Here is a 102,968-nt window from a genome sequence, read left to right on the forward strand (position 1 = left end):
TTTCGTGACTAAAAAATACTGTGGCTCCATCTGATGGAATGCAGGTGAAACACTGGTAGCGCTAGTGGCAGAATAAACTGGGAAAAAGTAGACCAAAAGTCAGCCTGAGAAAGTGACTGTTCCTGCCCTCATTCTCTTTGCAGAGCCGTTATCCACACGTAACCCACCCCGTTTCAGCATCTAGCTCGAGACAGAAACTGAAGAAGAATATTAGCACAATACTTCTGGGGGAAAAAAGTTTCATAAACGGCTCGGAGATAGCGATTTAAACTGTAATGGAACATTTGATGTCAAGATCTTCACTGTATTCATTTTCAGTTCTTGGTGTACTCCTGGCATAGAAGGGAACAGTAGTAGACCGCTGGTTCTTGAGTTGCGTGTGCTGTTTGTCTCTGTTGTAAGAGCTTGAGGAGTAATTACATTGCAACAGCCATTCGTTTCAGGGAGCTGAATTCTCTGAAGGCTGCTGTCACTTCCTAGGCACGCTAGGTCATGGAAAGCAGAACGTCTTGACTTTTGACGTCTTGACTTTTCTTGCAGTTTTTTGCATATAATAAATGTTTTCTGCTTTACTTTTGTTTCAACTTTGTATTTTAAGCTTCTTGAAAAATAAAATATTGTACTTGCTTCTCTTCTCTTGCAGGAAAGCATTTTGCAGAAGACAAACTTCCACTGATGCTACCAATGGAACAATCCCGACCTTCAGAACAAAGTTTTACAGTAAGTTGTATACCCATCACAGTGGTCTCAGAGGGGAATACGGCTGGGGTGAAACAGTTAATGATGGGGTTTATTAGTGAAGTGAATATTTATGTGAGATAATCTTAGGGAATTTACTGGATACAGGTGTTTACTGTTTTGGGTTTTTTTTTCTTGAATATTCGATCTATTCTAAATAATTGAATATAGCAAACCAAAATTCAGAATTCAGATCTCCGTTGTAAGGAAACAGTTCTGCAAGTTTGAAAAGTACTTCCTTGAATACTACACTAAGTTCTTACACCATCCTACTGGCATCATTTTAATCAGTTTTTTCTCTGAAGAAAGGGTGATAAGAAAACAGTAAGTTTTTTTGGGGGAAAGGGGGGAGAGGGGAGTGCTAGTGTTAATCTCACATAGTTAAAGCATTTTTTTTGATCTCTTGAAGAAATAAGTAACAGTTAATGCTTATTTAGCGTTTAATAGCCCTATGACTATCAAGAACTTAAAGATCTACTTATGTGTATTGACACTACTAATGACTGAATATTGATGCGTTCATCATGAAAAAAATCAACCCTGAGAAAATACCTTCTCCACTCCAAATGTGCTTTAAAAGTGTTTTTAAATAAATAGTTTCCCAGTGAGGACTATTATTCTACTCTATAGTAGCTGGAGGAAAAAAAAAACCCACAACTGTTTTTGTGCCTAATGGGGCAGAGCGAGGGGGTCTTGCATATTTTGACAACAACTTTCTGTGCTTTCAGATACACAGCTCTCAGGTGAAATTAATTTTAACTCAATTTAGGGGGGGGATATTCCAGGGTTTTTTTTTTTTGTCAGCTACAGTAATCTTGTGTGACTTGTCACTTTCTAGGTAGCAGTCCTTATTCTCAAAACTTTCTATAAAAAAGTATTTAGGCAAGAAACTGCTTGCACATCTATCAGCATAAAATGAGATCTTTATTTCTATTATTATTAATAAAATAAAATATAATGATATTTTAAAATAGGTAGATACAATTTCAGTCATTTTAAGGTAATCTTTTTGAGTACTGGAAATTAACCCAGTTGGACTTTGCCCAAGAAGAAGAAACTGACACTTCCTGGATTTAGTGATTTTTTTTTTTTTTTAAATGCCCATTTTTAAACCTCAGAATAGAGCAGTTCTGTGAGTCTACTCAGGCTACACCCTTTATCACACAGGGCTTATAGTAGGGATCTACAATTTCAAAAAGCCAGCTGGGTAGCACTGCTGCCTTGCCAGAGGTTGCTGCTGAAGATGCCATCAGCGCAGCAGTAATTATCCTCAGGGTTTTGTGTGGCCTTTCAGAAGCGTCCCAATTAGTGATGCTTCAGCCTGAGAAGGGTGAAGCTCTGTTCTGGGGAACGAGCGCGCTGCCAGGCAGTAGGAAGCTGTTTGTCTCTCGTGGTCGGTTACAGACTTCCTGAGGTAACGGAGATCCTTATCAAATGTCTGAAGTCTTCACCCAACGCCACCTTGGTGTGCTTGGGAAAGGAAAAATGGAACTTGTAGCTTCTAAATTTGCTCTTTGTTCTGAGACGAATTGTCTCTGATATGAAACTCCGGACATCAAGCATGCGTGCAGAGACCAGATTCAGGAAGCAATCAAGAGAGTCATTTGTGGAGATATCTCTGAAGGTATCTACTAATTTTTCAGCTGTGATTAAAAATCAGACACAAAGCTGAGCTCCTTAATAAATGGGATTAAAAGTGGTATAGATGATAGTATTATAATAATGTTATAAAAAGTATGCCTGCCCTAGGATGGCTATATTCAGTTCAGGCCTCTCCATCTCAAAACTGGTCAAGAGATGTAAAAGACATTTAGAGATATGAATCAGGGCTCTGCTTGACACACAGAGATGGAATAATATTGTCTGACTGACAAAGTTATCACCTCTGTCTGTCTGTAGTGCCGACTGTGCGCGGACAGCTCAGATGCTCGCGAATCAGCCAACTGACAACACAGGCGGCAGTTTAAAGTAGACCATTAGCTTTGCTGACCTGTAACTTCCCCGCTTGTCAGTGAGATCTTTCCGACTGATTAGGAGCGTATGAAACTGCCGTGTGAAGCAAGATCGTTGCTTTGTTTTTTGATGAAGACTCCTTGCTTTATAAGGAGCGGCACAAGTGACAAGTGAAGAAGAGCATGGCACAAATACGGGTGGTAGTGAAGACAGCGAGACGCAAGTGCGGATGTTACCCCTTCTGACCAAAGGAAAAGTGTGGATGGCCTGGTGACCTGGAAGGGTGGCTGTTGTGGGGAGAGGGAAGGAAACGCCTTGCCCTACAGAAGCAACCACAGAAGATGACATGGAAAGCAAAAGAAGAACTTGTTGATCATCAGTATTTTGGGTGCCCAGGGAGATTCAGAATAAAAGATTAGAAATATAGGTAAAAAGCAACAAAAATAACTTCAGTCATTAAGTTAATAAGCTGCTTGATTTTAAAAGTACTGTAACGTGATACAGAGTCTTGGAAGAGGCGTGTCTTTGCTTTCAGAGTATAAGCAATTGATCATTCCCTACAAGGAAGGAAGAAGTCCCCTCACCCCTAAGGAGTTGTGTTGTGTTGTAACTTGCGGTAAAAGGCATTGTCTGAATGAAGGAAGAGAATGCAAAGCATCCAAAGTCCTGTTCAGTGTGACAAATCACAATGAGTAAAGGTCAACGTATGAACAAGTGATTTTCCACTCTTGTTGTCCTTCTCAGTTGAGAACATTAAACATCTCTGTTTGTCACTCTTATCTCAAAAAACCCCACAAAACCATGAAGCATACACAATGCAAACAGTTTAATTCGGTTATTCTAATAACAGAATGAAGAAAAATATGCATGAATAGAGCCAAAGAAGCTGTTGGGAGATCCAGTACATAGTTAGAAAGCAGCTGGAGAAGTAGCTAGATGTCAAGTGAAAGCATAACCGAAAAGGAAGAATGAAGAATATGCCCCAGTTTAACTCCATCTTGCACAGTTTCAAAGGCCATTCCAAAACAGCTCAGGAAGGCTTGTGCTTAATATTAGACTAGAACTGAAACCATCTCGTTACTGAACCTTGTAGAGGCCGAGGTGACCCTGGTTCACTGAAGAAGTTACTTGCATTGGGATTTCAGTCCGGATGAGCAGTAAATTCACCATCCTTCTGGACCTTCTGTACTGCTGCTCAGGACATGGATGGGGTCTTACCTATGAGGGGACAGTGTGGAAGGAGGAAAATCTGCTTCTACCAATTTGTTGTTTTTGATTTTAACAGTCTTTGTGTCCTGGGTTCGGCCAGGACAGGGTTAATTTTCACCAGCATCCAGGAAGGGACACAGCCGGGCGGGCTGACCCCACCTGGCCAAACAGAGCAGGGTATTCCATACCATGTGCCGTCACGCTGGGTTCCGGTGGGGGGGAGCAGACGGCGGGAACTCAGTTGCGGCTCAGGAGCACGCAGTGGCGGCGGGTGGTGAGAGTGGCTCTGTCTGTTCCTGCTGTTTGTGTTGTGTATTCTCCTTATCAGTATCATTGTTGTTCCTGTTCCCTTTGTTTGCTGTTCTGTTAAACTGCCCTTATCCCGACCAACCAGTTTCTGCCTGTTTCTTTCTATTCTCCTCCGCACCCCGGCGGAGGGAGGGGCGGCCGCGTGGCGCTTTAGTTGCTGGCCGCAGCCAAACTATAACACTGTGTTAATGGTGCATTGTCTACCAACCTGTTACCAGCTCGTTGCTCCAGTTCACAGACTAGATTTCCCAAATTCTCCATCAATTTCTTGCATTACTGCCTGGGAAGTTAATGTGGCCCGAAGGAATACCCCTTATATACAAAGCCAACAATTTACTGTTAGCTTAATTGAAGTCTTAACAGTCTAATCAAAGAGTTATTGTTGCGATGAAGCTAACGCTGAAAGTTCACTTTATGTATGATTAAAGCTGATAGATGACTTCTTTACCCCTTTCTCTGATGTTACGCTCCTCTTTTCAGTGCCCCTGTGACTCCGGCGGTTGATGGTTTTAGCCGGGGACTGGAGAGCTACAGTGAGTTGCCAGCGTCCGATGTCCTTTGCCAGAGGTGTGTCCTGCTGGTGGTGAGTGTTTCCTACGCTGCCTTTTTGGGTCCACTGGTGTTAATTGTTACGCAGCTGCTAATGCAGACCTGCTACTTGCTCTTGGTTTGCCGTTCCGTGGTATGTCGGAGTTTACTACATAGTGTGATTTACAGATTTTGGAGACTTGTTCTTTGGTCACTTTGTTACGCCTAAAGCTGGTTTTATGTAGCTCCGGAGTCTGTGTTTCTGTGGTGACCAGTGATGAGTTTTTATAGTGCTGGGGCCCCCAGCATCATCCTGTGGCTGTACTTTCAAGTTATCTGCTGTCATTGCGTGCTTGTAGCCTCGTGTGATGCATTTTATTCTCTGTTATTATTTTCTGTTAGTTCGAGAAGTCTATATATAACACAACTATACAAAGCTAAGCAAAAGCAAGTAACAAAAGAGCTAGACAGCTGTTTGTAGAGACGTGCACCAGCAGGGCGCTGGGGACTGAGCTGCCAAGCTGCTGCGGCTGCCTTTCTGTACCGCTGTTCCTGCTGGTGCTTGGTAGTGCTTCACGAAAAGCGAAGACTGGGAGAGCACGAGGTCACCACTGGGCACTGGCTGGCTTGTATCCAGAGTCTCTTCTGGCTGGGGTGAGATCCAGGGTAGAGACTCATTTGGTGTTGGGATTGTTCTGTTAGAGAGCTGGGAGGAGCCTGCCGGACCGCCTTAGGAGAAGGTTGTTCTTAATGTGGTACCAGCTGGTGATTGTTTCTGGAAAGAAGTACACAGTAAGCCACAGGCTGAAGTACTGTCAGATAATCATAGCTTTTTTTTTATTCTTTTTTCCTCTTTTTGGTTTGTCTAGATTGACTGGCAAGTCATATAGAGAATGCAATTTCTGGTGATATTGCTTATCCTTGTACAACTATTTTTTCCTTAAAAAGAAAAGGAAAAGAAACAAAACTGAATTTACCACAGTTTCTCATGTGTCTTATGCTTTGTATGGTATCACAGCAGGAAGGAAGGTTCTTGGTTTCACAACATTAGCAGCAGTTTCTCGCAGTTGCAAGTAGAATTTAAAAGATTCACGTTTCTTTTCCGCATTATTTTCGTGATGATGGTGGTGAGAAGGCTGTTTTATTTTTAACTCTGCTTCCCACTTCAAATATGCAAGACTTAAAGGTTTTTATCATAGCATTTTATTTTGTATTTGCTGTGAGGTACGTGGCCACTGTGGGAAACAGAAATGTGAATTCTAATGTTAATTTGTGACTTACAACTCATTTTTATGAAAACAGAGATGTCCTGGATGTCTAGGAAAAGGGGGAAGAAGGAGATAAAGGAAAGGGGGGAAAAGAAGTAAGTCCTTTGAATTTTTCACCCTGTTTTGGTCAGTCACGTATAAGCTGTTAGCTATGCTGGTGCGTTTCGTGTTTGTGCCTTGCCTTTGAGTGGTAAGGAAGCTTCTCCTTTTGGCTTGCCCTACTTAAACATGTTTGGATTGTGAGGAGATGTCTTTGTGATAATACTTTGCTTTATGGCAATAAGATCATTATATTTTGATGTTGCTGCAGTAAAATTAGGGGGTATGATGAAGTTAAGTGTAGAAAATGCTAACAAAGCAGCATAAAAAGGTCATTAAAAACTGTCTTAATAGACAATTTACTGGAAACTCAGGGAGTGGGAGAAGCAGTGGAAATATGTTTTCCTTTTTGTTTATGTGATTTAATTTCTCAAAACTTTATTATATTTCTAACAGCAGCAAACCCCATGCCTTTTACAGAATTAATTATTCCTAAGAACCTCCCTCAAAACAAACTAAAATGTGAAAAATCCTTGATTGCAGTTCAGCCTAGAGGAACCAAGAAAAGCTGAAATCTTGTGCGTGTTCCCTGTGTGGATCCCACTATCTGAGAATGACAACTTTACACATTTCATCCATCCTTCCTAAACTGCATTTGTGATACACGCAATTAAAAAAAGAAAAGGGGGGGAGCTAGTTAAAAAAGTTTTGTGTATCTGACATCTGGCAATCAGATCTGCTGTAACAAAATTCAGATTTCAAACTAAACTCCATGTTAAGCAAACTGAATTTTTCATTGAATTTTATCCGAAGTATTGAAAGATTATATCCATTCAAGTATCTGTAATTCAGGTAGCAAGTTCTAATCCTGCTGGTGGTGGTGAGGTGTGTTGCGTGGTTTGGAATTCTGTGCTTTGAGCTGCCACGTGGTGAGGATAAACTCCTGCACATCTTCATATGTTTGCGTCACATCTGGGTAAAGAGCAAGAAATACAGAGAAAGGAAGAGGAGAGGAGAGAAAATGTAACTCCCCGCCTGATCCTCTTCGTGTTTTCAGTTTGGGAGCTGTAGCACCGAGTGGATCAAACTGAATAACGGGTTCTCCCTGCCAACCCCAGGAAGCAGACCAGCGTTGGCAGGCGCTGCGGCAGGGGGTACCGCTCTTCTCCGGCAGCGCAGGAAGGCGTCCCGGGTTCGTCCGGTGCAGGGTGCGGGGTGCCCGGCCGTGGTGCTCGCGGCTGGCAGGGGAACCTGGCACTGGGCAGGCGGGCATCCGGCAGAGAGGGAGGTGCGCCGTGTGTCCCCCACGCTTGGGTGTTCCCTTTGTCAGTGTTGCTGCTGGTGCTTTTCTCATCCTCTGCTGCTCTGTTAAGCTGTCCTTGTCCCAGCCCCAGCGTTCTGCCATGTTCTTCCAGCTCTCCTCCCCATCCCAGCAGGGCGGGAGGAGCGGGAGGGCAGCAACGGGGTTCTGTGCCGCCGGCTGGGTCTGCAGCACGGCAGAGGCTTTCTAGCCGGGAAAGCGTGAAAATGAACTTTAAATGGTCACCCTTGGAAAAAAAGACAGGAGATGAACAGCTAGAACAGCCCTCCAACAACATTTTGCTTGTCAGACCCGCCAGTGCCATGGCCACTGTGTACCTGCGCAGTGAAACGATGCCAGATAAAATTCAGGTTTACTCGGTTGATAGCCGAGTTGTGCCTGGGCATTAGGGTTTCTGCTTGGATCCGGGGAAAGGGAGAACCTGCAGGTTCCTAACACAACTAATTGAGAACAGCTACAATGTTTCCAGATATGGATACATTGTTTTCTTCCTTGTTTGTTTTGGTGTGGGTCCTTACCGGACCTTGGAGATTGAACCTATTTGTTCCACAGCAAGTGCTTTTAGAAAGTGATAGAGGGAGAATGTGAATGATATTAACAAATACGCTAGGCACCATAGTCTCCTTCAGTGTATTCCCATTGTCTGATATTTAGAGAGACTTTCCTAAAGGATTTAATCCACCTTTTGGTGAAATCTGGTTACCCATCCTCAGTGTGATACAATGGAACATGGAGCAAAACGTGTGGAGTCCGGGGTTGAAATTTGGGGTTCTGTCTCCATGTTTATTGATCCTTCCCCTCCTACATTTCTTCCTTGTTTGCTCTTGTCTCATCTGATTCTGTGAGATAATTCTGGGAACATTTCTATCTTCAAACTGGGAGCAGGCACCGTGTGGCCTGCTCAGCTGACACTTCTGTCTGAATAATTAAAGTGACTGTCCATTAAAGATTTGCAGCCGCATGACACATTTCCCAGTCATGACAGTCAATCCTTTAGGAGGTCAGCTCAACGTTTCCTGCATTTACTTTTCTGTAAATTAACATCTGGCCATGAAAAAGGTATTGCTGTCAGAACTCAGCTGAGATACTGTAATATGCTAGTGATGATTGAAAGTACTGCATGCCAGTATAAAAAGAAGTTTCCAGGAAAATAGATTTTCACATCTCTATCCCAAATCAGTATCTTCTTAAATTTCTTGGCACTGATTTAGCAATGAGGAGAAGACAGGGCAGTGGCATCTGACTTTCTGAAATGGTCACGGGCTTTCTTCCAATTGCAACAAAACAAAAATTTTGAGACTTAAAAAATGAAATCTATTTTTACCATTGCAAAAATTAAGTTTAGTATAGTTTGAGGAGGCTCTTAGAACATTTTATATGAAGTTGTTTGGGGGCAAAACACTAATTATGAACACTCTTTTTGATGTTATCGTCTGAGATGTTGGTCACAATGGAAAGCAGAAATGCTCCCTCTCCCAGAGGAGAGAAAGTAGAGAAAACAGTGTACCTTTTTTGTAATTTCTGCAATGGAGCCTTGGTTATGATGATACTCAGCTCGTTTCTAGGGACTATCCACTAAAGATCCTCAGTGTCACATAACACTAGAGCTCCTGGAAACGTAAAATGGGTAGCAGTAGCTTATTAGTAAGAGAGGGAATAAACAAATAAATAATCCAGTGATACTCCTGTGAGCAGCTTCTTGCAGCAGACATCCTGAAGCAGAGGTATTAGTTAGCTAATTGTTTTTTTCTTTATTTCTTTGACTGTTATAAGGCTACATATGGTAAATGGTTCGTGGCTGTGCTGCTTATATCCGTATCTGTTGACAGAACTCGGAATGCATTATTTCATTTTGGAAACTGATTGAAAATATGGAGAGTAGTGCCCCAGGGCTCCTGGCCATGGTGGTGTTGCAGAAGGGGAGGCTGTAAGGGGTTCCTATGGGTGTATATAATCTCTTTGGTATAATTCCTGTGGATTCTTTGTGGTGTGCGTTTTCCATTCATCTTTAGAAACACTCATGCGTTCACTCCACTTTCAAATTTGGGTTTAACTTAGTTGGTTGTTTTGTAGATCTCTTGTTTCTTCTGTCACCTGTGGCTAAAGGTTTCATTGATACCTAGTAAATGAGATATTTGCAATTGTCTGTCTTGCACCTTTTTTTTCTTCAAAGCCTTTTTTTCCATTCATTCTCATATCTCAGTCGTGTTCTAGGTATGTATATAAGTACGCATTCAGGTGCAAATTTACCTTTTGCTTTGCAGAGCTCTGTTTCTTTACAGTGTATGTTCTTGGCCAGCCATTCTCTCATATTTTGAATTTCTGTTGTATCAGCCAAGCTTTTTCAGAGCACAGTGTTATCTCCACCACCCCTTTGTATCTCAGTTAATTGCTGCATCTATCAGAGAGTGTTACCTACCTTAAGGCTGGATTCTCTGAATATTGCTTAATGGAAGGGAACTTTCTTTTGCATGGGACTTTTACCGTAGACTGGGTTGAAATCCAACGTGTTCTTTCCCTATGTGCACTGGAAATGGAAACATTTTAGAGCATCTTTGCTTCTCCTTGAAAGGAGGAGAATATCGCAGTGGTTACACCCCCTTGCTTGGCATATGGAGTGTTATGGCTGCTTTGTTAATTATTCTGGATGTTGTTTCTGTCTCCTTTCTTAGAGGATCTGATAAATATGTGTGAAAGTCTCATCATCACAATGTGCATGCACATCCCAGCGTTTCCAGCGTCGTTTTTCCTCGGTGACCGCCTTTCACAAGCACTTTAAGCCTCTTTCTCCACTTTGCCGTGCGGTGCGATGTTACTGCATGGGATTGTGGTGGTGGCGTTTCTTTCTCAGTCGATAGCTGTAGTCACTGAGAATGCTAATTTTAGTTCTGCAAGATTAGGTGTCCTGTCTTGTTCAAGGCAGGAGCTTGTGCCTTCTGGGAGGTAGTCTGGCCCCGCACGCAAATAAATAAACCCGGTAAAACATCACTAGGCAGAGCAGTGCCGCTGAGCCCTGCTGACCCGAACCCCCCTCCCCTGCAGATCGTGGTGACTGTCTCCAAACTGCTGCCCTGCCCTCGCCGTTGGAACAAAGCCTGGCTGGTGCCTGGGATGGTGCTGTCTGCCACAGGCCACAGTTACACCAGGGAGTGGCAACCGTGAAGAACCCGCTGTTGTGAACAAGTGCTTGAGACAGTGCTGTGACCCAGATACTGTACTCTGGTTTTGGAGGACACCTAGGAATGTGAATTGTGGCTTCTATGAGGCAATTGTCCTATCTGTAGCCTTTTTAATGTAGGGTGTCACTAGCTTTCTGGGCTTTGATGGAAAAGAGTGAGTGAAGCACCCACTGTCGCTCGTCCAGAGGTCGACCTGGAGATGCTACACTCTTCAGATTTCAGTGCAGATGAAGAATGAACCAGGACAGGACCCTGACTTTGCCTTCCAGGCATACAAGCAGAGCACGGGATGGATGATGTATCCCTTCATCACTCCCATTCATCAGGTGTGGGCACGGCAGCATCCTGGGAGAGGATGTAGAGTATGGAAGTGAGAGAAACGCAGCCACATTTTTCTCTACAGTCTACTCCTGAGACAGCACTGCTGCAGATTAACTGTATGTGGGAAAGCTCCAAGCCTGCCAATCAGAAATGCTGAATGAGACCTTTCAACAAGGCTGTTATGCTTGTGAATCTGATGGGAAGAGATCTTCCAGTATGGAGTGGTGAATTGGGAAGTGTTTTACCCTCTTCAATTGAAGAACAGGCTGATGATGCAAGAGACTTGAACCGTTTAGAGAATGAAATGAGAATGGCCTAAAGGGACGTGACAAAATGTTAAATTGACCTTCCTGATTTACAGGGGCCTTTAGTGAGAACTGAAGAAATGATGCATCATGTTGTTGCTGAAAGCAAGATGACACTTCAAATACATGGAAAAATGTATGTGCCGTGGAAAATGTGGTCGTTAATGAGAATAAAGTGAAAACACAGTTTTAAGCAAGAAGCTTAAGATAGTGAGGGGCAGTGTCTGTGGGTGAGATGTGGTGTCTGTCTAACAGAATCAAACAAGTATAAGCAATAGACGGATCCAGAATGCTTTGAACAGGTTCCCAGCTGAGCACCACTTAGTCAGTTTTTCCCTGGGCACGAAAGCTAATCGTTTGGCTATTCTGACTCATGGGACTCTCTAAGATCCATTTCAGGGTCACCGTCGGACAAAGGAAGATAAAGAAAAATGTATCTGTTTTTTTGACTGGAATGGAAATAGTCGGTAAAGATCTTATGCCTTTGTGAAAAATGTTCAAAAGTGTAATGGCAGACAACGACACTATGTTCTGCATTTTCTCAGTGGGAAGAGCCCTGCCATTGAAATGGCCGGACTGAGTGTTGGGTGTGCTGGACACACAAAACCATGACATAATACAGTCCTGTGGGTGTCTGTGTGTGTGTGCATGCAAATGAAACTATCCCCTAACTGGGACAATTCCCTGTGATGAATGCCCACTCACGTCTCTGTCAAGTCATGTGTGACTGACAAGGGTTGATGCTGTGCTCAGATCCCTGCTTGAGAACATCCAGAACCAATGCTGTCGGAGCGCGCCGGCTGAGCTGCGCCACAGCTCACACAAAGTCAGCGGTGGCGAAGAGCCCTGTGAGCAGGGAGGGCTGCGGTGGAGAGTCCACCTCTCCCTGAAAGGGCCGTCGGATTCGGGACTGCTCTGGGAACAAGGAGCTGTCAGGAGGGCGTCGTGGTCTGTCAGTAGTTACTGAACTTTGTCCACGCAGCAGCTGGGGGTGGTGACAGGCAATACTCTCGCTGTCAGCCGGACGGACGGAGTGCGCTGAGCCCCCGCCTCAGGCTCTCCGCCTGTGAGGGACTCTCCATGGCCCTCGGTGACTCCCCTGTCTCGCACTTTGTTAATGGCATGAATGACAGCTTGTGGTTACTTTGAGTTAGCATTGCTTTCTCTGCATCCCAGTAAAGCAGAATGAATGGTACAGATGTGGAAATAGCAACTGATACGATGGAGGGTCTGGTCTGCCGTGTGATGAGAGCGCTGCTTTTTTGAGGGCTCCAGAGAAGGAGACTCCACAACCTCCCTGGGCAGCCTGTTCCAGTGCTCCGTCACCCTCAGAGGGAAGAAGTTCTTCCTCATGTTCAGACGGAACTTCCTGTGCCTCAGTTTGTGCCCATTGCCCCTTGTCCTGTCACTGGGCACCACTGAAAAGAGCTTGGCCCCATCCTCGTTACACCCACCCTTCAGATATTTGTAAGCATTTATAAGGTCCCCTCGCAGCCTTCTCTTCTTCAGGCTGAGCAAGGCCAGCTCCCTCAGCCTCTCCTCGTAGGAGAGATGCTCCAGTCCCCTCACCATCCTTGCAGCCCTCCACTGGACTCTCTCCAGTAGCTCCTCATCTTTCTTGAAGTGGGGAGCCCAGAACTGGACACAGTACTGCAGATGAGGCCTCACCAGGGCAGTGTAGATGGGAAGGAGAACCTCCCTCGTCCTGCTGGTCACACTCCTCCTAATGCACCCCAGGATTCCATTGGCTTTCTTGGCAGCCAGGGCACACTGCTGGCTCATGGTTAACCTGTCGTCCACCAGGACACCCAGGTCCCTCTCCGCAGAGCTGCTCTCCAGCAGGTCCACCCCAAGCCTGTACTGATGCATGGAGTTGTTCCTCCCCAGGTGCAGGACCCTGCATTTGGCTTTGTTGAACCTCATCAGGTTCCTCTCTGCCCAACTTTCCAGCCTGCCCAGGTCACGCTGAATGGCAGCACAGCCTTCTGGTGTATCTACCACACCTCCCAGTTTGGTGTCATCAGCAAACTTGCTGAGGGTACACTCTAACTCTTCATCCAGGTCGTTGATGAAGAAGTTGAACAAGACTGGGCCCAGTACTGACCCCGGGGGAACACCACTAGCTACCGGCCTCCAACTAGACTCAGCGCCGCTGATGACAACCCTCTGAGCTCTGCCATTCAGCCAAGTTCTCAATCCATCTCACTAACCACTCATGCAGCCCGCACTTCCTGAGCTTCCCTAGGAGGATGTTATGGGAGACTGTGTCGAAAGCCTTGCTGAAGTCTAGGTAGACAACAACCATGGCTCTCCCTTCATCTGCCCAGCCAGTCATGTCATCATAGAAATCTATTAGATTGGTCAGGCATGATTTCCCCTTGGTGAATCCATGCTGACTACTCCTGATAACCTTCTTTTCTTCCACTTGCTTGATGATGGCCTCCAGGATAAGCTGCTCCATCACCTTTCCCAGGATGGAGGTGAGGCTGACCGGCTTGTAGTTCCCTGCGTCCTCTTTCTTGCCCTTTTTGAAGATTGGAGTGACATTGGCCTTTCTCCAGTCCTCGGGCACCTCTCCTGTCCTCCAGGACCTCTCAGAGATGATGGAGAGTGGCTCAGCAATGACATCCGCCAGCTCTCTTAGCACTCGTGGGTGCATTCCATCGGGACCCTTGGATTTGTGGATGTCCAGATAGCTTAAGCGATTCCTCACACAGTCCTCCTCGACCAAGGGAAAGTCATCCTCTCTGTGGGCTTCTTCTCTTAGCTTTGGTGCCTGGGATTCCTGAGGGCCTGCCTTGGCACTGAAGACTGAAGCAAAGAAGTCATTCAGTAGCTCTGCCTTCTCTGCATCTTTCGTCACCAGGACACCCGCCTCATTCAGCAGCGGCCCCACATTGTCCCTAGCCTTCCTTTTGCTGCTGATGTAGTTGAAGAAGCCCCTCTTGTTGTTTTTGACATCCCTTGCCAGCTTCAATTCCAGGTGGGCTTGGGCCTTCCTCGTCGCATCCCTGCATGCTCTGACCACATTCCTGTACTCTTCCCAAGTGGCCTGCCCCTCTTTCCACTTTCCATGGACCTTTCTCTTCCACCTGAGCTCCGCTAGAAGCTCCTTGTTTAACCGTGCAGGTCTCCTGCCTCATTTCCTTGCTTTCTTTCTCAGGGGGATGCACTGCTCCTGAGCGTGCAGGAAGTGACGTTTAAACAGCGACCAGCACTCTTGGACCCCCCTGCCTTCGAGAGCCCTGGCCCATGGGATTCCTCCCAGCAGCTCCTTGAAGAGGCCAAAGTTAGCCCTCCTGAGGTCCAAGGTTTTGATCCTGCTTATCGCCCTGCTTCCTCCACGCAGGATCCTGAACTCCACCATTTCATGGTCACTGCAGCCAAGTCTACCTCCAACCTTCACATCCTCCACCGGTCCCTCCTTGTTTGTTAATACAAGGTCCAGCAGAGCGCCTTTCCTTGTTGGTTCCTCCACCACTTGCATCAGAAAGTTATCATCGATGCTCTGTAGGAACCTCCTGGATTGCGCCTGCCTAGCTGTATGGTCTTCCCAGCTGCTGTCAGGGTGGTTGAATTCCCCTATGAGAACCAGGGCCTGTGATTGTGAGGCTGCTTGCAGCTGCCTGTAGAAGGCCTCATCAACTTCCTCCTCCTGGTCAGGTGGCCTGTAGTAGACACCCACAGTAATGTCACCCTTGTGAGCCTGTCCCTTAACTCTAACCCATAAGCTCTCAACTCGTTCCTCATCTGCCCCCAGGCCAAGCTCAATGCATTCCAGTTGCTCCCTCACATATAGAGCAACTCCACCACCTCTCCTTGTTGACCTGTCTGATTTCAGCTAAGTATGATTTGTATTGATACACGTAGGTTAAGTTTGGGGAAAACTCTGTTTGCCTTCAGTAGTCTTTGAAAAAGGTTTAAATACCAGACACATTTCTGTTGATAGCTGTTGCGGATCCTGATTTAGGATCCTGCTGACTATGTCAATTTGTCGCAAATGAGGGATTTAGGATCACTTAAAGAACCGTAGTATTAGTAAAAGTGGTTGTCATATGATGATGTAAAAATGCAACAAGGAAGTTCGATGGCAAGGTTCACTCTGTTGGTTACTACATGGAGGGAAGATACAAAGGAAAATTGAGTTACACTTGAGTTAGAATGACTCGCAGAGAGGCCAGAGGCAAAAGGGTATGGAAGGCCCTCCCACTGAGTCACGAGGTTCAGAATGGACCCCTCGTTTCCTAAACTCCTTCTCAGAGAGGAGCCTGCGTGCAGCTGGATCCAGACCTAGTCCCAGACTTGGTCCGCAGTTTATGTCTACAGGATTACATATGAATGTTTCATTAGCATCAATCCAGCATGCAATCAAAGTTATCAGGGCAAAATCAAAGTTACCATACTACAGAGAGGCACGGTACAGGTTGCTTCCAAAAGCTCTGCTGTTGGTGGAAGATCTCTCTGCCTCAGGCAGCGTATCCTGAGGGATGTCACAGCTCGAGGGGAGATCACCGCCATGCAGCCACGCTGCCGAGCAGGGAGAGCCCAAAGAAGGCTCACTTAGGCTGTCATATTTATGGAATAAAGTGGTTGGCTTGTAGTCAAGTTACACGCCATGGACAGGTATGCAGGAGGCTCCTGGTACCCACAGCTTCCTTTGTTCCTTCATAATGAGTCTTGGAAAAGCCACCTGCTATTCATGAGTTGGTGGCATGGTCGCTGTCCCAAGCTCATCTGCATCAAGGCTCGCTGAGTCACTCTGCTCTGTCGTGGGTTTTCAGAGAACAGGTTGAACCAGAGGAGTTCCTGGCCTGGCTATGGCTCAGGCCTTTTACCTGCACGGGTGTCTGCACCAAACCACCACCAGTCTGGTCAAGGGGTCGAGCGCCTCCATCGCAATGGCAGAAGCGTCTTTTCCCCTTTATCTTCTATACGCTGGCTACTCAGTGTGTATTTTAGTCACGGTAGCTTGCCAAGAAATGCAATAGTTGTCTTTACTGAGCATGCAGCTACGGTGCAGAATTTCTTTGGCATAGGTTCAGTCAGTCAGAGGTGTGAAGAACTGCGACTCCCTGACATGGCTGGGTTGCTGGATGGCTTCAGTGCAAATGCAGTTACAGCAGCCTCAGGCAGCATATTTCACTTTTACAGTATTGATACTCTGTACAGATACTAATCCAGTTTTATTGTTATTACTGAGGCCACCACAGGAGCACTTTGCAGCTCTGAAATAGTCTGATATTGCCAATGAGATATTGCTTGCTTAGCACAGCCTTGTCTTCAAGGGTAATCTTAGTTTTTAATTTTGCGTCGTGCTTGGCACTGTACGTGGGCACACCTAGCAGTGAGAATTAGGGTGAAAGTTTTGAAGTGTTGACTTCTCAGCACTTTGATAATGATGGGATCGACATGTTCACAGTAGGCAGCTGAGCATGTGGCACGCAATGTCTGCAGGAGCTGCGCTGAGATGTTTCCTTAGCAGTGTCTGTGATACCTCAGGAAGCACCAGAAAGCCAAAATACCTTAAAATGTACTTTTGTATGGAATATAAGAAAACCAGAAATGAAAGCCGACAGTGACCCGGAATTATCCAACTTCTCTCGTCCTAGGCAGCCTCTCAAATGAGGGAGTGTTTGCTGGTGCCTGGCTACAAACAGTAATTGGAGAAGTTTTCTGGCTTCAAAGATAATTCATAAATTAATTCACCGGCTAGAAGGTTATCTCACCAGTGGGCTGAGCATTTGGGCTGGCCGAAGTACAGTATCAGTTCCTCTGGCGTTAAATAACCTTTCTTCTACTGACAGACGTCAGTGGCCTTTCGGGTAGCGGCACGTTAGTTTTTTCTGCCATTTACTTTCTGAGAAAGCTCTCATATTGTTCCCAGTTGTTACAACTCGTTTTAAAATTCTACTCCATAGAGGGTAAAGACGTATATATCGCCAAGTCAAAGACCCATTAGAGAATCAGGTGGTAGAAAACCAGTGCTAAAAGTATATGGCTTTGGTTAATTGTTCATTTGTATTCCACCTTAGTGACGGAGGTTATATTTTCTGTGAGAGGGTTAATAGCTCTATGTGAGAACAAAACCAGAGACTGGGGGAGAGAAGTCTTGTTGAATTTGTAAAGGGCAGGCAATTAATTTATCTCATAGGCATGGCTCTGGGTGCAATGTGAAATCGAATGGCTGGAGCCATGTTGGCATATGGAAATGGCATATAATAAGCAAGATGTAGTTCCAGATACAGGAGAAATTGGCTGCATTAAAAAATAATTTAAAAAATGGTAGTAAAACATCATGCAGAGGGACTTAAAGTGTCCTAAGGGATCCTCAGTGTTACACAGAGTAAGGAAAAATGAACTGAAAATTCTAACTCTTGCCACTGTTTCTGAACATACACGGCAACATGACATATCCTTTCTTTGACAGGATAGGGACCAAAGTTGCCAATCTCTTCTTGTGCATAATGGTGCAATAAAGATAAATAAAGTATTTGTCGAACAAAATGCAGAGGTGAAAAGCAAAGGCCAAATGTAGGGAAAAAAAGCTTAATGGCTCAAAAGCCTGTTCTGCTATGGATCTCTTGTCATGTGGGATTAGCAAATCTAGCACAGTTTTCACGTACAGCCCTCGGCAAGTAGCTCTGTTCAGTTTACCTGCACCGGTTGTTAGAGATCGGTGGCTTTGTAAGTATTGGCTGTGAGGCTGAGTTCACTTTCTCTGTGTTTTTGGTGGGATTTCAATTAGCAAACCTTAATTTAAGAAGTAATAAAGTACCAAAAACAAAAAAGAAGATTTGACAGTGTCAAATGGTATGTCATATGGCTTGTGTTGTGTTTTTTTCATGGGAAAACAATTTTTGCTTGGAAACATTTTGATATCATTAGCATTTAAAATCAGAATTTTCATTTTGTCTGAATGAACAGTTTTGATCATTTTGTTTTTTTTTCACTGTGGAGAAATGTACTCTTCTCATGTTTAGTTCAAATGTGAAGGAAAGAAAGAAAACTCAGGATACTTCATAAGGGCGTGTATAAAATAGGATTTGCTACATAGTATAATGCTCACAAGTATTTGTCATTTTGTATTTCTGAATTAAGAAGTAAATACTCAGAACAGTGAAGGAGAAGATGCTGCGAAAGAGATGTGTACACATGCTTTTCCAGAGGGCGTAAAGCAGAGTGACGGTTGCTATAAAGTATTTTATGCTGTTGGATTCTGTTTTGAAAGCACTCCTTCAGTGGGAGAGCACATGTAAGAGCTTCCACTGGTCTAACTCTCGTTCTGTTTCATATTTGCATTTCCTCTGGTTTTGTAAGATTGCACGAATTAAGGTGATGTTCCTGCCTTCTGTTGTGAAGAAACATGAAAATCTGGGAAGCAGTTAATGTTGTTGTCTCAAATTAGAATTCTATCTGTACAAGTCAGGAAAGATAATACAGGACACTTCTTTATGAAGCAGAGACAGCAGGTAAAGAATTGCTGTTTTTGCACCCTCTGGTGTACAGGGGTACAGGTCGCACTACACAACATGAAAGTCTCTATTGAGACAGCAAGACAAAAACCCATCTTCTCTTTCCCCCACTTTATTTTGCTGATAGATTATTCAAGCTAAATTCTGTCTCCCATATCTAGATCTCTGTGGGGAGAAGAGAAAACCCCAAATGCCAGGTACTCTTGTCAAGAGAACATGTGTTACATTTGCTGCAGTTGTGGCCTCCATCCCCACCGTTTCTCCTCCCATGAGGACGCAAGCTGGACACAACACAGCGATTGCTCGCACACCGTGGGCACCCGATGGTGGGTCCTGCCCCCCCCGCACCTTAGAGCCTTTTGCGTGGGGTGCTGTGGACCCCAAAGCCCACGGTTCGGCGTGGTCGTTAAATGATTGCTGACCGCTTGCACAAAGCCCCGTGTCGTTAAGAGCCCACCACACCAGAGCAACTCCTTGCTCACGGCACTTGTTGTTTTGTCTCAGCGGACAGAGAAGGCCAACTCAAACAAAATGTCGGGTTTGCTTTGGTTTGGTTTGTTTTTTTGATTCAGCGTATTTGCAATTTTTGCTTATAAGTATTTAGCATCCTGACAGCTGGCTGTTATGAATGTGACAACCTGAATGTAAAATCCTGTGCTTTCACCGCACATGGCACAATCTTCTTTACTGGGTAACAAACCAAATGCAAGGAATTTTTTTTTTCCGCCACAGCAGTGAAATGGTGAAATAGATGTGAAGTTAAAACTTGGATGGTATGTCAGTACAAAATTAGTTTCAGGTAGAAAAATCAGGAAACATATCAATGAAATGCAATATTCTGCATTAAATATAAATTCCTGCTTTAAAAGCCCCAGTCATGCAGAACAGACAACAGTGATGCTTGTGGGATTTACAGGGATGAAGGAGGTCATTGCTGTATTTCATGACCATGTTCGGGGCCTGAAATTCCTGGCTTCGGAGTAACAGAAATACCATAGTGGGCAAGATCAGCAAAAGCATGTCCACGTGCACTGCTTTTAAACAATTTTGTTTTTCAGAACTAGAAAACAGAAAGATATTCCCCCTGTTTAGAGAAAGGGGTGAATCTCTGGAGGCATTTCCATTTGCTGCTCAGCTATGGGAACAAATGTATAGACTAAAAGAAAAAGAAATGTTGTACACAGACAAAAGTTGACTTGTTTGCAATCTGTAATCATTATATGGTGCAAATCAGCCTTGGCCTGTTCATTCTCAAACCAGGCCCATGAGGGGATGCTTTGCCTGGGCAGCTCTGCTTCCGCCATGGAAGCGGCAGTTTTTCTGGAGCGACTGAGCAGGCACAGCGGGAAGAGGTACACGCTTGGGCAGAAATGCCAGCACAGTGCAGCAGCGTAGCTGTGCTTAGGGGAAAGCCACGTTAGCCCGAAGGTACTGACAGCTTTCAGCAATGAAACAAAATGTCCCTTTAGGCTTTAGCTATGGCTGGGTGATGTGGACACCCATCCGATTCACCAAATTCAGTGCAAAGCTAGCAGTTAATTGCAGTAAACAGGGGGAAAAGAAATCTTAATTCCGTCCTTGTGATCTCCTGGTTCTCTTCCTCAGGAAGGAAAGCAAAAATGCTGTAAATTAAGCATAAATTTTCTTCCCAAGATACCCATTGCCATGAATGACTGCTGGATTCAGTAGCGAAGTCCATCAAAGGACATACCTGGAGTGAAATTGTTAGGATTGGCTTTGACTTCCCAGAGTCCCTGAACTAACCGCTAGTGTAAAACTGGTGTAAAGCCAAGAAAAGCTGATGCCCCTGCTTTGGTTTGTTTTTTCTTTGTTGGTTAGGTTTCCTTAAAATTCCAGAGGTGCAGTTCTGCATTTAGATAAAGGTTGTTTTTTTCCTCCGTACAGCAGCTAGCTCTGAGCTTTACCTTGGTCGTTTCCCCCGCACCGTTGCCTTGCTACGTAGATGAGTCGTCATGGTCTTGTCTGAAAAGCGATCCCTTGGATACACCACTTCAAATACAGTTTGAAGTGAAACATCTCCAGGGGTTTTGTTAGAACAAAAGGGACAAAAGCAATAAAACCACAAAACCAAAATTGTTTTACTAACAAGTTTACTTATGTTCAGCTAGAGTGGATAAATAGTGTAACAATGTAGGAACTCATGTATGAAACATATAACTTGATTTCTAAACCACAGATTACACTCCGTCTCAAACCTCTCAAAAGAGAAATATGCTATTCTATTAGCTTGATGCTAACAGTGAAGGATTTATCAGAAACACAGAGTTATACAGAATTCAACTGCACCTTCTGCAGCTGAAATAACAAGTATTTTAAAGACAGTGTTAAGAAGGACAGTAGTTAAAGATCCCGGCATGGCAGTAATTGGAGATCCCAACACTACAGTAATTACACATCCCCAAACCTGCAGTAATTAGATATCCCATCCAGACCCCAAAACAGACACCCTGTTTTTAAGAATGACAGGTCTGGGATCCAGCAGACCACGACAGGGACCGGAAAGAGCGGCCCTCCCACACAAACCAATGCCAGCAAATAAAGTTCCCCTACAAGCACAGTTGCATGGCACGCTGTGAGCTGTGTCCAGGCGGACTGTGTGTTTGGGAGTGTTAGCTTTTGGATGAGGTATAAAAAAAGGTGTTAGTTAAAGCTCAGAAGTACCCAAATAATTTTGCACCTACTGTCCTCAGTTCAAGACTGACACAAGAACTCAAGTCCTACCAAAATTCACTGTAGGTATTTCTGGAAGAGCTACCCTTTGATCAGTTAGGCTTATCAAAATGCATGTGGCCAAATGTATTTCTGAAAGGGATTTAATCTCTGAAAAAAAAAATCTCTCTAAGCCTAGCTGACAAATTTACAGTCCTCATAGTTTTGACAGGGAAGACTAGTGACTTGTATTGCACAGACACTTTAAATGCACTGCATGGATCTTCTGGAGAGCAAATGTTCAGATGGGCAATGGGAGTTCAAGATAAAGTTGGCCAGTCCCTTAAATGATGCTTATTCTCTGTTGATGCACAGAGTTCAGTTGAGTTTTGACAGCGTTCAACAGCAAGTATTATTTTTTTAATTGGATTGTATTCCTTTCCTTTTCTTTTTGTTAAGGAAATGATTTAAAAAAAGAAATCTTCTGAGTTTGAAAATTTTGTGGCAGAGAGTGTATAACAGAATCAAAGAAAAAAACCCAAAGCTTGTGGTATGTCAGTAGCTCTCACGTTGGAATCGCCAAAGAGGCTTGAGAAGAGAGGGAGCAGTTTGCCCTCAGCCTCTGTCAGACTGGTGGGCTGGGCTGGGTTTTGTTTTGGTTTTTTTGTTTTTTTTTGTTTTGTTTGCGCTTGGTTGCCTTATCTGGTGCATGGCAGGCTTTTGTGGGTCATCTTTCTGCAGAGCATTCATGAATTTTGTCCAGCAAATTCCTCCCAGTTTGGTCTTTCCTACTCTGCTCCCGTGGATCATTACAATTCTGGTTATGGTCTCCTCAGCTCATCGGCTTCTTTCTGCTTACCCCCTGCTTACCGTCTAGTCACCACTAGAACATACTGTTTGGTTTTGCAAATAGCAAAAAAAAAGTACAGTTGGAAAATTAAGTGTTGTTGGACACCTCTGCAGCAGCTTTAATGTGTCACCTTGGCAGGAGTTCCTCCTGTGCAGATCTCCGTTCTGTTACTGGCCTTGAAGTTCCTTCAGGAGTTTGGATGTGGGTAAGAAAACCTGGAAAAGAAACTGACCCGTGCTCCCCAGGCCTGCGTCTGCTTACTTGTTAAGCTACACTCGTGCAGATGGCAGCATGTGCAGTGTCATCTATGTGAATGAGTCTCTGCATATGCCTGGATGTATTTAATTTTAAATATTATGTTGTGCTTCACCAGCACTGCATCTGTGTGTGCTGAGGCCCTGTTTGGTCTTGACTGTTTAACTTTGAGGGACCTCTTGCAGGGAAAAAATGGTCTCTTAGCGTTTTTCTGCATCTGGTGCCTATAAATCTGCCCTTGAGCCAGCGGAAAAATTGTTTAACTGGGCGAGGTGTCCTGGTAGGCTTGAAGGAAAGAGCCTTCTGCTTCATCATAAACAGCTGTCAACTTTTATCCTTAAAAGAGACACTTCTTTCAGTACATGCCAAAGGCTAGGAAAATCATCCCCAGACTCAAACCGTTTGGGAACCACGATGCACAACAGTGCTCTCACACTGATCCTCATTTTGCTCAAAGAACTTCTCTTTGTTGAGTATGTGTGAGATACTTTGAAGTGAAATACCTGGCTAAATACCTGAAGTCGTACTCCCAAAGTTCTGTCTTCTGTCGAGAAGTCTAATGTTGCTAATGCTATTTTCAGTTCCTAACTGCTATTCCCTTTTCTTCTTTGATCATCTTGGGTGGAGAACAAAATAAGAAAAGGCGGCAAGAAGAACGTGCACAATATGTCCTGTTTCCTCTGGCGTCTCTAGGAGACTGATGTCACTTAGGTCATGTCAGCAGTGATGGCAAAGGTGGTCAGAGACCAAATTGTGAGTGTGGTCCTGAGCTGTCTTCTGCCTCACGTGGGTTACGTCCTTTCAGCTCAGTTCAACTTGCGCTTGAAAAATCGCAGTGGATTCAAAGACTTTAATCGTGCCCTGGAGACATTAGGAGCATTTTAGTCTGTTTTCTCTCTGCATTATACTGTAAAGAGAAGACCTACAGGAGTTTTGCTTTCCCCTCCTGCGCTCTGTGGTCCTGCTGTCTGTCTGTCTGTTGGTTTGTGACTGGATGCTGCTTTTGTCTATTTGGTAGAGCACAGAGCTATGATGACAACATCATCAGCCATCTCTTATGTTGTCAGTCCTTTTACCCCTAGACAGTCCTGATGTTATTCATATGCTGGTTGGTGAATGGGATTTTTTTCAGCTCTTCTCTTCCGAATGGGCTTCAGCAGTTGCCTGAAAGGAAGTGTTGATTATGCGCAATACCTTCAGTAACGTTTTCAGGCCAAAAGATACCTCCAGACCTGGGTGTTGTTTTCAGTCACTGTTAGGTGATGTGACAGCAGGCTGATCTCCACGCACACTGAGGAGCACGGAGGCACAAGGCAGGGAGGGAGCGATGGGATGAACCCCAGTAACCAGGTCCCTGATCCAGCTATACTGGGAGACCGTCTGCCCGACAGGCTGGGTGGTACCCGCGGGGTGAGTCCCCACTGGCAGAGTGAGGGGCATCACTGCCTGGGGACGCGGGATCATTGGGGGGTGCGGGGGAAGAGCGTGTGGGGGTTGTGTATGATTTATGGTGTGTTTAGGAGGGGAATGAAAGGCTGCGAGCTTGCTGTGTTTTTGTGAGGCATGGTATTTCTAAAGTGGTATTCTTGCCTTACTTTTAAATGGAAGTGTAGTGCAACGGGAAGAAGGGGAGAAAAAAAGAGGTTTGTTTGCCTTTGAGGAGCTAAGGGTTTCTCCGATAATGAGCACTTTCAGTATGTTTGCATCTGCGTAGGCAGTCATGCCAAGACCCGGCAGTCTGTTGCTAGAACCAAGATCACATTTCTCAGCCTGCCAGGCTTTAAATGTGAGAAACACCACATAGCACAAGGATCCAGAGAAAGGAAAACAAGACATTGCTGTAAATCCACAAAGCCGAAAAGGATGGGAAAGGGGAGGAACTGGATTTGCATGTTGTGAACGCAGGGTACTGTTCCCTGGCCTGTGCTGTATGATTCAGCTATCGCCCTGCAAATATTTTACAGTGATAAAAGGGAGCAAGCGACAGTTCTGAGGGGACAGAGATAAATCTGTATCAGAAATAAGGGAGTACTGAGAGATACAGCTGAGATATACCCGAGCACGGATATATGAAATAAAAAGTCTGACAGAGTACTTGCACTGGATCTGTACACTGGGGTTAGAACAGCTGACAGTGTGGAAGCCTTGGTAGCGATGGAGCTGTTTATTGTTGATAACAGCATGGGGAAATGTAGCTTTTGTCCATGCCAAATTGCTCCTTTTACAAAGCAAAATAACCCATGTCAGTCAGTTTAAGATATTTTAGTTTAAAAAATACCACTTGCAGACAGTATGCGTGCACACACACACACACACAGAGGCACCAGTATGTGTGCATGTGGTTGCCACATCAATGAAACAGTCCTGCAGATTTTAAAGGAGGGCCAGCCATCATCAGTCTCAGAAAATGAAGGTGGTAGCTTTTTGATGATGAAACTCACAAAACTGACGTTCTGTTTGGATTGTGGTAGCTGTTGGACAGAGCGCTGTATCAGGACTGAAATTTTTCAGGAAGGTGATGGAAAGGTGGAGAGACAATACTGAAACCAGTTGTTTGTCCCATCTGCAATCTCATCCTTCCATTTCCTGCCTGTGTTCCTTTTCTAGATGAATGCTGAGGCACATGGGAAACAGAGAGGTGACTGGTGACAGCCAGTGGCTTCACTGAGGGCAGATCATGCATGGCAGATTTGGTGGCCTGCTACAGTGAGCTTACAGCATTGGTGGAGAAGGGAAGAGCAACTGATGTCATCTACCTGGACTTGTACGGAGCATTTGGTACTGTCCTGTACAACATCGTTGTCTTCAAAGTGGAGAGACGTGGATTTGACAGGTGGACCGCTTGGTGGATAAGGCATTGGCTGGATGGCTACATTCAAAGGGTTGCAGTTGACGGCTCGATGTCTGGGTGGAGGCCAGAGACCAGCGGGGTCACTCAGAGGTCCGTACTGGGACCAGTATTATTTAACATCTTGTTAAATAATGTTGTTGGGAACATGGACAGTGTGATTGAGTGCAGCCTCAACAAGCTTGCAGATGACACCAAGCTGAGTGGTGCAGTTGATACTCTAGAAGGAAGGGATGCCTTCCAGTGGGACCTTAACAGGCTAGAGACATCGGCCTGTGCAAACCTCATGAAGTTCACCAGGGCCAAGTGCAAGGTCTGCACTGGCTGTTGGTTTATGAGAAGCTCAATTTGACCCGTCAATGTGCGCTGGCAGCCCAGAAGGCCAAGCGTGCCCTGGGCTGCATCCCCAGCAGCGTAGGCACAGGGCGAGGGGGGGGATTCTGCCTCTCTGCCCTGCTCTGCTGAGACCTGCCCTGGGAGTCCTGTGTCCAGCTCTGGAGCCCTCAGCACAGGACAGTGCTTACTCAGAACTACTAACTGCTTGTCCTCCTGGACACTTGTCCCCTCTCCCCCTGGTCCTGGGTCACCACGGTCATCCTCTTTGCCCTCAACCATCCCTGGGGCCATGAGATTTCCAAGTACCGATCTGGTTGCCTTTGCTATGGGCTGAGCTCGTGGGAGGCCAGCGTGTCAGGTAGCACCCCTGAACGCGAGTCAGCTGCGTGGTGCTCCTCCCGCAATGGGCAACACCGAGCTGGAGTGTCCGGTACCTGGAATGGTCACCAGCACCTCAATTCCTGGAAGCCTGCTTCTGAGCTCCACCAGCTCGGTGTGGCCCTGTTTCCTTCTCACCCTTGCTTTCCTTCGTTCAGATTTAAGCCTCCCAAGTTGGAAGATACCTCTTACCAGATGCTTCTACGCTCCGCAGCACGTTGAACGTGACGTGAGGCAGAGCCTCTACACCATTGCAAGTCTAGACGAAAACATCCTCTGTTTCTCAGTTTAATTATTTTCTTTCTTTCCTGCTCCCTAAAGCAAGCCAACAACAGCAACGCCACCATAAGCAGCAAAACCAAGCAGTTGGGTTGTGGTCAAACAGTGCGTGGAGTTGTTCTGTCTCCCGCACGCCTGCTGCAGTGGGTGCTGCTGTGCCATGTGCTTGTCAGGCTCCTGCCCCACGCTGCTCGTCACTGAGGTTGCCCAGCTGTGTACAGGTTACCTTCAGCACACACCAACTTTGGCATTCTTTTAAAAATAAGCCTGGATAAATGTAGCCTAGCTGCTGGATTTTCTACTTCTGGCCTCCTTGGGCTATTCCCAGGACCCACAAAAGTCAACAGAATTAGAGCTTCCCACTGAATTCGCTGGAGCTTTAGATCTTTCTGCCGTAGCTAATTAACCTTGTTCATTAGTTACTCCCCAGGTCCCATTCCCTCTTTCTCATCACTTCATGCAAGTGCACATTATTCTTGTCTTTTAAACATTAGTTGTTGCTGTGCATGGCCTTCCTGTAACGTCTTAACATTAAATCCCCCCAGATATCCACCTTCCTTCTTTTGCCAGTGCTTCAGAGACTGGGGAGTCAGAATCTGGCAGGTGCAATACAGGCCAATTAAAAAGCAAATTTGTGCTAACTGATGGGTAATCTTCAGTGGAAATCACAAGCGACATTACTGGATGCCTGAGGAAAATTTTCATTAAGCAGATTCTGTCACTGTTGGCACAGCTCTGACACCTCCGTGTGCTGTAGCTGCAAGGTACGTTTCCTATACTTTCACATTTGGATTTTTACCTGTTGCCCGCTGACACTGTCGTGTATACTGCTAACCGTCTTCCTCTTTCTGAACTGAGGGACAAAGAAAGCCAGGGTAGAGTGAGTCGAGTCAAACCAAACAGCAGTCTGGGGTTTAGTTACTTCCCTTTCATAACTGCCAGAAGCATAAAAAAACCTAAACCCAACCAACGATAAAACACAAAAAACCCCAAATCAAACATCTTTTATATTTCTGCTTACTTAATAGTTGCTATTGTTAGAATGATTATTGTTGTTATCATTATGATTGTTTGCAAAGCACTGTCACCGATAACCAGTATCAGATTCTCAGTTCAGAATCGGAGTTCAATCTCCACCAGAATCTATTCTTAGGAGAGGAAAAGCAGTTTATTTTGAGAAACCACTGTTAAATTGATAATCTTACAGTCTGCGTGCACAGGGCAGACAAAGGATGGGAGAGGAGGCCAGAGGGGGAGGTGAAGCCAGGGACATGCAGCAGCAGATGGGAGTGTCCTCTTCTCCTTCCGCGGCATTGCCAGGTAGGAGACGCTGCCTCCTCTTGGGTTTGTTCGCAGCGTATTTTAAAACTCTTACGGATACCCTTCAAGGCTGTCCAGACCCCGACACAGCCCCGACGCTGGGCTTGTTCCACCAGCCTTGGAGGGCTGTGGTCCAGTTCCCGAAGGGAAAGGCCTGCATGCAGGGGGGCTTTGGATATGCAGCACTTGCTGAAGCCCCTGCTTTGCCCTGCTCTGAGGTCGGACAGGGGGCAGTGACGCGCGAGGGGCTGAATCGAGCCAGAGCAAGCAGAGCCGCTGGGCGTAGTGCTGCCCACGCTGCCCACAGCTGGGCTGTTGCCATGTCCCGTGGGAGAGAGCAGAACTGCAGCTCTTTTAACCTGAATGATGGAGACTGACCCCTCCCCGGCCTCAGAAACCTGCCTCTGCCTCTGGCAGTGCCACACAGGCAGCAGCGCTGAGCCCGGGCCGCTGTTATGCCGGGGGATGCTGACTGATGGCAGCGTATATCTATATACATACATATATAGGTGAGGGCAAAATTCATGTTTGCCAGCTGGCAAAACAAGTTTGGCATCGGCTAAGCTTGCGATCTGCTGTATTTCACAGGTGAATCCATGGTGTGGTATCTCAATATATCAAACAATTACTGTGTATTTTATAGGTATAGATGATGTATCAGATAGAATGTATAGCATCTGGTATGTAAATACTATATTTTAACATAGAGCAAAGAGTAAGTAGTGCAAATACAATCCAACATTTGGAATGTCATCCCAGACTTACACCACACAAAAGCAAAATGAAATGGAATTGTGCGAGCGAAATTCTTGCTGAGCTGCAGTTTCCACTTAACCACTTTCAAATATTGATCCAAGATTAAATTACTTTTTTTCTTGCATTGTATGGAGTTCTTAAAAGATGTTTTCTTTTTTGTTACTTTGGGAGAGTATGAAGTTTGAATTCAGTTTACAGAATACACATAACAGTGTTGCTTCTGCACATCTAGAGATCTTTTATCTCTGCTCATTTCCCCTTTTATTTTGTCAACTTTATGCTTTTACAGTGCTTCCAGGACTCAGGGTGATAAGCTTCAGATACAGTCATTACTTCTAGCATTTGCTTTCTTGTTCAGTGGTTCATAATGAGAAGCCTCTGGTTTTAGAACTGCAACAGGCATTTGAGTAATTTCCTTGTAACATTAAATGAGTGTGTGATTGTGCGTGTGCGCAGATATATATATATATATATATATTAGTTCAGAGGAAAATATTTGAGCATCAGTAATCTACTTCTCTATCGCCATACAAAAACTCTGTGCCCTGGGCTATATGACTGTGTGGTATGATCGTAAGGCAAGAGCACTTAGCTTCCACTAAATACTTAAAGAAAATATAATTCCTATGCTATTCCAAAATGACACAGAATGAACTAGGGTAAGTTTGTACACCTTAAAGCGCTCTGCTGTCCAGAAGCAGAGTAGCCACGCTGTGTCACAGAGGACAGGCTTGAGCTGAAAGACCATGGTACAGGCTGAAGCACACAGCTCGGTGGTGACCATGGCCTGGGGAGGAGTCCCCGTCTGTCTGACACAGACTTGCCTGACACGAATGCAGATGCGTAAGGTGGCGAAAGATTTGTGTTTGTAGAAAAAAAGAAAGACCCTTGAATTACCATTTCCATATTTTACCTTCTTACAGCTGTTTAAATTGTCCTTACTTGTGTATTTACTAAAAGACTAACTTTCAGGCCAGGATTGAAACTTTTGGTGTTTCTACAATAAAAGGAAAAAATAAATAGCTATAATTCTTGCTAAACAATATTAATAAGACTAGTTGCAAACAAACCCAAGAAGCTTGAGAACAAATGCTGTCAAGATTCGGGAACTTTCTGATATATTTTTGATAAAACTAGATGAGAAGAAACATTGTCCCAATTCAGCAGTTTGAAAGCATGCTTTTTTGTTTTTTATTAATTTTTACTCCGTTCAGAGGGTGAAGGGAGCAGACAGACAGTGTGCTCGGCATGCCAGAAGAGTGCAAAACTTGCAAGGTAGGAAAAAAGATAGTCCTAGAAGGTGCAGTGCTAGTTGCATGCTACAATAACCTCATATGTGCCACCAGCCAGAACATGTGACATGTCCCCTGACAGGACTTTTAGCTGTACGCAGTGTGGGTATTTGTGTATTTTTTACCAAATATTTTAAATATATTTAATTTATATACATATTTAATTATTTCTTCCCATCATCCTCCACGCTGTTCAAAATCTTTGTTTTGTGGGACGTCTCAGATTAGGGGGGAGGCTGAGGACCAGTTGCAGGGACCTTCAGTGCTATGTCATGTTTTTCAGAGGTGAAGGAATTCATGCGAATGTTCCCATGAAATAGGAGTTCAGTTCAAGAAAAGGGAATGTCTTTTCCCTTTTTCCGTCAGACTTCCTTCGTTGCTTAGTCTGACGCCACCCAAATGAAGGACTGTATCAACTGACATAAACCATAATGCATATGAATGTTTTAAATGTTGAATTGTAGATTGCTCTGTAATGGAGTTGAAAAAGTTTCCCCAAAGATGCAGCAGTCTGAGTAACTAAGATGTTGATACGATACTTATTTCTGCTACAGAAATGTATTTCCCGTGATTTCAGCAGTGTTACTGAAATTTTACATCCGTCGGATGGAGACCATAAGCTTTGTCCGTTGTCCCAGAAGCATGGGACCTGAAAATATTCAAAGTGTGAAATGAAGAGTTTTATTTTCCAGGACCATAAAATATTGACCAATATACTTCTGTTTTTAAGTGGTCCGGTAGATTGAGCAGTGCTCTTGCTTGAGATGAGGAGGTCTTGTACCATGCCCTGGATGGTGATTCTGGATGTCTTCCACTGCTTGTGAAGTAGAAATGCAATGGCCCGAGATTCCCTGCTCTTTGACAAGCCAAAACGATGAGGATTAGTTACGTGAACATGTTTAGGCGTTTGTAATCCCTTAGTACATAGAATGAATTCTTTCCTGTGTTTTCTTCAGAGATGCGTGTCACAACCCTTCCAAAATACACCTCTCAACAGCACAGACTTTGTTCTGCTCGACGTAGAGACAATCCTCGATTTACTGCAGCGAGGCATCCATTTGGGAAAGCCTGGCAGAGCAGTGCTGCTAGTAACTTTACAGAAGGTTACAAAAAAGGGCAAGAAGAGTCAAACTCTCCTAAAGCTGTATTTCCAGATGGGTATCAGAGAGATTCCCCTAAATTCTTGTTTAGGTGATCTTTAGACCTGACAGTGCTGACATTTCCAAAGGCAGAGTTACCAACACGTCTCGTTTGCTCTCACTTGACAGATGCAGAACCAGTTACCCTCCAGCGTTAGGAGCAGACAAATCCAGCAGACCTTGGTACCCAGCGGGTCTCCTTCCCGGGCTGCTGCAGCCAAATCCCAGAGGGCTCCCAGCCCAGGGAGAGAGCTCTGGGGAGAGGCTGAGCACGTCCCCCCACCCGACACCGGTTTGCGCATGGTATCCATGCCAGCTCTCACGAGTCACTGCAGGGAGAGCAGTGCCCATACTGGCACCCACGCATTGCACTCACCAGAGTACGAGCAGCACAGGCAGCCCACACCTGACCCTCCCTGCCCTGATCAGCGCTGAAGCTCATCAGTGGAGCGTACGCATTCTCTGGATGCACACCAAAGTCACTGATCCCTCAGACAGGAGGGGGACTTTGAGTCCTCCCAGCATCCGTAGCAGGACATCAGTCCGTTACTCAGCTGCCAGCTCTTTCCTGACGGAGGTTTCGCACTACTGGCAAGTTAGCCCAGCCTGAAGTACAGTAACACACACCCCCACTCACCCACCCACCCGCTCCCTAGGATAGGGACCGTCCACACAGAAAAAATAGTTAGAAGTAGATTTAATAGGGCCGTGGGACAGGCTGTGGTGACCAAGCTTGGGTTCAGTCAGATGAGCATGCTGACTGATCTCATGTTTGCATTTGACTGGCCCCTTTTATACCTTTTTCCTTCTGGTTTTTCACCTTGATTCCTCCTTTTTTCCTGCCTTTGTCCTTCCCTGAACATCCAGTATGAAGTCTTGCACATCTCTGCAGTCCCCTTAAAATATCCCGTAAGAAGCTTTACGCAGTGCCAAAGCTCCCTTGGTTCCATACCAAACTTCTCTTCTTGCTGCACCCCATCGCAAGTCCTGTGCCCTGCCTGATGCGCAGAGATGCCCTTCTGCTGCATCACCTCCCTGGTTTCACGCTAGGGATGAAGTGCTCATCTTCTCTGGTGGGTTTGGGAGCGTCACACTCAGTGTGCTGTGTTCAGTGGTTACGTTACTGAGTTTCCTGCACCTGCTTGCATTCCTCTGGTCTTTGCCTTCTCTTTGTGTTTAATTAGCTTTTATTCAAATTGTGTAACACCAGGCTGTATGGAAAATCTGCATTTCAGAAAAATTCTTCAACAAAGTGTTCTGTATGTTGCTACCAAGACCTGATGCAATAGGCATTTTGCTGCAAAAAGTCCCCGAAAAGACCTGTTCTTGGGGTCGTTGTCTGAACCAGGTGCCTTAGTCTATGTGTCGGATGGAAGGGAAGGTCTACAAAGGCCAAAGTCCACGAGGGAAGAGCAGGGATGCTCGGTGTGACTTTTCCTAATTGAAGAATGTCTTCTACTGGCTTCTTCATACCCATGGTTTGTATTGCCTTTTGTTCCTCGCGTTGTACACAGCTTCATTTAAAAATCATATTGACTAGGTTTGTAACGCCATTAGAGAATGGTAAAACTATGCGACCGTCACCATAAAATGGGCACACTCTGTACCTGGGGGTTTCGTTCAGAAGCCCTTGGAGAGGGTCTGAGGTTTTCAAAATGGTTCTTCTTACCTGTGTTGAGTCAATCACAACACCATAGTTTGGAAACTATCCCTTAGTCTCAAAACTGAGGGTTTGGGGTTCTTTGCCCCACAGTGCTTAGTAACTCTTTGTTTCTACGCCTAGATACAGCAGCTTCTTCTTTATATTATGGCAGACTATAACAGGCTTCAGTTTTTGTGTGCTGAGGTCCTGATGACTCTGAATGCACGATAAAAAAATGTTCCAAAGGACAGCTTATAGTAAGTCAAGAATGTGAAAAAAGGTAAAGCAAAATTTGTTTTGCACCTGCACAGTTGTCAAGATTCATCAGGTTTTCATGTATTTCTAAGTTACGTACTATTATTTTTTACTGTTTGTATATCATTACATAGTTAAAGAGCACTTGCTTTCTGAATAATGCTGATACTTGAGTAAGCTGAAATATTCCTGAAATTGAAATAAAATTCCAAATCATAATTTTAAGCTAAACCTGAAAAAAAAAAGTTTTTAAGCAAAAACAATATCTTGAGTATTAGGGTCGGATCTCTTTGCACTGAAATTATCACACTTCATCATTTCCTCTCAATTTGTTCCTAAGTTTTGGGGCATCTCAGTATTTCTTTTCTGTTTGAGCTGTAACGCAGTAGGAAATAAATAGCAGCTTTTACAATCACAGTGTCAACACACATGCCAGATTAATAGCTCTGGAGAATCATGATCTCTGATACTATCAAGGAGAAAGAATAATGTCTACAGGAAGAATAATAGCAACAATATGTATTCTCTACCTTTCTTCCGTATTTCTCAACTCCTTTGTGCTTCACTGGTTGAGGAGGTACAAACCTGTGAACAAGACGGCAGGGTTGCCACGGTTTGGGCAACTGACGAGTCCACAGAAGATGGACACCATCCAATTATGCTTGACAATGTTTAGCAATTACATTCTTTACCGATGCATTGTAACTGCGCATAGGAATTATGGTTTAGCTCAGGATAAACCTGGTGGCTTTGGTTGAGGGGCAGGAAAACTCACCTGCTTAACAGCTGGCTCAGGGACTGGTGCCATCGGTCAAATTTTGGCTTCTTTGATCACGGGGAGGTGTACACAGCACCGGGCCTGCTGGCAACAGGTGGATCGCAGCTATCTCAAAGGAGAAAAAGGATTCTTGGCCATGAGCTGGCGGGGCTCATTGAGAGGTCTTTAAACTAGGTTCAAAGGGGGAAGGGGACATCACCCAGCTCACTAGGGATGAGCCCAGGCTTGGCGTGCCAGGGTCAGGGGTGAGATCGACAGGCCCAGCTCAAGTGTGTCTATACCAAGGCACGTAGCATGGGCGATAAACAGGAGGAGCTGGAAGCCATTATACAGCAGGACGGCTATGACTTGGTCGCCATCACAGAAACGTGGTGGGACAACTCGCATGACTGGCATGCTGTCATGGATGGCTACAGACTCTTTAGGAAAGACAGGCCAACAAGGAGAGGTGGTGGAGTTGCTCTATATGTGAGGGAGCAACTGGAATGCATTGAGCTTGGCCTGGGGGCAAATGAGGAACGAGTTGAGAGCTTATGGGTTAGAATTAAGGGACAGGCTCACAAGGATGACATTACGGTGAGTGTGTACTACAGGCCACCTGACCAGGAGCAGGAGGTTGATGAGGCCTTCTACAGGCAGCTGCAAGCAGCCTCACAATCACAGGCCCTGGTTCTCATAGGGGACTTCAACCACCCTGACATCAGGTGGGAAGACCATACAGCTAGGCAGGCGCAATCCAGGAGGTTCCTACAGAGCATCGATGATAACTTTCTGATGCAAGTGGTGGAGGAACCAACAAGGAAAGGCGCTCTGCTAGACCTTGTGTTAACAAACAAGGAGGGACTGGTGGAGGATGTGAAGGTTGGAGGTAGACTCGGCTGCAGTGACCATGAAATGGTGGAGTTCAGGATCCTGCGTGGAGGAAGCAGGGCGATAAGCAGGATCAAAACCTTGGACCTCAGGAGGGCTAACTTTGGCCTCTTCAAGGAGCTGCTGGGAGGAATCCCGTGGGCCAGGGCTCTCGAAGGCAGGGGGGTCCAAGAGTGCTGGTCGCTGTTTAAACGTCACTTCCTCTGTGCTCAGGAGCGGTGCATCCCCCTGAGAAAGAAATCGAGCAAAGGAGGCAGAAGACCTGCATGGTTAAACAAGGAGCTTCTAGTGGAGATCAGGTGGAAGAGAAGGGTCCATGGAATGTGGAAAGAGGGGCAGGCCACTTGGATAGAGTTCAGGAATGTGGTCAGAGTGTGCAGGGATGCGACAAGGAAGGCCCAAGCCTACCTGGAACTGAAGCTGGCAGGGGATGTCAAAAACAACAAGAAGGGCTTCTTCAACGACATCAGCAGCAAAAGGAAGGCTAGGGACAATGTGGGGCTGCTGCTGAATGAGGCGGGCGTCCTGGTGACGAAGGATACAGAGAAGGCAGAGCTACTGAATGCTTTCTTTGCTTCAGTCTTCAGTGCCAAGAAAGGCCCTCAGGAGTCCCAGGCCCCGGAGGTAAGAGAAGAAGCCCACAGAGAGGATGACTTTCCCTTGGTCAAGGAGGACTGTGTGAGGGATCGCTTAAGCGATCTGGACGTCCACAAATCCAAGGGCCCCGATGGAATGCACCCACGAGTGCTGAGGGAGCTGGTGGATGTCATTGCTGAGCCGCTCTCCATCATCTTTGAGAGGTCCTGGAGGACAAGAGAGGTGCCCGAGGACTGGAGAAAGGCCAGTGTCACTCCAGTCTTCAAAAAGGGCAAGAAGGAGGACACAGGGAACTACAGGCCGGTCAGCCTCACCTCCATCCCAGGAAAGGTGATGGAGCAGCTTATCCTGGAGGCCATCATCAAGCAAGTGGAAGAAAAGAAGGTTATCAGGAGTAGTCAGCATGGATTCACCAAGGGGAAATCATGCCTGACCAATCTGATAGATTTCTATGATGACATGACTGGCTGGGTAGATGAAGGGAGAGCCGTGGATGTTGTCTACCTAGACTTCAGCAAGGCCTTCGACACAGTCTCCCATAATATCCTCCTAGGGAAGCTCAGGAATTATGGGCTGGATGAGTGGTCGGTGGGGTGGATTGAGAGCTGGATGAATGGCAGAACTCAGAGGGTTGTCATCAGCGGCGCTGAGTCTGTTTGGAGGCTGGTAACTAGTGGTGTCCCCCAGCGGTCAGTACTGGGCCCAGCCTTGTTTAACTTCTTCATCAACGACCTGGATGAAGAGTTAGAGTGTACCCTCAGCAAGTTTGCTGATGACACCAAACTGGGAGGAGTGGTAGATACACCAGAAGGCTGTGCTGCCATTCAGCGTGACCTGGGCAGGCTGGAAAGTTGGGCAGAGAGGAACCTGATGAGGTTCAACAAAGCCAAATGCAGGGTCCTGCACCTGGGGAGGAACAGTCCCATGTATCAGTACAGGCTTGGGGTGGACCTGCTGGAGAGCAGCTCTGCGGAGAGGGACCTGGGTGTCCTGGTGGATGACAGGTTGACCATGAGCCAGCAGTGTGCCCTGGCTGCCAAGAAGGCCAGTGGGATCCTGGGATGCATTAGGAGGAGTTTGGCCAGCAGGTCAAGGGAGGTTCTCCTTCCCCTCTACACTGCCCTGGTGAGGCCTCATCTGGAGTACTGTGTCCAGTTCTGGGCTCCCCACTTCAAGAAAGATGAAGAGCTACTGGAGAGAGTCCAGTGGAGGGCTACAAGGATGATGAGGGGACTGGAGCATCTCTCCTACGAGGAGAGGCTGAGGGAGCTGGGCTTGTTCAGCCTGAAGAAGAGAAGGCTGCGAGGGGACCTTATAAATGCTTACAAATATCTGAAGGGTGGGTGTCAGGAGGATGGGGCCAAGCTCTTTTCAGTAGTGCCCAGAGACAGCACAAGGGGCAATGGGCACAAACTGAAGCAGAGGAAGTTCCGTCTGAACATGAGGAAGAATTTCTTCCCTCTGAGGGTGACGGAGCCCTGGAACAGGTTGCCCAGGGAGGCTGTGGAGTCTCCTTCTCTGGAGATATTCAAGACCTGCCCGGAAAAGGTCCTTTGCAGCCTACTGTAGGTGACCCTGCTTCGGCAGGGGGGTTGGACTAGATGACCCACAGAGGTCCCTTCCAAGCCCTACCATTCTGTGATTCTGTGATTCTGTGGTTTGTCTGTGGGAACTATATTTGTGTTTCTCTCAAATAATTTTAAACAAGAACAGAAACCCTGGAAACAGTTTTCTTGGGGATTTGGTGAAATGATCTTCAGTTTTTTAAGTTTATTGTTTGTGTCTCTTTGAGTGACCCGTTTAGGAGATGGATCATAATTTTTTGTTCCTGAATAATAATTTGTCCTGCTTTGAAATCTGAAGGAGGAGGGCATTGCTCACCCTAGCCTATTATATTACAGAGCGTCCCGTAACATGCTGTCGTTTGGTGGCTTCTGGTTTTATTAGCCAGGCTGCTATTTTAGTGTCAGTCTGTCCTTTGTGTGTAATGAAATTAAATACCTGGAATAATACTTAGGTATGAAAAAAAAAAAGTGTCACCTAAAAGACCAAGCTTTTGCAAGAAGGTGGAAGCAAGGGATTTAAATGAAGCCTGGCAAACAAAGCTGTTGTACACTGCTAAAGAACCCCTTCTGGCTGAAAACCTCAAGGGTAGGTAATTATATTTCTAAATGAGGCAATCATTGTTAAGCTATGAAGAATATAATTAATTTTATAACATTCTGTGTTGTTGTAGCCAATGCAGATAATAGACTTTTTGAGATATTAGCTGCCCAAACACATTTAACTAATTTAAAGAATCTCATTGTGCATTCTCTTAACTGAAGTCAACAGTAATAAAACCCTTCTCTGCCACTCCAGGAAACTCCGTCAGTGGTAGGGTTTTGCTGAAATGAATTAGCTGAGTTTAAATTAGCTGAGCTGAGCTTCAGCTCACAGACATTCAACTGGTTTCTAACTTTATTTCGTGAGGTTTTTGATTTGCAAGCACAGCACTTTTTAGTATACAGTGGACCAAATTTGTCTTTTCTATGATGACACTGATTCCAGCTAAAGATTCACCTGGCATGTATAGGAGACAAAAAAAAAAAAAAAGAACAAAACAAAAATCTAAGAAACAGTGACTCTTTCAGATTAGTGGCCATCAGAGTCACTGTCTTGTATCTTTTCAGGGACAACAGAGGATGCTCCAGAGGAAAATTCATGAAGTGAATAGCAAATGTGTGGAGAAAGTTTAGAAGTCAGAATTACTCATAAGACCTCTGAGAGCAAAGCTGTGAGATCCTACAACCAAAGCTTTTGCATGTAAGTGTAGTCTTCTGCTTGTGAAAGATTGATTCTGGCTAAAAGGTTAGTCTGTAACTGCGATCTCGGAAGAATACAGAGAAGATCATAGCTCAAACAAGAGGCGACCAGCTTGTCTCTTTAACGCAAAGCCAAGGTCTGCTGAGAGCTATGCAAACAGAAGGCTTTGGAAGTAAAAGACTACTTGGAGAGAGAGCAAGAAGTAACAGATTGCTCTATGTCCCCATTCCCCCCTGCATAGCTCATCCTTCAGAGACGATTATTTTCTCTATTTTTAACAGCACTGCAAAGCAGAACTCTATCTGACACCTGAATATTTTAAGGTGGACACATGGTGCTCAGGGAGAAAAAGCAATTCGTGGTGCGGCACACAACTAATCATGAAAAGATTTTTGACCTGCGAAGAACTTTGTTATTGAGAACAAGATCTGAGAATTTTGAGGGAGACGTTGAGATCAGACAGAGATTAGATGGCAGCATCCCCTCTCGTGGCTGTGGCTGCTGCCAGAGGAAGAATTGGTATTTGACCCCTCCTCTTCTATTCAATGGCTTATGCGTGCGGCTGAAAAGAAAAATACTCAAAGTTACCGTGCGTGACAAGGTGTTGAATCCCAAGTGGAGGCCGGCTTTTTGGGTGGCTGTGCAGTTACTGATGGATTGCCGAGGGCTTTCAAATTTAACCGGTATATCTTGTGTGGCCTGATCAGATGTCACCATAAACAAGACAGGAACCCTCTGGCAGGGACCACCCTTGGGTGTGTACACGACACAGAAAAGACAGTCCTTGTGAGGCGAATGGGCCTTAGTGTCAGGCCTGTGTGGGAGCACGTGTGACGTCATGGCAGAGGCAGACGGGGAGGACCAAAATGGCCACACTGTTGATGCCCAGAGACAAGCATTCCTGCTGCCAGGAAAAAAGCCATCTGTTTGTGTTAGAAAGCAGCCCCTGAGGGGAAGGTGTGTTGGTACGGTTTTGCTAGGCTACCCAGCCTGGGTACGGCTGCTGACGGACACGTGTGTGTGCTGGAGCTTGCAGGCAGAAAGAAGACGTTACGTTACAGTCTGAGCTTATTGAGAAAAGGAAAAAAAGACTCCAAACAAGTCCAAAAAACCCCACAAAAAGGCAAATTGCCAAGTTGTTAGAGTTCTCTCTGGGGCAAGCTGAATCAGCATGTCCGATCTTCCCACCACCACGGTGGTTAAGAAAAGTAGACAAAGATCGAAAAAGCTGCCTCTTTTCTCTAGCTATTGAAATGTGCGTGTGTGATTTTGTTGATGATGCTGTGGCTAGCGTCTCATGGAAATGCAGCACAGGACGTGTATGTAACCCTGGATCACAGCACTAATTTAAGAAAAAAGAAAATCCTATCCAGCAATGGGTAGAAAGAAAAAATACTTTTTTATTTTCCTTCCTCTCTATCCTCTCTAAGGTGACATTGTACAGGTAGAATAATCAGCTCAGTGTTAAGAAAATGTACCCAAGTAAGTTTTAGGTGATGGACAACAGAGAAAGCAGTTGTTGCAAAGAGCTTTTGTGCTGTTCGCGTGCTACTGTTTGCTTGCCGGAAGAGTCTGTCTCTCAATTTTAAAATAGCAGATTGATGCAAATCAGTCGAAAACTTATTGTCAAGGTTAGAATTTGTGGAAAGGATCTGAAATCAAAACTATATTTTTGATGAAGTTTTTTACCCCCTTTTGTCACAGTGACTGGCATGACATTAAAGAACAGCAGTGTGCGTTATTTTGGCTCAGGCTGTGAGCGGTGCTGGTTGATCCTGAGGAAGTCAGATACCGCTAAAGCACGCATACCTATTGCAATTCAAGGCAGGGATCAATGTTCTTTCTGTCATCCTTCACGCTAGATGTCCGTGCTGACTGATGTAATGGGAAAAACGTAAGTTGCTTTCTGAGCTGGTGGGGAAAATACTGTGGAGATAGCTGTGTATCCAATTGTCAGAGCGAAGGGAAACTGGATACCAAAAATAATACAAGTCTCTCTGCAGCACCATAGCTCGTTCCAGAATATAAAACTAATTTGCAGAAATGATACAATAATTTTACCTACTATTGCACAGAATATTTTAGTCATACTGTGAACAACGTCAGCTTGGAACACAAGCATGTCCCTTGTGTACAGACCTAAAGGACGACTGAAGTCAGCCCTTGCAGACTACATGAAAGCCTTTGGTATTACAGTGAATTTATGTAATTACTGTTTTCTTGGCTAAATGGCTTTTTCAAAAACTTGTGATGTCGTACTTGTAGCAGCTGTCCCTGTCACAGGACGACCTTTCAGACCGGTGAGGTGTGTGGGCCGCAGAAACAAACCGTCCCTGCTGGAATTCCGCCCGGGCGCGTCGCCCTGCGGTGCCAGGAGCCGGCCCTTGGCCTGCACATGGCGCAGCGCCTGGCCCCGCAATGGGACGCAATGGCTGCCCCGCCGGCAGCCGGTGGCCGGAGAGACACAGAGCCTCCCGCTGGGGCTTTGTTCCACAGAACTGTGCTGCCCTGTTCCACTCCTTTCCTTCAGGAGAAAGGGAAAGAAGGAAAAAACCCCGCTGCATGCCGAATGCTTGCAATAATTCACAAACTGAATGGCCCGTGTGGACAGCACCGAGGGGGAGAAGGCTTTTTGAGCTTTCTCTGTCGCGGTGCTGGTTCATAGCCGTTAGTTACAACAGCACGCGGAAGGCCTGGCGACAGTGCTGTGCTGCAGATGTTAAGCTCCGTATTTCGTCGCTGGGCTGCAGCCATCTCTCAGCTCCAGTCCGCCGGCTGGGCTGGACCCAGCACCCTCAGCCCAGGTGGCCAGGTCCAGCACCCTCGGCGTCTGTGGGGGCAGCTCCGGGCCCCGGGTCTCTGCCTCCACCTTACCAACAGACCACTCGCCTCCCTCAGCCTTTCCAGCTCGTCCCTGCTTTCTGGGTGACCCCTTGCCGCAGGTGCCCTGTGACTTGGGTGTCTGCTCAGCCGCCTTTCGCTGCAGCTGCCAAACAGATGCGTCGCTCCTTTGCTTAAAACCTTCACTTTCCCCTTCGTTTCTGCAGTTTCTGAACTGAAAAACTGAATACAATTTAGAAAAGCAAACAGTTTAGTGGAGAGAAAAACAAGGGACATTAAATAATAGTCTCAGCAATTAGATGAGGAAAGGAATTAAATAGCTTAATTCAAGGGCCTTAGCATTATTCACTGCAGGGCTTAATTTGAATTAACATGTAGTGTACACACATTTATAAATGTCATATGTGGGTGGCTCTTTGACAAGAAATATTGAAAGTAATAGCAAAAAGGATTAATCCTTATACTTTCAGTAAAAGCACTTAGTTAAGGTCTGGCGAACTGCTGTTTTAATGAGAATGTTATTACTGTAGAAAGCGAGTGTTGTGAATGAGACAAGCTTCAGCTGCTGGGAGAGCTGTTAGATTGCAAAGTAAAATAAATGTGTTTGTTTCTTTTTTTGCTGTTATTTTACCCTCGTCTGGGTCAGCCTTCTGGTGCAATGGCCATTTCGACTATAGGAACGTAATGGGTCCTACACTGAATGCCAGTGTCTCGCAGTCTGCTGCGCTCACTTTGGCACGGTGTTTTTGCAGGGTTGGGGTCGCTGAGACGGTGGAAGTTGCGAGGACATTACCTTGTTCTTCTCCTGCTTTCCTGAAAGCACTTGTTGCTCTGTCTCAGTTTCAGAAGTTCTGAAGCAAAAGGTCAAGGTTTATGAAAAAAACTGGTTTTGGGGCATAGCGAAGAGAAGTGGATTTTTGTTAGTTGCCGGGAGCCGAGGGCCTCATTTATTCATAGAAATATTTATGTATTTACTGGATAATTTTTAAGCAGCTTCTGAGGCAGCTTCTGAGGGTGCCCAATGAAAATGTGTTTCTTTTCGCAGATGAAACGAATCACGAGCACTCAATCCCTCTGCCAAAGACTGGGATGGTAAATACTGCCCCAGACTGCCCGCAGGAACGTACTCTGTCTCCTTGGTCAGCGAGGCAGAGGAGAGCAGGGCTGAAGCTGTGAACCTGCTGCTGCTGGAGGGGCCTGCAGGCTGCATGCTTGGAGCTGGAGACTCCTCGAGTCGGGGAGTGGGTGGGGGTCTGAGGACTTTGCAGTCTGGCTTTGTTGTTGAGACTTTGGGCATTTAGCTAGTGGTCTAGGGTTTTGTTTAATATTTTTTTTTTTGTGGTCAAAATCTGTTGCTGTGTAAGTTGACGTGCAGTGCAGAAGGGTAGTTTTTTCTAGGTTCTGATGAATTCTCCACACACAAAGCACATTTTCTGTTTATAAAATATTTGCTGGCTTCCTGTTGAAACAAAAAGAAGCTACTTGGCAAATAAAGGAAGGATTTGTTTTCAGCTTGTGTTACCTAGATCTGTTTACTTAAAAAAAAGAAAGAAAAAAAGCCAATGGCAGGAAGATAATCCCTTGTTTCATCAGTCTCAACAGAAATATCAGTTTTGATGACAAAGCAGCAAGGATCAGCAGTTAATTAGAAAGTTACAGGCAGAGAAAAAAGGGTTTACTACACATAGTGCTATCTGCTGCTGCTGGATAACGGTAGAATTAACAACAAATGATAGCAAAGAAACAAAACCAGAACATTACTTATGCATTAAAAGCTGACAAAGAATGTGTCCCAACATGATTTGATGTCCATGTTGTACGAGCATTTTCACAACTGAAAATTTTATTTCTTGAAATGTTTAGTCACTCAAGAATACATTTCAGTTTCTCAATAGCATTTTCTCAATAAATATATTCAGTTGATGTTTCATAGCATAAAAAAGGACCTTGCACTGGCATAAATTAATCCACTACACATGCATATTAATATATGTCTGTGAACTTCTTTCTCCATGCCATGTATCAGAAGTTCAACTATACAAATGCATGTGTTGTAATATCAACCCCCTGGAAAACAAAACCAAACAAAATAAAGAATAATATGAATGCGTTTGCCAAATAATGCCTTAAGATATTGTAAGTGTGTATTACAAGTGGATTCTTGTTGTTCTTTTTTCGGTGTGTTTATGTTTATCCACTGCAGATATTGTCCGGTTTTTCTGCTGTGCAGTGAATCACAAGGGAGTGGACAGGGGGTGTGCGGGAGAGAGTTGCTGTAAGCTAGAAACTACTATGACTGCTAAGAAAACCTTAAGTTATAAGCGTGAATTTGCGTGAAGGTTGAATTAGCTTGAGTTTACTAAGGCATGGGTTTTTTCCCTTGAAAATCCAATGATTATATACTTGCCGCTGTTCTAATTGGGCAAGATTGTCATGGCCTACCGCTGAGCAGCTGGTTACCGGAGCAGCTGAAATGCATGCCTTGTTCGTACCCCGTAATGGTGGAGCCTCCCTCAGCACAGGAAGGCCGTAGTTAACAAACCTATTATGTTTTTAACAACTTGTCAGATTTTACTAGATTTGATGAGATTTTACGTTTTTATCTATAAACCACTGACTTCTTATGAGAAACGACATGTTTTGTAACAAAACAAGTACTTCCTGTCCCTGTGGTGGAAAGAGGGGAAAACGGGAAATGCATTCAGGTGAAAGAAGCCATTATATACAGATTTTTAAAGGGACCTAATATGACATATGTTTACAAAGATGATGGGAAAACTACCTATTGTATCGATGTTTGGAAGCTCACAAAAGATTGCACCCTTCCAACATGCGAGGGTTGCTTGACTGCCTGCGGGACGTTGCTGAAGCTGCGCAGGACCGGGGGTATTGCTCTCCCTGGGGAATGTGGGAGTGCTGCCATCTGCGCCAGGGCTGGGGCTGGGAGCTGGGGGATGGGAAAGCACATCCACAGGTCACCGCTCGGAATCTCTGAGCTGCTGATGGGTTAAAGGAGAGGAAGGGGAATGAGAAGAAATGCAACTTACCGTTTTGCTCGCATACCCATGAGGACGATTTTCGTTTCCAGGTCAGCGTTGTGCACACACACAGGCTTTGGCAGTGAACCAAAGGGCTGTCATTCAAAGGCGGGCAGCAGTTTTACTGAACACCTAGCTGTGTTTCCACGTGGAAGGAAAGTTGTGGCGTTCTGCCGTGTTTAAATGGTGGAAAAAATATACTGGTAGGGACCAATAGGGACTTTTGTAAGATCTCAGCTGTGTCTAAAGTGGAACAACAGAGCGGTCTGCTTCCGTAACTTAAATATTCAGGATGAACCTGTTCAAGCACTGAGATATTTGCAATGAGAGTGTGATTAAACCTGATATAAGCTGGGATAGTATTTTCCAAAGAGGCCCAACTCCCCCTTTCAGAAGCTAATTAGGTACTTCAGGGTCGATGTACCATGGAAAGGGAATATGAAAGTTAGTTAGAAAGTTCTTATGAGATATTATTTATAAAGTATTGCTGTAATCTGGAAAGTGCTATGATTTTTAAGAAAACCTTAACTTGTATGGAATGCGATGACGAATAAATGCAATGAAATGTTTATTCAGAACCTTTTCTGGACTGCGATAGAGGAGTGGTAATTATCCCTCTCTCTTCAGTGCTCGTTAGGAAATATCCAGATACTCTCTTCAGTCTTGGACATCGACAAACTGGGGTGAGGTCAGGGAGGTCCCCAGGGCAGTCGGGGCTGGAGCACCTGCCCTGGGAGGAGAGACCACAGGAGCACGGCTTGGCCAGCCTGGGGCGGGAAAGGCTTGGGAGGGACTCACAGAAGCCACCCTGCTTGCAGGGAGGACGTGAGAATATGCAGCCAGGCCCTTGGATATTAGGAAAAATTTCTTTACTGAAAGAGTGATCAAGCATCGGAACAGGCTGCCCACGGCAGTGGTGGAGTCACCATCCCTGGAGGGGTTCAAAAAACGTGTAGATACGGCACTTTGGGATGTGGTTTGGCAGGCATGTTGGTGTTGGGTTGGTGGTTGCGCTTGATGATCTTAGAGGTCTTTTCCAGCCTTCTGTGATTCAAGGATTCTGTGATTCACAGAGTGCCACAGTGGGGTGGGAAGACATTGCTTTGTGGTTGGACTCACAGGCAGTTAGGTGCTGCAAGGCTCAGACCTCAGGGTCACTCCACAAATGCAGCTGGGGATGGAAGTCTCCTCTGGGGCGTAAAACTGGACCCCTTCATCCAAAGCCGCACACAGGTTGTGGTTCTGGTTGGCCAAGCGTAGGGTGGTGTCTAGTATGTATGTTTAATGCTAGAAAGTGCAGAGTGGAGATGTTTAATCTCCCTGCCTGCCTGAAGCCCCCATACGCCCTAGATTCCCAAGCTTCCACCCCATAAAATCCCGTGGGTTTAGGCATGCTCCAAACAGCTTGCATCTCCGCAGTGAGTGGTCCAGCCATACCGAAGTCTAGAAACAACAGCATTCAGCCAGGTGTATTCACAAATCTAAACGCTTGCTCATAGTAGGTTGACTTCCTTATCCTTCTACAAGTGGGAAGACACCTAAACAAAACCATGTGCCATTGTAGTGCAGGAGTAATAAACTTCATAGGTGTTTGACATCTCTGTGTGTTTTGAGGGAACAGCAGGGTTAAATTGTGAAAATTGCAAATGAGGAATCGCGTGAAAATCTACATAAATGTTAATGTACCACCATTTATTAGACTACAGTAATAAATAAACTCAGAGTGAGTAAAAGATAAATTCATTGTGTGCGGCCCCTACATACACATTTTATTTATGGATAGCTTTTTCTTTGTATATTTTGCACATACCTAAATAAGTATACTCATACACGCAGGATGTCTCAAATGAAAATAGGATCATAATTTACGATTCTGTTAAAAAATATCTATGGGCTGTTTAAAGAAACAGGCTTTCTTTTACATTCAGGAGAATATTTCTGGGGAAAACACAGTATTCCATCCTTAGCTTCCCTTGCAAATAACTGAAAGAAAGGCAGGGGTGGAAAGACTTCTTTAATTCTTTTTTTTGTTACTTTGTTTCCATACAGACACACATAAATAGCTTTAGAAAGCCATTTAATGGCAGTATGCAGGAGCAAGGTAGTGTATTCCTGGGGTTTACATCGGAGAAGAGACTAGGTACACCAGACTTGTTGGTATCCTTATTGGTATACGGACTGGTATATTAAAGTAGACAACAGCCATTCATACCAATAAAGCAGTATGTATATTTGCCAAATTATGTACTCCAGCAAATTTTTATATTAAAACAAAACACAAATTTTACTCTTTTTTACTGGGGGGGAGTGGGGGGAGCGGTGTGATGTGTAAAAGAATTTTCTCTTTCCATCCTTCAACCTTCACGATAATTTCTGGGCAATCTCTTGCTCTCTCCCTAGCAGAAGAGCCACCTTTCCATAATGGTGTGTTTTCTAGTCTTAGAGCTGCAGATGTAAGATAGCACAGGGTATGCCAAACACATAATGGTGGATTTATTCGACAGATACAGAAGCACAGTGTGACATCTCTTCCAGCTATCTCAGCTGTGTTTACCCATTTCTGCCTACTGTATGGCAAACACTTCTGTGGTGTAGACAGACAAAGACTGTCTGGTGGATGGGTTCTCTCTCCAATTCCCAGAGCGTTTTGTCACACGTTCCTTATGGCAACTATGAAAGCTTTGGTTATGTAGAAAAAAGATGTGTTAGGTTACATACGGCAGAGACAAGATGGAAATACACTTACTGATATATGTGAATACATTGCTTTATCTACAGATGGTATTCTTAGCAACACATTTTAAATTCAAACCCAGTCCTTTATTCGTATGTGTTATAAATGAATGGAGGCATCTTTGGCAACAGAAACTTTTGATGCAAATTCAATGAAAAAATTAAAAAAAAACCAGTCCATCTGCAAAATATCAAGAATTGCGAAATTTGTGTTTGTGATCTTCATCTCCGTATTTCTACAGCTAGAGTTTTACTCCCATCACTTTGAGAAATATAAAAATGCTCTATTTATTTTGCCAGTGATGGCGACATTTCGGAGTTACACAGAAATACAAAAAAGGAACACATTTCCTTAATAGTATTTTTATCTACTACTCTCTACAAAATTACATTGCATTTTAGTGTTGCTCTTTAGTGGCATTCTCTACTACCTTATAAGATGAGCTACGGCTAGATATATTTCCATAAAGGATAAAATAATTGCCATATACACTCTCTAAAAACCATTTTGCTTGTGAGACGCAGCTGTGTACGAAAGGAAGAGAAAAAAAGTGGGGGGCATTTCTCTGTGCTGGAATACTTTCAGAGAGTGGAACTGCAGAGTGTTTCAGCACAGATGTGAGTATAATTTAAAGAACAGTAATACACTTGCAAACCCGCTCCATCTCTTCGTGCATTCATCTTGGTATCTTTGGAAGGGTGAAAGAGAGATTGAAGTTGGCAGGATATTAAATAAAGTAAGGCACTTTCATGTTCTTAATCAAGCTTACAGAAAGTTTACAAAATATTTATGAACTTACCTTTCCTTTGAATACTTTTTTCAGCTGTTGTTTCAGATATAGATCTAGTTACTGTTTTTTTCTTCTGTGTTCCAGAGGCTCTGACCTCTCTCATCAAGGCACGACTTTGCTGTAGTTGTTATGCAAGAACTCCTGTGTTGCTCTGAATCATACAAGGAAGGAGAAGAGATAACAATCTTTCTCTTTTTTTATAATAGAAACCTAATATATGCAAAATAATATATAATAACTATGGCTTATATAATTAAAGGTTAATGGATTTTCTGTATTCATATTAATCTTAGCAAAGTGCCCAGAGAGGTAGTGGAGGCCCCATCCCTGGAAACATTCAAGACCAGGCTGAACAGGGCTCTGAGCAACCTGATCTAGTTAGCCGTGTCCCTGCTTGCTGCGGGGGGGTTGGACTAGATGACCTCTAGGGGTCCCTTCCGACCCAAAACTTTCTATGATTCTATAAAGTCTTTGTTGGCATTGCCAAAACAGGCACGGCAAAACCAGTTGCTCACTGGAAAAGACTAGCATAGGAAGGAGGGGGTTCAGTTTCAGATGAGTGACTTGATGCAGCTTTGTCTGTGCTGCTGTGGAAAAAAGTGTAGCAAAGTCTGAAGACAAAATTTGATAAAATAAATTGTTCTTTCTAGAATCAAATCTAGACTTCGAATGTCAGGAGAACTCCTACAACAAAGACTTTACAAAAAATAAAATGTTAATGCATAGTATGGGTAAGAAACTAATTTAAAGCCCAAATCCTGTTAGTTTAAGAGGCTCAGTTAAAGTTTGTTAGATGAGTTTTCTGTTTAGTGGTATTCATATGACAGTCCCTAAATGCAGCAGAAGAAACGTTAGAAAGGTGCGCACATACTGAAAAGAAAGGGATCTACAGTACTGTGGAGACCACCAAGACATGCCATATGTACCATAAATACAGGACACCATAGCACACATTACGGAATAGGAGCTATGAAAAATGCTTTCCTCTGCTGACTCCCAGCTATATGCTGGCATTAATTTACTGTGCTCAGTTTCCTTAGCTTTTCTGGGTTCTAGGGGTGACTGTGACCATCAAATCTATTTTCATCATAAGCAATATACTCATGTGTATGATGTGCCATGGCTTATGAGTGAGAGTTTAAGTAGCTGAAAGTAAGCAATACCTGTACTCAGTCTTGAGTCCTGGTCCCTGCTATATGTATTGTGTTTGCATTTAATCCACATGTGCAGTACATACATAGCTGAAGCTAGGACTTCGTACTCCCAGATACCTGTCCCAACATGCACAGGAGTTGTTTCATGATTTGCTTGTTCTATTTTCTGGCTCTACAGACTTCAATTTGTGGCTACATAGTAGTGCAGGTTCATCAGAAAGGCTGCTCCCAACTAGAATCACGTGTAGCATTATACGTAGGACACTGATACATAGGATCAAACCTTCTCTCGTGATGACGGATCAGGAAACTTGGTCATCTACTTCTCAAGCAAGTGCTGCAGTTCCAGTGGAAATGCAGCTGTTCCAGTGATTTAGAGTACAGTAATGCACCCAAATACGTAACTTCTTCCTGGACATGTGAGGAGGCAGTACACCTTCAGTTTATCAGTTGTTCTTTGGTTGTGGAGTCTCCTTCTCTGGAGATATTCAAGACCCACCTGGACAAGGTCCTCTGCAGCCTGCTGTAGGTGACCCTGCTTCAGCAGGAGGGCTGGACTAGGTGACCCACAGAGGTCCCTTCCAACCCCTACCATTCTTTACACATATGAGCTGCACTTTCTTTGTGTTCTGCAAATGATCTGTGCATGTTCTGTTTTTCAGTTTTAGGTAGTACCAATGTATGAACATGCAGAACATCCTAAAGCAATGGCAAGATTTTTAGTAACGAAAGAAGGCATAACTGGCAAAATTCATTAACTATATGACAGTTCCAGCTAGCTTGTTTCATCAGCATTAGTAAAAGCCCTGCATTTTCCTCAACAACCCATGAAACTTCATTACAGGAATGGCTAGTTACCAGACGCTGATGACATTTTTATCTGTTTTAGGGAATTTTCCCCTTGCTAGGTTCTCCTAAGAAAAAAGATTTGAAATGCCCAGAAATAGTTCCTTTTTAAATATAATTTCATCATTGTTTTTTAATAGTTTTTAATACTGATATTTAGGTTTTTTGAAGGGAATGGTGAACAAACTTAGTGGTCTCTGGTAGTACCTAGTGCTTCAACAGTGCTGCCTTACCATGGTGAGCACCAAGGCCCAAACTGTCCTAATTCTGAGTAATGTGGACTAAAGGAAAAAAAAAAATCTTAAGGGAAAAGAAACATGTAACACAGCACTGACCTCAGATGGCTTGATCCAAAGACAGCTGGAGAACTGCCATTTAGGTGTTTGGTTTTTAGAACAGGACCAAATCTGTGCAGATTACAGATATGCAGCATATACCAAAGATTGGAGCTACTTCCAGTGTAGAACATCAGGGAGTAAAGTTTGATGTTTCAGTCGTCCTTTCTCTTCTCAAATGTGCACCAATACTCGCTGCTTGTCTTTGTGGTATAGACTGCAAAAGATGCAAAGATGTAAGCCCTGCAAGAGAGTCACCAGGCTTCAGAATGGTTCCATCTCCAAAGTCTTTATTTCACTTCCAAGAGAAAACCTTTATGTTGTCTAACTCCGTGTGGGTGCTGACTTCTTCCAGTGAGCTGAAAGCATGGGGGTTTCTTGATGACTGAACGTATAAAAGTAGTGTGTGGCATTTTGTGGCACCTGCTGTGAAAAAAATGCTGTCCCTTGACTAGATAATACAGCGATATAAACCTGTCACAGCAGAGTGGTGCACTCATGTTATCTGCATGCTTACGGGTTGAGTCATAACTTCTGTAATTTGTTTATGCCCGTGCAATGTCACATTAATGCAGTTGGTCAGCCTCAGCTTGAGCCCGTGTAACCATCTGAAGGCAGCGAAGAGACACAGGCAAAACAGGGAGATAGCTAAGAAATCTCTGAGTGCTGGGGACTCCAGAGCTCTATTTATCTGCAGTGCTGAAGTGAGCAAATAAATAGATTTTAAGCAACAGTCAAAACCTCTTGATGTTTGAATGCAGAAAGGGATCAAATGCTATGGGCAAAAATATGATCTTTTTGTACAGTCTCTTGTAGAATCATACTACAAAGTAAAATCATTCTTACATATTACAAGACATATTGAGGCAGCTTATAAATATAAATGCTTATAAATATCTGAAGGGTGGGTGTCAGGAGGATGGGGCCAAACTCTTTTCAGTGGTGCCCAGCCACAGGACAAGGGCAATGGACACAAACTGAAGCAGAGGAAGTTCCGTCTGAACATGAGGAAGAACTTCTTCCCTCTGAGGGTGATGGAGCCCTGGAACAGGCTGCCCAGGGAGGTTGTGGAGTCTCCTTCTCTGGAGATATTCAAGAGCTGCCTGGACAAGGTCCTCTGCAGCCTGCCGTAGGTGACCCTGCTTGGGCAGGCGGGTTGGACTAGATGACCCACAGAGGTCCCTTCCAACCCCGAACATTCCGTGATTCTGTGATTCTGTGAGTCCTAGCAACCAAAGCAGAACATTGTCTGGAGCACTGTGAGGATCTGGAACTCTCACCTTTGGCAGTTTGCTCTGAGGTTCTAAACCGTTTGCCTCAGCTGCTTGCTACAGACTATATAAATGGAGGCCTAAATCAGAAGGCTCATTCTCCCTCTGAGGCGGTAGGGAAGAGGTGAAAAGGGGAGAGAAGGAAAAACAGGAAGAGAAAGAGTAGCAAGAGGGTTCAGGGCTCACCATGGGCCCTGCGCAGCTCTTGCTGCTCTTGCTGCTCTTGCTGCTGCCCTGCAGTGGCGTTCTCACACGTAAGTACTGCCTTTTATGCTAGTGCTTTTTGCTGCTTTATTTATGAACCTGTGTGTCCTGGGTTTGGCCAGGACAGGGTTAATTTTCACCGGACTCCAGGAAGGGGCACAGCCGGGGAGTGGGGGCTGACCCCACCTGGCCAAACAGAGCCCGGTATTCCATACCATGTGCCATCACGCTGGGTTCCGGTTGGGGGGGGCGGCGCGGTGGGAACGCTCTCTCGGCTCGGGAGCGTGCGGCGCTGGTGCGGTCCGAGAGAGCGGGTCTGATTTTGTCGTGTTTTTTTCTCCTTATCTGTATCGTTGTTGTTACTGTTCCCTCTGTTTGCTGTTCTGTTAAACTGCCCTTATCCCGACCCACCAGTTTCTGCCTGTTTTCTTTCCATTCTCCTCCGCACGCCGGCGGGGGGAGGGGCGGCCGCGTGGCGCTTTTGTTGCCAGCGGCAGCCGAAACCAAAACACTGTGAAAACAAAAATAATACAAAAATCAACAGGACAATGGCTTATAGAATTAGAGAGGGTAAGTGTGGCAAAGATGTAATCTCTTCACTTTGTAGGCTGTACAATCGTAGAAAAAGTCACAAATGTCGCCTGGGGTCTTTTGATCAGATTTAATGTAGCTTGGAGATACCACACAGACTTGTCTCAGCTGTTGCTAACCTATTTTGCAGCGAGCGTGAAGATGGAGAGCAGTAAAGCAAAATGCATTAGGCAGGCAATACTGACATTTAAAATAGAACTTTGTGTTAAAGGGACACAGTCATCAGTAGTAGTAGTAAAAGACGTAGGCCAGTAGAGTTTTTTTTCCTAAGATCAGAAAAGTCAGCCTAGATCAATGTGGTGCTGTGGACTGTGAGCTATCCTTGCTTCCCAAGAAGTGGCTTTTTAGAATATGACACTGTAGTGTTAGTTAAGACTTCAGGAGCCTTAGGGAGGAAAGTGAGTCTAGGGCCAATTATGCAGGTCTGGTTTTATATGCAGATCGAATTCATCATAAATACACCTTTGTTGAACTAATATTCTGTTGTTGACATACAATTTTAAAGGATGCTTTTGTTTCTACTGGTCATTGATGTTACTACTGTTACTATTGTAATAGTTATACTACTGTTGCTATTGCTGTTACTATAACTGATGTTACACTCTGTTTCTATATAGTGGTCAACCTTAGAATTCCCAGAGTGAAAACTTGGAAAGTGTGCAGAGAATGTTGTGAAAAGTGATGGCATTCATGTGTAATATCCCAAAGAATGACATAGCATCAGATGAAAGCAGCAAATTTACTAGATTTGATTTGATTTGATTTGACTTTTATTTTAAGTAGACTCATATGGGACATACCCAAGACAGATTGGAGCAAATTATTCTTCCTGACTTGAATAGGCTTCCAGTCAGTGTTCTTTTCCTTCAAAGAATGAACTCTCAATAATCAGAAAATACTTAGTAGCAGAGAATTGTAGTATTCTCAAAGTTGTCCTTCTTTAAATATACAAAAAGCAAAATACAGGCATTCATCCATTATGCAGTATTTTTGTTATCTCATCAAACAGACTAAAAGTCCATGGTCTGTAATATATAATGTAATGTATATAATATAATATAAACCGAATATATGCAAAATAATATATATAATAACTATGGATTATATAATTAAAGGTTAATGGATTTTCTGTATTCATATTAATCTTAGCAAAGTGCCCAGAGAGGTAGTGGAGGCCCCATCCCTGGAAACATTCAAGACCAGGCTGAACAGGGCTCTGAGCAACCTGATCTAGTTAGCTGTGTCCCTGCTTGCTGCGGGGGGGTTGGACTAGATGACCTCTAGGGGTCCCTTCCGACCCAAAACTTTCTATGATTCTATAAAGTCTTTGTTGGCATTGCCAAAACAGGCACGGCAAAACCAGTTGCTCACTGGAAAAGACTAGCATAGGAAGGAGGGGGTTCAGTTTCAGATGAGTGACTTGATGCAGCTTTGTCTGTGCTGCTGTGGAAAAAAGTGTAGCAAAGTCTGAAGACAAAATTTGATAAAATAAATTGTTCTTTCTAGAATCAAATCTAGACTTCGAATGTCAGGAGAACTCCTACAACAAAGACTTTACAAAAAATAAAATGTTAATGCATAGTATGGGTAAGAAACTAATTTAAAGCCCAAATCCTGTTAGTTTAAGAGGCTCAGTTAAAGTTTGTTAGATGAGTTTTCTGTTTAGTGGTATTCATATGACAGTCCCTAAATGCAGCAGAAGAAACGTTAGAAAGGTGCGCACATACTGAAAAGAAAGGGATCTACAGTACTGTGGAGACCACCAAGACATGCCATATGTACCATAAATACAGGACACCATAGCACACATTACGGAATAGGAGCTATGAAAAATGCTTTCCTCTGCTGACTCCCAGCTATATGCTGGCATTAATTTACTGTGCTCAGTTTCCTTAGCTTTTCTGGGTTCTAGGGGTGACTGTGACCATCAAATCTATTTTCATCATAAGCAATATACTCATGTGTATGATGTGCCATGGCTTATGAGTGAGAGTTTAAGTAGCTGAAAGTAAGCAATACCTGTACTCAGTCTTGAGTCCTGGTCCCTGCTATATGTATTGTGTTTGCATTTAATCCACATGTGCAGTACATACATAGCTGAAGCTAGGACTTCGTACTCCCAGATACCTGTCCCAACATGCACAGGAGTTGTTTCATGATTTGCTTGTTCTATTTTCTGGCTCTACAGACTTCAATTTGTGGCTACATAGTAGTGCAGGTTCATCAGAAAGGCTGCTCCCAACTAGAATCACGTGTAGCATTATACGTAGGACACTGATACATAGGATCAAACCTTCTCTCGTGATGACGGATCAGGAAACTTGGTCATCTACTTCTCAAGCAAGTGCTGCAGTTCCAGTGGAAATGCAGCTGTTCCAGTGATTTAGAGTACAGTAATGCACCCAAATACGTAACTTCTTCCTGGACATGTGAGGAGGCAGTACACCTTCAGTTTATCAGTTGTTCTTTGGTTGTGGAGTCTCCTTCTCTGGAGATATTCAAGACCCACCTGGACAAGGTCCTCTGCAGCCTGCTGTAGGTGACCCTGCTTCAGCAGGAGGGCTGGACTAGGTGACCCACAGAGGTCCCTTCCAACCCCTACCATTCTTTACACATATGAGCTGCACTTTCTTTGTGTTCTGCAAATGATCTGTGCATGTTCTGTTTTTCAGTTTTAGGTAGTACCAATGTATGAACATGCAGAACATCCTAAAGCAATGGCAAGATTTTTAGTAACGAAAGAAGGCATAACTGGCAAAATTCATTAACTATATGACAGTTCCAGCTAGCTTGTTTCATCAGCATTAGTAAAAGCCCTGCATTTTCCTCAACAACCCATGAAACTTCATTACAGGAATGGCTAGTTACCAGACGCTGATGACATTTTTATCTATTTTAGGGAATTTTCCCCTTGCTAGGTTCTCCTAAGAAAAAAGATTTGAAATGCCCAGAAATAGTTCCTTTTTAAATATAATTTCATCGTTGTTTTTTAATAGTTTTTAATACTGATATTTAGGTTTTTTGAAGGGAATGGTGAACAAACTTAGTGGTCTCTGGTAGTACCTAGTGCTTCAACAGTGCTGCCTTACCATGGTGAGCACCAAGGCCCAAACTGTCCTAATTCTGAGTAATGTGGACTAAAGGAAAAAAAAAAAATCTTAAGGGAAAAGAAACATGTAACACAGCACTGACCTCAGATGGCTTGATCCAAAGACAGCTGGAGAACTGCCATTTAGGTGTTTGGTTTTTAGAACAGGACCAAATCTGTGCAGATTACAGATATGCAGCATATACCAAAGATTGGAGCTACTTCCAGTGTAGAACATCAGGGAGTAAAGTTTGATGTTTCAGTCGTCCTTTCTCTTCTCAAATGTGCACCAATACTCGCTGCTTGTCTTTGTGGTATAGACTGCAAAAGATGCAAAGATGTAAGCCCTGCAAGAGAGTCACCAGGCTTCAGAATGGTTCCATCTCCAAAGTCTTTATTTCACTTCCAAGAGAAAACCTTTATGTTGTCTAACTCCGTGTGGGTGCTGACTTCTTCCAGTGAGCTGAAAGCATGGGGGTTTCTTGATGACTGAACGTATAAAAGTAGTGTGTGGCATTTTGTGGCACCTGCTGTGAAAAAAATGCTGTCCCTTGACTAGATAATACAGCGATATAAACCTGTCACAGCAGAGTGGTGCACTCATGTTATCTGCATGCTTACGGGTTGAGTCATAACTTCTGTAATTTGTTTATGCCCGTGCAATGTCACATTAATGCAGTTGGTCAGCCTCAGCTTGAGCCCATGTAACCATCTGAAGGCAGCGAAGAGACACAGGCAAAACAGGGAGATAGCTAAGAAATCTCTGAGTGCTGGGGACTCCAGAGCTCTATTTATCTGCAGTGCTGAAGTGAGCAAATAAATAGATTTTAAGCAACAGTCAAAACCTCTTGATGTTTGAATGCAGAAAGGGATCAAATGCTATGGGCAAAAATATGATCTTTTTGTACAGTCTCTTGTAGAATCATACTACAAAGTAAAATCATTCTTACATATTACAAGACATATTGAGGCAGCTTATAAATATAAATGCTTATAAATATCTGAAGGGTGGGTGTCAGGAGGATGGGGCCAAACTCTTTTCAGTGGTGCCCAGCCACAGGACAAGGGCAATGGACACAAACTGAAGCAGAGGAAGTTCCGTCTGAACATGAGGAAGAACTTCTTCCCTCTGAGGGTGATGGAGCCCTGGAACAGGCTGCCCAGGGAGGTTGTGGAGTCTCCTTCTCTGGAGATATTCAAGAGCTGCCTGGACAAGGTCCTCTGCAGCCTGCCGTAGGTGACCCTGCTTGGGCAGGCGGGTTGGACTAGATGACCCACAGAGGTCCCTTCCAACCCCGAACATTCCGTGATTCTGTGATTCTGTGAGTCCTAGCAACCAAAGCAGAACATTGTCTGGAGCACTGTGAGGATCTGGAACTCTCACCTTTGGCAGTTTGCTCTGAGGTTCTAAACCATTTGCCTCAGCTGCTTGCTACAGACTATATAAATGGAGGCCTAAATCAGAAGGCTCATTCTCCCTCTGAGGCGGTAGGGAAGAGGTGAAAAGGGGAGAGAAGGAAAAACAGGAAGAGAAAGAGTAGCAAGAGGGTTCAGGGCTCACCATGGGCCCTGCGCAGCTCTTGCTGCTCTTGCTGCTCTTGCTGCTGCCCAGCAGTGGCGTTCTCACACGTAAGTACTGCCTTTTATGCTAGTGCTTTTTGCTGCTTTATTTATGAACCTGTGTGTCCTGGGTTTGGCCAGGACAGGGTTAATTTTCACCGGACTCCAGGAAGGGGCACAGCCGGGGAGTGGGGGCTGACCCCACCTGGCCAAACAGAGCCCGGTATTCCATACCATGTGCCATCACGCTGGGTTCCGGTTGGGGGGGGCGGCGCGGTGGGAACGCTCTCTCGGCTCGGGAGCGTGCGGCGCTGGTGCGGTCCGAGAGAGCGGGTCTGATTTTGTCGTGTTTTTTTCTCCTTATCTGTATCGTTGTTGTTACTGTTCCCTCTGTTTGCTGTTCTGTTAAACTGCCCTTATCCCGACCCACCAGTTTCTGCCTGTTTTCTTTCCATTCTCCTCCGCACCCCGGCGGGGGGAGGGGCGGCCGCGTGGCGCTTTTGTTGCCAGCGGCAGCCGAAACCAAAACACTGTGAAAACAAAAATAATACAAAAATCAACAGGACAATGGCTTATAGAATTAGAGAGGGTAAGTGTGGCAAAGATGTAATCTCTTCACTTTGTAGGCTGTACAATCGTAGAAAAAGTCACAAATGTCGCCTGGGGTCTTTTGATCAGATTTAATGTAGCTTGGAGATACCACACAGACTTGTCTCAGCTGTTGCTAACCTATTTTGCAGCGAGCGTGAAGATGGAGAGCAGTAAAGCAAAATGCATTAGGCAGGCAATACTGACATTTAAAATAGAACTTTGTGTTAAAGGGACACAGTCATCAGTAGTAGTAGTAAAAGACGTAGGCCAGTAGAGTTTTTTTTCCTAAGATCAGAAAAGTCAGCCTAGATCAATGTGGTGCTGTGGACTGTGAGCTATCCTTGCTTCCCAAGAAGTGGCTTTTTAGAATATGACACTGTAGTGTTGGTTAAGACTTCAGGAGCCTTAGGGAGGAAAGTGAGTCTAGGGCCAATTATGCAGGTCTGGTTTTATATGCAGATCGAATTCATCATAAATACACCTTTGTTGAACTAATATTCTGTTGTTGACATACAATTTTAAAGGATGCTTTTGTTTCTACTGGTCATTGATGTTACTACTGTTACTATTGTAATAGTTATACTACTGTTGCTATTGCTGTTACTATAACTGATGTTACACTCTGTTTCTATATAGTGGTCAACCTTAGAATTCCCAGAGTGAAAACTTGGAAAGTGTGCAGAGAATGTTGTGAAAAGTGATGGCATTCATGTGTAATATCCCAAAGAATGACATAGCATCAGATGAAAGCAGCAAATTTACTAGATTTGATTTGATTTGATTTGACTTTTATTTTAAGTAGACTCATATGGGACATACCCAAGACAGATTGGAGCAAATTATTCTTCCTGACTTGAATAGGCTTCCAGTCAGTGTTCTTTTCCTTCAAAGAATGAACTCTCAATAATCAGAAAATATTTAGTAGCAGAGAATTGTAGTATTCTCAAAGTTGTCCTTCTTTAAATATACAAAAAGCAAAATACAGGCATTCATCCATTATGCAGTATTTTTGTTATCTCATCAAACAGACTAAAAGTCCATGGTCTGTAATATATAATGTAATGTATATAATATAATATAAACCGAATATATGCAAAATAATATATATAATAACTATGGCTTATATAATTAAAGGTTAATGGATTTTCTGTATTCATATTAATCTTAGCAAAGTGCCCAGAGAGGTAGTGGAGGCCCCATCCCTGGAAACATTCAAGACCAGGCTGAACAGGGCTCTGAGCAACCTGATCTAGTTAGCCGTGTCCCTGCTTGCTGCGGGGGGGTTGGACTAGATGACCTCTAGGGGTCCCTTCCGACCCAAAACTTTCTATGATTCTATAAAGTCTTTGTTGGCATTGCCAAAACAGGCACGGCAAAACCAGTTGCTCACTGGAAAAGACTAGCATAGGAAGGAGGGGGTTCAGTTTCAGATGAGTGACTTGATGCAGCTTTGTCTGTGCTGCTGTGGAAAAAAGTGTAGCAAAGTCTGAAGACAAAATTTGATAAAATAAATTGTTCTTTCTAGAATCAAATCTAGACTTCGAATGTCAGGAGAACTCCTACAACAAAGACTTTACAAAAAATAAAATGTTAATGCATAGTATGGGTAAGAAACTAATTTAAAGCCCAAATCCTGTTAGTTTAAGAGGCTCAGTTAAAGTTTGTTAGATGAGTTTTCTGTTTAGTGGTATTCATATGACAGTCCCTAAATGCAGCAGAAGAAACGTTAGAAAGGTGCGCACATACTGAAAAGAAAGGGATCTACAGTACTGTGGAGACCACCAAGACATGCCATATGTACCATAAATACAGGACACCATAGCACACATTACGGAATAGGAGCTATGAAAAATGCTTTCCTCTGCTGACTCCCAGCTATATGCTGGCATTAATTTACTGTGCTCAGTTTCCTTAGCTTTTCTGGGTTCTAGGGGTGACTGTGACCATCAAATCTATTTTCATCATAAGCAATATACTCATGTGTATGATGTGCCATGGCTTATGAGTGAGAGTTTAAGTAGCTGAAAGTAAGCAATACCTGTACTCAGTCTGGAGTCCTGGTCCCTGCTATATGTATTGTGTTTGCATTTAATCCACATGTGCAGTACATACATAGCTGAAGCTAGGACTTCGTACTCCCAGATACCTGTCCCAACATGCACAGGAGTTGTTTCATGATTTGCTTGTTCTATTTTCTGGCTCTACAGACTTCAATTTGTGGCTACATAGTAGTGCAGGTTCATCAGAAAGGCTGCTCCCAACTAGAATCACGTGTAGCATTATACGTAGGACACTGATACATAGGATCAAACCTTCTCTCGTGATGACGGATCAGGAAACTTGGTCATCTACTTCTCAAGCAAGTGCTGCAGTTCCAGTGGAAATGCAGCTGTTCCAGTGATTTAGAGTACAGTAATGCACCCAAATACGTAACTTCTTCCTGGACATGTGAGGAGGCAGTACACCTTCAGTTTATCAGTTGTTCTTTGGTTGTGGAGTCTCCTTCTCTGGAGATATTCAAGACCCACCTGGACAAGGTCCTCTGCAGCCTGCTGTAGGTGACCCTGCTTCAGCAGGAGGGCTGGACTAGGTGACCCACAGAGGTCCCTTCCAACCCCTACCATTCTTTACACATATGAGCTGCACTTTCTTTGTGTTCTGCAAATGATCTGTGCATGTTCTGTTTTTCAGTTTTAGGTAGTACCAATGTATGAACATGCAGAACATCCTAAAGCAATGGCAAGATTTTTAGTAACGAAAGAAGGCATAACTGGCAAAATTCATTAACTATATGACAGTTCCAGCTAGCTTGTTTCATCAGCATTAGTAAAAGCCCTGCATTTTCCTCAACAACCCATGAAACTTCATTACAGGAATGGCTAGTTACCAGACGCTGATGACATTTTTATCTGTTTTAGGGAATTTTCCCCTTGATAGGTTCTCCTAAGAAAAAAGATTTGAAATGCCCAGAAATAGTTCCTTTTTAAATATAATTTCATCATTGTTTTTTAATAGTTTTTAATACTGATATTTAGGTTTTTTGAAGGGAATGGTGAACAAACTTAGTGGTCTCTGGTAGTACCTAGTGCTTCAACAGTGCTGCCTTACCATGGTGAGCACCAAGGCCCAAACTGTCCTAATTCTGAGTAATGTGGACTAAAGGAAAAAAAAAAATCTTAAGGGAAAAGAAACATGTAACACAGCACTGACCTCAGATGGCTTGATCCAAAGACAGCTGGAGAACTGCCATTTAGGTGTTTGGTTTTTAGAACAGGACCAAATCTGTGCAGATTACAGATATGCAGCATATACCAAAGATTGGAGCTACTTCCAGTGTAGAACATCAGGGAGTAAAGTTTGATGTTTCAGTCGTCCTTTCTCTTCTCAAATGTGCACCAATACTCGCTGCTTGTCTTTGTGGTATAGACTGCAAAAGATGCAAAGATGTAAGCCCTGCAAGAGAGTCACCAGGCTTCAGAATGGTTCCATCTCCAAAGTCTTTATTTCACTTCCAAGAGAAAACCTTTATGTTGTCTAACTCCGTGTGGGTGCTGACTTCTTCCAGTGAGCTGAAAGCATGGGGGTTTCTTGATGACTGAACGTATAAAAGTAGTGTGTGGCATTTTGTGGCACCTGCTGTGAAAAAAATGCTGTCCCTTGACTAGATAATACAGCAATATAAACCTGTCACAGCAGAGTGGTGCACTCATGTTATCTGCATGCTTACGGGTTGAGTCATAACTTCTGTAATTTGTTTATGCCCGTGCAATGTCACATTAATGCAGTTGGTCAGCCTCAGCTTGAGCCCATGTAACCATCTGAAGGCAGCGAAGAGACACAGGCAAAACAGGGAGATAGCTAAGAAATCTCTGAGTGCTGGGGACTCCAGAGCTCTATTTATCTGCAGTGCTGAAGTGAGCAAATAAATAGATTTTAAGCAACAGTCAAAACCTCTTGATGTTTGAATGCAGAAAGGGATCAAATGCTATGGGCAAAAATATGATCTTTTTGTACAGTCTCTTGTAGAATCATACTACAAAGTAAAATCATTCTTACATATTACAAGACATATTGAGGCAGCTTATAAATATAAATGCTTATAAATATCTGAAGGGTGGGTGTCAGGAGGATGGGGCCAAACTCTTTTCAGTGGTGCCCAGCCACAGGACAAGGGCAATGGACACAAACTGAAGCAGAGGAAGTTCCGTCTGAACATGAGGAAGAACTTCTTCCCTCTGAGGGTGATGGAGCCCTGGAACAGGCTGCCCAGGGAGGTTGTGGAGTCTCCTTCTCTGGAGATATTCAAGAGCTGCCTGGACAAGGTCCTCTGCAGCCTGCCGTAGGTGACCCTGCTTGGGCAGGCGGGTTGGACTAGATGACCCACAGAGGTCCCTTCCAACCCCGAACATTCCGTGATTCTGTGATTCTGTGAGTCCTAGCAACCAAAGCAGAACATTGTCTGGAGCACTGTGAGGATCTGGAACTCTCACCTTTGGCAATTTGCTCTGAGGTTCTAAACCGTTTGCCTCAGCTGCTTGCTACAGACTATATAAATGGAGGCCTAAATCAGAAGGCTCATTCTCCCTCTGAGGCGGTAGGGAAGAGGTGAAAAGGGGAGAGAAGGAAAAACAGGAAGAGAAAGAGTAGCAAGAGGGTTCAGGGCTCACCATGGGCCCTGCGCAGCTCTTGCTGCTCTTGCTGCTCTTGCTGCTGCCCAGCAGTGGCGTTCTCACACGTAAGTACTGCCTTTTATGCTAGTGCTTTTTGCTGCTTTATTTATGAACCTGTGTGTCCTGGGTTTGGCCAGGACAGGGTTAATTTTCACCGGACTCCAGGAAGGGGCACAGCCGGGGAGTGGGGGCTGACCCCACCTGGCCAAACAGAGCCCGGTATTCCATACCATGTGCCATCACGCTGGGTTCCGGTTGGGGGGGGCGGCGCGGTGGGAACGCTCTCTCGGCTCGGGAGCGTGCGGCGCTGGTGCGGTCCGAGAGAGCGGGTCTGATTTTGTCGTGTTTTTTTCTCCTTATCTGTATCGTTGTTGTTACTGTTCCCTCTGTTTGCTGTTCTGTTAAACTGCCCTTATCCCGACCCACCAGTTTCTGCCTGTTTTCTTTCCATTCTCCTCCGCACCCCGGCGGGGGGAGGGGCGGCCGCGTGGCGCTTTTGTTGCCAGCGGCAGCCGAAACCAAAACACTGTGAAAACAAAAATAATACAAAAATCAACAGGACAATGGCTTATAGAATTAGAGAGGGTAAGTGTGGCAAAGATGTAATCTCTTCACTTTGTAGGCTGTACAATCGTAGAAAAAGTCACAAATGTCGCCTGGGGTCTTTTGATCAGATTTAATGTAGCTTGGAGATACCACACAGACTTGTCTCAGCTGTTGCTAACCTATTTTGCAGCGAGCGTGAAGATGGAGAGCAGTAAAGCAAAATGCATTAGGCAGGCAATACTGACATTTAAAATAGAACTTTGTGTTAAAGGGACACAGTCATCAGTAGTAGTAGTAAAAGACGTAGGCCAGTAGAGTTTTTTTTCCTAAGATCAGAAAAGTCAGCCTAGATCAATGTGGTGCTGTGGACTGTGAGCTATCCTTGCTTCCCAAGAAGTGGCTTTTTAGAATATGACACTGTAGTGTTAGTTAAGACTTCAGGAGCCTTAGGGAGGAAAGTGAGTCTAGGGCCAATTATGCAGGTCTGGTTTTATATGCAGATCGAATTCATCATAAATACACCTTTGTTGAACTAATATTCTGTTGTTGACATACAATTTTAAAGGATGCTTTTGTTTCTACTGGTCATTGATGTTACTACTGTTACTATTGTAATAGTTATACTACTGTTGCTATTGCTGTTACTATAACTGATGTTACACTCTGTTTCTATATAGTGGTCAACCTTAGAATTCCCAGAGTGAAAACTTGGAAAGTGTGCAGAGAATGTTGTGAAAAGTGATGGCATTCATGTGTAATATCCCAAAGAATGACATAGCATCAGATGAAAGCAGCAAATTTACTAGATTTGATTTGATTTGATTTGACTTTTATTTTAAGTAGACTCATATGGGACATACCCAAGACAGATTGGAGCAAATTATTCTTCCTGACTTGAATAGGCTTCCAGTCAGTGTTCTTTTCCTTCAAAGAATGAACTCTCAATAATCAGAAAATACTTAGTAGCAGAGAATTGTAGTATTCTCAAAGTTGTCCTTCTTTAAATATACAAAAAGCAAAATACAGGCATTCATCCATTATGCAGTATTTTTGTTATCTCATCAAACAGACTAAAAGTCCATGGTCTGTAATATATAATGTAATGTATATAATATAATATAAACCGAATATATGCAAAATAATATATATAATAACTATGGATTATATAATTAAAGGTTAATGGATTTTCTGTATTCATATTAATCTTAGCAAAGTGCCCAGAGAGGTAGTGGAGGCCCCATCCCTGGAAACATTCAAGACCAGGCTGAACAGGGCTCTGAGCAACCTGATCTAGTTAGCTGTGTCCCTGCTTGCTGCGGGGGGGTTGGACTAGATGACCTCTAGGGGTCCCTTCCGACCCAAAACTTTCTATGATTCTATAAAGTCTTTGTTGGCATTGCCAAAACAGGCACGGCAAAACCAGTTGCTCACTGGAAAAGACTAGCATAGGAAGGAGGGGGTTCAGTTTCAGATGAGTGACTTGATGCAGCTTTGTCTGTGCTGCTGTGGAAAAAAGTGTAGCAAAGTCTGAAGACAAAATTTGATAAAATAAATTGTTCTTTCTAGAATCAAATCTAGACTTCGAATGTCAGGAGAACTCCTACAACAAAGACTTTACAAAAAATAAAATGTTAATGCATAGTATGGGTAAGAAACTAATTTAAAGCCCAAATCCTGTTAGTTTAAGAGGCTCAGTTAAAGTTTGTTAGATGAGTTTTCTGTTTAGTGGTATTCATATGACAGTCCCTAAATGCAGCAGAAGAAACGTTAGAAAGGTGCGCACATACTGAAAAGAAAGGGATCTACAGTACTGTGGAGACCACCAAGACATGCCATATGTACCATAAATACAGGACACCATAGCACACATTACGGAATAGGAGCTATGAAAAATGCTTTCCTCTGCTGACTCCCAGCTATATGCTGGCATTAATTTACTGTGCTCAGTTTCCTTAGCTTTTCTGGGTTCTAGGGGTGACTGTGACCATCAAATCTATTTTCATCATAAGCAATATACTCATGTGTATGATGTGCCATGGCTTATGAGTGAGAGTTTAAGTAGCTGAAAGTAAGCAATACCTGTACTCAGTCTTGAGTCCTGGTCCCTGCTATATGTATTGTGTTTGCATTTAATCCACATGTGCAGTACATACATAGCTGAAGCTAGGACTTCGTACTCCCAGATACCTGTCCCAACATGCACAGGAGTTGTTTCATGATTTGCTTGTTCTATTTTCTGGCTCTACAGACTTCAATTTGTGGCTACATAGTAGTGCAGGTTCATCAGAAAGGCTGCTCCCAACTAGAATCACGTGTAGCATTATACGTAGGACACTGATACATAGGATCAAACCTTCTCTCGTGATGACGGATCAGGAAACTTGGTCATCTACTTCTCAAGCAAGTGCTGCAGTTCCAGTGGAAATGCAGCTGTTCCAGTGATTTAGAGTACAGTAATGCACCCAAATACGTAACTTCTTCCTGGACATGTGAGGAGGCAGTACACCTTCAGTTTATCAGTTGTTCTTTGGTTGTGGAGTCTCCTTCTCTGGAGATATTCAAGACCCACCTGGACAAGGTCCTCTGCAGCCTGCTGTAGGTGACCCTGCTTCAGCAGGAGGGCTGGACTAGGTGACCCACAGAGGTCCCTTCCAACCCCTACCATTCTTTACACATATGAGCTGCACTTTCTTTGTGTTCTGCAAATGATCTGTGCATGTTCTGTTTTTCAGTTTTAGGTAGTACCAATGTATGAACATGCAGAACATCCTAAAGCAATGGCAAGATTTTTAGTAACGAAAGAAGGCATAACTGGCAAAATTCATTAACTATATGACAGTTCCAGCTAGCTTGTTTCATCAGCATTAGTAAAAGCCCTGCATTTTCCTCAACAACCCATGAAACTTCATTACAGGAATGGCTAGTTACCAGACGCTGATGACATTTTTATCTATTTTAGGGAATTTTCCCCTTGCTAGGTTCTCCTAAGAAAAAAGATTTGAAATGCCCAGAAATAGTTCCTTTTTAAATATAATTTCATCGTTGTTTTTTAATAGTTTTTAATACTGATATTTAGGTTTTTTGAAGGGAATGGTGAACAAACTTAGTGGTCTCTGGTAGTACCTAGTGCTTCAACAGTGCTGCCTTACCATGGTGAGCACCAAGGCCCAAACTGTCCTAATTCTGAGTAATGTGGACTAAAGGAAAAAAAAAAAATCTTAAGGGAAAAGAAACATGTAACACAGCACTGACCTCAGATGGCTTGATCCAAAGACAGCTGGAGAACTGCCATTTAGGTGTTTGGTTTTTAGAACAGGACCAAATCTGTGCAGATTACAGATATGCAGCATATACCAAAGATTGGAGCTACTTCCAGTGTAGAACATCAGGGAGTAAAGTTTGATGTTTCAGTCGTCCTTTCTCTTCTCAAATGTGCACCAATACTCGCTGCTTGTCTTTGTGGTATAGACTGCAAAAGATGCAAAGATGTAAGCCCTGCAAGAGAGTCACCAGGCTTCAGAATGGTTCCATCTCCAAAGTCTTTATTTCACTTCCAAGAGAAAACCTTTATGTTGTCTAACTCCGTGTGGGTGCTGACTTCTTCCAGTGAGCTGAAAGCATGGGGGTTTCTTGATGACTGAACGTATAAAAGTAGTGTGTGGCATTTTGTGGCACCTGCTGTGAAAAAAATGCTGTCCCTTGACTAGATAATACAGCGATATAAACCTGTCACAGCAGAGTGGTGCACTCATGTTATCTGCATGCTTACGGGTTGAGTCATAACTTCTGTAATTTGTTTATGCCCGTGCAATGTCACATTAATGCAGTTGGTCAGCCTCAGCTTGAGCCCATGTAACCATCTGAAGGCAGCGAAGAGACACAGGCAAAACAGGGAGATAGCTAAGAAATCTCTGAGTGCTGGGGACTCCAGAGCTCTATTTATCTGCAGTGCTGAAGTGAGCAAATAAATAGATTTTAAGCAACAGTCAAAACCTCTTGATGTTTGAATGCAGAAAGGGATCAAATGCTATGGGCAAAAATATGATCTTTTTGTACAGTCTCTTGTAGAATCATACTACAAAGTAAAATCATTCTTACATATTACAAGACATATTGAGGCAGCTTATAAATATAAATGCTTATAAATATCTGAAGGGTGGGTGTCAGGAGGATGGGGCCAAACTCTTTTCAGTGGTGCCCAGCCACAGGACAAGGGCAATGGACACAAACTGAAGCAGAGGAAGTTCCGTCTGAACATGAGGAAGAACTTCTTCCCTCTGAGGGTGATGGAGCCCTGGAACAGGCTGCCCAGGGAGGTTGTGGAGTCTCCTTCTCTGGAGATATTCAAGAGCTGCCTGGACAAGGTCCTCTGCAGCCTGCCGTAGGTGACCCTGCTTGGGCAGGCGGGTTGGACTAGATGACCCACAGAGGTCCCTTCCAACCCCGAACATTCCGTGATTCTGTGATTCTGTGAGTCCTAGCAACCAAAGCAGAACATTGTCTGGAGCACTGTGAGGATCTGGAACTCTCACCTTTGGCAGTTTGCTCTGAGGTTCTAAACCGTTTGCCTCAGCTGCTTGCTACAGACTATATAAATGGAGGCCTAAATCAGAAGGCTCATTCTCCCTCTGAGGCGGTAGGGAAGAGGTGAAAAGGGGAGAGAAGGAAAAACAGGAAGAGAAAGAGTAGCAAGAGGGTTCAGGGCTCACCATGGGCCCTGCGCAGCTCTTGCTGCTCTTGCTGCTCTTGCTGCTGCCCTGCAGTGGCGTTCTCACACGTAAGTACTGCCTTTTATGCTAGTGCTTTTTGCTGCTTTATTTATGAACCTGTGTGTCCTGGGTTTGGCCAGGACAGGGTTAATTTTCACCGGACTCCAGGAAGGGGCACAGCCGGGGAGTGGGGGCTGACCCCACCTGGCCAAACAGAGCCCGGTATTCCATACCATGTGCCATCACGCTGGGTTCCGGTTGGGGGGGGCGGCGCGGTGGGAACGCTCTCTCGGCTCGGGAGCGTGCGGCGCTGGTGCGGTCCGAGAGAGCGGGTCTGATTTTGTCGTGTTTTTTTCTCCTTATCTGTATCGTTGTTGTTACTGTTCCCTCTGTTTGCTGTTCTGTTAAACTGCCCTTATCCCGACCCACCAGTTTCTGCCTGTTTTCTTTCCATTCTCCTCCGCACCCCGGCGGGGGGAGGGGCGGCCGCGTGGCGCTTTTGTTGCCAGCGGCAGCCGAAACCAAAACACTGTGAAAACAAAAATAATACAAAAATCAACAGGACAATGGCTTATAGAATTAGAGAGGGTAAGTGTGGCAAAGATGTAATCTCTTCACTTTGTAGGCTGTACAATCGTAGAAAAAGTCACAAATGTCGCCTGGGGTCTTTTGATCAGATTTAATGTAGCTTGGAGATACCACACAGACTTGTCTCAGCTGTTGCTAACCTATTTTGCAGCGAGCGTGAAGATGGAGAGCAGTAAAGCAAAATGCATTAGGCAGGCAATACTGACATTTAAAATAGAACTTTGTGTTAAAGGGACACAGTCATCAGTAGTAGTAGTAAAAGACGTAGGCCAGTAGAGTTTTTTTTCCTAAGATCAGAAAAGTCAGCCTAGATCAATGTGGTGCTGTGGACTGTGAGCTATCCTTGCTTCCCAAGAAGTGGCTTTTTAGAATATGACACTGTAGTGTTAGTTAAGACTTCAGGAGCCTTAGGGAGGAAAGTGAGTCTAGGGCCAATTATGCAGGTCTGGTTTTATATGCAGATCGAATTCATCATAAATACACCTTTGTTGAACTAATATTCTGTTGTTGACATACAATTTTAAAGGATGCTTTTGTTTCTACTGGTCATTGATGTTACTACTGTTACTATTGTAATAGTTATACTACTGTTGCTATTGCTGTTACTATAACTGATGTTACACTCTGTTTCTATATAGTGGTCAACCTTAGAATTCCCAGAGTGAAAACTTGGAAAGTGTGCAGAGAATGTTGTGAAAAGTGATGGCATTCATGTGTAATATCCCAAAGAATGACATAGCATCAGATGAAAGCAGCAAATTTACTAGATTTGATTTGATTTGATTTGACTTTTATTTTAAGTAGACTCATATGGGACATACCCAAGACAGATTGGAGCAAATTATTCTTCCTGACTTGAATAGGCTTCCAGTCAGTGTTCTTTTCCTTCAAAGAATGAACTCTCAATAATCAGAAAATACTTAGTAGCAGAGAATTGTAGTATTCTCAAAGTTGTCCTTCTTTAAATATACAAAAAGCAAAATACAGGCATTCATCCATTATGCAGTATTTTTGTTATCTCATCAAACAGACTAAAAGTCCATGGTCTGTAATATATAATGTAATGTATATAATATAATATAAACCGAATATATGCAAAATAATATATATAATAACTATGGCTTATATAATTAAAGGTTAATGGATTTTCTGTATTCATATTAATCTTAGCAAAGTGCCCAGAGAGGTAGTGGAGGCCCCATCCCTGGAAACATTCAAGACCAGGCTGAACAGGGCTCTGAGCAACCTGATCTAGTTAGCCGTGTCCCTGCTTGCTGCGGGGGGGTTGGACTAGATGACCTCTAGGGGTCCCTTCCGACCCAAAACTTTCTATGATTCTATAAAGTCTTTGTTGGCATTGCCAAAACAGGCACGGCAAAACCAGTTGCTCACTGGAAAAGACTAGCATAGGAAGGAGGGGGTTCAGTTTCAGATGAGTGACTTGATGCAGCTTTGTCTGTGCTGCTGTGGAAAAAAGTGTAGCAAAGTCTGAAGACAAAATTTGATAAAATAAATTGTTCTTTCTAGAATCAAATCTAGACTTCGAATGTCAGGAGAACTCCTACAACAAAGACTTTACAAAAAATAAAATGTTAATGCATAGTATGGGTAAGAAACTAATTTAAAGCCCAAATCCTGTTAGTTTAAGAGGCTCAGTTAAAGTTTGTTAGATGAGTTTTCTGTTTAGTGGTATTCATATGACAGTCCCTAAATGCAGCAGAAGAAACGTTAGAAAGGTGCGCACATACTGAAAAGAAAGGGATCTACAGTACTGTGGAGACCACCAAGACATGCCATATGTACCATAAATACAGGACACCATAGCACACATTACGGAATAGGAGCTATGAAAAATGCTTTCCTCTGCTGACTCCCAGCTATATGCTGGCATTAATTTACTGTGCTCAGTTTCCTTAGCTTTTCTGGGTTCTAGGGGTGACTGTGACCATCAAATCTATTTTCATCATAAGCAATATACTCATGTGTATGATGTGCCATGGCTTATGAGTGAGAGTTTAAGTAGCTGAAAGTAAGCAATACCTGTACTCAGTCTTGAGTCCTGGTCCCTGCTATATGTATTGTGTTTGCATTTAATCCACATGTGCAGTACATACATAGCTGAAGCTAGGACTTCGTACTCCCAGATACCTGTCCCAACATGCACAGGAGTTGTTTCATGATTTGCTTGTTCTATTTTCTGGCTCTACAGACTTCAATTTGTGGCTACATAGTAGTGCAGGTTCATCAGAAAGGCTGCTCCCAACTAGAATCACGTGTAGCATTATACGTAGGACACTGATACATAGGATCAAACCTTCTCTCGTGATGACGGATCAGGAAACTTGGTCATCTACTTCTCAAGCAAGTGCTGCAGTTCCAGTGGAAATGCAGCTGTTCCAGTGATTTAGAGTACAGTAATGCACCCAAATACGTAACTTCTTCCTGGACATGTGAGGAGGCAGTACACCTTCAGTTTATCAGTTGTTCTTTGGTTGTGGAGTCTCCTTCTCTGGAGATATTCAAGACCCACCTGGACAAGGTCCTCTGCAGCCTGCTGTAGGTGACCCTGCTTCAGCAGGAGGGCTGGACTAGGTGACCCACAGAGGTCCCTTCCAACCCCTACCATTCTTTACACATATGAGCTGCACTTTCTTTGTGTTCTGCAAATGATCTGTGCATGTTCTGTTTTTCAGTTTTAGGTAGTACCAATGTATGAACATGCAGAACATCCTAAAGCAATGGCAAGATTTTTAGTAACGAAAGAAGGCATAACTGGCAAAATTCATTAACTATATGACAGTTCCAGCTAGCTTGTTTCATCAGCATTAGTAAAAGCCCTGCATTTTCCTCAACAACCCATGAAACTTCATTACAGGAATGGCTAGTTACCAGACGCTGATGACATTTTTATCTATTTTAGGGAATTTTCCCCTTGCTAGGTTCTCCTAAGAAAAAAGATTTGAAATGCCCAGAAATAGTTCCTTTTTAAATATAATTTCATCGTTGTTTTTTAATAGTTTTTAATACTGATATTTAGGTTTTTTGAAGGGAATGGTGAACAAACTTAGTGGTCTCTGGTAGTACCTAGTGCTTCAACAGTGCTGCCTTACCATGGTGAGCACCAAGGCCCAAACTGTCCTAATTCTGAGTAATGTGGACTAAAGGAAAAAAAAAAAATCTTAAGGGAAAAGAAACATGTAACACAGCACTGACCTCAGATGGCTTGATCCAAAGACAGCTGGAGAACTGCCATTTAGGTGTTTGGTTTTTAGAACAGGACCAAATCTGTGCAGATTACAGATATGCAGCATATACCAAAGATTGGAGCTACTTCCAGTGTAGAACATCAGGGAGTAAAGTTTGATGTTTCAGTCGTCCTTTCTCTTCTCAAATGTGCACCAATACTCGCTGCTTGTCTTTGTGGTATAGACTGCAAAAGATGCAAAGATGTAAGCCCTGCAAGAGAGTCACCAGGCTTCAGAATGGTTCCATCTCCAAAGTCTTTATTTCACTTCCAAGAGAAAACCTTTATGTTGTCTAACTCCGTGTGGGTGCTGACTTCTTCCAGTGAGCTGAAAGCATGGGGGTTTCTTGATGACTGAACGTATAAAAGTAGTGTGTGGCATTTTGTGGCACCTGCTGTGAAAAAAATGCTGTCCCTTGACTAGATAATACAGCGATATAAACCTGTCACAGCAGAGTGGTGCACTCATGTTATCTGCATGCTTACGGGTTGAGTCATAACTTCTGTAATTTGTTTATGCCCGTGCAATGTCACATTAATGCAGTTGGTCAGCCTCAGCTTGAGCCCATGTAACCATCTGAAGGCAGCGAAGAGACACAGGCAAAACAGGGAGATAGCTAAGAAATCTCTGAGTGCTGGGGACTCCAGAGCTCTATTTATCTGCAGTGCTGAAGTGAGCAAATAAATAGATTTTAAGCAACAGTCAAAACCTCTTGATGTTTGAATGCAGAAAGGGATCAAATGCTATGGGCAAAAATATGATCTTTTTGTACAGTCTCTTGTAGAATCATACTACAAAGTAAAATCATTCTTACATATTACAAGACATATTGAGGCAGCTTATAAATATAAATGCTTATAAATATCTGAAGGGTGGGTGTCAGGAGGATGGGGCCAAACTCTTTTCAGTGGTGCCCAGCCACAGGACAAGGGCAATGGACACAAACTGAAGCAGAGGAAGTTCCGTCTGAACATGAGGAAGAACTTCTTCCCTCTGAGGGTGATGGAGCCCTGGAACAGGCTGCCCAGGGAGGTTGTGGAGTCTCCTTCTCTGGAGATATTCAAGAGCTGCCTGGACAAGGTCCTCTGCAGCCTGCCGTAGGTGACCCTGCTTGGGCAGGCGGGTTGGACTAGATGACCCACAGAGGTCCCTTCCAACCCCGAACATTCCGTGATTCTGTGATTCTGTGAGTCCTAGCAACCAAAGCAGAACATTGTCTGGAGCACTGTGAGGATCTGGAACTCTCACCTTTGGCAGTTTGCTCTGAGGTTCTAAACCGTTTGCCTCAGCTGCTTGCTACAGACTATATAAATGGAGGCCTAAATCAGAAGGCTCATTCTCCCTCTGAGGCGGTAGGGAAGAGGTGAAAAGGGGAGAGAAGGAAAAACAGGAAGAGAAAGAGTAGCAAGAGGGTTCAGGGCTCACCATGGGCCCTGCGCAGCTCTTGCTGCTCTTGCTGCTCTTGCTGCTGCCCTGCAGTGGCGTTCTCACACGTAAGTACTGCCTTTTATGCTAGTGCTTTTTGCTGCTTTATTTATGAACCTGTGTGTCCTGGGTTTGGCCAGGACAGGGTTAATTTTCACCGGACTCCAGGAAGGGGCACAGCCGGGGAGTGGGGGCTGACCCCACCTGGCCAAACAGAGCCCGGTATTCCATACCATGTGCCATCACGCTGGGTTCCGGTTGGGGGGGGCGGCGCGGTGGGAACGCTCTCTCGGCTCGGGAGCGTGCGGCGCTGGTGCGGTCCGAGAGAGCGGGTCTGATTTTGTCGTGTTTTTTTCTCCTTATCTGTATCGTTGTTGTTACTGTTCCCTCTGTTTGCTGTTCTGTTAAACTGCCCTTATCCCGACCCACCAGTTTCTGCCTGTTTTCTTTCCATTCTCCTCCGCACCCCGGCGGGGGGAGGGGCGGCCGCGTGGCGCTTTTGTTGCCAGCGGCAGCCGAAACCAAAACACTGTGAAAACAAAAATAATACAAAAATCAACAGGACAATGGCTTATAGAATTAGAGAGGGTAAGTGTGGCAAAGATGTAATCTCTTCACTTTGTAGGCTGTACAATCGTAGAAAAAGTCACAAATGTCGCCTGGGGTCTTTTGATCAGATTTAATGTAGCTTGGAGATACCACACAGACTTGTCTCAGCTGTTGCTAACCTATTTTGCAGCGAGCGTGAAGATGGAGAGCAGTAAAGCAAAATGCATTAGGCAGGCAATACTGACATTTAAAATAGAACTTTGTGTTAAAGGGACACAGTCATCAGTAGTAGTAGTAAAAGACGTAGGCCAGTAGAGTTTTTTTTCCTAAGATCAGAAAAGTCAGCCTAGATCAATGTGGTGCTGTGGACTGTGAGCTATCCTTGCTTCCCAAGAAGTGGCTTTTTAGAATATGACACTGTAGTGTTAGTTAAGACTTCAGGAGCCTTAGGGAGGAAAGTGAGTCTAGGGCCAATTATGCAGGTCTGGTTTTATATGCAGATCGAATTCATCATAAATACACCTTTGTTGAACTAATATTCTGTTGTTGACATACAATTTTAAAGGATGCTTTTGTTTCTACTGGTCATTGATGTTACTACTGTTACTATTGTAATAGTTATACTACTGTTGCTATTGCTGTTACTATAACTGATGTTACACTCTGTTTCTATATAGTGGTCAACCTTAGAATTCCCAGAGTGAAAACTTGGAAAGTGTGCAGAGAATGTTGTGAAAAGTGATGGCATTCATGTGTAATATCCCAAAGAATGACATAGCATCAGATGAAAGCAGCAAATTTACTAGATTTGATTTGATTTGATTTGACTTTTATTTTAAGTAGACTCATATGGGACATACCCAAGACAGATTGGAGCAAATTATTCTTCCTGACTTGAATAGGCTTCCAGTCAGTGTTCTTTTCCTTCAAAGAATGAACTCTCAATAATCAGAAAATACTTAGTAGCAGAGAATTGTAGTATTCTCAAAGTTGTCCTTCTTTAAATATACAAAAAGCAAAATACAGGCATTCATCCATTATGCAGTATTTTTGTTATCTCATCAAACAGACTAAAAGTCCATGGTCTGTAATATATAATGTAATGTATATAATATAATATAAACCGAATATATGCAAAATAATATATATAATAACTATGGATTATATAATTAAAGGTTAATGGATTTTCTGTATTCATATTAATCTTAGCAAAGTGCCCAGAGAGGTAGTGGAGGCCCCATCCCTGGAAACATTCAAGACCAGGCTGAACAGGGCTCTGAGCAACCTGATCTAGTTAGCCGTGTCCCTGCTTGCTGCGGGGGGGTTGGACTAGATGACCTCTAGGGGTCCCTTCCGACCCAAAACTTTCTATGATTCTATAAAGTCTTTGTTGGCATTGCCAAAACAGGCACGGCAAAACCAGTTGCTCACTGGAAAAGACTAGCATAGGAAGGAGGGGGTTCAGTTTCAGATGAGTGACTTGATGCAGCTTTGTCTGTGCTGCTGTGGAAAAAAGTGTAGCAAAGTCTGAAGACAAAATTTGATAAAATAAATTGTTCTTTCTAGAATCAAATCTAGACTTCGAATGTCAGGAGAACTCCTACAACAAAGACTTTACAAAAAATAAAATGTTAATGCATAGTATGGGTAAGAAACTAATTTAAAGCCCAAATCCTGTTAGTTTAAGAGGCTCAGTTAAAGTTTGTTAGATGAGTTTTCTGTTTAGTGGTATTCATATGACAGTCCCTAAATGCAGCAGAAGAAACGTTAGAAAGGTGCGCACATACTGAAAAGAAAGGGATCTACAGTACTGTGGAGACCACCAAGACATGCCATATGTACCATAAATACAGGACACCATAGCACACATTACGGAATAGGAGCTATGAAAAATGCTTTCCTCTGCTGACTCCCAGCTATATGCTGGCATTAATTTACTGTGCTCAGTTTCCTTAGCTTTTCTGGGTTCTAGGGGTGACTGTGACCATCAAATCTATTTTCATCATAAGCAATATACTCATGTGTATGATGTGCCATGGCTTATGAGTGAGAGTTTAAGTAGCTGAAAGTAAGCAATACCTGTACTCAGTCTTGAGTCCTGGTCCCTGCTATATGTATTGTGTTTGCATTTAATCCACATGTGCAGTACATACATAGCTGAAGCTAGGACTTCGTACTCCCAGATACCTGTCCCAACATGCACAGGAGTTGTTTCATGATTTGCTTGTTCTATTTTCTGGCTCTACAGACTTCAATTTGTGGCTACATAGTAGTGCAGGTTCATCAGAAAGGCTGCTCCCAACTAGAATCACGTGTAGCATTATACGTAGGACACTGATACATAGGATCAAACCTTCTCTCGTGATGACGGATCAGGAAACTTGGTCATCTACTTCTCAAGCAAGTGCTGCAGTTCCAGTGGAAATGCAGCTGTTCCAGTGATTTAGAGTACAGTAATGCACCCAAATACGTAACTTCTTCCTGGACATGTGAGGAGGCAGTACACCTTCAGTTTATCAGTTGTTCTTTGGTTGTGGAGTCTCCTTCTCTGGAGATATTCAAGACCCACCTGGACAAGGTCCTCTGCAGCCTGCTGTAGGTGACCCTGCTTCAGCAGGAGGGCTGGACTAGGTGACCCACAGAGGTCCCTTCCAACCCCTACCATTCTTTACACATATGAGCTGCACTTTCTTTGTGTTCTGCAAATGATCTGTGCATGTTCTGTTTTTCAGTTTTAGGTAGTACCAATGTATGAACATGCAGAACATCCTAAAGCAATGGCAAGATTTTTAGTAACGAAAGAAGGCATAACTGGCAAAATTCATTAACTATATGACAGTTCCAGCTAGCTTGTTTCATCAGCATTAGTAAAAGCCCTGCATTTTCCTCAACAACCCATGAAACTTCATTACAGGAATGGCTAGTTACCAGACGCTGATGACATTTTTATCTGTTTTAGGGAATTTTCCCCTTGATAGGTTCTCCTAAGAAAAAAGATTTGAAATGCCCAGAAATAGTTCCTTTTTAAATATAATTTCATCATTGTTTTTTAATAGTTTTTAATACTGATATTTAGGTTTTTTGAAGGGAATGGTGAACAAACTTAGTGGTCTCTGGTAGTACCTAGTGCTTCAACAGTGCTGCCTTACCATGGTGAGCACCAAGGCCCAAACTGTCCTAATTCTGAGTAATGTGGACTAAAGGAAAAAAAAAAATCTTAAGGGAAAAGAAACATGTAACACAGCACTGACCTCAGATGGCTTGATCCAAAGACAGCTGGAGAACTGCCATTTAGGTGTTTGGTTTTTAGAACAGGACCAAATCTGTGCAGATTACAGATATGCAGCATATACCAAAGATTGGAGCTACTTCCAGTGTAGAACATCAGGGAGTAAAGTTTGATGTTTCAGTCGTCCTTTCTCTTCTCAAATGTGCACCAATACTCGCTGCTTGTCTTTGTGGTATAGACTGCAAAAGATGCAAAGATGTAAGCCCTGCAAGAGAGTCACCAGGCTTCAGAATGGTTCCATCTCCAAAGTCTTTATTTCACTTCCAAGAGAAAACCTTTATGTTGTCTAACTCCGTGTGGGTGCTGACTTCTTCCAGTGAGCTGAAAGCATGGGGGTTTCTTGATGACTGAACGTATAAAAGTAGTGTGTGGCATTTTGTGGCACCTGCTGTGAAAAAAATGCTGTCCCTTGACTAGATAATACAGCAATATAAACCTGTCACAGCAGAGTGGTGCACTCATGTTATCTGCATGCTTACGGGTTGAGTCATAACTTCTGTAATTTGTTTATGCCCGTGCAATGTCACATTAATGCAGTTGGTCAGCCTCAGCTTGAGCCCATGTAACCATCTGAAGGCAGCGAAGAGACACAGGCAAAACAGGGAGATAGCTAAGAAATCTCTGAGTGCTGGGGACTCCAGAGCTCTATTTATCTGCAGTGCTGAAGTGAGCAAATAAATAGATTTTAAGCAACAGTCAAAACCTCTTGATGTTTGAATGCAGAAAGGGATCAAATGCTATGGGCAAAAATATGATCTTTTTGTACAGTCTCTTGTAGAATCATACTACAAAGTAAAATCATTCTTACATATTACAAGACATATTGAGGCAGCTTATAAATATAAATGCTTATAAATATCTGAAGGGTGGGTGTCAGGAGGATGGGGCCAAACTCTTTTCAGTGGTGCCCAGCCACAGGACAAGGGCAATGGACACAAACTGAAGCAGAGGAAGTTCCGTCTGAACATGAGGAAGAACTTCTTCCCTCTGAGGGTGATGGAGCCCTGGAACAGGCTGCCCAGGGAGGTTGTGGAGTCTCCTTCTCTGGAGATATTCAAGAGCTGCCTGGACAAGGTCCTCTGCAGCCTGCCGTAGGTGACCCTGCTTGGGCAGGCGGGTTGGACTAGATGACCCACAGAGGTCCCTTCCAACCCCGAACATTCCGTGATTCTGTGATTCTGTGAGTCCTAGCAACCAAAGCAGAACATTGTCTGGAGCACTGTGAGGATCTGGAACTCTCACCTTTGGCAATTTGCTCTGAGGTTCTAAACCGTTTGCCTCAGCTGCTTGCTACAGACTATATAAATGGAGGCCTAAATCAGAAGGCTCATTCTCCCTCTGAGGCGGTAGGGAAGAGGTGAAAAGGGGAGAGAAGGAAAAACAGGAAGAGAAAGAGTAGCAAGAGGGTTCAGGGCTCACCATGGGCCCTGCGCAGCTCTTGCTGCTCTTGCTGCTCTTGCTGCTGCCCAGCAGTGGCGTTCTCACACGTAAGTACTGCCTTTTATGCTAGTGCTTTTTGCTGCTTTATTTATGAACCTGTGTGTCCTGGGTTTGGCCAGGACAGGGTTAATTTTCACCGGACTCCAGGAAGGGGCACAGCCGGGGAGTGGGGGCTGACCCCACCTGGCCAAACAGAGCCCGGTATTCCATACCATGTGCCATCACGCTGGGTTCCGGTTGGGGGGGGCGGCGCGGTGGGAACGCTCTCTCGGCTCGGGAGCGTGCGGCGCTGGTGCGGTCCGAGAGAGCGGGTCTGATTTTGTCGTGTTTTTTTCTCCTTATCTGTATCGTTGTTGTTACTGTTCCCTCTGTTTGCTGTTCTGTTAAACTGCCCTTATCCCGACCCACCAGTTTCTGCCTGTTTTCTTTCCATTCTCCTCCGCACCCCGGCGGGGGGAGGGGCGGCCGCGTGGCGCTTTTGTTGCCAGCGGCAGCCGAAACCAAAACACTGTGAAAACAAAAATAATACAAAAATCAACAGGACAATGGCTTATAGAATTAGAGAGGGTAAGTGTGGCAAAGATGTAATCTCTTCACTTTGTAGGCTGTACAATCGTAGAAAAAGTCACAAATGTCGCCTGGGGTCTTTTGATCAGATTTAATGTAGCTTGGAGATACCACACAGACTTGTCTCAGCTGTTGCTAACCTATTTTGCAGCGAGCGTGAAGATGGAGAGCAGTAAAGCAAAATGCATTAGGCAGGCAATACTGACATTTAAAATAGAACTTTGTGTTAAAGGGACACAGTCATCAGTAGTAGTAGTAAAAGACGTAGGCCAGTAGAGTTTTTTTTCCTAAGATCAGAAAAGTCAGCCTAGATCAATGTGGTGCTGTGGACTGTGAGCTATCCTTGCTTCCCAAGAAGTGGCTTTTTAGAATATGACACTGTAGTGTTAGTTAAGACTTCAGGAGCCTTAGGGAGGAAAGTGAGTCTAGGGCCAATTATGCAGGTCTGGTTTTATATGCAGATCGAATTCATCATAAATACACCTTTGTTGAACTAATATTCTGTTGTTGACATACAATTTTAAAGGATGCTTTTGTTTCTACTGGTCATTGATGTTACTACTGTTACTATTGTAATAGTTATACTACTGTTGCTATTGCTGTTACTATAACTGATGTTACACTCTGTTTCTATATAGTGGTCAACCTTAGAATTCCCAGAGTGAAAACTTGGAAAGTGTGCAGAGAATGTTGTGAAAAGTGATGGCATTCATGTGTAATATCCCAAAGAATGACATAGCATCAGATGAAAGCAGCAAATTTACTAGATTTGATTTGATTTGATTTGACTTTTATTTTAAGTAGACTCATATGGGACATACCCAAGACAGATTGGAGCAAATTATTCTTCCTGACTTGAATAGGCTTCCAGTCAGTGTTCTTTTCCTTCAAAGAATGAACTCTCAATAATCAGAAAATACTTAGTAGCAGAGAATTGTAGTATTCTCAAAGTTGTCCTTCTTTAAATATACAAAAAGCAAAATACAGGCATTCATCCATTATGCAGTATTTTTGTTATCTCATCAAACAGACTAAAAGTCCATGGTCTGTAATATATAATGTAATGTATATAATATAATATAAACCGAATATATGCAAAATAATATATATAATAACTATGGATTATATAATTAAAGGTTAATGGATTTTCTGTATTCATATTAATCTTAGCAAAGTGCCCAGAGAGGTAGTGGAGGCCCCATCCCTGGAAACATTCAAGACCAGGCTGAACAGGGCTCTGAGCAACCTGATCTAGTTAGCTGTGTCCCTGCTTGCTGCGGGGGGGTTGGACTAGATGACCTCTAGGGGTCCCTTCCGACCCAAAACTTTCTATGATTCTATAAAGTCTTTGTTGGCATTGCCAAAACAGGCACGGCAAAACCAGTTGCTCACTGGAAAAGACTAGCATAGGAAGGAGGGGGTTCAGTTTCAGATGAGTGACTTGATGCAGCTTTGTCTGTGCTGCTGTGGAAAAAAGTGTAGCAAAGTCTGAAGACAAAATTTGATAAAATAAATTGTTCTTTCTAGAATCAAATCTAGACTTCGAATGTCAGGAGAACTCCTACAACAAAGACTTTACAAAAAATAAAATGTTAATGCATAGTATGGGTAAGAAACTAATTTAAAGCCCAAATCCTGTTAGTTTAAGAGGCTCAGTTAAAGTTTGTTAGATGAGTTTTCTGTTTAGTGGTATTCATATGACAGTCCCTAAATGCAGCAGAAGAAACGTTAGAAAGGTGCGCACATACTGAAAAGAAAGGGATCTACAGTACTGTGGAGACCACCAAGACATGCCATATGTACCATAAATACAGGACACCATAGCACACATTACGGAATAGGAGCTATGAAAAATGCTTTCCTCTGCTGACTCCCAGCTATATGCTGGCATTAATTTACTGTGCTCAGTTTCCTTAGCTTTTCTGGGTTCTAGGGGTGACTGTGACCATCAAATCTATTTTCATCATAAGCAATATACTCATGTGTATGATGTGCCATGGCTTATGAGTGAGAGTTTAAGTAGCTGAAAGTAAGCAATACCTGTACTCAGTCTTGAGTCCTGGTCCCTGCTATATGTATTGTGTTTGCATTTAATCCACATGTGCAGTACATACATAGCTGAAGCTAGGACTTCGTACTCCCAGATACCTGTCCCAACATGCACAGGAGTTGTTTCATGATTTGCTTGTTCTATTTTCTGGCTCTACAGACTTCAATTTGTGGCTACATAGTAGTGCAGGTTCATCAGAAAGGCTGCTCCCAACTAGAATCACGTGTAGCATTATACGTAGGACACTGATACATAGGATCAAACCTTCTCTCGTGATGACGGATCAGGAAACTTGGTCATCTACTTCTCAAGCAAGTGCTGCAGTTCCAGTGGAAATGCAGCTGTTCCAGTGATTTAGAGTACAGTAATGCACCCAAATACGTAACTTCTTCCTGGACATGTGAGGAGGCAGTACACCTTCAGTTTATCAGTTGTTCTTTGGTTGTGGAGTCTCCTTCTCTGGAGATATTCAAGACCCACCTGGACAAGGTCCTCTGCAGCCTGCTGTAGGTGACCCTGCTTCAGCAGGAGGGCTGGACTAGGTGACCCACAGAGGTCCCTTCCAACCCCTACCATTCTTTACACATATGAGCTGCACTTTCTTTGTGTTCTGCAAATGATCTGTGCATGTTCTGTTTTTCAGTTTTAGGTAGTACCAATGTATGAACATGCAGAACATCCTAAAGCAATGGCAAGATTTTTAGTAACGAAAGAAGGCATAACTGGCAAAATTCATTAACTATATGACAGTTCCAGCTAGCTTGTTTCATCAGCATTAGTAAAAGCCCTGCATTTTCCTCAACAACCCATGAAACTTCATTACAGGAATGGCTAGTTACCAGACGCTGATGACATTTTTATCTATTTTAGGGAATTTTCCCCTTGCTAGGTTCTCCTAAGAAAAAAGATTTGAAATGCCCAGAAATAGTTCCTTTTTAAATATAATTTCATCGTTGTTTTTTAATAGTTTTTAATACTGATATTTAGGTTTTTTGAAGGGAATGGTGAACAAACTTAGTGGTCTCTGGTAGTACCTAGTGCTTCAACAGTGCTGCCTTACCATGGTGAGCACCAAGGCCCAAACTGTCCTAATTCTGAGTAATGTGGACTAAAGGAAAAAAAAAAAATCTTAAGGGAAAAGAAACATGTAACACAGCACTGACCTCAGATGGCTTGATCCAAAGACAGCTGGAGAACTGCCATTTAGGTGTTTGGTTTTTAGAACAGGACCAAATCTGTGCAGATTACAGATATGCAGCATATACCAAAGATTGGAGCTACTTCCAGTGTAGAACATCAGGGAGTAAAGTTTGATGTTTCAGTCGTCCTTTCTCTTCTCAAATGTGCACCAATACTCGCTGCTTGTCTTTGTGGTATAGACTGCAAAAGATGCAAAGATGTAAGCCCTGCAAGAGAGTCACCAGGCTTCAGAATGGTTCCATCTCCAAAGTCTTTATTTCACTTCCAAGAGAAAACCTTTATGTTGTCTAACTCCGTGTGGGTGCTGACTTCTTCCAGTGAGCTGAAAGCATGGGGGTTTCTTGATGACTGAACGTATAAAAGTAGTGTGTGGCATTTTGTGGCACCTGCTGTGAAAAAAATGCTGTCCCTTGACTAGATAATACAGCAATATAAACCTGTCACAGCAGAGTGGTGCACTCATGTTATCTGCATGCTTACGGGTTGAGTCATAACTTCTGTAATTTGTTTATGCCCGTGCAATGTCACATTAATGCAGTTGGTCAGCCTCAGCTTGAGCCCATGTAACCATCTGAAGGCAGCGAAGAGACACAGGCAAAACAGGGAGATAGCTAAGAAATCTCTGAGTGCTGGGGACTCCAGAGCTCTATTTATCTGCAGTGCTGAAGTGAGCAAATAAATAGATTTTAAGCAACAGTCAAAACCTCTTGATGTTTGAATGCAGAAAGGGATCAAATGCTATGGGCAAAAATATGATCTTTTTGTACAGTCTCTTGTAGAATCATACTACAAAGTAAAATCATTCTTACATATTACAAGACATATTGAGGCAGCTTATAAATATAAATGCTTATAAATATCTGAAGGGTGGGTGTCAGGAGGATGGGGCCAAACTCTTTTCAGTGGTGCCCAGCCACAGGACAAGGGCAATGGACACAAACTGAAGCAGAGGAAGTTCCGTCTGAACATGAGGAAGAACTTCTTCCCTCTGAGGGTGATGGAGCCCTGGAACAGGCTGCCCAGGGAGGTTGTGGAGTCTCCTTCTCTGGAGATATTCAAGAGCTGCCTGGACAAGGTCCTCTGCAGCCTGCCGTAGGTGACCCTGCTTGGGCAGGCGGGTTGGACTAGATGACCCACAGAGGTCCCTTCCAACCCCGAACATTCCGTGATTCTGTGATTCTGTGAGTCCTAGCAACCAAAGCAGAACATTGTCTGGAGCACTGTGAGGATCTGGAACTCTCACCTTTGGCAGTTTGCTCTGAGGTTCTAAACCGTTTGCCTCAGCTGCTTGCTACAGACTATATAAATGGAGGCCTAAATCAGAAGGCTCATTCTCCCTCTGAGGTGGTAGGGAAGAGGTGAAAAGGGGAGAGAAGGAAAAACAGGAAGAGAAAGAGTAGCAAGAGGGTTCAGGGCTCACCATGGGCCCTGCGCAGCTCTTGCTGCTCTTGCTGCTCTTGCTGCTGCCCAGCAGTGGCGTTCTCACACGTAAGTACTGCCTTTTATGCTAGTGCTTTTTGCTGCTTTATTTATGAACCTGTGTGTCCTGGGTTTGGCCAGGACAGGGTTAATTTTCACCGGACTCCAGGAAGGGGCACAGCCGGGGAGTGGGGGCTGACCCCACCTGGCCAAACAGAGCCCGGTATTCCATACCATGTGCCATCACGCTGGGTTCCGGCTGGGGGGGGCGGCGCGGTGGGAACGCTCTCTCGGCTCGGGAGCGTGCGGCGCTGGTGCGGTCCGAGAGAGCGGGTCTGATTTTGTCGTGTTTTTTTCTCCTTATCTGTATCGTTGTTGTTACTGTTCCCTCTGTTTGCTGTTCTGTTAAACTGCCCTTATCCCGACCCACCAGTTTCTGCCTGTTTTCTTTCCATTCTCCTCCGCACCCCGGCGGGGGGAGGGGCGGCCGCGTGGCGCTTTTGTTGCCAGCGGCAGCCGAAACCAAAACACTGTGAAAACAAAAATAATACAAAAATCAACAGGACAATGGCTTATAGAATTAGAGAGGGTAAGTGTGGCAAAGATGTAATCTCTTCACTTTGTAGGCTGTACAATCGTAGAAAAAGTCACAAATGTCGCCTGGGGTCTTTTGATCAGATTTAATGTAGCTTGGAGATACCACACAGACTTGTCTCAGCTGTTGCTAACCTATTTTGCAGCGAGCGTGAAGATGGAGAGCAGTAAAGCAAAATGCATTAGGCAGGCAATACTGACATTTAAAATAGAACTTTGTGTTAAAGGGACACAGTCATCAGTAGTAGTAGTAAAAGACGTAGGCCAGTAGAGTTTTTTTTCCTAAGATCAGAAAAGTCAGCCTAGATCAATGTGGTGCTGTGGACTGTGAGCTATCCTTGCTTCCCAAGAAGTGGCTTTTTAGAATATGACACTGTAGTGTTAGTTAAGACTTCAGGAGCCTTAGGGAGGAAAGTGAGTCTAGGGCCAATTATGCAGGTCTGGTTTTATATGCAGATCGAATTCATCATAAATACACCTTTGTTGAACTAATATTCTGTTGTTGACATACAATTTTAAAGGATGCTTTTGTTTCTACTGGTCATTGATGTTACTACTGTTACTATTGTAATAGTTATACTACTGTTGCTATTGCTGTTACTATAACTGATGTTACACTCTGTTTCTATATAGTGGTCAACCTTAGAATTCCCAGAGTGAAAACTTGGAAAGTGTGCAGAGAATGTTGTGAAAAGTGATGGCATTCATGTGTAATATCCCAAAGAATGACATAGCATCAGATGAAAGCAGCAAATTTACTAGATTTGATTTGATTTGATTTGACTTTTATTTTAAGTAGACTCATATGGGACATACCCAAGACAGATTGGAGCAAATTATTCTTCCTGACTTGAATAGGCTTCCAGTCAGTGTTCTTTTCCTTCAAAGAATGAACTCTCAATAATCAGAAAATACTTAGTAGCAGAGAATTGTAGTATTCTCAAAGTTGTCCTTCTTTAAATATACAAAAAGCAAAATACAGGCATTCATCCATTATGCAGTATTTTTGTTATCTCATCAAACAGACTAAAAGTCCATGGTCTGTAATATATAATGTAATGTATATAATATAATATAAACCGAATATATGCAAAATAATATATATAATAACTATGGCTTATATAATTAAAGGTTAATGGATTTTCTGTATTCATATTAATCTTAGCAAAGTGCCCAGAGAGGTAGTGGAGGCCCCATCCCTGGAAACATTCAAGACCTGTGCATGTTCTGTTTTTCAGTTTTAGGTAGTACCGAACAAATTCCATAGTTGTAAATAACCAAAGTACATTATATTTTCCAGGTGTAAAGCAGCATGAGGCCACATTGACCTTCAGGTACAACAGAGACAGAAAGACTTTGACCAGTGATGTCCACATTCCAGATGTTGATGTTGAATTTGGTACAAACTTCAGAATTACTGGTGAATCCATTTCTGGGAAGAAAGCATATACCTTTGTCTTAGACTTTAACAAGAAGAAGATTTCTGAAGTTACTTTTACTGGCCAGATCAGGTAACTCAGAAAGACGCTTAGACTTTTACAGATCTCTTTGAATAAGGTAGCTGAAGGTTTTATTTAAGGTTGAAAATTTTGGGAAATTCTATCCCATTTTGGAGAAAATGCTTATATAGAGAGACATACAAACTTGTCATTCAAACCCTCTTTAAGAACCCTTGAAATACTTTACTTGTAATCCATCACATATACATCAAATAAATACATCTAATACATCAACTGATCTTTCCTACTATATGAATATATATAGTTTGTATTACAGGTTCCTTGAGTTAGTTCTTCCCTGTTTGCACACACACGACTACAAAAATGACGTTGTAGTAGTACTATTGCAGGTGTGATAATCCAAGGATATAAACAAGGCAAGGCTTGTTCGGAGAAGTGTTATGTTTTAGTGGATATATTCAGCTCTACAAAAAGTTATTACATCTCCCCATGAAGAAATCTAATGGCACTCAATAAGCAACAAAACCAAAAATAACTGAGAGCTTCCTGTAAAAATTCCCACGCTTCATGATGAGAATATTTCCGGGAACATCTACAGGGGAGCTAACAAAAATGTTCAGCCTGCCAGGGTTTCTAAAACTGCCTCACAAGCCTATAGTGAAATGAGCTGATCCCATTCTTTAATAAACCTCAGTCTTCCATGGAATTGTGTGATCTTGATGGTGCCCCGGGGAGTCTTTGTCTTTGCTGTTCATGCAGAATTGCCTCTGATATCAGTGGGAGCTTTGGACAGATATCAGGGACCTGAATTCCCTTTGATTTGCACTAACATAATATTAGAAGTTTGCTCAAGTCAACAAAGTTGCAGAGATATAAAATAAATGTGAATAAAGGAAAATGAAGCCCCATGGCATAATATGTTTCATCAAGTGTTTTGTTTCTGTGTGATTCGTGGTCAGAGGCCGTATCCTTAGTAGGCAATTCAGCTTGAGCCAGTAGTTCAGAATTTGGTTCAGGTACAACTTTACCAAGACAGGTATATATTTTCATCCATTTCAGTATTATGAAATTAATACAGAATTATTATTGTGTGCATCTGTGCACGTTATAATAATTTACCATAGATTTCCCAAAGTAACTAGCAGAAGCTGAAAACATTCATTGAATTGGAACAAATTTACAAGCTTGATTCAATCTATTTTTTTATAGTATCTATTATGCCTTTACTGTAGATTTAAATGCTGAAATTTCTCCTGAAACATAAGTGAAAAAGTAGAGTGAGATGTTTTGTATTCACATTTACTTTCTGCTGTCACAGATACGCTGGAATAGAAGAGGCAATGTTAAGGGGCACCATTTCTATTCCTCCCCTGCAAACTGAACTTAGAACTGAAGCAAAGGTTAATTATTCACCAACTGAAGGATATCTTCAGCTGAGCTCAGCTGCAACAACTCATGGAAACTCAATTTCAGAAAGACTTCTTGTCAGATATGGTAGGGGCAAAAACGTGATCCACACATACATCCTATGAATTTAAACATCTTATTGCATTAGTTTGTAGTATATCCCTAAATAGAATAAGCATATTACTAATTTTACCCATTTCTTTTAAATTCATGTTTTTCAGATTCTGAGAAAGTTGAGCTAGAGTGGCGTTCAGGTGCCAGTGCTGCTGTGAAAAAAATGTCTTCTGGCTTTGCAGTTGACTTTTCAGACTACTCAAAACCTTTAGAGAAGCATGCCAATGAACTGCTGGATCAGAAGGTGGCTCATACTAATATGACACTGCGACATATTGTGTCACAATTTATTGTGGTATGTTTCAGCCTACAGTAGATATTACAGCTTGACCACATAGCTCTCGTGAATTCTCACCTCCCCCATGGGTGTCAAAATGGCAACTACTTGTAAGAGCATTCATCAGATTGAATAAGATGTATATTTCCAACTTCGATTGAACCAGTCACTTTATCAGATGCGTAGTGCTCAGTATATGGATAGCTACAATGGCTTTCAGATAACTTCCTGGGAAGTCCTAAAACTTGTTATTTACTTTGAAAGTCTTGTCTCCTCTTTGCAGGCAACCAACACCTGGCTGCAAAAGGCATCAAGAGATGTCCCCTATGCCCAGATTCTGCAAGACAAACTAAGTGGACTGCAGGAACTGAACATTCAGAAAATTAACCTGCCTGTTATCACCATTCCTGAAGAACTCTTCCTGAAAAGGTAGGGAGATAAATTAGGATAGTCACACAGGAAACTGAAAATAGGTATTTATTCGTATTTTTGTGTTATTTTAATTTACTTTGTTTTATAAAACAGAGTGGAATTGCTATAAATATTAGCTTAAAATTGGAATCATAACCAAGAATTTTAAGACCAGAGACATGAAATTATATGGAGGAAATAATGCGTGTCTTTAATACAGATTGGACTTTACAGCAATCACTCCTGCAGTATACGAATATATCCTGAAGTATTGTGTTATGTAGTAATGAGAACGGAACAAAAATACAGCGTTCAACAATCTTTACTTTAAGCCACTAATGAAGCCAGGTTTCCCGTAGATTTGTGTCCTGCACCCCCACAGACACTTTGTCTTTGGCCATAATCCTAATAACTCTACTTTTTCCTGTGTAGTCCTATTGGACATTTCTTCCTGTTCCCCTACGCATACTGGATGACCTCCACCAGTATAGTACACTGACCTCTTCCCATGTCTGACTCCATCTGTCACCTGCTCAGAGGCAGCACGTGCCGTGGTTGTACACATATGGACTGGATGCTTGCACTAGTTTGGGCCCATCCCCTCCAGCTAATAGAGAGTTTCACAGAACTTGCATGAAAGTAGTTACCCCTGGGGCTTTTAGCCTTCTGTCAAATTTGATAGAAATCATCCAATGTGTTAAAAATGTCTAAAAAGTAGTATTTGACAAGCAAAAAGGGATACTGGAAGGCAGATAAATAGTGTATTTCTTCTATTTCTAGGAAATTAGACGATAAGTCAGCCAGAGTAGATCTAGACTAAAATACTCGTGCACCTGCCAAGATTTGCTCTCATTACAGTTCCTAGCACATATTGTTCTTGCCATTTAGTGTTCATAGCACATTGCTGCTCTGCCTATGCATAAGAATTCAAGGAACAGTGTTGTTTGGTAGTATCTTCAGAATATATCCACAGCTACCACTGTGATAAGTAGAAACATGTCTGTATAGTTTAGTCATGAGCTGGGGACACATCGATGGCTGAAACAGATGTAAAGGACAGCAGAAGCTAGTGTAAGGTTGGATTGCAAAAACAGATGGAGAACAGTCTGGCATTTTATCTTTCTTAGTGCTATTTTTCCATGTATTGTCTTTCACTGTGGTAATACGAAACTGGATGTTAACGACACACAACTGTATTGCTTCCAGTGTATTCCTAAGCTAAGTATAAACAAGGAAAAAACTGCTTTTTCCTCTGTGTTCTTATCAGCACTGCACATTTAATAATAATAATAGGAATTTCTGCTGCTCTGTGATGTTGATTTTTTTAACCATTTGATGTAAAGGAACAAATTTCAAAAGTGTTTCCATGATTTTCATCTTAGGATGTAGCTCTAAGTGTAAAAAAGAAGATTTTGTGATGTAAAAGACCGGTTAGGCAAACAAGAAAAGCATCTTTGCCAGCTTATTGTTCATGCACAAATTAAGGCCACGTTTCCTCCTGTTTTGCCTTTTCATAATTACACTTTTCCCCCACAAGCTTTTCAGCCGATGATCTGTTTTTTCCAGTCCTAGCTCCTGCTAAAATGGTTAGATTGTATTTATTTTTATTCAGAATAAAACAAATCCTGAGTATTTGGATGAAACTTTTGAAACACTTATCATCATAAAGATAAATTCTTTATAATTCAGGTTCTTATAACTTCTAATGCTAATAAGACTTCTTCTGCATTTCTATAAGACTACATCACTTTTTTAAAGAACAATATAATCCCCTTTTTCTGATACTTGACATGCCACATTGCACAAGTGCAGCAGTATTTTTGGAGTATTTTTTTTTCCTATGTGTCAGTTATTTTCATTCAGATTCCTTCATTTTGAGGATCATTTTCGTGTCAATACATCTTTTCATTAATGTTCAGAAAGCAGATTTGGATTTTCAGAGTAGAAAATCAAATACAAGATTCATAACCATTGTATATTAGCCCCTGGAATGGCACTCTCCACCTGTGAGCTGAAGTTAAGCTCTGAACAAAGAATCAGGAACCTTTGAATTCCAAGGCAAGGTCTTACAGAATGAATGTGTTTCTGGACTACTTGACCTATGAATCTCTTTGATTATGAAATAAGGGGAAAAAACTTTGACAGAATTCACTGATATCAAAGTGCTTTCAGTAAATTCTGGTAGATGAGTGCTTTAAAAATGCTGATAATAATAGATGGTCATTACATTTCTCTCTAAACCTAACATCAGGGCATTGATATAAGCATGTAAGTAAGCTCAGTATCGTGGGAATAGTAGGAATCATGGAAATTTCTGTATATGCTTCTTGGACTTAGAGTTTCTAACAGAGTCACTTTTGTTTTCTAGTGAAGACCGGACCAGATACAGCTTAAATAAAAACAGTTTTCTAATTAATATCCCATTGCCATTCGGTGGAAGATCATCCCATGACAGAAGGGTGCCACAGACTGTTAAAACACCTCCTCTGGTAATGGAGTCAATGGGAATAAGTGTGCCATCTCAGGAACACAGAATCCCAACATTTACTGTTCCAGAATCCTATCCTCTACATGTGCCTTTACTTGACACTTTAGAGGTCGCTGCTAATGTGTACAGCAACTACTACAACTGGACCGCAGCGTACACTTTGGCTAATAGCACCACAGAGAAGGCATCCAGCATAAGAACTACTTATACCACGAAAGCTGATTCGATTTTTGAGCTACTTTCCTACAGTGTGAAAGGTAAGAATGTGTGCTAATACTGCAACGTTGGCAAAATTATTTTAATGACTTTATTTTCCATGTATCAGGTACAGCACATTCATTTTCCTGTTCCTTATTTAAAGTGTTGTATAATTCTAATCACTTTCTTTTTTTTAAAAGATATTATGTGAATCTGTTTATTCAGGCAAAAAAAGTGAAGTCAAATTAATTCAATAAAGACTTTTAAGGTCCGTATTTTCCTAGATATTCCCTACTGAAGAAAAAGTCCTTCAAAACTGAAGGAGTGATTCTGTAAACAATTTATATCTGACAAGTCAAGTGTTTTCAAAATCAAGTGTGCAGGTGTATGTGTAGGTATGACCACAGGTTATTTCTTGCCTTTTTATATATATATAAATATTTTTTTTTATCATTTATATATGTCCATATACTGCCATAACTACATAGCAGTTACCCCAGATTCAGACTGGATAGGTCTTAAAACTGATATTTTTAAGTTAGTTCCTCTCAAATTGCAGTTTGAGTTCTCAAATTGCAAAAGGAGAAGCTAGCTTCAGTCTTTCCTAAACTCCCCACCATAAATGAAGCACGATAAAGAAAACATTAAAAAACAGGCATGTTAGATATGTGTTATTTTTGAGAGTCCATCTTCTCAATTGAAGTTTAAATAACAATGTAACTTCGTGCTGTTTCACATAAGTGTGGTCAGTAGAGTAGTGTAGAGATGTAATTTATTCATAGTTCAAAATTTTAACCCCAAGTATCAAAATAATAACAATTTTTATAGAAATATTCAGGATTTACCAAAATATTTTGGCCTCTAAAGCAAAATGGTATAACAGTAATAGCAATTGAAGCAGTAAGATAAAAGCTTAGTGGCATCAGACAAAGTCTTAAAGACAAAAAGGTATAAATTACACTGTTATCCTTTGTCTTCTTTTTTCTATTTCAGGTTCTGGAGAAGCATCATACAGTAGAAATGGATTCACCTGTGCATATGAAAATCACCTGAAGCACAGACTCTTAACATCAAATTTTAAGTTGGCCAGGACAAAGAGTTATGATTCTAGTCCAGTTGCAAACTACACCGTGTCACTGATGGCATCCAGTACTCTGGGTCCTCAGCTTTCATTTTCCGGTGATATTGTTTCTGAAAAGACAAATAATGTAACTATCAATAACGTCAAGATGGAAGGACAGCTGGAAGTGGCTTCTGTCTTTGCAAGAAGCATTGACACTCTGTCAAGCTCGTACAATGAAAAGAGACGAGTTTTAGAAGGAAAATCAAATCTGAAGTTGGATTCTTCTTACCTACAGGCTACCAATCAGGTATCTGGCAGATACAGTGATGATTTGTTTTCCATTACTTTCCGAGGTCATATGCACAAATTGATGGTAAATTATGAAATTGATAAGCAGTTATATTTTTTAATGGACAGAGTGATAGACCTGCTTAACCAGTACAGAATAAAAGAAACTGTACAGAAACTGACCATCTACCTGAAAAATATTGATGTGAAGTCATGCTTTGATAAAGCTGTTGCTTTTATTGATGATGCTGTCAAGAAAGTGCAAACCTTTGATTATGAAATTATGATAAAGGAAGTCAACAAGTTCCTTGACATGGTTATTAAAAAGCTCAAGTCTTTTGACTATAGCCAGTTTGTTGATGACACAAATAACAAAATCCGAGAAATGACCCAGAAAATAAATGAGGAACTCAGAAATCTAGAACTTCCACAGAAATCAGAAGCACTGAAACAGTATCTGAGAGATTTTAGAGCCGTTATTTCAAAGTACATGGAACAACTAAGGGACACCAAGCTTGCTGCAATAGTTAACTGGTTCAAGGAGCTCATAAACTCAACAACATTTGCTAATTTGAAAGCCAAGGTAAATGAACATCTGGAAGACCTGCGAGAGAGGATTTCTGAAATGGATATTTCCCAAGAATTCCAGTGGTATCTTCAGAAGATAAGCCAATTCTACAATTCTGTTGTAATACACATTTTTGAACAGTGGAACATAGCTTTTAAGAAAATTGTTGCTTTGGCTGAAGAGTATGATCTGAAAAATTGGGCTGAAAATTTAAACCAGTTTGTTGAAACAGGATTTAAAGTCCCTGAAATCAGAACTGTTATAGTCACTATACCTGCCTTGGAGGTTAGTCTCCGAAGTCTTCGGGAAGCAACATTTAGAACACCAGACTTCATTGTTCCACTGACTGATCTGCATATCCCCTCCTATGAGATAAATATTAAGAGACTAAAGGACATGAAAATCCCAGTGAAATTTACTACCCCAGAATTTACCGTTCTAAATACCTTTAAAGTTCCTTCCTGCACAATTGACTTGAATGAGATTAAACTTCAGATTATGAGAACAATAGACAAACTCACGTCTGGTGAATTTCAGTTGCCAGCAATTGATTTATATTGTAAAGATCTGAAGATGAGAGATGTGCCTTTTTCTAACATTTCTTTCCCAGAAATACAAATGCCTCAGTTTCAAATACCAGAATTCTTGGTTCCAAAGCTAAATCTAAATGAGCTCCAGATTCCTAACATGAAGATACCAGAGTTCCAGCTTCCACGTATCCCACATACTGTGACTGTCCCTATGTTTGGCAAATTGTCTCGTGCTTTCAAAGTCATCTCTCCATTCTTTACGCTGTCTACACAAGCTGAGGTTCATAATACTACAACATCTGTAAACAGTCCAGAATTTGTGACGTCCCTTTCAGCTCAAACAACATCCAAATTAGACTTCCTAGTTTTTAGTGTTATTGCAGATTCATGTCTCTTGGCCCCTGAGATGAAGCAGCTGAACCTTAAAAATTCCATGAAGGTCAACCACAGGTTCCTTCAAGTTGATCACACCAATGAAGTGATATTTTTAGGGACTTCGGTAGAAGGTGAAGCTGAAACTAGAGCAAACTTATATACAACGAAAAATTCAATAGAACTACAGAATAATTTAATGGTCAAGCTGCAAAGAAAAATTTCGATATGGAGTGGAACGGCATATTCCCACAGACTGAATATTCCACAAGCTGATTTCTTCAGCCAGGCTGATCTAGTCAATAATGTGACAACAGAAGTAAATGCAGGACTCATATCACTTACATGCACTGGTAAAGGAAACTGGAAATGGGCTTCTCCTAGTTTCTCCGATGAAGGCACTCATGATTCTCTCGTCATTTTCAGGTTTGATGGTCTCATTATTACATTTTCTGCCAACAGCAGAAGAAATGATAAGTACCTGAAAGTCAGCCAAGCTATGAGATGTGAATGTGCTTTCCCAAGTTACACAACACTTCAGATTCAGTCTGAAATTGAGTCTCAGCGTGTGGGACGTAGTGTTCTCAATATAAAAGGCACAGCACAGCTTGGAGGAATGAAAGTAGAATTAACAGGCTCTCATAATGCTCAGCTCAATGGGCGGATTACTGGAACTGTAAATAATGAGGTTGATGAAGACATCAAAGTCCAAACACAACAGCTGTACAAAGATGCAATGGCTTCAGACTATGCACAGAAACTGAGATCCTTGGCAGAAGATGTTAAAAAATACATTTCTCAGTTTAAAGATTTTAGTCAGAAGACGTTCCAGGACCTCTCAGAAAAGCTGCGCCAGCTGCTCCTCTATGTAAAGGCATTGTGGGAGGAATATTTTGATCTAACTACACTTGGATGTTCGGTGAAATACTACGAGGTGGAAGACAAGATACTAGGATGGCTGAAGAATCTAATAGATGCACTAGTGGATTGGCACAACAAGTATATTGGAGATCTTGCTGACTCAGTTACACGCCTAACAGACCACGCAAGAGAGCTGGTGGAAAACTACAGCCAGGAATACGATGACCTTATAACTGATGTTGAAGGAAAAGGAAAACAGAAGGTCATGGAGCTCTCATCTGCTGCTCAGGAAAAAATCCGATATTGGTCTGCAGCTGCTAAGAGGAAAATCAATGAATATAACAAGCAAGTCAAAGAAAAACTCCAGGAGATCTATGGGCAGCTTAGTCATTCCCAAGAAAAGCTAATCAGTGAGGCCAAAAGGTTAATTGATCTAACTATAGAAAATTGCACTGCATTCCTGCAGTATATCTCAGAGCTTCTTCGTTGGTTTGAGCAAACAGCTGAGACCATAAAGCCATATATAACTGTTCGTCAAGGAGAGCTGAGAACAGATGTGCCCAAGCTGTTTGACTGGCAGTCCTTTTACCAAATGCCCCAAAAAAGCAGAGAAGCCCTCGGAAAAAAAGTGGAACCAACACGCATGCTCAAGGCATTGAGCAAGGCTCGAGGAAGTGGGAAGAAATGCAAAGATTCATTGACGAACAACTTGCCACTGAGCAACTGAGCCTTCAGCAGATTATGGAAAATATACAGCAGCGCATGAAGACCTGAATGGACATGCAGAAGAGGAGAAATACTAAGTTTGTACCACAATGTATTTAAAAATAACAGCAATCAGTGTACTGGAGCTTCAGGTAGATACTGTTTGAATCTGAATTTGTAAGTGAAAACTAAATAATCTGTATTAGGTTATTTGAATAAACTTAATAAGCCAATAAATGAGTTCTTTATTGCATTTTTGTGTCAGCTGCTACTTTTACTTGGACTATAGGGCTTATTGCAAGTTGTCAAGGTCAGTGGGAAGTCTTTGCTTTGATTTCGCTGTGTGTTGGATCAAGCCAATAATGTGCAATACATATTATAAATAGTCAAAAAAGCTATGGAATGCATAGAATAAACAGGTTTTAAGATACAGGTCACATTCATAAGCCAGTTGAAGAATAGCTTGGAAACACATCTATTTCCCAACATAGAAAGACCTTCATAGATATCTTTGGGAGAAAAAGAAGAGGAAAGGAGCATGTAGAAAAATATGAAGGAAAAAAGTAATAAATTATGAAAAATAACATCAAAAAGTGAAAAAAAACATAGAAATATAAACATATATTGAAATCTGGCTCCTGGAATACTGCAGGTAATAATACCAATGTTCTGTTAAGAAAATTAAATTTATGCATGTATCAGTTTTGAGAAAACTGTGCTAAGTACTTTAGATGGGTTTTCTTTCTACTGGCTAGTTTACGAGTCAGAAATACAGGGTTTTCTTCCCTGTTTCCCCATGATATTTCTGTTTGTACATCAAATTGTCTAACTTTCAGTTATTGCAAATTTAGTTAACTGTCAAAGTTTCACTGACATCACTGAATATGATGGGAATCAAAAAGTTTTCCCTTCAGTCTCCTAGGCTGAAGCCTAGACCTCATTTAAATGAATTGTCATGTTAAAGATGAATTTAAATAATGTTGAAGAATTCACTCACGAAACAGGACTTCTTTTGAGTGGAAAATCAAAAACCTGTTGAGGTCCACACACCTGTTACGGTTTATTTTCAACTGTTGGAATACTATGTAGGTAGTCCTTGAGAAAGGCATGCTCAAGCTGAAGTAATGTTGCCTCTTTGAGAATAAACTCTTTAACAAACAACACTAGGTATTTTGTGTACATGTCTGTTTTGGTACAGGCGGTTCACTCTGTAATATGGTTGTTGTTTGTTCATTAATGTGAAAACAGAGAGTCTGGTTTCATCCCATGGTATGATTGGGCACATACAGGAAGCAATGGAGCACCAGTTTACAAATACCCGAAGAAGTTTTGTGGCAGCAGGTACATTTTTACAGCACAGAGCAGCACGATGCAAAGATGCTAGCTCAGGTCCTGGAAACAGGAGAGCCCAGTGCCGGTGTTGAGTTTGTGCAGCAATAACACTTCCACCTCCACAGCTGGTCCACACCAATCTAGCAAGATCTCAGAGCAAGTTGGGCTACACAACTTTGATATCCCTGGTGCCAGATAATACTATTACCCAAGTAGGTCTGCCAGTAATGATTTTTCTCGGATGAGCTACATTAGCCCCAAAATCAGAATCTGCCAAGTGCAGTAGTATACACACACCTGTCTAGCTGTCAGCAGAGTGGGTATCTCTTAGAAAGTAAAGTAAATCCATTTTCTCTTTAGAGCTTTCAGCCGTCGCAAATACAGCAATAATTCTCAGATAATGAGATGGAGCAGTCCCCTGTGAACTGTAAAATAAGGAGTTTTCATTCTGAATAGAACTAATCTCCGTATGTCACCCTGCCCGGGGGACCAAGAGGTATAAAAAAACCCTGTTTACATGTCCTACTGAGCATCCCGGTAAATAAAGATGTTGGCTGCAGAGCCCTTTCACCTTCATTCACCAGGAAGCTGAAGCCTGTGGGTCATCTGATCCTGATTTGATGTCATATTGCACAACTCGTTTCCCTGAATTTTACAAATGTTTAAGCACAACCAGATTTCTCAGACACTGTCTGATTCTTGATTCCCTTCGTCATGACTAATAGCCCTGTGAAACGCAGGACAATAGAAATTACAAAAGTTATGGGAGAAGAGAGATTTAAAGTTTTGTTTTCTTTTGTTTTCTCCCTCATGGCTATTTATTTCTGTCCATCATCCATAGTTCTTGGGAGGGTTATAAATTCTAAAAAAGGATTTACTTATAAGGAATGGGTTAACTGAATAATAAATACACCAAATAGCATAAATACAGGCTCTCTTTGGCAAGAGTGGAGCTTCCCAAGAGCAAACACAATAGTTTGCACGCTAAACTGTGGTTAGAGGTTAGAGGAAATTTCCAAGTCTCATAGCAGTGTCGCCGCCAATTGGATTAAAGCTCTCAATCCTGTCAGCAGTGTGACAGCCATCTTGCAGTCATCCCACAGTACGTTTTGGGAGGGCCTGGAAGCAGAACATTGCTCTCAGAAATGAGATCTTGCTGGCACTTATCTGTTGTTAAATCTCCACGCCAGAGAGGCCATCTCAAGCACCCGTTTGAAACTCAGGCAATGTTTTGACACAGGAAAGGTGTGTGTGTTTGCATGTGTGCGTAGGTACGTCCCATCAGCACATACAACCAGGTGTAACTTCAATTCCCATGGCTTTTCCTGTTGGTTGTTTATTGGTTTGTTTTTCTGTCTGGTTCCAGCAAATTTGAGCCTTGTTTTCCATGTAATAAGTTACAGAAATGTCGACAAAGCCACAATTACTCAAATGATGCTGCAATTCACTCCACTTATGAAACATTTGCAATATAATCATTTAAAATATTATTAGTTCTATTTTGGCCTCTTTTTCAGTCTATTTTATACACTAAGAAATGTTATATTAAATTTAATTGTGTGGGAGATGATAACTGGGAATCAGCAACTATCTCGGGCTTAGTGACACTGTTTCTTTTTCTTTTTTGCTGTAGTCTTCATCGGCCAAATTCTCATAAATGCCAGAGGGGCTTTTCTTTATAATTTACAGCAAGTATCAGACATAGAGCAGAACTGGTTGTAAAAGTTTAATTAAGTGAAACATTTTAACAAGAAATTCAGAGAACAGTATGCCCTGCTCTAAGTAAGTGATTGTAGAAATAGCATTGACAAGAAATGTGTGTGTTCCTAAATGAAAAACTTTTGCAGACGTAGGACGTAGGACAAAATGTTCCAGAATTTTAGATTATGCGACTAACGAGAGCCGATCTTTTATTAAGTGGTGTAAAAATACGTGTATAATTTGCTGCGTGTATGGAGATTCTACACGTGCATCCACATCCACACACACGGTACAGTACATCATCCATCTCTGGTTCTAAATTATGCTATTAATACTTTTAGAGCAACTGTCGTTACGGCCTACTGATACTTCACAAAGTTTGTATTGAAACATTAGTGACACCAAATTTTGTAGTACTCTTCTGCTGGCAGATTTATTGCTCATATGGGAAACCAGAATTTATTAAAGGCCGTACGGACATACAGAATTGCTTGTATTCTGTTTCTACACAGCCAAATCCTGGCCTAAATGAAATCAATGGCAAAATGTCTATTGGTCTCAGCAGGAGTAGGCTTTGGCCAGTTATGTGTATAACTTGAGAAGCACTTTGGGATCTTGTAGGACAAAGGCTATATTATTATCTATAAAAATCTGCACAAAAATATCTTTGAAAAATCATGCAGACAGGATAAATAATCACTAACAAATTCAAGACAGGCCAGAATGAAGGTTGCACAGTCCTAAGTAACTTCATCTGACTTCAAAGTTTAATTTAACTTCAAAGTTGACCCTACTTTGTGTAGGATGTTGAGTTAGGTGATCTCCAGCGGTACCTTCCACCCTGAATTTCTTCGATTTCATGGTATGACCTAAGCTCTGTAACTGCCGTGGCCCTCAACACACCAAGGTGAGTTCAGAACATTGACTGCTCACGGGCCTGGTCACTCCTTGTTCCCCAAGGTTTGGACTCCCAGGATTTGCCCCTCCGCTCCACCAGTCCCCTTGGCTCAGGGACTGGTGCCGTCGGTCAAATTTTGGCTTCTTTGATCACAGGGAGGTGTACACAGCACTGGGCCTGCTGGCAACAGGCGGATCGCAGCTATCTCAAAGGGGAAAAAGGATTCTTGGCCACGAGCTGGCGGGGCTCATTGAGAGGTCTTTAAACTAGGTTCAAAGGGGGAAGGGGACATCGCCCAGCTCACTAGGGATGAGCCCAGGCTTGGCGTGCCAGGGTCAGGGGTGAGACTGACAGCCCAGCTCAAGTGTGTCTATACCAAGGCACGTAGCATGGGCAATAAACAGGAGGAGCTGGAAGCCATTATACAGCAGGACGGCTATGACTTGGTCGCCATCACAGAAACGTGGTGGGACAACTCACATGACTGGCATGCTGTCATGGATGGCTACAGACTCTTTAGGAAAGACAGGCCAACAAGGAGAGGTGGTGGACTTGCTCTGTATGTGAGGGAGCAACTGGAATGCATTGAGCTTGGCCTGGGGGCAGATGAGGAACGAGTTGAGAGCTTATGGGTTAGAATTAAGGGACAGGCTCATAAGGGTGACATTACTGTGAGTGTGTACTACAGGCCACCTGACCAGGAGCAGGAAATTGATGAGGCCTTCTACAGGCAGCTGCAAGCAGCCTCACAATCACAGGCCCTGGTTCTCATAGGGGACTTCAACCACCCTGACATCAGGTGGGAAGACCATACAGCTAGGCAGGCGCAATCCAGGAGGTTCCTACAGAGCATCGATGATAACTTTCTGATGCAAGTGGTGGAGGAACCAACAAGGAAAGGCGCTCTGCTAGACCTTGTATTAACAAACAAGGAGGGACTGGTGGAGGATGTGAAGGTTGGAGGTAGACTCGGCTGCAGTGACAATGAAATTGTCAAGTTCAAGATCCTGCGTGGAGGAAGCAGGGCGATAAGCAGGATCAAAACCTTGGACCTCAGGAGGGCTAACTTTGGCCTCTTCAAGGAGATGCTGGGAGGAATCCCGTGGGCCAGGGCTCTCGAAGGCAGGGGGGTCCAAGACTGCTGGTTGCTGTTTAAACGTCACTTCCTCTATGGTCAGGAGCGGTGCATCCCCCTGAGAAAGAAAGCAAGCAAAGGAGGCAGAAGACCTGCATGGTTAAACAAGGAGCTTCTAGCGGAGATCAGGTGGAAGAGAAGGGTCCATGGAATGTGGAAAGAGGGGCAGGCCACTTGGGAAGAGTACAGGAATGTGGTCAGAGCGTGCAGGGATGTGACAAGGAAGGCCCAAGCCTACCTGGAACTGAAGCTGGCAGGGGATGTCAAAAACAACAAGAAGGGCTTCTTCAACTACATCAGCAGCAAAAGGAAGGCTAGGGACAATGTGGGGCTGCTGCTGAATGAGGCGGGTGTCCTGGTGACAAAGGATACAGAGAAGGCAGAGCTACAGAATGCCTTCTTTGCTTCAGTCTTCAGTGCCAAGGCAGGCCCTCAGGAATCCCAGGCACCGGAGGTAAGAAAGAAAGCCTACAGAGAGGATGACTTTCCCTTGGTCGAGGAGGACTGTGTGAGGGATCGCTTAAGCGATCTGGACGTCCACAAATCCAAGGGCCCCGATGGAATGCACCCATGAGTGCTGAGGGAGCTGGCGGATGTCATTGTTGAGCCACTCTCCATCATCTTTGAGAGGTCCTGGAGGACAGGAGAGGTGCCCAAGGACTGGAGAAAGGCCAATGTCACTCCAGTCTTCAAAAAGGGCAAGAAGGAGGACCCAGGGAACTACAGGCTGGTCAGCCTCACCTCCATCCCGGGAAAGGTGATGGAGCAGCTTATCCTGGAGGTCATCAACAAGCAAGTGGAGGAGAAGAAGGTTATCGGGAGTAGTCAGCATGGATTCACCAAGGGGAAATCATGCCTGACCAATCTGATAGCTTTCTACGATGACATGACTGGCTGGGCAGATGAAGGGAGAGCCGTGGATGTTGTCTACCTAGACTTCAGCAAGGCTTTCGACATAGTCTCCCATAATATTCTCCTAGGGAACTCAGGAATTATGGGCTAGATGAGTGGTCGGTGAGGTGGATTGAGAGCTGGCTGAATGGCAGAACTCAGAGGGTCGTCATCAGCGGCGCTCAGTCTAGTTGGAGGCTGGTAACTAGTGGTGTCCCCCAGGGGTCAGTAGTGGGCCCAGCCTTGTTTAACTTCTTCATCAACGACCTGGATGAAGAGTTAGAATGTACCCTCAGCAAGTTTGCTGATGACACCAAACTGGGAGGAGTGGTAGATACACCAGAAGGCTGTGCTGCCGTTCAGCGTGACCTGGACAGGCTGGAAAGCTGGGCAGAGAGGAACCTGATGAGGTTCAACAAAGGCACCTGGGGAGGAACAACCCCATGCATCAGTACAGGCTTGGGGTGGACCTGCTGGAGAGCAGCTCTGCGGAGAGGGACCTGGGTGTCCTGGTGGATGACAGGTTAACCATGAGCCAGCAGTGTGCCCTGGCTGCCAAGAAGGCCAGTGGGATCCTGGGATGCATTAGGAGGAGTCTGGCCAGCAGGTCGAGGCCAGCAGGTCAAGGGAGGTTCTCCTTCCCCTCTACACTGCCCTGGTGAGGCCTCATCTGGAGTACTGTTTCCAGTTATGGGCTCCCCACTTCAAGAAAGATGAGGAGCTACTGGAGAGAGTCCAGTGGAGGGCTACAAGGATGGTGAGGGGACTGGAACATCTCTCCTACGAGGAGAGGCTGAGGGAGCTGGGCTTGTTCAGCCTGAAGAAGAGAAGGCTGCGAGGCGACCTAATATATACTTACAAATATCTGAAGGCTGGGTGTCAGGAGGATGGGGCCAAGCTCTTTTCAGTAGTGCCCAGCGACAGGACAAGGGGCAAAAGACACAAACTGAAGCAGAGGAAGTTCCGTCTGAACATGAGGAAGAACTTCTTCCCTCTGAGGGTGACGGACCACTGGAACAGGCTGCCCAGGGAGGTTGTGGAGTCTCCTTCTCTGGAGATACTCAAGACCCACCTGGACAAGGTCCTCTACAGCCTACTGTAGGTGACCCTGCTTGGGCAGGAGGGCTGGACTAGATGACCCACAGAGGCCCCTTCCAAGCCCTACCATTCTGTGATTCTGTGATTCTGTGGTTTGTCTGTGGGAACTATATTTGTGTTTCTCTCAAATAATTTTAAACAAGAACAGAAACCCTGGAAACAGTTTTCTTGGGAATTTGGAGAAATGATCTTCAGTTTTTTAAGTTTATTGTTTGTGTCTCTTTGAGTGACCGGTTTAGGAGATGGATCATAATTTTTTGTTCCTGAATAATAATTTGTCCTGCTTTGAAATCTGAAGGAGGAGGGCATTGCTCACATTGCTGAACATAGCTGAGGCGCTTCTGGGCCGGAGCTTCCTCAGCCCGTGGCACCTATGAAGAGGTTGGGAACCTGTTTATATAAAAGACCAGACATGGCCCTTCCTTATTTGTTTTTTTTTTTCCCTTGTGATGTTTTCACAGAGTCTTTTTTTAAGATGAGTGAAAGGAGAAGTTCTGAGCTTTCCTGACTTTGCAGTACAGTTGGGGTGTGCCTGCCTCTGTCCCACAAGGCTGATGGCTGCTTGGCAGGCAGCAGCGAGTGTCAACACCGATGCCTGGGTGTGTTTCTGTTCACAGCATGCGCTCCCAGTCCATTCTGCACATGGCAATGTTTCGTTATGAGAAAGACACTGCAATGAAGTATTCCAGGATCCTGAATGACCACTTCAGGGTACGGTATGCGTATTGCTAAGCTGCCAGCTGGATGGCTGCAGCAGTTACTGCTGTCAGCTGAATAGCCCAAACCTAGCAAGGGTTCTGTTCCTCGCTGCAGAGTTCTTCCAGAGCAACACAAGCACCTTCTCCATGCGTTGCAAGGTAAGATTTAAAAATACATACGTTGTAATGAGTCTCTAAGGGTGTGAGTGAAAACAGTAGCTGGAGTATTTGAGTGCAAGCTGCGTTTGAGAGTGCCTCACCACTTGCTCTTTCTTGCCACCTGAAATCATACTGTTAGGGGGCGTGAGTATGTTTCTGCTCTCTCTTTCCTGTCTTTTCTCCTTGGAAAGGGTTTTTTTCTTTTGTTACGAGGTCCAGAGTTACCATGTCCCGAGCAAAGTAGTTTTCCACTAGAGAAGCAGGTCAGAGGAGCAAGAAAGGTATTGTCACTGTGCTGTTTCAGAGCCCCTGTTGGTGCCATCTTTGTTCTGTTAGCGATCCCTTGAGACTTAATGGGATACCATCCCCATCTCCCTGGCCGCTGCCCACTAGGATTATGCCTTCACCCTGTGGTAGCATAACTTTGAGGTGATACTTCAATATTTGTCTCTTTAGCTCAGTCACCAATTAAGAAAAAGAAACTCTTCTAACTGGTGAGTTACTGAGCATTTTGTCCTTTCTGTCTATCTGCAGCAGTGTTGCTGTGTGTATGGCAGCAAAAGTAGAAGGGAAGCTGTCACACAACAGTTTGAACCGACGCCCAGCAGACTGGGCCTGTGTTTTAATGACAATGAGTAAGGAAGAGTTTTTCTGTGTGCCGTGGTAATTGCATTTGGCACACAGCTACCCGGCTCCCCGTCTGCCCCTGCTAAACTCTGCGTTGGAGAGAGGGTTGTTTGGTCTGTAATAGCGATGCTGTAATTCCAGTGATTTTTCTGCCACCTTGCAGAGGATAGTTTATTGGGAGGTAAATGGTCTCCTGCGAGCGTGGTGGAAGCCCTCTCATACCAGTGACTAAAATTAGGTTGGTTGAGGTGGAGGAGGTCAAGTGATGTGATGAAGCCTGCCTGTGCCTGGAAGGCAGGCAGCTGCCCGCGTTTAGGTTCCCTAGAGCTCTAAATGAGTTTGTGTAGGCTGAACTGGCTGCTTTGACCCACTGTCAGAAAGCTCCAGCTTCTGTAGGCGGGGAGCTTCATCATGCCTGAACTGTAAGTCATGAGGAAAAAGCGCTATGCTGATCTGGTGAAAGTTTCCACAAGTAGGTGTAGATTTTGGAAGGTGGATTGGTGGCCCTTTCTGATGTCTGGTGCCGCAATTTCTATTGTCAAGAGAAGTTCTTAGAGTTGCAAATCACTTCAAAAACCTTGGCCTGGCACTCAAAGGGCAATTACTTGTTATGCAGCTGAACACATCTCAGTTTTCCACAC

General features: G+C 43.4%; 1 protein-coding gene across 1 annotated transcript; it reads left to right on the forward strand.

The window, feature by feature from the left end:
* The first annotated feature begins 4,760 nt into the window (after positions 1-4,760).
* On the forward strand, positions 4,761-94,942 carry LOC142364625 (apolipoprotein B-100-like). The gene is given in 12 exon segments (XM_075444535.1): positions 4,761-4,776; positions 4,847-4,891; positions 5,307-5,391; positions 5,756-5,864; positions 6,897-6,921; positions 84,347-84,557; positions 85,825-86,000; positions 86,135-86,322; positions 86,588-86,733; positions 89,084-89,460; positions 90,395-93,724; positions 93,727-94,942. Coding segments are annotated over 12 exon segments (4,839 nt in total). The 3' UTR covers positions 93,858-94,942.
* Positions 94,943-102,968: the final 8,026 nt, after the last annotated feature.

This window comes from Opisthocomus hoazin, chromosome 2 (genome assembly GCF_030867145.1).
Source record: "Opisthocomus hoazin isolate bOpiHoa1 chromosome 2, bOpiHoa1.hap1, whole genome shotgun sequence".
Classification (NCBI taxonomy): domain Eukaryota; kingdom Metazoa; phylum Chordata; class Aves; order Opisthocomiformes; family Opisthocomidae; genus Opisthocomus; species Opisthocomus hoazin.